Source organism: Lutra lutra, chromosome 18 (assembly GCF_902655055.1).
Source record: "Lutra lutra chromosome 18, mLutLut1.2, whole genome shotgun sequence".
Lineage (NCBI taxonomy): Eukaryota > Metazoa > Chordata > Mammalia > Carnivora > Mustelidae > Lutra > Lutra lutra.
Window position 1 is genome coordinate 40,126,468 of NC_062295.1, and position 139,394 is coordinate 40,265,861.

Genomic DNA, 139,394 nt, shown 5'->3' on the forward strand with positions numbered 1-139,394 from the left:
CAGGGGACAGGGTGCACAGTGACCTCGGGCACGTAGGCCGTGGTTTATGGCGCCCGCCCCTGTTGGACGCCGCTTCGGTCGGGCAGCAACGGGTTTCTAGAAAAAAAACATGTGATGGTCCAAGAAGGTGGACGTCCCAGAGTGAGTGAGCACAGACCCCAGTGTTTCCGGAGCCTGGGGGCTGCAGGAGGACCCTGGCCCCGAGGACGTGCCTGGTGGGGCTCTGTGGGTGGGAGTGGCTGTCGTTCTCTTAGCTCCCCGGGGTGGGCAGCAGCAACACCGTATCTCTGCCACTGGCTTGCACCCTGGGCATGGGGGGGGGGGGGGCCCTCGCAGGGCTGGTAAGGAGCCAGGAGGAGGAAGCCCCTGTCGGCCCTCTGGGCGGCCAAGCCGCACTCTCTGAGCACCTAAGTGTTTGTGGGGACCAACAGGTAATGACAACCTTCGTCCTCGGGAAAGCAGGGTACAAAAGCCAACGGGCCAAGGGGGTTGTGGGAACGTCCTTGAGCAGGGGATTCTCCTACAGACTTCCAGGACAGCAGAGGCCAACCACGGCTCAGGAGGTCACCGAGATGACAGGACAGGTGCCTGGGGCATAGAGCTTCTGGTGGCGGCAGTGATAACCGTCATTACAGAGCACTTTGCCCTCGCTGTCCTGGACGCAGCTCTCAGTCATCCAGCCCTCCCTGCCTCTTCTGCCATAGGAGGAAACTGAGTCTGGGGGGGCCTGCCCTGGGCCACATGCAGGTGACAAGCAGCACAGAACCCAGGTGGGCCCAGCCCCAGCCAGGAGAGCCCAGAGGACCCCAGGGAATGCTGCTCTGGACAGCCTGTAGGCCCTCTGTGATGTCTTCCTCGCCATCCAGACAGCGGGACCCTGGGTGCGTCCATCCTGAGCCCGGCACTCCCAAGACTGGGATGGGAAGGTGTGCAGTGAGTGAGACACACCCATATCCTCCACCCCCAGCAACGTGGCTCAGGGAGACTCTGTCCTCCTGCTGGGGCTCAGTTTGCTCACCTGTGAAAGGGGCTCCAAGTTTTCTCGGAGAGGCACTGTGCAAGGGCTGACGTTACTGATGTTGGTGCCTGGACCCGCACTTTTGAAGGGGGTGGGTCCCATGCCCGCCATGCGGATTGGCACGCTGGGCACCCCGGCGGGAGGGCGCTATGCTTGGGCCCCCGACTCCGCCCAGAGGGGGTCCAGGGGGAAGGGCTCCTGCTGGCTCCAGGCCTCTCAGGGGTGCCAGCTGTCCAGGCCAGCCCCCCAGGCATCTTGGGCACCCAGGTACTTAGTTTGGACTGATTCTCATGCCATTAATGCACGTTATCTGAAATAACATTGCCTAGAAGACGAACTCATCTATGATACTGTTTTTGTCTTTTTTTTTTTTTTTTGAGGAAAAGAGCACCACGTTTCAGTCTGGCCCCAGAGGCCCCTCTCCATGTACTCGCACCAAGGCTCTGTCTGCGGACCCCAGATGTGTTAGCACGGTAACGTGTTGGGAGTGACCCTCAGCTGACAAGCAAAGGGACTGGGGGGCAAATAGATCAACACTCCAGGCATGGGGTCCCTCAGAGGGTCCCGAAGCAGGTGGACCCGGGGCTGGGGAAGTGTCCTCTGGTAGTGGCTCCTGCTCTCGGCTATACCTTCCCACTCCTGCTGCTGGAGAACTCCTCCCAAACAACCCAGCCACACACGAATCCTTGTCTCAGGCTCTGCCTTCAGGGAACCTAGGTGACAGGAGCGTGTCTGTTTCTGTGTGTGAGCACGTGAGCATGTCATGTGATTATATGTACGCACACAATTCGGCTTACTTACATAGGTGTTAGGCTGGCAAATGTGCTTCTCCTCCAAAACCCAAGATGTCCTCCTCAACCTAGTTATTGGAAACTGGGGCTGTCCCAGGGGAGTATATGACAATGGGGCTTTGATCCTAGATGGACTGTCCTGTGCTATGTGGGTGGGCCCCGAGGGCATCACATGTAGGGGGGACCAGCGTATCAGGCAGAGGAAGTGCCCAGGTGAAGGACGGGGGGGCAGGCACCTGGAGAGACTGAGGAGGGTGTCAGGCCTGGTCTCCTCAGGGAAGGGAGCAGAGCTGTGTCCCCGATGCCTCTTGCTGGGGTTTGCTCTGTGGTGTGCACACACATGTGTGTCTCGGAGACACACGTGTGTGTGTGTGCATGTGTCTGCATGTGTGTGTGAATAAGGGTGGGGAAGTGGGACTGTCGCCCTCCCGCAGACCTGCTCTTGGGACACGGCCAAGCTGTCTCCATTGTCATGTCAACCAAATATTTTCAGCCTCCACGCCCAGGAGCCTCCAGAGCGCTGTCTCCCGGGCTCGCAAACCCCGGCCAGACTTCCAAACCGCTAGGCAGATTTCGATTCCCTTTTTTTAGCTGCTGAATGAAAAAAAAAAATAAGCAAACACAAATCTGCTGATCCCAGGCTGCCCCCTCTTTTGGAGAATTTAATTTCTGAGCTTTGATCTGATACCAGGACCCAGAGGACTTGTTATTTCTAAATAATGAGCTGAATGTTTGTGCTCTGAGCCTGAACTTTTCTGGTTTGGGGAAAAATATGACTTTCCATAGAAGTTCTTTGATGCGGCCAGTGGTGTTGTCCACACAGGAATGAAAAGGCCTTTCAGAGGGCCGGTGGCAGGCAGGAGGGGGCCGTCGGGTTCAGACAGCAGCACGGCCCTGAGGACCAGGCCCTCCAGGGCCCCCGCTGCACGGCCCCACCATCGGGGGTGTGGGTGGCCATGGCGGAGGGACCCCTAGGATCCACCCCTTCCTTTCTAGGAGTCCCTCTCTCCCTGAGCTCCACCAGCTGGACAGCCAGAGACTGGGGATCAGAGGGTCCTGAGGCAAGCACGGAGAGGGTGTCCAAGGGGGAAGCTCAGAGCCCACGGCTGGGGTGCTGGGGAGACCTCAGGATTCCTTTGGAGGAAATTCTCCTACCAACTTCATCCCTCAAACCAAGGGTGGGGGCCAGACCCCTGCTCTCAGGGTGGGGCCAGAGATGGGGACAGGCTGTTGGGGGGCTGTCACTGGCACTCCAGCCCCTTCCAGAGAGTCAGACAAAGGTGCGCCTGCTGGCAGACGTGGGCCTGCAGATGCTTGGCTGCAAGCCAAGGCAGAGGTCAAGGTGCACCCCCCTCCCCGGCCGGGAGGGTGCGGGTCTGTAGCCTGCACTGTGTCGTCCGTGGCGGTTCAAGGCTTGGTGAGGGTGCGTGGGTGAGGGAGAGCCCTCGGCTTCGTTCTTGCCCGGGGTGCCTGGCACCTGCAGGGCGGCCGCACTTGCCCTGGGAAATGATCATTCCAGGTCAGGGCTTGGGGTGAGCCCGGGGCCCCCTCCTTGCCCAGCCGCAGCGGTGACTTCATGTCCTGGGAATGGCTGATTTCACACTCGAGATAGCATTTCTCCTGGAAAGCAGCCTACAAGCTGTGGCAGGATCGGCCCGGAGGTCAGGAGGCAACACTGTCAGTCATCTGCCATCCTGAGCTCAAGGATCCATGTGTCTCCCCCACCGCCCCCCAGAGGGCAGCCCCCGACTCTGTCCAGCCCAACCTGGTCTCTGTGGTTCCTACCAGGGCGTCTCGGGGCCAGGTCCACTCATGGGCCAGACTGGGACCAAGACATGCTTAAAAAAGAAATTGAATAACTTAATTAACAGGTGATATGGTCCCATGGTTCAAAACTCCAGCAGGTTGGGAAAACCAATGAGATGCAAGGAAAGTGTGGGCTCCAGCTGGTGACCTTGACAGCACTGGTAAGTAACTGTGGCCTGTGTCCCCCACGTGGAAGACAGCAGCAGGAGAGAAGGGGAGCTGGGGTACAGGGGCTCTCTGGACTGTCTTCACGACTTTTCTGTCAACTAAAAGTCTTCTAAAATAACGTGTATAAAAAAGAAGGGGGGGCAGCCACGCAGACATTCTGAGGGAGTTGGGGTCTTGATTTCTGCTTTGTGGAGGGACGCCGATGCTGAGGGGGCCAGAGGACTGTGGCCGACGGGGAGCAGGTGTGCGTGGGAGGGGTAGGTATGGAGCGTCCCTCCTGCAGTGCCCGTGGGGCTGTCTGGCACATGGCGAGCCCCTCGGACACATCAAGGCAGAGTGTGGGCGTGCAGGAAGTCATGGCTGTGTGCCAGGGAACCCCACTCCATAGCTTACAGACCCAGCACCCCAGGACCACACCTGTTCTGCTCAGAGCAAGTCTTGGTGCTGGGACCCTGCCCCCGAGTGCCTGGATGTTTGGGGAGCCCCAGACCACTTCCCACAGCAGGGAAAGCCCTGTTGACCTGCTGGGTGTCTTGGTGGCCTCCCTCGGTCTCTCGGCATCTCTGCGGTGCCCGTCCCCCAACCACCAGGCAGCTGCCCCTGCTTTGAGTGAGAAGCACTGAGTTCAGGGTTTCCCTTCTCTGTGATGTCCCTGGCCTCACTGGCCACGCATCCACTCTGATGTGGACCGGCCTGGGGCTTTCTCCCACCTGGCCGACCAAAGCCAAAATCTGAGTCTTCATTCTGTTTAAAAACTGTTTATTTTATGGGCCCGTTAGGATTTATTTAACAGTTTCCTATTAATGGGCTTTTAGGTCGTTATAAATAATGATGCAGCGAATGCGTGGAAACCGTCTGCCTGTGTGCACTGTCTGTACGGGGTCAGTGAGTTACACGGCCGGGGGTGGCAGGATCTCTCAGGGATACTGACACCACGTGTGGCTGTGCTTAACTTTTCTGTCAGCTGGTACGAGGTTGTCCATAGGGAACGCTGGCTAGCACTTTGCTCTTTCCCAATCTGGATAGTAAAGCAGAATCTCCCTTAGTCTGATCTGGATTTTCTCTCACTGAGTGTGCGGAGCATCTCTCTGGATGTTACAAAGCCACTTGCTTCTTTGTATCTTTTTCCATGTTTCGACCAGGACCAGGTTGCCAGCCTTTATCTTATTGTTTTGTAGGAGACATTTACATATTTTGGAGAGTAGCTCGTGGTTTATTATATCATTGCTAATGTCTTTTCCCCAGTTGGTTGACTATCTTTCTACATTGCTGATAGCATCTTACTGTTTTCTTTATGTATATCCTGCAGTTTCTTGTTATGTTTATTCCTAGGAATTTGCTCTTTTGTTGCTAAATATGCTGCTTAATCTCTCTACTGGTCACTGAGGCCGGCACTCTTGGCAACATTAAATAAAGTCAACCCAACCAGGTGGGCAAATGGCAAATGGCTATTAAGCACCTAGCTAGTGTTTAAAATATTTTCTGAGTGAAGAGGCTTCACTGGGAGACATGGGGATAGAAGACTGAGTCCTTGGGAATTGTTCAGAATCTACTGAAAAAGACAGGACACAAAAACGCACCCCAGTTGGTGATGAGTGCGTGGCTCCAGGCGAACGGTCAGGACCACGTGGTCACAGGTGGACTGTGCTGGGCGCTCAGGCTCCTGAGAGGTCAGGCCGCCCTGGGAGCCACAGGCTAGATGGGGCGGGATTGCCACGTGGAGGGAACCTGGCCGTCTCCACAGGACAAAGGAACACACACCGTGCACATGGAGAGAGCCCTCCTCACCTGTGCCTGCAAAGTGGCCCTTTATTTGCCCACCAGGTGGCAGGGCTTTCTTCAAGTGACGAAAGCCAGAGTCAGAGGAAATCCCCTTCCACCGGAGAGACCGTGTGTTTGCACGCCCGTCTCCAGATGGGCTTTCTTGAGGACAACTGGACGACCCACAGGAGAGCCTCAGGGCGCATCCTGCTCTGGGCGTTCTTCCCAGGAGAGCACCGGCAGCGGGCCTGCCACCTGTCTCAGGATCGGGGACCGGCCAGTGAGTTATGCCATCCACTCGATGGGACTCCGGGCAGCTTTCCAAGTGATATTTAAGAACATTTAATGGCATTTATGACCTCAGATGAGGTCGTAAAGACGCCTACAGATACGGAGAGAGATGTATATATGCGTGTGTACATACACGGAGAAGTGTATGCGTGTGGGACGGAGTAAGAAATGGAGAGGCAGAAACCACTTTAGAGGGAGAATTGCCCTTCTGTTCCTGTAAAGGGCCACGTAACTACAAAGCAGCCCCTTCGTCCCCACCCAGGCCATGGAGCTGGGCTTGGACCCCCGCAGCCCCCGCTGTGCTCCTGGCTGCCAGCCATGCTGGGTGGCAGGCCTCATGGGCTGGGCCAGGACGAGCATGATGAGACCCACTGAGAGCAAATATCAGAAATCAGTGAATGGTGGGATCTGGGGGACGCATGAGGACGCACTCTGGCGGCTTCACAGAGAGCGGTACCCGGGCAGGTGCAGCCCACAGTCAGGACCCCACCGCGGCTGTCAGGGTGAGGTCCTCCCCTTCACAGGGCCGTGGTCCCAACCCGAACGAGACGACCATCTGTGTGGCGTAGGCCCTGTGGGATACACCTACCCCTGAGATAAAACACCCACCCTAAATCCACCAAAGGCAAACAACTCGTGCAAGGCTCACGGTGCCCAGGTAGAGGCGGGCCAGGTCCCCAGGCTTTACACGTTGGCCAATCAGATAGGGTCACTCTGGAGTTACTGCATGCGGGGAAATGACCTCATAACATTACAGCTTGTTACTGATTAATCTTGTGTGATAGGGGAGGCTGAGCGGACTGTTAGGGTGCCTTGTGCAGGCTGGTGGAAGCTTCTGGAATCGTGAAGTGCATTTCAGGGTATTTGTAAAACACAGGACTCAGGCCAGTATGCCCAGCACTCCCGGGCTGGTGAGCTCTTGCTGACTGAGACACGGACTCAGGAGCACGAGGGCCTGCTGGTGAGGCCGGCCCCTTTCTCCGTGCGTCTCTGGCCTGGAGGGCTGGAGGGTTAGTCTGTATGTCCTGGAGGGCTGGTAAGGAGGGAATAATGATAGAGAACATTCCAAAGAGTTCCAAGCCCGTGGAGACCCCCGCGTCCCTGACATCTGTGCCAATCTGCTCTGTCTTTTCCGAAGCCGTGTGACAACCGCCAGGCCCCCTCAGATCCCCACATAGGAACACGTGCACGCCTCGCTCTGAACAAGCCTTGTTTCTGTGGAGTCGTCGGGAGCTTGGCTCAAAGCACCCGCTGGCTTGTGAGCTGAGCACACCCACTGCCCAGAGCATCCCGGGAAACAGGATCACAGCTGTGGCAGAGGGAAGGGATGTCCATGGGGGAGCACCGGGCTCTACAAGAACAGAAGGGCCCGTCCAAGCTACCTAAACCTAGAGAGGGCTGACAGGATGACAGGTTTGGAGAGGGAGGCAAGGGGGTCCGGTGGGTGGGGAGCCTGGCTCCAGGGAGCCCACAGCTGGGCTTTCAGACTTGTGAGGTCTGAGACAAGAGAGCAAGCTGGTAACTTGGCTATGCAGGGGCATTTTTGGGGGGACTCTGCAGGGGCCCTGTCTAGCACACCCTCCTGGGTCCTCCCCTGTCTCTTGGGTGCGCTCTGTTACAGAAAACTGGTACACAGCCCTAGAAATGAAGTTGGGTTTGTTTAGAGAATCTGATCAATCACTGCCCAGCGGGGAGACCTGCCATCCATCATTTATAAGTTCCCTGCAGCCTTCCCAATTTCCTGTTTAATTTGGTGTTTTAATTCTCCTGCCAGCTGGTTCTAACATGCTACTGGTTTCCTCATTAATTCATAAGTTCAATAAAATCTTCGAAACATTTTATGCTTTTATGATAGTCCTGATTTTACCTTTTAAAAAAAACAACCTTTAACAGCCCCTGGTCATCTGAGGTGTGCTCTGGGGCTCAGGGGTGGGAGGACCTGGAGAGCCTGGGAAGCCTCCAGGGAAGACGGAGATGCCAGCTGGGGGAGGGTTTGCATGCACGGCTGCCCTGCCTTGCCTCTCCCTCCTGAAAGTACCCCTCCCTGAGGCCTCCCCAGCACCCAGGACTGCTGTATCACAGCCTAGCACTCCCTCCCCCCACCCAAGCTGTCGGTGTCCTGCTCCTACAGGTGCTGCTGACCCTCCAGGCTCCCAGCAAATTCACTCTTACTAGGGTGTTAGGTCTGATGGTGGCTTTCCATGGATGTTCTCTAACATATCTGTGGGCACACTTTTAAAACTGGAGGGCATGCAAAGTGTGCCCTTGACCCGGATCAGCCCTATCCAGATTCAGAATTTCTTCAACATTCCTGTTTTATTTAATAGGATTTAATGGAAAATCTGAATTCTATGCCAGAGGACATCTGTGTTTATCTTAGTACAAAAACACTACGGGAACAGGTTAGAATCAACATGTGGATTTCTAAACCCCATGGTGCCCTCAGAGGGGTGACTGATGGCATCAGTTTGAGAGACCTTTCTAGGGTCCCCCTCAAGGGTGACACCTCAGGGGTCCCTCCTGGCCACAGCTAAGAAGAGCAAAATATGCTTTCCCAGCCTGGTTGGGAGTAACTCCAGAGACTAGCCTTTGAGTTTGCTCAGAGTTTTGAGCAAACTAGCTTTGAGTTTGCCCCTAAAAGGGCATTTGGGAATGGACAGGGGAAAGGGGACATGAGGGCAAACAGACCTGGATATCTGGGTCCAATTCCTGTGACTTCTCACGGTTGGTCTCATTGTGAATCCCACTGGACAGCTGTCCTTTAGGCCCACCCCATCTGAGCACAGTGAGCGGCAGTGGGAAGAAGTGGGGAAGAGCTTTGCTGGGCCAAGAAGCCCACCAGGGCTGGAGGTCAGAGCCCATCTGGGCCCAGGTGGTTCTCGTGTCTCTGCTTAGGCTGAAGCTGAACGGGCTGTGGGAGGGGACCAGCAGTGTCTCCGTGGGGGTGTTGGTGAGGGGCCAGCTCACACCAGGGCACCAGCATGGCCAGGATGGAAGACGTCTGGGATCTCCCTGTCAGTGTCTCTGTGCACCAGGTCCTGGTAAAGATTACATGGGTGTCAGGGGCTTGGAAAGGCCTGGCGGTTTAATCAGCTCTGCGGGCAGAACCTGCCTGCTGCCCCCACTCCCCAGCTCCATCACCCAGGGCACACATTCCTTTTCAGGAAGTCACCCTGGGAGACTGCACCCCAAACCTGGGTACTTTCTGTGGGGCGGGGGCGGGGGCGGGGCCTGGGCCGCGGGCTGGGGGCGGGGCAGGGGCGGGGCCTGAGGCGGGGACGGGGCCAGACCGCCACTCTCTGCGCTTGCTCCAGCCGCCACGCTCCGGGCGTCCCGGGCCGGCGCGTCGCTGGCGTTCTGCTGCCACCCGGTGTCACCGCGTGAGCGTGCACCCTCTGGCCCTCACCTGTGGGACTTGCAGGAGAGGTGAGTGTTCCTGGGAGGCCAAGCCCTCGGAGGAGCTTCCAGGCACCCTGACGCGAGATGGGGAGAGGGTGGGAGTGAAGGGGAAGCTGCTCCCGCCTCTGGACTCAGTTTTTGTGCCTAAAGGGGTCCCTGACAAGTGCACTGCCACCTGTGACGTGGAACCAGGGGCCCTGCACCTGGGGGGCTAGGAATGGCTGTGCGTTCACGAGCTGCTCTCCTTACTGTCCTGCTGGGGAAACTGAGGCTCCAGAGGCTTCTCTTGTTCAGGTCCTGGGGCCCGCCGGTCACTGTCGGAGAGCCTAGGGAGAGCCCCAAAGGTCTGGTCTGTAGATGGAGCCTATACCCCAGTGTGGAAGGCGAATAAAGAAGGAAACAAATGCCAAAAATTGTAACAGTTAACACACCACAGTAGTGAGGAGTTAATCGTTCTGTAGCAACGGGGAGTGCGGTTACTAACAAAGCCAAGGGAGAGGTCAGGCACTGGGGCGCCGCTGGTTTGGACGGGGTGGCATTTTCCTGGACACCTGAGGGAGGACAAAGAGTGGAGATCACTCCAGGCCAGGAGACAGGGGTCCAAAGGCCCTGGGGCGGGAGCCACTGGGAGGCCGTCGCTGGAGTGGCTGTGGGAACCCAGGGAGCATGGAGGAGTAAGTGGGGTGAAGAGGAAGAGATTCCCAGGCCTCGGGCCATGGCACAGATGTGGACTTACTCTAGGTGCGTGAGAAGCCTGGCAGGGACCCAGAGTGTAGCAGGGAAAGGGGTGGGCATGGTGTGATTCCAGAAATCCCACTCTGGCCAACACGGGCAGGGAGCAGGTGGGGGCACTTGTTGCCTCCAGGGCTCGGGGAGAAGGCTGAAGGTAAAGCCTGGAGGAGTTGCTGTGGGTGAGGGCTGATCCCAGGTGTCAGGCCCAAATTACCCACAGGTGTGGTGGGAATGGGGCCAGGTGACGTTTTGTAAATGGTGACATTGCATGCATTATCTCATTATTTAGCACAATAGCCCAGGGCGTTCCGCGCCTTATCTGACTTGATTGGCACAAGTACCTCGTGAGTCAGGGTTATTGCCCCCATTTCAAGCACAAGGAAGCAAAAGCCTGAGAGGGACGTGCTCCCAGTTTCTATTGCGATGAAGGGCTGAGCTGGGCTTTCACCGAGGCTGGGTGTGTGTGTGTGTGTGTGTGTGTGTGCGCGCAATTTAAAAACTGAAATATAATTCACATAGCATAAAATTCACTATTTTAACTTGTACAACTCAGTGGTTTTTAGTATATTCACACTGTTGAGCGGCATATCTAAACCCAGAACTTTTTCATCACTTCAAAAAGAAATCCCTCTCCCGTTAGCAGCCGCTCCCCAATCTCCCCTCCCTCCCCTTCCCGTGGCAGCTTCTTGTCTGTACACGTTTGCCGAGGTCCTTCATGGAAGCAGATCTCCAACACGTGGCGTGTGGTCACGGGCTCCTTTCACTTAGCGCTTTCCAGCCTCGTCCATGTCTTAGCAGGTGCCTGCACTGTGTCACTTTTTATGGCCAAATAATATTCCCTTGTAGGTAGTGTGATGTAACGTTTGCAAATCGATCAGTGTAGGTGACCATATGAACAAAGCAGCAAAGAACAGCCACATAATTATCTCAGTTAGTGCCAGAGAAGAATCTGACAGAGACTAGTATCTGCTTCCAATACAAACTCTGGGCAAATTAGGAACAGAGGTGAATTTCTCTCTGTCCCTTCCGTTCCTGTTCGTGTGGCTATTAGTTGCTCTCCTGGCTTTGTCCCCCTGGTAGCTGGCACCCTCGTCCTGCTCACAGTCCAGGCGGGGAGCCTCCCTGCTGGTCTGAGTGAGGGGCCCCAGTGTGTCGCTAACGCCCTCCGTCTATGTGATGCCTGCAGGACACCTTCCGGGGGCGTCTGTCGTTTGAACATACTGTTTTCCTCTCGGTGTGGCCGGACGGTGCCGTTCAGGTCCTCTTGGAGATCGGGTTCCTGTCTGTGGACCTCCTCAGCTTCGGAAAGGGACGGCCTCCAGTCTCAGCCCCACCGCTGTGCGTCTGTCTACTGTTCCCTTCCGGGGTGGTGTTGTGTGCATCTGGAGCCGCAGGCCGAGTAAAGGGTCTGTCACTCTCAACTGTCCCTCTTAACCTCTGGAGAAGTTGTTTACTTTCATGCCCACCTTGTGTGACACCACCCTTCACAGGCCATTTGGGCCCTGGCCCGGGTTCTGGCTGTTGTAGGCTGGGGAGTGAGCCTTGTATCCCTGGCCCCTCATGGATGATTCTAGGATGTGTGTTATTTCAGGACATTTGGATAGTTCTCATGGCCTGGCCCATGTGTATGACTTAGCCTGGGTCTGGCCTTTGGAGGCCCCAGGGCTGAACCTCGTGTCCCTGGCCCGGTTCTGGCTGTCTAGACCCCGGTTCTGGCTGTCAGAGGCCCAGTTCTGGCCACTGGGGGTCCAGGTCTGGCCGTTGGAGGCTGGGGGCTGAGCCTTATGTCCCTGGCCCAGTTCTGGCCATTGGGGGCCCGGGGCTGAACCTCATGTCCCTGGCCTGGTTCTGGCTGTCGAGGCCCTGGTTCTGACTATCAAGAGGCCCAGTTCTAACCATCGGGGGCCCGGGTCTGGACGTTGGAAGCTGGGGGCTGAGCTTCCTGTCCCTGGCCTGGTTGTGGCCATCAGGGGCCTAATTCTAGCCGTCGGAGGTCCAGGGCTGAGCCTTGTGGCCCTGGGCCTGATTCTGACTGTTAGGGGCCCGGGTCTGGCTGTTGGAGGCCCGGGGCTGAGGCTCATGTCCTTGGCCCCTCATGGATGATTCCAGGATGTGTGCTATCTTGGGGCATTTGGAAATTCTCATGGCCTGGTCCATGTGTGTGACTGGCCCACGTGTGTGACTGAGCCTGGGTCAGGCCTTTAGAGGTCTGGGGCTGAACCTTGTGTCCCTGGCAGGGTTCTGGCTGTCAGAGGCCCAGTTCTGGCCATCGGGAGTCTGGGTCTGCCTATCAGAGGCCAGGGGCTGAGCCTTGTGTCCCCGGCCCAGTTCTGGCCATCGAGGGCCCTCTTCTGGTCGTCTGCAGCCCTGGTCTGTCCATAAGAGGCCCAGGGCTGAGCCTCACGTCCCTGGCCCAGGTCTGGCCATCTGGGGCTTGGTCTTCCCATTGGAGGCCCAGGGCTGAGCCTCGTGTCCATGGCCCAGTTCCGGCCGTTGGGGGCCTGGGGCTGAGCCTTATGTCTTTGGCCCAGATCTGGCCACTGGGGGCCCGGGTCTGGCCGTCAGAGGCCCAGGGCTGAGCCTCGTATCACTGGCTCCTGATGGATGATTCCAGGATGTGTGCTATCTCGGGGCATTTGGAAATTCTCGTGGCCTGGCCCATGTGTGTGACACGACCTGGGTTCTGGTCAATACCACGGACAGAGGACCCGTGCGGGCCACACTTGCTCTGTCTGGGGAGGCTGCAGAGCCTCCTCCAGGGTGAGGGGCCGTCCGTCTCCGCGTGATTATGGACATGATTCCTTCCCGGTTCCCTGAGTGCAAGCGACCGGCATTGCCCCGCCCCAAATTACATCTCAATCAGTGTAAAACGGCACTTGACATTTCCCTTGATTTATGTACTAACCTTTCCATCCAGCCACGGTTGCACTGATTGCTTTCCCTGGCTGCGTGGCGGCGGCTCCTCCGGGAGCTTCTCAGGGCTTGGGGGCTCCCTGAGCGGGCTCACGGCGGGAACCCTTGGCGAGACCCCAGCCACCACCTGCCCAGGGAAGAGACGTTCCCACAAGGTCTGGGCCCAAACAGGTGCCACTGCCAGCCAGGGGGTCTGCAGCTGGTCTTGCATAGGTGGCCTGAGCCAGACTCGGTGCAGCAAGTGCCTCAGAGGGCACCCAGGGGGCGGGGAGGGTAGGCAGGGAGTGCGAATTCAAGAGCACCAGAGAGTCAGGATTGTCTCAGCTCAGACATGGGGCTGGAGGGGCAGGAGGCTGAGCTGGGTGTCTCCATACCCAGCCCTGAGGGTGGAGAGCTGCCAATGTGTGGGGACACACAGGACACAGTGCCCAGTTCCCTGCCCCCACCTCCTCCCCCCACCCCCCCGGCTGTGCCTGTCCAGCACGCTCCTGCTGGGCTGGTTCTGAGCCACTGGCCCCCCATTCTGGCCCTGCCCCTCCCAGCTGGCTGCCGGGGTCCATATGGTCCTGACCTCAGCAGCAGGGTTCTGTCCTGCCCCCTCTGGGACAGAAGGTGTGGGAGCGTTGTTTGGGCCTCTCCCTGGAGTTGGGAGTCTGCAGACCAAGCCCCCAGCCTGGGGCAGGCCACACAGGGGCCTTGACTACCTGCCTGTGTGCCCTCTCGAAACTGCCCTAGCGGCAGAGAGACCCACACTATAGTTCCCAAACTCTGATGCATCAGAAGGTGTATGAGAATGCAGATTCCAGGGGTGCCTGGGGGGGATTAGTCCTTAAGCTTCTGCCTTCGGCTCAGGTCTTGATCCCAGGGTCCTGGGATCGAGACCTGCATCAGGCTCCCTGCTCAGTGGGAAGCCTTCTCCCTCTCCCACTCCCTCTGCTTCTGTTCCCTCTCTCGTTGTGTCTCTCTCTGTCAAATAAATAAATAAAATCTTTAAAAAAAAAATAGAATGCAGATTCCAGCATTCTCCTCAGCTGTGTCAACTCAGGACTTGTAAAAGACCCTGCATTTTTTTCCTAGGGGGTTCAGACCAGATCTAAACTTGTGGACCAGGTTTCCACATTGTGCTTGAGCAGGGGGCTTTTAAGCTGTTATGTCAGTTTTACTGGTCATGATTCCACCATTAGGGATATATTTCTTGGGTGAAAGCATTTATCCTCCATTGTAGAACAAATGCTGAAACACTTTTGTATAAACAAGGTTCTTTCAGTTGGGAGTCTTAGAACCGTAAGTCATACTGCCTTGAGCTCAGTGGAGTAGTACCGGCATAGATAACTGGAAAGGAATGGCTTCAGGCATGGCTGGATCTAGGTGTTATTGTGCTTTCAAAAATCTGTCTCTCCCCAACTTTTGGGTCTATGTCTGGCTGTGCTATTTATTCTCCAACAGGCTTTTCTTAGGCAGTAGCAAGATGGCCACCTACAGTCCCAGATTTCCATTCCACCAGCCCGAGAGTGCTCTTTTCCCCCTGTTCCAATGGAGACCCTGGGGTTGGGGTTTATTCAGTTGTTTGGGGGTCACATGACCCTCCCTGCCCCAATGTCTGTGGCCAAGGGCAAGGAGTAATCTGACTGGGGAGATTTGAATCCTTTCAAGGATGAGGGGTATGCCAGGTGGCCCTGGGTGGGAGGGTCTGTCCCCAAGGGAACAGTTGGGTGGGGACAATTGCAGCCACTGATCCCATTTGATTCCCTGGGCAGAACAGACACTATTCCATTGAGGGTGGGAACTCCTCTGGTTGTCCTTATGCTGGCTTCAGTGGGAGAAGGTCCCGTGCCCCTCGGTCTGCTCCTCTTACTGAAGCCCAGGTATTGGGGAAAAGCTCCAGAGGCAAGACCCAGAAAGAACCAACACAGGATGTGAAGGCTCCAACCCAGGGTAGCCCAGAAGCATCGCCTAAACCCACAGACACGTCCAGCCAACCCTTGTCTCATTGACTGTGATGTGAGACCCTCCGAGGGCTGTTGATGGGGGACACAGAGCCATGGAGGCCCATCTCTTCTCTTGGCTTCCATCTCTCATCTGTGGAATGGGGATCCATCCCCCACTCCATCATTTTTTTGCTTCTAGTGCTGTGGATAGTGCCTGGGAGGGTCCCTTGGCTCTAGGACTAGACTGTGGGATCCCTGTGTGCTGACCCTGATGGGGGCAGCAGGAGGTGGAGGGCAGGCATCCTCGGGAGCCCAGTCAGTGCTGGATGTGTCCACATCCCATGTTTGGGGCACTGGGCTCCTTAGGCTGGGCCTGGCTCAGACCCCCAGCCCAGCCCAGACTACCACCTACAGGCGGGCAATGGCTGCCCTTTGTGCCTAGGGAGCTGGAGATCTGCCTGTCTGCTTCTCTGGGCTGATGGGAGACACTCTGGCCAGGTTCCTGGACAACATCCAGCCAAGTCAGTGATTCTAAACAGAAAACAGTGGGGAAAAATCGTTGCCAGCTTTTCAGAAACCGCAGACACGTGGGGCTTGCTTGTCTCCATGTCTGGAACGTCTTGCTCCGTGGGCCCAAGACTTCCCCGGAGACAAGGACATGTCCAAGATGCGCTGACCAGGGTGCCTGCAGGATGTGGGATTGCCAGAAGTCAGAGGAACATGGGGTGGGGGGGGCGGGGCCAGGAGCAGTGTGGGCTGGGAGCTCCTGCCTCCTCTGCTCCATCATGTCCCTGCCTCTCTGGGGTGGGCGATGCCAGGGACCCTGGGAGCCCACACGACCCTCTCTGAGCCATGCAGTCCCGGCGTGTCTGTCCAAGGCCCAGCTGCCCCCTCTGTGCCCCTATTAGATGCTGATATTGTTCCATGGCCACCAACTGAGCCTGGACCAGATAGCCATGTCTGCCCATGGGCGCTGGGAGCCTGGACAGAGGTGGGAATTTTGCACCATGATTTGAAAGCCAAATAGGTTTTTATGAGGTCATGAAGATGGAAAAGGCATTGTGGGAGAGGGTGTGACACTTGCCACGGCATGCCAGCGGCCAGTAGGTCCAGCCAGCAGCGCCCAGTGAGACTCCTGTTTCCTGGCTGAGCCTGGAGATGAATGATGTGAGAGTGTGCATTTCACATGCTGTGTGCATGTGCCCATGAGAGTGTGCCTATTTGCCCATGAGTGTGCACGTGTGCCAGTGCCCCTGAGCGTGCATGCGTCTGTGAGAGTGTGCACGTGTGCCAGTATCTGTGAGTGTCCGTGTGTCCATGAGTGTGTGCCTGTGTGCCCATGAGTGTGCACGTGTGCCAGTGCTCATGATTGTTCCTGTGTCTGTGTAGTGCATGTGCGCCAGCACCTGTGAATGTGTATGTGTCTGTGAGTGTGCCTCCATGTTCATGAGTGTGCACGTGTGCCAGTGCCTGTGAGTGTGCGTGTGTCTGTGAGAGTGTGCCTGTGTGAGTACATGCATGCACGATGGCCCTCTCTGCTCCTTCCGTCTGTGAACGGCTGGGATGGGAATCTGAGGCCCCAGATTTACACGTGGCCATGGCTGCTCCAAGCTAAGACCTCTCTCTGAGCTCAGGGTCCCCCTTTATCAGGCCAGAGTGTCCTCTGCCCACCCCTCTGAGGATGCTAAGATGGTGACTGTCAGAGGCCACCGAGGAAAGCTCCCCTCCTTCCACAGGATCTGGCACGGGCACATCTGATGGGTGAATCTCCCTCAGGTGTGGAGATGCACAGGTGGCCAGGCCGATCGTGGGTCCCCACCCTTACCCAGTACCAGAATTTCCCTTGAGCAGACCTCCCTAGGTCTCAGTGGCTCTGGCTCTTGTCTCATTGCACCTGCTTGCCCAACAGAGACAAAGTGGCTTCTCCTGGACTTCCTGGCACCCCCTCTGCGCAGGAGCCCTGCACCTGTGTCACCAGGGGAGGCAGCGGGGGGGGGGGGGCACCGATGCCCGGGCTCTGTGGCCTGCTGGGTTCAGCACGGGCATGGCCCTGCCACCTGCCTCCTCACTGGGGAACAGAACTCCCTGCTCTCTGTCCTGCAGGGTTCCTGCCCCTGGTGGCCAATGGCATTCGTGGTCCTTAAGAAGGGGGTCTAGACCAGGAGCCACCAGGGGCCCCGGCTCTAAGGTCATCCATGTTCGCTGAGCGCAACACGGGGCTCCAACACATGGGGCAGCCCCGGTGGAATGGGGGCAGTGACACAGCTCAAGTCAGGAATGTGTGTGACACGCTGTCTACAACTAGATCCAGAGAGAGCTGGTTTAACTCTCTTCCTCTGGCTCCACACTTGGTACAGACACCATGGTGTCTGTCAAAGCCAGAAGTCGAGCGACTGAGGAGTGATGGTGGGTGATTCAGGTATGTCCTGGGCTCACGGGGACCCAGGGACCAGCAGGTGTGGGTGGGGCATGTGGGGATGCACGACGGTTGTTGGAGCATGACAGACCTCACGGCGGCCGCTGGGAGGTGCAGGGGTGAGGTGTAAGGCGGTGGCCTTCCTGCAGTGACTCAGTGCCCAGTGAAGTTTCATTGGTTCCCACGTTCCCCCTCAATCTCCTTTCCTTCAGAACCGGTGTGACTGCGTGACCGTGCTTCATTATAAATCTAATTCCGCTGTCACAGTTGAGCGAGCTTGCGTCGACGTGGATGGGGTCGGACGTGGCCTAAAGCTGGGGAGACGCGGCCCCACAGGAGCGCAGGGGCTGGGAGTTTGTAGTCGACTGCCGTGAGGCCTGACAGGCAGCACCTTTCCTTCCAGGAGCCCATTTCTCTGGGACGGCAGGCGCCTGGCTTGCCTGCACTAGACGGACTGGGTATTTTTAACGGGACGAAACATTCTTTGCTGCAAATGTTTATGGGTTGCTAATTTGGCTGAATGCAAAGTCAGGTTCCAGGCGACAGATAGCCTGGGCCCCTTGGCGGCCCAGTTCCATTCGACCTCCAGCCGAGAAGGTGTCCCTCCACCTTCAGCCTGGCGTCCTGGCCCCTGGGGGGACAGGATGGACCAAGGACCTGCCTCTGCTCCCATGAGCTCTGGGCGGCCTCTCAGAGCCTCAGTCTCCTCCCCTGTGGAATGGATCTGTGTGTAACCCCCATACCAGCCCTCAGCCGACATGGCGTGCAGCAGGTGCTGGGGTGTGTGTCCGTGTCCTTGGCTGTCACTATAGTAGCCTCTTGTCCAGGGCATGGAGCTGAAGTGCCCCGAGAAGAGGCAGGTGGAGGCAGGTGCCCAGGGAGTGTGGGGAGCCCCGGCCCTGCCCTCTTGCACCTCCCAGAGGGACCCCCCGTGTCACGCTGCTGCCAGGCCAATGACCCTGGGACCATCTAGACAGACTGTTGACTGGTGTGGTTGGACCCCTGTGACCTGAGGATCCTCAGAACCAGAATAGATATGCTGAGGAAGCTGTACATGGGGGAGAAGGAGACCCCCCCCCCACAGTATCCTTCCCACCCTGGAGGCTGCAGATGGCCCCATCCCAGCCTGCCTGGTGGGGAGACAGGAAGCTGGCAGTGCCCAGGGCAGATGTGAGACCCCAGAGAAGGAACAGGGGCCCTGGGGGCTGCTTCAGGAAAGGAATGTGCTCTGAGGACTTGCCCAGCTTGTGGGAGCTGGTTTCCGTGAGGCCTGTCATAGCCCAGCAAGCCAGGCCCTTCCCTGCCTCCCTTGCTGGGCATGGGCTGAGCAGAGAATTGGGGGCAGGTGGCAGACATGAGAGGGGATATGCAGTCTGCCTCAGCTAAGTCCCTGGGGGTTCTGTGTGGGGCCCATCCTACAGATGAAGAACCTGGGGCTCAGGTGGGCAGATGGCCTGTCCAAGAACACGCACCTGCAAGGCTCTCAGCCTAGGGCTGCTCCCCGCGCTGCCTGGGAGGCCGGGACCATGGGCCCAACAACCTCTGAAGTCAATCTGGGGCAGCTAACTGAGGCTTAGAAGATGCCAAGGAGGCCTGGTGCCAAGAGAAGCTCTAGAAGACCCCTCTCAACTTTGCGCACTGTTCTCTCTGGCATCACCCACCCAGCCAGGACCCACCCAGCTAGGACCTGTGTCTTGGTTTCATGAGCACAGGATGGGATGGTTCAGGAAGAGGGGCTTGAGGACAAGAGTAGGAGACACGCAGCGTCCAGCATGGAGGCCACATTAACCAAGGTGAAGTGCCCAGAACCCGGGAGGTGATTGTCCTATAGGAGTTCCATGTATCAGAAAGGACGGTGACAAACTGAGGCAAATGCAGGAGATGCACTTCAAACCTCAAAGGCTAAAGACATGGTGTTTGTCATGGACTTGGGAACTGGGAGAGTGTTTCCCCTCCCTGTGCCTTCCTCCAGCCTCAGTGGCCTTCTGCAAGACACCACCCCAACTCCTTCCCCGCTCAGAGGCTCAGCTTACCACCCCTCCACCCAGAATGCCCTTTCCTCTTGGCACGTGGGCACCTGCCTGTCCTTAGGGCCTCAGCTTGAAGGTAGCCCCTGGAGGGCCCTGTCCAGCCACCCTGTCTGAGCTGGTGGTTGCTCCCGGAGCCACCTGCTCTCTTGGCTCGCTGGGCACAGGCTTCCTTCCTGGCCCCCTGAGGTGTGAGCACTCCAGGCATGCTGGGGGGACACAGGCTGGTCCATGATTGCCCCACAGCACCTAGCACAGGGCTCATAGATGTTTGTTGAATGAATGAACACAGAGCCCCAGAACCACTCAGTCAAGGAGGGAGGACATTTGAAGAGAAGGGAGGCTTTTTCTCTGCTTCCCCAGGGGCAGACCAGGGGCCAAAGGGTGGCTTGATAGGGAGGACACTGTTGGCTGAGGGAGGCCTCCGTGGGGACACACGGCGATGCCAGACCCTGAGGTCGGACATGTGGAGGGGAGGGCACCGTCCAGGGCTGCTTTGCACCCATAGACCTGCTCGTGCTCCCATCCCAGGGCTGTCTCCCACCTACCCAAATGTGGTCATCACGGGTCTCTGGCTGGGGTGGAGCGCCCAGGCCCGGCCAGCTGCTGTGAAGAGGGCACCCTCCCTCGGAGTCTGGGTGAGGAATGGCTCAGCCTGGGCGCAGGCAACTTCGCTCTGCACGATGGCGGTTTGCACGAGCCTCCCCTAAGTCCCGCACAGCAGCGCCTCCCAGCTTTGTTAATGGAAACGCGGTGATCCGTAACCATGTGGCAGACATCTGCTCGGGGGTAATGCGCGGGTAATGTACGTATCGGTGATCAATCAGCGGATTTGCAAGAGAGGCATAAAGTATTTAATTAGACGTGTGCCGGGCGAGTCTGCATGCTGCTGGTATTTGAATAGGTCAGAGCCGGCCCTCACCCCTGCAATGTTGTTTGGTATGAAATGCCACTCACTCAAAAGACTAGAAGACCTGCCTGAGTCGTGGGCTATCACACGCTAGCAAATTGAAAATGTCCCTTTGCTTTTACAAACATGATTGATATCCTTTGCAAAGCAAATGTTAGACCTCCGAGTACCCAGAGTTCGCCTGCCTGGCACCCCTTCGCTCCCCAGCAGCCAGTGGTCACCTGGCCCGGACCCTGTACCCAGGGAGGATGTGCTGGTCGCCAGGCCCCCTCTCGCCCTCTAAGGCCGGGGCTTCCAAAACCGCCCTCTTTACGACATGGAACTTTCTGTTCCATCAGGCTTTGCTCACCGGAACACAATGCAGGAACACGGCCAGAACCCAAAAGATAAAATGCAAATTGTATTTGCATGATGGGTAGCAGAAAAATAGATCTCCAGCGACTCTGTGTGCCATCTACTTAAGTACAACCTGCACTGTACCACCTATGTCTTATTTACTATCGTTTAAAACAATGCTTTCAGCACAACTGGCAAAGGGATGTAAATAACGAGGATGTGCACAGATATCACAGCTACGACATACACACGCACATACATGCACACGGACACTTGGAGTTTGCATGAGCCACTGCTTGAAGGGCATGTTAGCAGCCCAGCCCCAAAGCCACATGTCTGGGCCATGGGCCTGGGTCCACCTGCAGGCAGGTCCGCATCTGTAAAATGGGGATGAGAAGTAATGCAGCCATTCACCAGGGCTGGTGTTGCAGCCATGGAGACAGACACTGTCTGGGGCTCAGCCCCAGGCTTAGCGGTTGGTGAGGGCCCACTGGGGTCAGGCACTTTCCCAGTAAAGTGTTCTGGTGGCCGGCATTTGCGAAGGAGAGATGTCCTCTTTGTTGCAGACTTAGTCCTGCTTTCCAGAGGTCTATTAGAGGCAGGGCTTGCCTCCCCCCATGAGGCCGACAGGTTGCCCCATTGGCAGGGCCTGGCCCAGACCAAGAGAGCACTGGCGGGCAGGCCATGGGCACACCACCACCAGGATTCCTCTCTGGACTCGGGGATCAGGCGTTTCACCACATTGCTAAGTAACAGCCTTCTCCCCTCTTCTCAAAACGATTACATCAACCCGGGGAGCCTCTCCAGGGTGGCAGTTTAAGGAAAGGTCAGGTTGTCCAAATCAGAAGCGAACCAGTCTAAGCGAGTCTCTTGGAAGGCTCTGTCTCTACCTCCTGCCCGCCTTCCTTTACCGGCCTGGGTTTTTCAGAGTCCGAGAAAGCACGACTGTGTAATTCCCAGTCGAGACAGTCAGCCTCCTCGGGTGTGTTTTTGTTGTTTATAAAATTAGCCAATTATTGTCACCTAGTGGATCAGATTAGGTGTAATCCATACTAATGTTCAAATTAAGTCATGGAAAACAATTAACGCCGCAAAAATGGGCTGGTGAAAAATGATAAGGTTGGTCAAATAGTTTCACTGTGCATAATGGTGTTTTTTAAAATGCCCGTCTCCGCGCAGTAATTAAATCATTTACATTTCAAATGGAGTGCACCCACCTCCAACACTGGTGATTGCACACTCCCTAATTGCACACCTCTCCGGGTAGTGGGGATCTATCAGCCGCTGTTACGGAATGTCTGCTTCCCCGGGAAGCCAGCTGCCCCAATGGAAGCGTGTGCCTGGCTCAGAGGGACCAAGAAAAGTGTGCTTTGCCCCGTGTTGTCCCAAATTTGGACCTGTCCCTCCTCCCTCTCGCTCCTCCCTTCTTCCTGCCTTCTTTCCTCTATAAATAAGTACACAGGATTTCTCAAGCAATCGAATCAAATCGAACGGAATATTCTGCCACAGCACAAGATGCACTTACACTTTTGAGCCCATCATCTGTAACAGGGCCACAGTTAAAAACTTTGGGGCGACATCCACGGGTTCAGCTGATACCCAACTTCTCTTTTAGCCCTTTTAGCTCAAGGGAGGATGCCCACCTGCTTCGCCAGCTGAATACTGACACCCTGGCTCCTTCCCGGGCGTGGCTGTCTATGCAGCAAACTCTCAGATGATGGAGGGGTGAAATGCTGCCTTGGATCTAAGCGGACGTGGCCCTGAACCCATGTTCCTAGTCCTCAGAGGAGGGTTATTCAGTGAATCTAGAGCAAACGCTTCGGTCAGGCAGGACCCCATGGGTCTTCTTGCAAAGGGGACTTGGAGCGATGAAGCCAGAAGACTGACCTCCCATCTCTGCAGCCCAGGTGTTTTTCAGCCTGGAGCAGGAGGAGTCTGTGGAAGTTAGTAGGATATGGCAAAACCTTGCTTCTTGGCTTGAGCGGGGGCTGAAATCCCCTGGAAGACCCCAGGCTGCCTGGGTGCCAGCCCTGCCTCATGCTGTCCAAAGGTGGAGGTTCATTTGCTGGTTCCCTGGCTGGGGGTTTCTGCCCTCCTGGGGGCCGCAGGGACATTTGAGCCCCGGAAAAGGGTCCGGTGAGGACAGGATGTAGTCAATGCTGAACTTGATGCCCTTGGTCTCCTCCTTCCCCAAGGCAGCGGGACTGGTGGGGGCCGGGGGCTGGCGGTGGGGGGCCGGCTCAGGCGGCCCCGGAGGCCCCTCCGCGGCCCCTGTGCGCGCCTCCCCCGCCCCCTCGCGCTTGGGGCCGCGGCGACGGCGTCTCCGCCTGTAGTTGCCGTTCTCGAAGAGGTCCAGCAGCGACTCGCAGCCACCCGCGAACGTCCAGTAGTTGCCCTTTCCCTTCTCGTGGCCCTCCGTTCGGGGCACCTGTGGGAGAGGGAGGGGCTCCACGAGGGTCTGGCCCCTGATGCGCGCCGCCCCCCTCTCCGCCTCTAGGCAAGCGCTGGAGAGGTCCCTGTCCTTGCGGTGCATGGCGTTGGTCATGGAGCAAATTGGAGGCACTCCGATTTGCCGAAAACGAACTTTCCAGCAGCTGTTGCTGCAAAACCTGTCCCTACCCCGAATCAGGGATGCCTTGGTCCGGGAGCCCTCAAGCCCGGGACACTCAGGGGCCTTTCCCGGGAGCAGGGCGGCGGGCTGGGGCTGGGGCTCACCTTGACAAAACAGCTGTTCAGGGACAGGTTGTGGCGGATGGAGTTCTGCCAGGCGCGCTGGTTGGCTCGGTAGTAGGGGAACTTGCGCATGATGAAGTCGTAGATACCGGACAGGGTGACCCTGCCTGAGGGGCTCTGCTGAATGGCCATGGCGATCAGCGCGATGTAGCTGCAAATAGGGGCGTATGGGGCCATGCGGGGCGGAGGAGGGGACGCCCCGGAGTCTGGAATCCCCTCCACCCAGGGGCCGCTCTAGGAGCGCAGGGCTCCTCCGCCCCCAGGGCTCCGTGGTGTGTGGGAGGTGCAGACAGGAAGGGGCTGCTGGGGAGCGTGAACCCTGGAGGCCCCCGCTCCCGTTTCTGCTCGGACCCAGGAAGCTCATCTTCACACCTGGGACTTTGCTGAAGGAACGCGTCTCCTCCTCTGAATCCCCCCACTGCCCCAACCCCCGCCCCCCGAGAAGCAAACCCTCCCTCCATCCCAGGCTGGCCCTTGAGGAGGGTCGCTGGCGGGGAGGCTCTGTCCAGCGCCCCGCGGTCACCTGTAGGCGGGCCGCGTGAGTCGCTTCTCCTCGTCAGAGCTGCCAGCTGGGTAGTCGTCCGCGTCGTAATTGAAGCAATTGTAGGGATACTGCGAGCTGTCAAACATCTTGGCGCGCCCGGCGCCTGCCGGGGCCACCGCTGCCGTTGCCGCCGCCTCCGCGCCGCCCGCCAGCCCGCCAGGTCGGTGCGAGGTCCTCCCTGGCGCCGGCCCGCAGCGTCTGCACTGCAGGCTGCTCTAAGCCCGAACTGGGAACCTGGGCTTCTGGGGTCCCCCCGCCCGCGCCCACCCCGTTCTCTCGCATCCAATCCCAGCGCGGAGGAGGCCCCAGCCACTAGTAAAGCGGCTGAGGGGAGCCGAGCGGGGCTCTTGGTGACCCTCTGACCGCCGCGGACCGAGGGAGGAGGGAATGCCGCTCTGGGTGGTCCGACAGGCTGGCGGGGACGCCACCCCAGCCTCCCGCTCCCGCCCGGGTGCGCGTCGCCGCGCTCCCTGCGCGGGGCCCCAGATTTTGAGGCAGAGCCGAGGGTATCCCTCCCACCCCCAGCCTCTGAGCCAGAGCTGGGGCTCCTCCTGGGCTCCCTGTCCTGGCGGATGTTTCCTCGGAGCTCGCGGGTCCGTGCGCCCCGGACGCGCAGGGAGACACTAGCTTCTCCCGCGCCCTGGATCCCAGAGTGGACCCTAGGGTTGCCAGGCCGCAGGCAGGGCCAGGACTATGGCCTCCACCACCACCAGGCTCAGCCCCACCTCCTGCCCGGGAGCAGCAGGGTCCAGGCCTGAGAGTTTGGAAACGTTGATTGTGCTCCCAGGACAGAGAGCTCGGTGCCCCTCGCACTCAGGGGCTCCCTGAGTGAGCAGGCTCCTGAGCCCCTCGTGGGATCTGGAGGAGGCACCCCTCTGTGCAGTGAGAGACAGTGCGGCTGGGTCCCAGGGCTTTGGAGGAAATGCTGGACCCTTTCCCTCTGACCCCGCTCTGGTCCAGTGCCAGAAAATTCTGCTTTCAAAGCACGACCTTTAGGCCAGAAATGAGCTCTGTTCCGTCCAGCCAGTTGGCCTCACGAGAGCTTGATGCTGCCCATTGCCGCTGGCGGAGAAGGGTGGGCAGGCCTGACTTGGTGCCTCCAGGTTCCCCCAGCACCACCTGGGAGGCCAGTTTCTGCTGACAATCTGAAGCCCACTGGGCTCAAAGACATTCAGAAGCTCCGTGTTGTCCCCTCTGTCAGATGCCAAAATCAGACGAGCTGGGCTGTGGGAACATAACACGGTGCAGCCCCCATGGAAAACATTCTGGCGGCTTCTTTAAAAACTAAACAGATGGCTAGAGTGTTGAGCAGCAGCTGCCCTCTGGGCCATTTATCCCAGAGAAGTGGAGAAGTGAAGTCACCAGATACCCGCACACACGTGTACATAGCCGCCTTTCTGCTCGCATCCCCAAACCGGATCTTGCCCAGACGCCCTTCCCCAGGGAAATGGCAGAGCAAGCTTTGGTCCCCTCCACGCGGAGGGATACCTCAGCGACGCAAAGCTACCACCCACCGATACTCTGGAAGCCTGGACGGAACTTCCACTGAGGGCAAAAGCCAGCTTCAAAGGGTTACCTACTACATGCTGCCATTTACAGACCTTCTCGAAAAGACAGAATGGTAAAATGCAGAACAGAGGAGTAGTTTCCAGGGTGAGGAGGAGGTCCGGGCAGGAGGGATGGTTGCAGTGGTAATAGGGCAACGTGAGGGGCCCTTGTGGCCTTGCCATGCTCTGCCTGTGCTGCGTCAGGGTCAAGGTCTTGGTCGTGGGATGGTGCGTTGGGGTGTTGCAAGATGTCCCCAAGGGGGGACTGGGTAAAGCGTCCCTGGGATCTCTGTTTCATTTCTCACAACTGCATGAAATCTATGATTATCTCAAAATGAAAAGGTTAATTAGATGACCCTGCAGCTTGGAGACCCCAGATGCCAGACTTGGAGAATGAGATTGGAGACAGGCCGTCTGTGCCGAAGAGGGAATCCCATCCCCTCGGCTCTACGGGGGCTTTCTCTGCCAGCTCCTGTTCATGTCCTCCTCCTTCCCTCCACATCTTTCTGTCCAGCTCCAGCTGCCTTCTTGGAGAGTCTGGGTTCTGAGGCTTGGCCTCCCCAGGAGCTGCATGGTCAGGCAGGAGTAGTGGGAGCAGGTAGGATGGGCTGTAGCCCTGTCCCGGCCAGTGAGGTCAGCCGGCATCAGGGGACCCTGTGCACCGGGCTACAAGAAGGACCTTGAAGCCTCTGTCACACAGATGATGGACAAGCAGGAAACCACATGGCGGCTTCACTCCAACCTTCCACCCCTTGGCGAATGGCTCTGGTGGCCACCCAACCCTGAACCTCACGAGGAGGGAGCCCTGAGCTAGAGTAGCCCAGAGATGCACCTCTCAGGGGAGCTATCACCTCCAGGCCTGGGTCACGCCTGGCCCATTCAGCACCTTACACATCATGTGAGCTGGCCCAGCCCCTGAAAATGGTCCCTTCCCTTGGAAAGGCCACATACTGGCCCATGGAAAAGCAGATGACAATAATCTCGAGCCCTGCACCCCACTGGTGGTGATGATCAGAGCCCAAGACCACTTCCAATGAAGAGCTCTCCTTACCGAAAACTGTGCCCTCCCCCAGGTGTCACTTCTGGGGGCCAATGGAAAACCCTGAATGTCATAACAGCATGATAAGGAGGCAACCTTCCCTCCCAGCTGCAGCTGGGCTCCTTTGCTGGGGTGGGCATTTGGTCCCAAACCCTGTGATGCACTTTGTGACGCCCCTGGTAGAATCCTGCTTCTGTGTAAAGCCAGTAGACACATTCAACGGATGGCTGGTTCTGCTGGAGTCTGTGTTTGTGGGTACAAGCCGATCACCTTCAGAGCTGCTGGGTCTGAGACCTTGTCGGGGCACCAGGTCCCTAGTCTGGTTCTGGCTGATCCCTGGGAGCTTCCTCTGGACCCGGAACCCAGCACGAGGCACCTGCCAGCTGCTTTGAAACCCACCAAGAGGACAAGCAGCCTGTCCGAGCTAAGAGCTGCGTGTGGCCAGTGCGGCATGTGGCCAAGGAGGAGGAGATGCTGAAGCCAGGCACGGAGGGGCAGGAGAGGGCACAGCCCCCGGGAGAGGTCAGCAGGGGCCTTGGGGTCCTGGCAGGGATTGGGGGAGGGGTGGCAGCAGGGGACAGTCTGGTTGGGGCCCCTGGGCAGGGGAGTGCAGGCCGAGTCCCTCACCCCCTCTTAGGTTTCGGTTGATCCCGTCCTGGACTCTCCCAGTGAGGTCGCAGGGGGTGGGCGGGCGAGTGTGTAAAGCAGGAAAGGACGGGACCTACACACGGTTCCCTTGGTTCAGTAGGAAGTACCGGTTGGTCAGTTCAGAAACAAGCCTAACGAATTTTAGTTTCTTAGACTTCTGGAACATTTATCTGACTTATTTTAAAATGAACTTATTAATATGGGGCCTGGCAAGTGAGAAGGAAGGCTTCTCTGATTTTTAGCCAGAAACGTCCTTGAAATACTACTCAACACAGTGGTGTCAGCGGCAAACATAGTCAGCAAGGTTCTGAGATGTTTTTACGTACGCTGACTGGTTCACCTCTCGGGACGGTCCCTCGAGTTGGACACGCCTGGTGATTCCATTGCATGGGGTCTCGCCTGTGTGACACCCCCTGTGTGTGGCAGGGAGAGGATTCGAACTCAGACCCTCCAGGAAGGTGATGGAGACTCCAGGTGTCCGAATGTGTGGCCGGGAGGCTGGGCAGAGACGTGGCACAGGCACATGCAGGAGATCCCCGGGCCGCCAGCCCTCAGGAAGGGTCTCCACGCCAGCCTGTCAGTGGTTCTCACCTGCCCACCCAAACTGGCCATGCGGTGCCACTCACAGATATCAAAAGGGCAGCGGTGACTTATACCATTTGGGATGCTTTCCTAAATGGCAAGAAGAAAATGCTGGTCTTGATAAACACTTAATCTGTTTTTATGTTTGGAGCAGCGGGAAAGAGGATGGGGAGAGGAAGGGGACACGGGGCCCTTCAGACACTCTCTGTTACGCCAAGTCACGGCTTGCTCGGACCCTGCTGTGTTGTTTAATTAAAGGCTGTGTCTGTTACAGAAAGTGTATGAAACAGAGAAAGGTATGAAAATAGAAACCACCGGTAATTTAGTCGTTCAGAAGCAGCCTCCGTCCACACGCTGAATATTCAGTTTCGATTTCTGAAAGTGGGAACTGTTCACAAAATGGCTAACATAGAACATTCTTCAAGAATTTGATTTTTAGGGGCACCTGGGTGGCTCAGTGGGTTAATGCCTCTGCCTTCGGCTCAGGTCATGATCTCAGGGTCCTGGGATTGAGCCCCGCATCAGGCTCTCTGCTCAGCAGGGAGCCTGCTTCCTCCTCTCTGCCTGCCTGCCTCTCTGCCTACTTGTGATCTCAGTCTGTCAAATAAATAAATAAAATTTAAAAATTTTTTTGATTTTTAACCTTACAGGATATTGAACGTATCAGAACTCTTTTAGAAGTCATCTTTTTAAATGTAAATACTTTTAGGAAACTCCTTATGTGGATAATCATTTGCTAATTTGGGCATATAGATTTATTAATGCCCAGTTTCCTTAAAAATCAAACCAGAACCCTAAAGAGCAGAGGCTTCCAAGGCTTGCTTGTGCTGGGCTGGGATTGGCGGAGCGTGCCATGTTCTAGACCTTGTGAGAAGTTCTCCAGCTGGGCAAGTGTGCAGCAGCTCCCACGGAGGAAAGGTCCTAGTCTTTTCCCACAGTGATTTGGCTGGAGCTCCCTTTGGAGCTAGGAGGGGGAATTTGGTTCTTTTGCTCCCAAACTTTCCATGAGTGACGCATGGGGAGAATAAAGAAGAAATATAAAAATCACATCCATGTCACTTTTCCAAACCAACACCATAGGCATTAGAATAAGCTTCTGATGGCTGTGGCTGAGTGTGCGCTCTCGGCAGCCAAGGTAAATGGAGGCAATTAGTATCTTGGGATTTCTTCTTGGCAAGCAATCATGGCTCTTTTAAAATCAGAAGCAAAACAGGGCATTCACAAATATTTAAACATGCCTTTCCAGAACCCTATACTTTGGTGTGATGAATGGCCAACGAAAGAACAAAGCTAATTTTGTAAATCCTGCGCCTAGATGGGGTGGGGAGACTGCCCCCTTGCATTCTGTCCCTGCCTCACACTCACTCCTACCCACGGAGATCCCGTGGATCAAGCCACACGCCTGAGGCTCACAAGGGCTTGGGACCCTCTATAGGGGGGCCAAGGTCCTAGTAAGAGGAAGGCCTGTCTCTTGAGGGGAGGCAGGCCCCGGGCAGCAGGCATATAGCAGACTGTGCAGTCTGTCGGCACAAACAACATAGGAGAGCAAACCGTCCTGTGTTTCCTCATTGCAAGGACCTGAGCCGTAGCTCAGTAGAAACAGGAATAGCTAGGATATAGAAATGGAGTCAGGGTGGTGATCTGCTCCTAGCAAGTGAGCTTTGAGCAACTGTGAATGGATGGAGATGTTCTTGAAGTCCATTCAAAAGTCTTGACAGGTGCATTTTGTTCTGCAGGCTGCGTAACAAGCCACTCCAAACTTAGTGGCTTAAGGCTAAGAGCAGACATTTACCGTCTGGACTGGCTTTCTGAGAGTTGAATTTGGGTGTGGTCCTTGGGCCCTGCGGTGTGGCTTTTGCTTTTCCGGGGCTCTCCTCTAGGTGGTGCAAGTAGACCAGTCTTGGGCAGTGTTTCTGGTGCCCACCCCCACCCTAGGGGTGGGGTAGGGGCCTTTCCTGGCTGATGGTGGCCATAGGACATATCTGGCTGCAGCAGTCAGCCTGGTGAAGAGAAGTTGCCTCTTAAAGCCCTGCGACCCACAGGGATGGCCACACCAGGGGCCTCGGGTGGGCACAGCAGCCTAGCCTGATCTGGGCCGAGGCCCCAGTGTGGACCCCACCAGACCCCACCTGGCAGCTGACCCCTTTCACGACTTCACCCCATTTGACCCTTTAAAACCAGCAGGCCAGGAGCTGTCCTTACCCTGTGAGATAGAGTGGACGCTGTTCCCACTTCCCGGGTGGGCAGGTCCCAGCCAGCTCTGAACCCTTCCTTCCAAATGCCGAGAAGAGTAAGAAAGTTCCCTCCATGCATATGGGCAGCTCCTCGCCACGTGGGGAGGCTTTGGGATTCTGCTCTTTTGTCTTCCTTCACTCACCACACCCCACACCCAGGCAGAGGTTGCTTGCGACCTCCTTTGCTCGCCTCTTCAATTAAGGTCCCTCTGGGTGGGGTGCGGGGAGGAGCGGAATTTTCCTCGGAAACTGGTCAGGATTTGGGATGGATGTGTGGGGGTGGCTCTGTGATCTGGGTGACAGTGGAAGCCGCTGGGGTGAGGCTTTGTGGCTGGACTGCCTGGGAGCCTGCCGAAGGCTCTGCCTGGGCGCTTGGCCCCTGAGGCTCTGGCTCCCGCAGTCTGTGCATTCAGGTTCCTCCCAGCTGGCCCCGGGAGCCAGAGGGTGCACCTGGGAGGGCCTGCGTTTCGTGAGGCGCCTTTGTCATCCTTCTCTTGAGCCATGGGGGTGTCCTTTGTCCTTCGTGCATCTCAGACTTCTGGGGAGGGGCTGGGAAATGAGGGGGTCCCCACCCACCTGCATTGCCCCGCTGCACGCATGTTGCCCCCCGTGGCCTCGGGCAGGGTGCTGCTGCCTGCCGCCCTCCCTGCCCCTCGAGTCTCCAGAAGGAGTTCCCAGGCCGACTGAGGGGGGTTTTGTTTGAGTTCTTGCCCGCACTTTCCCCTAGCCACCTCTGGTGAGATGCTGTCTGGTCTGATAGCCGGACGGGTGGGTAAGGGTCCTGGGAAAGCTGACTTCCACCAAGAGGAGTTGAATGGGAAGCCCTCTTTTCTCCTGCTTGCTCGGGACCCCCTCCCTCTGCTCTGGCCTCTCGGCACCCCACAAGCTTTCACTGGAGCCCCGGGGGGGAAGGCTGGTCTGGGTGTTGGGTCTGAGTTCTCTCCCACAGCTGTGGGTGCGCCGGGGAATGGTTCGGTTTGATTTGACTCCAGGTCCCAGAGACAGGTTCCGACGTGAATCTGGGTGACCACTGCGTGCTTGCTTACGATGCTTTTCCTGGCCAGCCCCGTCACTGGCCTCCCCCTGCTTTCCTCCTCCTACCTTTGCTCAGGCAGCTCCAAAAGACCTGGGAGTCCTGTGCTGGGACCCGAGGGAAAAGCCCAGATGTGGATGTCCCACTGAGCCCCGGGCGCTGCTTCAGAGCTCCCGCACGGGGCCGCGGACACACGGGCGTCTCTTCTCTCACTGTTCGCAGGCCGGACTCTGAAGACCAGGGGCCGGGCTGGCTCCTGGTGAGGTCTCCTGCTTGTCCCCATGTGGCCCGCCCCGTGTGGCCTGCCCCTGCATGTGACGGGGGTGATCTGCAGGGCTGCTTCCTCCTCCTGCAAGGATGTCAGTCCTGGGGGATTGCCCTACTGTCAACTTGAATTGCCTCCTTGAAGGTCTGTCTGTGAATGCTGGCACGGTGGAGGTCGGGCCTCTACTCAGGAACCCGGGAGACCCGTCTTTGCAAGTGGCCTTGCCCCGGGGTTTCCATCTCCTCTGTCCCTTCGCCATCCCTGTTATTTGAAGCCGCACATGGGAGTTGGCCGTGTGTCCCCCTCACCACCCTGCAAACCTCCAGGGTCCGTCGAGGTCACCAGAGGGCCCTCCGGCCTGCCTCCAGCAGCCACCCAGTGAGCACTGTTGGACCCGTGGCACATGGACTGGGGGCCTGGGGGGTGAGGACAGCCACCCTGGCCTCAGAGTCCCTCTATTCTCTTGCAGCGGCCTGGGAGGAGGCTGGGGGGTACACTGTCCTGGCGGCAGAACTGGCTGCTTCTGATCGTGGGACCTCGTCAGGCCCTCCTCCAGGCACTTACCTACTCCCCGTGCAGCAGGGACGGGGCCCAGCAGGAGGCTGGGCGGGGGGGGGGGGGCAGCATAGGTACGCGGGTACAGCCACAGGCAGGAAGGGGCAGGGACGCCTGAGCCAGTGGTGTCACCAGAGGAGTGCTGGGTGGGAAGCCAGTGCCAGGTGGGTTACTGATGGGAGGCTGCTTTTGGGTTCACTTTATCATCCCCCCATTAACTTCCTTTGTAGTCTGAGGTCCCTTTGTGGTTCTGCTGTGGGCCGTACCCCCTCCGCCTGGCAGCCAACGGCTTGGCCATTCTGGAAACCTAAACTGACTTTTGTGCTGCATGTCAGCCCCTCCCTGAGCCTCCGTGTCCCCACCTGTGAAATGAGGAAAAGATCAACCTTGCTGTTTTGCCTGAGAGACCAGAAATAATTTGTGGTGGCAGCTTTGCATGGGGCCGGGTGCACAGAAACCAGTGGTCCTGGGGCACCAGAGGGGCTGGGAGCCCCAGAAGTGGCCAGGGCTCTGACACCCAGGACTCTCTGCTCCCTGGGACTCTCTGGGGTTTATGTCAGTGCTCAGCGGTGTCCTCCCCTTGGAACCCCTGGGGCTAGCCTGTCACAGTGCCCTGTGCCCACACTGAGCCCCTGTAGGCAACAATCTCGGGGAGCCCCCAGGCAGGGCTCCCAGGAGGATTCAGGCCCTGCGGCCTACAGGGCCGGACTTCTCCTGGCTCCACTGGGCACACCTGGGCTGTGTAGACATGCTGCTGCCGCTGGAACTGGCCCATGTCTTCAGGGACCCCCTGCCCAGCTTGGTCAGCCACACCAGGAGTGGGACAGGGGGCTTCCCCCACCTCCTGCCTCCTAGCCACAGCCCTTTGGACCTCGGAAGCTGAGCCTGGCTCTGCCCTCTTCCAGGCCTGACCTGTGTGGAGGGAGGCTGGGTGGTCGCTGAGCTCAGGGCGTGAGGGGCCCAGACCCCAGCATACATTTGCTCTATTTTTATTGCACTTTTACCACATTGCAAACTATTCCACAAAAATGTTGCAAAATTCAGCCTGTTGCCGAGGCCCTTGAAGGAGCCTGTGTGATGTCTTTGCACCAATGATCAAAGCGAAGTCAGGAGGCGAGCAGCACCGTGGGCCACCGAGGGAGGTCCCAGGCACTGCTGGGTGGCTCTGAGAAACGGAAGACGTGGTCACTGACGTCACTCTGAAACTGGGAGTCTGCCCGCCGACCGGCCTATGGAGCCATAGGGAGCCCCACCGTGCATTGGGCCGAGACCGTGAGCCATCTGCCCGCGGGCCTCCCAGGAGGGAGGACAGGTGGGAGTCTGTTTCAAGTTAGGTCCAGAGTGGGAGCACACCTGGTAGGACAGGCCGGCCCCCACGTGTGCATTTGGTGGGTGGTCTGGGGTCTGCAAGGTGTCACTCTATTTATATACATAGACACCAAGTATAAATACAAAACAGTCAGTAAAGGCTTCCTTCCCATACAGAAGGGTGGGTGGCCCCCGCCGCCAGGCCGCCTTGTCCATGAGCACAGAGCACCCCCTCCCCAGCCTTCTCCGGTCTCAAAGCGGACACGGTGAGTCCCATCGGCCCTGCGGTGCCTGACCCCAGGAGCGGTCCATCTGTTCCCGCAGTCACCGAATCACAGCGTGGACACGCGTGTCCCTCCTCCACGGCAGGCCGGCGGCTCTCGGTCACTACCTGCCGGGGGGCACTCTGTGCTCGGCATCCAGGTCGTCCTCCAGCACGCTGTGCGGCCCATCCTTCTCCACGCAGTCCCCAATGGCCCGCAGCACAATGCGCAGCCGCCGGTCCAGCGCCTCCAGGTGCGGCCGGTACAAGACGGGGGCCACGCGGTCCTTGCGCAGGGACTCCGCCATCAGCAGGCTCAGCCGGTACTCCTCCTTGGCCAGGAGCTGCAGCCGAAGGTAGGTGGACTTCCTGACCCTGACAGGGAGAGACAGGTCAGGCTCCAGCCTCTGGGGCCTAGGCACAGCGGACACCGGCGCCAAACCAGGGGCAGTCCCAGGCGGGTCCCTGCCTGATCCAGCCACTGCCTCCCAGAGGCGCTGCAGTAAGGGTCCTGCCTGGCAGAGCAGGTGGCCACGGGAGGCCTGGCAGTGCCCGCAGGGACCTGACACTCCAGGCAGACGCAGGGCGGGGAGGATGACCCATGCATCTGGGAGACTGAGCCCACCTCAGCCCCACACACCTTCCCCGGGCAGCGAGCTTCTGGTTCTGCCCCATGGCCCGGTTCCCCACCCATAAGGGAGAGGTGGTGGGGGGAGCCCCACAGAGGGTGGCAGCGAGGGGCACGGAGTGCTGGGGGGGGCAGGACGCCAGTCTGAGCCCCAGTGTCTTCATCTGTGACGGGGGCCATCACGGCTGGCCTGAGATGTGCGCCGGGAAGGTGCTGGGCCGCACACTGCTGGGCCATGGGAGTGGGCTGGGGCCCTCTCTCCAATCTGTGGCTGGGGGCTCCCCGGGGGGGCGCAGAGTGGGGCGCCATACCTGCAGCACTGCTGTAAAGGCACCAGAATGGACAGCTCATCATGGGAATACTTCCCAAACCTGTCGAGGAAGCACAGAATTGTTGGGGACACGACACGCAGGATACCTGTGTGCAGAGCCTGCAGCAGGGCAGTGGGCAGTGCCCTGTGTGCCCTACTGGAGAACCACAGCCATGGAGATGGGGCATTGTGTCCCCAAGACACTGCTGTCCCCCAAGTCCCGGCTTTGTGTCCACAGTGCCCCAGCTAACTGTCCCCATTACCCAGGACTGTGCCCCAGAATCCCCAGCTGTCCCCAGCCCCCTGGCTGAGTGTCCCCAGCACCCCCAGTGGACTGTCCTCAGCATTGTGTCCCCAGCACCCCCAGGTGAGTGTCCCAGCACAACGGGCTGAGTGACCCCAGCACTCCCAGTTGAATGTACCCAGCATCCCAGCACTGTGTCCCCAGCAACCTCGGCTGTGTCCCCCATGCCCCCAGTTGATTGTCCCCATCACCCCAGCACTATGCACCCAGCACCCCCTGCTGACTATCCCTAGCATCCCTGCTGAGTGTCCCCAACACTGTTGCCTATCACCAGCACCCCAGCACTGTGTCCCTAGCACCCCCAGCTGACTTTCCCCATCACCCTGGCTGAGTGTCCCAGCACCCTCGGTTGACTGTCCCCCACCCCAGCACTGTAACTAGCACCCCTGGCTGAGTGTCCCCAGAACCCGCTGGCTGTCACCAGCACTGTGTTCCCAGCTCCCACAGCTGACTGTCCCAAACACCCCCGACACTGTATCCCCAGCACCCCGCCTAAGTGTCCCAATACCCCTGGCACTGTGCCCCAGCATTCCTGGCTGAGTGCCCCCAATATCCCAGCACTGTGTCCCCAGTGCCCCCAGCTGGCAGACCCCAGCACCCCTGGCTGACTCTCCCAGTGGCCCCGCCTGTCTCCACCACTCCGGCACTGTGTCCCACACTCCCGGCTGACTGTCCCTACTATCCCTGGCTGATTTTCCCCAGTGACCCTGGCTGTGTGTCCCCAGCATCCCTGGCTGAGTGTCCCCAGGATCCCAGCACTGCGTCCCCAGTGCCCCCGGCTGTCTCTACCACCCCGCCCATGTCCCCAGCACCCACAGCTGAGTGTCCTACATCCCCGGCTGACTGCATCACCCCAGCACCGTGTCCTCAGTGCCCCTGCCTGACTGTCCCCAGAGCCCTGGGCTGAGTGGCCCCAGCACCCCCAGCTGACTATCCCTAGCAGCCCTGGCTAAGTGTCCCCAGTACCCCAGAACTATATGCCCAGCACCCTTGGCTGACTGTCCCCAGCACTTTGACCCCAGTGTCCCCAGCTGACTGTCCCCAGAACCCAGCACTAGACCCCCAGCATCCCTGGCTGACTCTCCCCAGCGCCCCCAGCTGAGTATTCCCAGGATCCCAGCACTGTATCTCCAGCGCCCCCGGCTATCTCCACCACCCTGGCACTGTGTCCCATGTCCCCTGCACTCCCGGCTGTCTGCATCACCCTAGCACTGTGTCCTCAGTGCCCCTGGCTGAGTGGCCCCAGCACCCCCAGCTGACTGTTCCTAGCACCCCTGGCTGAGTGTCCCCAGTACCCCAGAACTATGCCCAGCATCCTGGGCTGACTGTCCCCAGCCCACCAGCACTTTGACCCCAGTGCCTCCAGCTGACTGTCCCCAGCACCAAGTACTAGGTCCCCAGTGCCCTCAGCTGACTGTCACCAACACTGTGTTCCCAGCGCCCACAGCTGACTCTCCCCAGCAGCCCTGGCACCGTGCCCCAGCATCCCTGGCTGAGTGTCCCCCACACCCCCAGCTGACTCCCCAGCACTGCGTCCCCAGTGCCCCTGGCTGTCCCAAGTACCCCCTTGTGGAGTGTCCCTAGCACTGTGTCCCCAGCACTCCTGAGTGTCCCCAGCATGCTGGCACTGTGCCCCATATCCCCTGGCTGAGTGTCCCCAGCACCCAGCCCTGTGCCCATCACCCTCAGCTCACTGTCCCTAGCACCCCAGCACTGTGTCTCCAGCACCGCCAGCTGTCACTAACACCCACAGCTGAGTGTCCCCAGCATCCCAGCACTGTGTCCCTGGTGCCATGGCTAAGTGTCCCAGCACCCCCGTCACTGTAACCTAGCACCCCGGCTGAGTGTCCCCAGCATACTCACCTGTCACCAGCACTGTGTTCCCAGCACCCCTGGCTGAGTGTCCCCACACCCCCCAGTGGAGTGGCCCTAGCACTATGACCCCAGCATCCCAGCTGGGTGTCCCCAGCACCCCCAGGTTAGGGTCCCAACACACCCAGCACTGTGTCCCTAGTGCCCCCAGCTGAGTGACCCCAACACCCTGGCACTGTAACCTAGCACTCCTGGCTGAGTGTCCCTCGCATCCCAGCACTGTGTCCCCATTGCCCCGGGCTGACTATCCTCAGCACTGTGGCTAAGTGTCCCAACACCCCCGGTACTGTGCCCAGCACCCTGGCACTGTAACCTAGCACCTCTGGCTGAGTGTCCCCAGCACCCTCACAGACTGTCACCAGCACTGTGTTCCCAGAACCCACAGATGACTGTCCCCATCACACTGGCACTGTCTCTCCAGCACCCCTGGCTGAGTGTCCCCAACACCCTAGCACTATGTCCTCAGTGCCCCTGGCTGACTATCCCCAGCACCCAGCCCTGTGTCTCTAGCACCCCAGCTGAGTCCCCAGCACCCTGGCACTGTGTCCCTAGCACCCTCAGCTGACTCTCCCTAGCACACCTGGCTGAGTGTCCCCAACATCCCAACACTGTCCCCAGCTCCCATAGCTGACTGTCCCCAGCACCCCTGGGTGAGTGCCCCCAGTATGCCCAGTGGAGTGTTCCCAGCACTGTGTCCCCAGTGCCTCTGGCACTGCCCCAGCACTTTGGATTGACTGTCCCCAGACCCCCAGATGACTATCCCTAGCACCCCTACTGAGTGTCCCTAGTACCCAAGAACTATATCCCCGGTGCCCCCTGCTGACTATCACCAGCAATGTGTTCCCAGCTCCCACAACTGACTGTCCCTAGCACTGTGTCCCCCATACCCCTGGTTGACTATCCCCAGCACCGTGCCCCAGGATCCCTGGCTGAGTGTCTCCTGCACTCCAGCACTATCCCCAACGCCCCTGGCTGACTGTCCCAAGCACCTCTGGCTTAGTGTCCCCAACATCCCAGCACTGTGTCCACCGTGCCCCTGGCTGACATCACCCCAGCACTGTGTTCCAGCATCCCCAGCTGAGTGTCCCAACACCCCAGAACTGTGCCCCAGTACCCCTGGCTGACTATCCCCATCACCCCGGCACTGTGCCCCAGCATCCCCAGCTGAGTGTCCCCAGCACCCCAGCACTGTGTCTCCAGCACTCCCAGCTGGCTCTCCCTAGCACACCAACACTAGGTTCCCAGCACCCCCGGCTAAGTGTCTCCAGCACTCCGGCACTGTGTCCCTAGCACCTGGGCTGTGTGGTCTTGTCTTTGCCCAGCACCAGACGCAGGCCCTGGGATGAGGCATGTCCCTGAAAGTACCCTAGTGTTCTGGCCACTGTACTGGGGTCCGAGGCACGCTAAGTGGAGAAGGCGCCCCCAGGGTCCGGCCACGGTACTGTCCTTGGCAGTTGGGTGTCCGCAGCCCCCACACCCAACTGTCCAGGTGCCGGGTGCCAACTTGTCCTAGCACCAGCACTAGTAACCATTTGGGAAAGGCAGGTCCCTTTACGCACATCCACCCAGCAGACGGCTCTCCTCGGTGGCCCAGGACAGCCCAGGGCCCGGCCTGTAGTGGCCACAGGCCCTCTTTGTGGGGTAGGGAGGGCCACACGTCCCAGCTAGCCAATCCCATGTGACTATGTGAGGGGCAAAGTGCACCTCACGGCCTTTCTGGGCAAGCAGCCGCACTGGGCCTCAGTTTCTCCTGGGCAACACGAGAACATCGCAGGACCCAGCACACAGGGGTGACCCTGGGGACCAGGAGGAGTAACACTACCAATGCTTCCTGCCGATAGGAGCTGGAGGCCCAGGGTCAGCACCCTGCATCACACACACAGCACCTGTGGGAGACGGCCACCATCCCCCACTCAGAGCCTGGTCTCCTGGGTCCAGAGGAGTAAGAACACGGCTCACCCTCTTCCATTGTCCAAGTGGATAATAAACGTCTCGTTCCCAAACTTCTCAAAAGTCTCATAGTGATGGCGGTCCATGTTTCCTGTGGAGAGAAGCAAGCTGAAAACTCAGGGGCTGACTCCCCACCTCAGTCTGGAGCCCAAGGGACAGAGCAAAGCAGGGGTTTGGCCACTGCTGGGTCACATGCAGGGTGGGCACTCCCGGTGCAAGCCCGGGCTGCCGACTTACCCATGAGGAAGTCAAAAATGGTCATGTCCATGATGTCCAGGACACGGTGGCTGCTGTCATAGGGTGGCGTCTGCTTCACCTCCTCACAGTAGTCGGGATCCACTTCCCACCTGCAGGGGACCCCGTGTGAGAAGGTCAGTTTCCTCCTCTGGGTGAACAGGGAGGCCCCGACCAGGTCAGCACAGCGGGATTATTGCAGTGAGGACTTGGGGTGGAGAGAGGTGTCACCACAGAGCAGGGCTGCCAGCTGAGGCCGCATTAACAGGAGCAGGGGGTTGGGAGGTGATCAAGCCATGTCTGGAGGCTGCCGTTCACCCCAGATGCCAGGGTTCTGGAGGGTTAGGACCTGGACACCACACCCCAGAGACCCCTTCACAGCTATCTCTTCAGGGACAAGAAGGGCATGGAGCGAATGCAGAGTTCCAGTCCTGAGAGGCTGTGTTTCCAGCCTGCACTGGGCCGGCCAAGCACCACATGGGGGACGCGTCGTCTTCCCAGAATTAGGCCACCCTTCCTGCCATCTATGCATGAGGGGCGGTGTCGCCCACACTGGGGGCAGGCAGAGCTGTGCGTGCCCCCCTTTCCTGACACTCCCTCCAGCCTGAGGCCGGCAGCAGGCCCGAGGCCCGTCTGAGCACAGTGGGCAGAAGCCTCTGAGACCCCCGCAATGCCAGCAGAAGGATGGGGCCCCGCACGGCAGGGCCTGCCCGACACTCACTCTGCCTTTTTCCGCTTGTGGTACGAGCGCCTCCAGGGGTTCCGCCACGTCTTCCTCTTGGCTAGGGACAGGTCAGGCAGGAAGGCCGCCAGTGAGCCCTCAATCTGGTCTGGCTTCCCACACAGGGCGTGCTCTGTGGAGCAGTAGTAGGAGCACTCCCCGTAGAAGCAGATGTTGTTGGCTGGGGACACACAGGCACACAGGTGAGGGGGGCAATGCCCTATTGCCAGCCCCGTCCACAGTCTGTCCCATGAGGCATGTCCACGCTGTCTGTCCTACAACCCCCTGTCCACACCATCTGTCTCATGGGCCATGTCCACACCATCTGCCTCACGGGCCCCGTCCACAGCATCCATCCAACAGGCCAGGCCCCTGTCCACACCATCCATCTGATAGGCTGGGCCCCAGTCCACACTGTCTGTCCCACAGGTCCCCATCCACACCGTCCATCCTGGGTTGAACCCCCATCCACACTGTCCATCCTGGGCTAGACCACCATCCACATCATCTGTCCCATAGGCCCGTTTGCCCCACGGGCCACGTCCATGCCATCTGTCCCATGGGCCCCCATCCACACCATCTGTCCCACAGGCATCCGTCCCACAGGCCCTTGTCCACACCGTCCGTCCCACGGGCCCCCCACACCATCCATCCTGGGCTGGGCCCCTGTCCACACCGTTGGTCCTATAGGTCCCTGTCCGCACCATCAATCCTGGACCATACACCTGTCCACACTGTTCATCCCATGGTCCCCCTCCATACCATTTGTCCCACGGGCCCCTGTCTACACAGTCCATTCAGGGCCGAACTCCCATCCATACCATCCATCCTAGGCTAGACCTCCCTCCATACCGTCTGTCCCACAGGCTCCAGTCCACACCATCTGTCCCACGGGCCACATCCACACCGTCCGTCCCATGGGCCATGTCCACACCATCTGTCGCACAGCCATCCGTCCCACGGGCATCCGCCCCATGGGCCACGTCCAACCATCCGCCCCACAGGCCCCCCTCCACACCACCCATCTGGGCCAGACCCCCCTCCACACCATCGGTCCCACGGGCCCCCATCCACACCATCCGCCCAATGGGCCCCTGTCCACACTGTCTGCCTGAAAGACTGGGCCCGTCCACTGTCTGCCTGACAGGCCGGGCCCCCATCCACACCATTTGCCCCACAGGCCCCATTCACACCATCTGTGCAACAGGCCCCCGTCCACACCGTCCATGTGATGGGCCCCCATCCACACTGTCCATATGATGGGCCCCAGTCTACACTGTCCAATGGGCCTCTATCCACACCATCCATGCTGGGTTGGGCCCACATCCACACTGTCCGCCCAACAGGCTGGGCCCCCATCCACACCGTCATCCAATGGGGTGGGCTCCTGTCTACACCATCTGTCCAACGGGCTGGGCCCCTATTCACACGATCCACCTGATGGGCCCCTGTCCACACCATCCATCTGATAGGCCAGGCCCCGCCCACGTCATCTGACAGGCCCCCGTCCACACTGTCCACCTGTCTGCACTGTCTGTCCGATAGGCCCCTGTCCACACCATCCACCCAATGGGCCAGGCCCAGTCCACACCGTCCACCTGACCAGCCAGGCTCACTGACTTTCTCCCACTGGATCTCACAAATCAGTGCTGCCCGTGGTACAAACGCTAAGGCCCAGAGAGGGGGGCTGACCTGCCCGAGGCCACACAGCTTGGGGAGCTGGCACTAGGATCTCGGACTGACACCTACTGAAATTCTAGAGTCCGTGCTCAGTGGCTTAAAAGAAGCATTCTCCCCATGAAAAAAGTATAACGCTCCTGGCGAGAGAGAAAGCTTACCAGTCTCAGCTCTGACAAGGGTCTAGCACGCAGCCCACACGAAGAACTCCTACGACCCACTAAGATAAATAGCCCCGCTCGTAAATGGGCCAAGGAGTTCCGCAGATTTTCCCCCCAAGAAACTACAGAAACAGCCAACATGGACATGACCCCATCTTGGTCATCAGAGGAGTGCCGTGGGGACCACAGTGAGACCCGTTTCCTATGCCCCCAGCCAGTTTCAGTAGGGAGAACAGACACTAAGGGGTATCGCTGAGGGCGTGGGGACACGGGAGCTGCTTCAGTGCCACTGGGCTGGACACGGTGTGGCTGCTGTGGAAGCCAGGCTCGTGGCCTGTCTGAAAGCTGGTGTGGAAGGACCCACCACAGAGCAATGCTGCTCTCGAGGGAAGTGAGCACACGTGCATGCAGCGCCCGGCACCGAGGGCCCCGCGGCTCTGTTCCCATGGGCCAGGGAGTGCACAGAACCCGCACGTCCCCCCGGGGCTGTCCCACCATAGAACGGGGTGCACTATTTACTCAGGAGGAAGCCTCCACTGGGGATAATCCATGTGAACGTGACACTCGGTGACAGAAGCCACATGCTGTCGCATTGTGTGTGTGAAATGTTCAGACAGGCAAAGGCACACAGAAACCCTGGGGGTTCAGGGGCGGGGGGAGCGGGGGGGTGATGGCAAACAGGGGTGAACAGAACGTTCTGCAACGGGTGCTGACGTGGCACGTTGCGAATGCACTAGAAGCCGCAGAACCGCACCCTCCAAAATGATGAACTTCATAAAAAAATAAAGCAGAGGGGCGCCTGGGTGGCTCAGTGGGTTAAAGCCTCTGCCTTCGGCTCAGGTCCTGATCTCAGGGTCTTGGGATCAAGCCTCACATCGGGCTCTCTGCTCAGCGGGGAGCCTGCTTCCTCCCTCTCTCTCTGCCTGCCTCTCTGCCTACTTGTGATCTCTGTCTGTCAAATAAATAAATAAAATCTTTTTAAAAAAATAAATAAAGCAGAGCAAATGTTACTCAATTTAACCAGGCGGTATGGGCATGTTACTTAAAAAACAAGAATAAAGTGCCTGGGTCGTTTAGTTGCCGCAAAAAGAGGGTGAACGTGACTGTACGGGACTCCGATCGCAGGGAACATGGGTCATTTATGAAGCGTGCATCTCCTGCTGCCTAGTTTGCTGATTTGTTGCCAGACGCCTGGCCAGGTGTCCCCTACTGGTCCAGGACGCCATGGTACTTGTGTGCACACAGTGGTGAGGTTCACATCCTCGTGGTCAGTGACTGTGTGTTTGCGGTGGGTGGGGGAGCCCTCAAGAGCCTGAAATGTGTAGGGACACTGCGGTCAGAACGGCGGCCACCACACTCGGGCCCCTTCCCAGCGGTGCAAACGGCCAGCTTCCCAGATGAGGGGTCTCCTCTCTGGACCACGCAGGGTCTCTGTGGCTGGTGAGCAGCCATCTGGGGGACACGGGAAGACAGCTCGGGCTCCCACCATGCTGACTGTGCACAGTGAGCCCCCACCTGCTTCACCGGCCTCTCTGCCTCCCTGGGACCTCGAGAATCCAGAACCAGTGCAGCAGGACAACGTGGGATGGATCCGTCTACCAGCTCGCCTGTGTTGACACGTTCGTCCACGTCCCACTGACACACCGTAAGCCTCAGGCCAGGTGGCGGCTCCTCCTTCAGGAGGGAAACCTTTATCTGATCCCCTGGGCTGGAGCCCTGAGCTCTGCCATCTAAGGGCAGAAGCTTCTGTGAGACGGTTAATGCTCGGAGAGAAAGGCGCGTCGTAAGGGCACAGCGTCCTCACCGGAGAACCAAGCCTTGTTCTAAAGGAATGGCCGGGGCGGGGCCCCAAGGGCTTCCCAGGGGTACGACCTTGGTGTGGGGCTTCCCCGCCTCGTGCCTCAGTGTCCCCACCTGACCGAGGGCCCCAGCAGCACATGCTCGTGGGCCGAGTGTTGAATATGGTGACCGGGTGGACACTGGTCTAGCAAGCGAATCAGAGGCTGGCGCAGGGGGCAGTCATTGGCTCAGCCCTGCACTTGCACAGAAGTGGGCGAGCAGGAGGAAGGAAGGTGAGCCCTTTTTCGTCTCAGTGATGACAATCGAGGCGGTCAGCTGAGAAAACCTGCCTTCCCCATACCCCAAGACCAGCTCCTCCAATACCTGACCTCGGGGGAAGACAGGCCAAGGAAGGACCTAGCAAGCAGGTGACTCTGCACCAGAACCCTCCACCCGTGAGGCCTGAGGGTCAAGCGGTCTCCACCTCGCACACGCCCATCTAGCTCCCGGCCAGCGCCAAGCTCCCCTGCCAGCTGCTGGCATGTTCCCCTTTCCTGACTGACCCCAGACGGAACCACTTGGGCCCCTGGATGTGGAGGGGATGTCCGCCGCCGATTAACGTCTCCAACATGCACCTGGCTCTCGAGCAAAGCTCTGTGGCAATGTGGCAATGGAGGGTTCTAGAAGGGTAGGCAAAGCACAAAGGCTACCAGTGAATCTGAACAGACTTCATTTTCTAGAACGGGGTCAAAGCTTGCTCCTGCCACTCTGCTGCTTTAGAGAAAACCATGCATCCCCACGATTGCCATGTGGCACCTGGGAACATGACAGCTGCGGTGCACGGAATGGCACACCGCCGGAGTGGGACAGGCCCGTGCCGTCACCTGCTCAGACTGAGAACCAGCTCCGTGGTTTGTGTCTAAAAAGGAATCCACGAGCCTTCAGCCGCCCCTGTGGGACATCAGTGGTGGGGTTCTGGACGCTGCCGGGTGCACGGCCCCTTCCCTGCGAGCCCCCAGCGAGGCTGCCACATGCCCGGGCGAGCACCTCTGGACCCAGAGGCAGGTGCCCAAGGGGAGCTCCCTCTGCACCAGGAAAGCAAGATAGAGAAGCTTCTTGGTTTGTCTTTCTTGACACTCAGACTCCAGCTCCTCCCCTTCATTGGACAAGTCACTGAGTCCCCTGTGTCCAGGGCCCATCAGCAGACGACGGGATAAGCCAATGCGGTGCGTCTGTCCACAACAACAGGACTCCAACGAGCACACGGGACACCATGCAACGACACGGGGGACTCTCGACATGGTGCCATCGGGCACTAGGAGACAAAGTTACACCCGTGTGCCACCCCCACTTGTGCTCAACTGTAGGAAAGGCTCAGTAACCCTCAGAGACAGGGAACAGACCGCATCGTTGGGGAGACGGGGCAGGACGGGACTGGGGAGGATGGACCAGTGCACGGCTTTCTGCTCATCGAAACTCATGGAACTCTGCCCTTGGCTACTAGTGACGGCGTGTCAGCCATGCCTCCATAGAATCACGCACAAGTGGGGATGAGGAGACAGTGTGCCCCCGCACTCCTGCCTAGGAATCGAATGGGGAACACTCTAGCAGGTACGTGGTAGAGCCTGGTATGCCGCTGGCTCTCACTAACGTGCATGTCTCTTTGCTGTGGTAGCACGGCCCAGAGCCTGACCACCGTGGGATGACACAGTGCCCAGGGCGCCCTGTGTGTGGGACCTCCGGGCGGGCCCCATCCGCGAGGTGTGGGGGCCACCCACACGGAATGGGGTCGTTTCTGGCTACAGAGATGCTCTCCAGCCCGAGTCGCCACAGGCACGACGTGCTCTTGGCAGCCTTTCTGCCGGCCCTACACCAGTCCCTCAGAGAGCCTCTGAACTAGTCCAAGACAGAGCCGGAGAGCGGCCGTCTCATGTGGAAGGACGCTGGTGACGGGTAACCTGGGGGTGAGTGTGGGGACATGGTCATGTTTTATCTTAACTTCTGAACACTGAGCAACATCCCCAGAAAGCGTGCACTAGAACCTGCAGAAATGGCTGACAAGGAGTGGCGACGCGGCCCGGGGTCCTGTGGCGTGGCCCAGCCCCCAGGGGGGCACCCCTCGCAGGGCCAGGATGAAGGCTGGATCACACAAGAATTCTTCCCAGTTTCTCTCCTCCATCTTGGAAAGGGAAGCAGGCTCGTGGTGACGTGTGTGGGAAGCCTGGCGAGGGGCAGCTTACCTGGGGAGATGAAGAAAGTCCTCCATAGCTTCTTGTCCCTCGTCACATCCCGGATCTCCTTTGTCATGTTGACCATCCTGCCGGCCACGGGCGGGACCCGGCGGAAGTCCAGGATCCTGGCGGGAAAGGGATGGAGAGAGGGTCTCACCTCCGTGCCCCGGCCAGCTCCGGGCTGGTGTGGAATGAAAACCCCTTTCTCTGCGTTCCGAGGCGGGGTGCCCCACCCCCTGGACTTTGGGAACTGATCCTGGAACCAGGCCCATGACTGCCCCAGAGGATGCACAGCTCTGGGCAGGCAGGGGGGCTGCTGAGAGGCTTAAGACACGGCCACCTACCACCCCCTGCCCAGCTCCCCAGCAGTGAGAGGCTGTGTGGACCCCGAAAGGGCATTCACATGCGGCCTGGTAGGGCTGTCCTAGGAGATGGGTGATTGGGGGAGCGGGTGCGAGACTCGTGTCCCCTGATTTCACACGGCCCCAGGGCTGACATCCCGAAACACCCTGCCTTAAAACTCCCAGCACTCGTACTCCTCCCCTCTCTCCCTGGTGGGCCATGCCTGCCCAGGTCACTGGCTGCTATGGGTCCTCTCCCGCCCGGCACCGTCCTTGGTGTGGGGCGCACAGCATGACTGTCTGGGTTAGGCCATCACAGGGCAGACCCCACCTCTGTGCTGCAGGGGAATGGTTACCAGCACAGCCTGCCTCAGTTTCTACTCTGCACGACGGGGTAATGAGAGGACCCTCCCGGCGGGGTGTTGGGGGGACGGCCCCCTGACGTACGGCGCTTGGACCCAGGGCACAGGCGGGAGGGCTCACCTGTCCAGGTGGAAGGCAGCGATCTCCGCGTTGTGCCTCTCATAGTCCGAGAAATAAAAGAAGTCAGGGGGCGTCTCCTGCTCCCTCGTTTGCCTAGAGAAAACGGGACGAAACAAAAGGTTGATCACTGTCAAAACCCTCCAGCAGGCGGGTTCTGGTGGCTTGTACCGCCAGCGAAAACAGGCTGTCATGCTTTCCAAGAGTGCTGTGAGCCCGCTGTCCAAGTCATCCTTGAAGACCAACCTGTATAAACACAAAACTACGTAAGTCAGCCTAAAAAAGCAATAAACATTGAAACCTCATCACTTCCCGCTTACTTTACGACACCCTGCTGAGTGCTCTTGGGGCTGCTGACACCTGTCGCCTCTGCAGGTGCCAACAGCATAGAGTGAGGGGACGCGTGTCCCCCACACCAGCTTGAAATCAGCCAGCGAGAAAGTGTCTGGACTCCGGGATGGGGATGGGCCAACTCTTCCGGCCAGGCTTTCCCTTAGCAAGGAGGAGGCTACTGAACACTGCGCAGCCCCCCGCCCACCAGGTACCCACCGCCAGCCAGACGCGGGCTCTCCAGGAAGGCGGAGGCTGAAGGCAGCCCCTGGCTCCAGAGCCCAGGGAGCCGGGGCAGCCAGGAATCACCTCACACAGAATGAGGGGACTTTCCTGGGGCGTGAGCTGGGGGCCAGGTTCAGGCTGCACAGATGCTCCCTCAGCCCACTCTCAGCCATCTAGCAGTCCACCTGCCCAGACAGCACCCCCCTGCGAGGGTTTGAGGGAGGCTCTCTTGGGGCCACTTCTGAGCCCTACAGGAGGTGATCCATTTTCCAAAGTTCCATCAGGGCCCCTGCTGGTTAGGACCACAGTCAGCTCCCTCTGCCCCTTCCCCTTCCCCTGAGCTTGAGGGAGCACCATCTGCTGTCTTCTGCTCTCCCACACCCACTGCCTTTGCTCAACTGTCCCACCCTCCTGGAACCGTCTTCCCCTCGTGTCTCCCAGTGGATAAGTCAGCATTCCCAACTGTGTGTCCCACCTGCCCAGGGACTTGTAGCACAAAAGGAGTCCTCAGAGAGGTTGGAGTTTGGGTAACATGCATACTGGAGCACCCTCTGGGGCCTCAACAGTGCCCAGTAGCACCGTAAACGCCTTGACAAGGCCTGCAGCTATATACTGACTACAGTAACCCATTTTGTTCAAAACACATTATCACACTGAACTTTCGAGAACTGCTGGTTGGCCCCATTTCTGGCTCCTGCTCAAAGGCAAACTCCTTCATACTACTTTTCCTGATGCCACAGCAAAGATGTCCAGGCTCCTCCTGGACCCTCCTGGACTGGCAAACAGACAGGAAGGCTCTGTCTAGAGCAATGCTGTGCTCCAACCCACGATGGCCCACCACAAACCCAGAGTCTGGCCCCAGCCGCTGCCCCACACCCCTGTAGCACGTTGGGGGTGGGGGGCGGTGAGCACAGCTGGGTCTCCTCAGGTTGGCTCTGTGTGCAGCCCTGGCACGACCCACGACCTCCCCGCCTCCAGGTCTCCCCTCGGGAGACAAACCAACTCTAGGACCCCCTTGAGTCTGACATCTATGCCCCACAGTGAGCTGCAGACAGCCCCTCCCCCAGGATTAACACGTGGCCCTCTGCCCTCGCCACCGGACAGGACTCTCTGGAAGGGGGAATATCATTCTGTAAATACAGGTACTTAGCAGACACCCAAGCAGCAGGGACCCATGGCGACAGCAAGTGCTGGACCTCAGCAATCCGGGGATGTGCAAAATCGTGTCAGGGCAAACACGCCCCCAGCACAAAATCCAGGTGTGTTCTGTGCCCCTGCCTGCGCCTATGGGGGCAGTGTCCACAGGAGGCACCTTCCAGGCTGGGCCAGGGATGGAGCTCAGCCTCGACCTGGTAAGGATTTACCAAATGCCAGGGACCCTCCCCGCTCTGCAAACACAGGATGGGGACAACCAAGGGCCTCACAATGGACACAGCCCACAAGATGGGGGCTTGAATGATGCCCACTCAGGCCCTGCGGCTGGCCTTGCTGGGCAGCACAGACCTCCCCACCTTGTGGGCTCAGCTATCCTTGCGGACCTCCCCACCTTGCGGGTACTGTCCTGCGGGGCTGAGCCTGCTTCTTGATGTGGCCTCTGTCCCTGGCCCCTGCCCAGCGCTGTCCAAGCACGTTCTGTGGGGACAAGCATGTTCTCCATCTCACCAGCCCACATGTGGCCACAAGGGACTCAAAAGGTGCCCAAGTGTGTGCTCCGTTCTGACTGAACGCGAAGAGGTTGGCCTGGCTCTGGCCGCTGTCTTGGGCAGGCGGCTTGAGCGGATGAGGCCTTTCTAGTGCCTCTGTCACTCTGTATGTGTCTGTCCTCACCTGAGTAGGACACTGGGCCCAGATCCTTCTCTGTTGGCCCGTCTCTCTAGCTTGGTCTCTCCAGGGCCATGCGCATGCACTTGACCCCGGGGGTCCCCTGCCCTGATGTGGCTCTGCCTGCTCTGTAGATTGGACATTCCTTCCTCCACCTTCTCAGCCAGGTCTATCTGTGGCCACCGCCTCCAGGAAGGCACTCTGGAGTAGTTCTGTCCTTTCAGAGGCCTCTCCCTATCTATGCCTGGGTGGCCCCACAGGGCACCCGGTATCCACATCCCCGTTCCCCCAGCTGCCCCACAGAAGAGGTGTGTCCCCAGGCCCAGCTCTATACCCTAATGGGGGAGTGGGAACAGCTGCTTCTTGGGGTTCTGTGGGCGGAGGTTCACTGCCAGCTGTCAGTGTGGGGACACGCACACTAGTAACTGGGGTCCTCAGGCCCAGCCGGGCACACACCAGTAGGGCCCCCAGAGCCTTGTTTTCATAGGTGGGCCACTGAGACCCAGGGAGCGGTGGGCTCAGTGACGACGCTGAGAGTCACTGTGGGTGGGGCCTGCCGCAGGCCACATGCGCACACGTGCACAGACGTGCACACACAAGTGCGGGCCCCCTCACCGGCGCAGGCCATCAGAAGGGTCTGAGAGAGAACTAGGACCCCGTCCACTGCCTTTTCTCCGGCATAGCCAGCCTCCCACGAAGAAGCCTCTGGGGGCGGGAATCAATCTTTCCATTTCCTTGTGGGGGAAGAGACTCCAGGCTCAAGCCGGAGGAACGGGACTGGCCCATCCCACTGCCCCCTGCCCTACTCCTGGCCTAGAGGCAGGCAGGCCGTTGGGGGCAGCCCCACCGCACACTCTGTGGCCGGTCTCGGCTCCTGAATGCTCAGCCCCAGGGCCTCCTGGCCAGATCAGCCTGCCGAAGGCCCCTGCAGGAGGGAAGCAGAGGGAGCGGCCCCCAGGTGGCAGGGGCGGGGGAAGCAGGCAGCCCCAGGGGGCTGGCCAGGCTCACCCCAACACACGCCTCATCTCCCCATCTCCTTAGTGCCTACTCCCTATGCCGACTATTGCCACCAGACACCTCCTGTCCCCCTCCTCAGCTCTGCCCTCCTCTCTCCTCACCCCTGCCTCCTCCAGCATCAACAAACCTCTCCCAGACCCGGAACCCAGGACTTCTCCACCTCTGCACCTTTCCTGTGCGGGGCTCTGCACCTGGACTTGCTTCCCCCATGCTCCCCAAGATCGGCCTCAGCCCCCACGGGCTTTCCCCGGGCAGCCTGGCAGGGCTTCCCTGGCTGGGGCCTTCTGCGGAGGAACAGGGCACTGCTGCCTTAGATTATGGTCTGCAGGGCCTGGGGCAAGAGTGCTGGGCCGCGTGCCTGCTTCAGAGCAGGCGGACGATAAACAAAGGAACGGGTAGAGGAAGGACAGGGAATGGGCACAAATCGGTCTGCGGCCCCGAGCTCTCCCCACCCCCATGTCTTCAGTTTCTACCTTCATCACGATCACCACCACCAGCACCACATGCAGTGGCGTTAGCCGTGAGGCTAACGAGGGAGCACTTCTCTTTGCCAACTCTGGCTTTTGCTTCCTTCTCCCTCACGCCAGCCCACCCCTCCGATCAGGTCACACCTGGAAAGCAGGTGGCTCTGGGCCCTGCCGCTCCAGGAAGAGCCAAGCCCAGAGGCTCTGTGACCAGGTTCCAGAACAGTTCCTGGTTCCCTCATGTCTCCCACCTCAGGGCTTTCCAGCGACCTCTGTGCCCCAGCTGTTCACACCAGGAGCAGCTCTGTCCCCCACCCCGAGGCCACACACAGGCCTGGCTTGGCCGTCTTAGCTTCCCAATGCCCCTCCCCAGAACGACCTGGAAGGGTGGAGAACTGGAGATGAAGTGCTCTTTGTCTGTGCGCTCAGTGCCCGTCTCCCCTCCTGGAGGCTCCGAAGTGCTCCCGGGGCCTCTGTGTTCTTTGGGCGCATCTCCAGATGTGTGACACGCCTGTGAGTGGCTTTAAGGCTCCTTCAGACTGTGAACAACTTGGGAAGGGGCCCCGCTTAACCAGTGCTGGTAAGGATGGAGCAGGGAACTCAGGAGACACCTGAAGGGGAGGGTGGGCTCCAGCGTGGGCCTCCCCGCTTGCTTGTCGTGGACACTGTGCCTGTGGGCCGGAGCGAAGGGCTAGGTCAGCCCCATGCGGACCCGGCTCCCCAAGGCCACTGGGGGTGCTGAGGGACTGTGCTCAGCCCCGACCCTCAGCTTCCCCAGCCTGGGAGGGGGTTCCGTGCTCTGGGTGTGGCCAGTGGACCCCGCTCCAGTCCTCAGAGTGGTCAGGACTCCCACACACGGGGGAGCTTGAAGTAGGAACAATGGCCAGAAGAGGCCCGGGACGGGCAGGTGGGGCGCTCGGGGAGGACGAGGCTGGCTCCCTGCTGGTCTTCGTGCTGAGCGTCCGTGCCCAGATCAACAAGGGAGTGGAAATCTGCCAGCTCTGCACCCCTGGTGACAGAGGGAGGAGCGCGGGGTCCACTCAGCTAGTTGCCACCGGCATGGTGGGTTGCTGAGACACGGGCCATCAGCAGAACTCCTGCAGGGAGCCCTGACCAGCCAAAGAGGAAAACTTGGGGGGGTCTGAGAGCTGGGGGCAGGGGGCACGGGGACTCTTCTCAGGCCAAGGCCATGGAGCAGGGGACAGCATGGGGGCATCTGTGCGGAGCGGGGACCAGGAGGAGATGGGACATGGTGCCCTTGGTGGCGAGGTCTGCCCACTTCCTGCCACATCCCGGGCTGCTGGAGAGCTGAAGGGGCTGCGGCCGACTGGCCTTTTAGGGAAAACCCTTTGGAAAAGTACTGAGCTCGCTGCACGGGGCGGGAGACTGCACTCAGCTGAACCCAGTTACCCGGCAGCCTCTCCTTCCTCCAGGTGTCGTGGAGGAAGCGGGCCACGGTGCAGGGCAGATGAAGGGTGTGGCCTGCCTGGGGCACCGGGCTTCTTCCTGGAGTGTGGGGCATGGAAATGTGGAAAGAAGATGCTATCAGACACCCTGGGGTTGGCTGGGCACCCAGAGCGTGTGCCTGCCCTGGCAAGGGGTGGGGAGACCGGGCTGAGGAGGAGCGTTTCCTAGAACACTGGGTACCTGGGAGCACAGAGCCAGCAAGTCGCCGTCCTTTCCTGCGGACTGAGAGGGCTGGGGGGGCGGGCGGCAGCCTCTCCAACGGGCCCAGGGGCAGGAGGAGCCTCCCACTCTGGTCACCTCCTGGGGGTCACTGCCCCCACACACGGAGCAGTCAGAACCTGGGAGCCATCCCCCCACCCCGACAGGCTGAGGCAGCCTCAGGCTGAGTCAGGAGCTGCTGAGGTCAGAGTGAGCCCCCTACCCCGCCCTGCCCCAGCCTTGGGCAGGCCTGAGCAGCGGGGAAATGGAAAAGCGTACACTCACTTTCCTCGGAAAACAGCGTCTGAGGAATCAGGCCCAAACCACAGCCAAGCGCACGGTTTCAGGGAAAAACCTTGGCAGCGGTGACGGAGGGTCAGGGCGGAAAGACGGGCAGAGCCTGGCGAATTCAGGAGGCCTGGATCCCGGGAAGTCTCGGTCCTGCTCTCTAGGAAGTTCCCAAAACCTCACACCTCCAGCCGGGAAGATGAGCACACTGGGCTTCACGGGCCACGAGAAAGCAGGCAGTGGAGGCAGCCCCCAGGGGTACTCAGAGCACCCTACGCCAGGCCTGCTAAACCTGGCAAGGGGCTGCTCAGGGCCAGTGTTGGGGACCTCCCACACTTCCACATTCCTTCTCTCCCTGTCTCCAGAGCTGACCACACCCAAACTCCGTCCCTTTGCTGGGAAGGAAGCACCATAAAGCTGATTATGCATTTTTATACTTAAGTGAGAATGACTGCTATGTTGGACTCTCCCAGGAAATCTCTGGTCTGAATTTCCTTAAAGGGCAGAAGGAACTTTGCAGATGGAATTACATCTGGGATCCAGAGATGGGGAGACGATGCTGTACTGTCTGGGGTGGAGGGTGGGTAATGTCATCTGGAGGGTCCTTATAAGAAGGAAGCAGAGGGAGGTCTAATGGCTGAAGAGGACAGCGGTGGCTTCAAAGAGAGGCTCTGGGAGACACTCTGTTTCCTCCCCTCCTCCAGCTTCGAGAGGCTGCCTGCCTTCCTTTGCAATGAAACACACGGTCTCCCAGAGCCTCCAGAAGGAACACAGCTGGCAGATCCCGTTGAGATCTGTGACCTCTAAGCCTGCAGGAGGACCGTTCATGTGGCTTCACGCCCCTGCATTTGCGGTAACCTGCCGCAGAAGCACAGGGAACTGATACGGAACCTTTGGCAGCCCCGAAGCAGCAGGAAGGACACGGGATTTAGCAACCTTGGAACGGTTATGAAATCCGGCCCGTTTCCTCAGATCTGGTCATGCCATCCCCGCGATATTTCTGAGACTTTGAGGAACTGACGCAGAACATTTGGGGAGAAGGTGCCTCTGTTTTCCCAGAAGCCAAAGAGAGGCGGAATCCAATAAGTAGCAGGCGAGTCCCACACCCCCCCACCCCCAGGCTCCCAAACCCCTCCCCATTTTAATGACAAGGAAGTCTGAGGTCAGCAAAGGGGAAAAGGCAGGTGCAGAATCACACAGGTAGAAATGGCCCGTGCTGGGTTCTTTCTTCAGGGATCCCCCAAGGTCAGACACGGCTCCAGCTCCGGGTACTGGGACGGCCCCAGGGGCCCGGAGCCAGTCGGGTACCCCGCTCCCTTGGGGACTTGGGGAGGCTGTGTGCAGGCTTGGAGGTCTGGCTGACCCCAGAAAGGTCCTGGCTCCCAACAGCTGTGACTTCCACGCTCAAGTTCGTCCTCAACACTGCAGAACCCCTCCCTTCCTCCTTTACAAGCAGGCTCCCCACCCCCGCCCGGTTCACCCGTCACTATTAACATCTCAGTGTTCTTTAAGTTGTGGGAAAACAGAAAGCTTGGGCTTGGTTAAAAATAGAGGAAATTCGCAGCTTTTTACCCAAGCCTGCGGGGGAGGCAAAGCCAACCGTCTCCAGCTCCTACTATGAGCTAAGCTATGTGTGCGGAGTCACTCCCTCCACCTTCATGACAGCCTGCGAAGTGTCCCCGTCCCCCCCAGATCCCAGCCCGTCAGAGAGGTCTCAGTCTGCAAGCGGGAGGCCTGGTTCAGGCTGTGCACTCGGGTCCACGGGCCTGAATCAGCCCCATGGAGCCCCAGAAAGGCTCTGACGTGGGAGGCTGCGTGGGGTGTGGGCTGGGCCCCATTCTCTCCACTGACGCCTGAGAACAGCTGGTGGAGAGGGGTCGGCCTGCCCTGCGTGACCCTCTCCAGGCTGGCCGGAAGCAGGTGCGCCCACAGCCCCCTCGGAGCAGTGTGGCAGGGGAGGCAGCTCAGGGGAGATGCCTCGGGGAGCAGCGAGGACCCGTGGTCCTTCCCCCTCGCTGCTGCCGCCGCTACCATCACACCTCTGGGCTGACGGAGAGGGAAGGAGGCATGCAGTCCCGGGAGGGGTAGGGGGCGCTGAACGCTGGCCCGGTCAGTGGGTGCCACACGGCAAGCATGGGGACTGAGACCAGGCAAACGTAGAGCCAGAACAGAAGTGACAGCCAACTGCCAGGTCGGACTCTGGGGGAGGGGCCCCTGGGGGACTGCTCGGGGCACAGACAGCTGTCACACAGCTGTTTCAGGCATCTTAGGCAGAGCTAGGGGCCCCCTGAGATCCCTGCAGATGGGAAATTGAGGCCCGGACAGAGGAGGGCCACACCTAAACTTTGTGTGTGTCAGGAAAGAGCACTGCCCACCAAACCCTGCAGGACAGAAGCAGAGAGAAGGGAACGCCCGGGAGGAGCTCCCAGGAAGCCCATCTGATGGTGTCCGGGCAAGCAACCTCAGCGGGAAACACATGTGTCCGTGCTGGCACACATGGCAGGCCGCCATGGCTCCTGTGTACCGGGCCCCCTGCTCACCAGGGCTCCCCACCAACACCCTCCCCAGATGAGGACCTAGTGTGGTTGCTTGAGTGACCGCCAACCCCCAGGACCTCCTGCCTAAGGGGATCCCATCCAGGGCACATCCACAAGCACGACCCACCAGTGTCTCCTCCCTGATCACCAGGAACAATGCGGCTCACGTCACTCCTGCTCGCCCTGAGGGCACCCCATGGCACCCCAACACACCTAGGATCACGATTTCCCCCCCACCTGCTGCCACCCAAGTCCCACTTCTCACCATCTGTCCACTGTGATGAGAGTCGGCAGAACTTGAAGGAGCCTGTGTTGGTGCCCCAGGCCCTTTGCATGTAACTGTTATCCCTGGAATGCTCTGACCATTGACTATCTACTCTAAAGGACAGACTCGGCCCCACTCACAGGCTGAGGCAGGAGCTGGCCAGCTGCGGGTGTTGGGACAAATCAGCCCGTCACCCGACTGTGTACAGAGCTTTATCGGAGCAGTCCCATCACCACCTCCCTGCTCCCCTCTTACAAGGACACACAAGACTGCATTCAGGCGCCAGCCGGCTAACCCAGGTTCCCGGGACCAGGGTCCGATATCCTGGGGGCCCCGGTTCCCATTTCCAGGGATAACCTCGGGGAGGCAAAGCACCAGACAAGGTGAACGCTTTCCCTTTTCCTCCTGAACACAGCAGATCCCTGACTCACCAAATGAAGGCACAGAAGCAAAAATTAGCCTTTCCATCCTGGGTAATTTTCCCATCACTCACACAGCAGAAAACAACCACCTTGCCATCAAGGAGATATATTAAGCTGTTTAATATCAGGTTTTCGGCTGGCAGATGTTCTAGAAGGGGAGAGAGAGAGGCCTGTCCCTGGCAGCTACTTTAGCATGACCTTTCAGCCGTAAGGCCCACTGAGTATTTCCTGCTAATTCCGGCCCCGTGTGGGTGTGGGGGGTCTGTCTGTTTAGTAAAACACGCTCATCGTATTCAGATCCTCTGGCACATATTTCATCCATCCAGACTCTCTGGATCTGATCGATGTTGTTGGAGCTGCAGCAGCCTCTGTGGGGCTCTGTGGCAGCAAAGGGGGCACGGCCACTCCCTCCATCAGTGCTCACCACACCCGTGGCACATGCACGCCAGAGAAACTTTGAGAGTGAGGGCCACAGAAAGGCCTAGAAGAGTGGGGAGACCCTGGTAGAGTCGTCACGGGGCTGGGAGACCCTGTGTAACACACGCTGAGCAGAAGACACACTCACATGCCCTCAGCCCTGGAAAGCACACCTGTTCCACAAGAATCTGGAGGTGTGAAGCTTACAACAAGAACCTAGGCCAGTCGTGATAACACGGGGTGCACCGGCCTCTGCAGCCTGTTGGAAACTGCTGCCGCCGCCCGTGAACACTGTTCCTGCTGCTGGTACCGGTAGCCCACGCAGGTCATCCCACGGTGGGATGTGAGCTTCGAGCAACCCGGAAGCAGCCCTTCTGCCTCAGCCCCGCTGTGAGAGGCCGCAGCCTCCCAACGGTCTCCCCTCAACAGTGGGGCCAAAACCACGAAGAAGCCCAAGGAAGCTGGAAAGTTCCACGAAGAGCCCATGCCCGTCCCAGGCCTCGTTTCCTTCCAGAATGTTCCATGAGGAACCCACACCCAGCCCTAGGTTTCATACCCTCCAGTTGCGTGGACCCCGCCCCAATCATCCCTCCTGAGGAGGGCTGGTTGACCACACTCCTGCATCCAGCCGTCTTCCTGAGACCACCAAGGCCATCGCAGCTCCCTTTTCTCTACCAATTCTCCTGGAGGAGATGGGAACCACCCTTTCTGCATAGACAAGGGGAAGGAGGTGCCTGTGCTCACGGACCCCTGACAGCAGCAGGGGTGGCTTCACCACACCCTGGTGTCAGGCATCTGCCCCAGATCCCCACAGTCCTGGGCTTCCAACCTGCCCGGCTGTCCTTCCTCTTGCCTGTGTGAATGATGTTCTCAGCCCCACCTGCTCCAGACTCCAGGCAGCCCCAATCCCAGACAGGATCCTCAGGGAAGACCCTGGCAGGACGTCGGTCCCAAGGAAAGGGAGCAAGAGTCCCAGAAACACCCTGGACCCAAGATCATACCTTCGGTCACAAGTTACCAACTTGCAGTTGTATTCTGTGTGGCCTCCAAGGCATTTGGGATGCCTCTCCATTAGTTACCACCATTTTTGAAATTTGAAAGTTAAGCAGAAAAAGAGAGCCATTATTAGGAAAAGAGAGCTTATCCTGAAAATTGCATATCGGGACAGATGGCCAAGATCTGGTGAACACAGGCAGCTGCCCCTTCCGGTGGAGTCCGTGCCTGGCAGATCGCCACCCCCCTGCCAGTGGGCTCACACAACTTGCATGGTCCTTGTGGGCACTGGAGGGTGCAACCCACACTTTAAATGCAATGAGCTCCCTCTAGCCAGCACACAAATGGCTTTGTTGGGGGGCCTCCCAGGAGACGGCGGAGCAACCTGGGCCCCAGTGGGATACCCAAGCCCCGGCATCATCAGGATGGGTCATCAAGAACATGGATGCTGGGTGGCTCAGTGGGTTAAGCCTCTGCCTTCGGCTCAGGTCATCATCTCAGGGTCCTGGGATTGAGCCCCACATCAGGCTCTCTGCTCAGCAGGGAGCCTGCTTCTCTCTCTCTCTCTCTCTCTCTCTCTGTCTACTTGTAACCTCTCTGTCAAATAAATAAATAAAATCTTTAAAAAAAAAAAAAAGAACATGGATGCTCCTCGTGAATTTTCTTGAGGTGGCCTGGGTTTCAAATACTCCTCCACCAGGAACAGATTTTCATATGCCACTGAGGGCCTTAATTATTTTGGTAGCATGGTCTCTATTTTATGCAACAGAAACTACAGTTGGTGGGGGGGGCGGTGGTCAATCCAGCTCCTGCTAGTTTTATAAATAAAGCTTTACTGACAGATAGCCATTGTTCGGCTGCTTCTGGGCTCGGACAGCAGACCCAAGGAGCTGAGAAACAGACCATATGGCCTATAAGACTTAAAATACCTATCGGCGGGCCTTTTATAGAGAGTCGCCTGACTGAGCCATGCAGGAGAGGCCAAAGTCACCTTCTTGAGGAGCATTCTTTGGTGTCCCTATTTGGGTTCCTTGTTTACAACACCAAAGCTCACCGGGGTAGGAATGATCTGATGAGGGTGGGGAAGGGGAGGACTGCGGACACCAGGGAGAGGAGGGGCTGAGGGGGCTGGACCTCTGGGTTGCTCACTTGCCTCGATGGGGAGAAAGCCCAGAGCAGTCCCCCACAGTTCAGCCCACAACACCTCTGGGAGGAAATGCTGCATTTTCCGCCAGAAACCTGGTGCCGCTCCCTCCAGCACAGACCCGTCTCGGCACCCGGCACCCCCATCCCAACTGGTCCCCAGCACTTACTTCATGGGTTTGAACAGCGCCTGTCCATAATTCTGGAATGTCATGATGAGTTTGAGCTGCGTGCCCCCCGACTTCATGGCTGCAAGGGAGAAGGAAAGAGACACGGGGTCACTTGCTGCGTGCAGACTACCCCCTCTGTGGGCAAGTGAGACCAGCTCCCACCCTGGTCCCACGGTCCCACCTGGGCCTCTGGGTGTGGCTGAGGGCCCCCATGTTGCCTGGGAAGTTTGGGGTTTCCTGCAATGATGTGGATACACACTCCCACCTGACATCAGGTGCTGGGGCAGAATATCTCAGATGGTCTGAGCCACAGCCAGAGGGCGGCTTCCGGGAAGGTTGGCCAAGTACATGCACCCACCAGCAACACCTCCCCTGCCCAGACACCTGCATGACCTACTCACCCACCTGCCCCCCACACACACCACTGCTTGTCCAGTCTGAGTTTCTGGGGTTCTACAGGAAGCCTGAGTGGGGTTAGTCTGAGGAGACCGAAGACCCCACTCATCACAGGGGGCTCCACATGGATGCTATGGGGGGGTGGATGGCTCCAGAAGCATCATGGTGGCTTCTCACCTGCCACACCAGCTCAGAGGCTAAAGAATTCCTGAAAATGCCTGCTCTTCCCCAGACTGTGGCTCTCCTTTATGCTGATGGAGCTGAAGGAAGGAGCACACTCAAGGGTTTCCATGAGCTGTGGGGTGAGAGGCTGGGCCTGGCCTGTGGCCCCCTCAGGAGCTGAGCTGGCTCGCCCGCCACACCTCCACATGGTGAGGGCCCCAGACCATGGGAAATGGGCCACATGGCCTGTTGCCACCACACCAGGCACCAGCTGTGCCACTGTTGCCAGAGGAACAAGGGACAGGCAAGGTATCCCCACCAGAGTCTGCGCCCGTGTGGCAGGACAGACTATAAAGTGTAAACATGGAGATGACCTCAGGCTTCTGTGCAAGAGGGCAACAGGCTTGAGGGGCCCTCGGAAAGGCCTCTCTGGGGAGGTGACACTTAGGCTGCTCTCAGCGAGGAGAGAGGCTGGCCTGAACACACAGGATTTGAAGAAGGAGGGAGCCAGGTGCATTCACAGCCTGGAGGAAGGTCCCGAGGTCCACCCCGCCCAGCAGGTAGGAAGGAAGTGGGTCCTTCCCACAGGGAGGGCGTGGTCGGCGCTGGGCAGCAGAACGGCCAGGAACCAGGCCCATGCTGTCCCCCACCACAGAGGGGGCTGGCTGCAAGGATGGAAGGTGGAAGCCAGGGGAAGGAGGCTAAGGCAGCCAGAGCGGACACCAGTGGCTTGGATGGCAGAGATGGGGGAAATGGAAAAATTAAAGAAATACCAGGGGGTCCAAGGAACCATGTGGGAGTAGGTGTGGGTGTGGAAGGAAGAGGGGAACCTAGGTTGACTCTGGGACTCCAGCCGGAGCAGTGACAGATGGGGAGGAACGTGCATGGAGGTGAAGATCGAGGCCAGGTGAGTAGCGATGAATGAGGGGCGCCATGCTGGGGGAGCCACATGGATGTGGGTGCCTGCCCAGCCCCCTTCATGGCGCCGTGGTGAATATCAAGACACGTAAGGATAATGCATGACTTGATCTGTCAGTTCTACAGGTTGACCATATACAGCACGAGCAAGCGGAGCTGGGGTGGGGGGACAATCACATTTACCTCGAGCGGCTGCCACCGCCAGCAAGCGGGTAATGCTCGTGAAGCATCTAGAATGGGGCATGGGGCAGGGCCCATGGCCTGTTCAAGACTGTCACGGGACTGCAAAGGAGGACCAGGCGTCCTGAGCTCCCTGAGCATCTTGGGTGGCTCTCGTGGCCTCTGGGAGGGCCAAGGCCCAGCCCCACTCTTGGGCTCCTGACCCAGCCACTTGCTCATTCCTTCCTCTGCAACGTCTGTGGCGGGAACAGCCTGGCTGCCTCGGACGTGCCTTGGTCTCGGGGTCCAGCAGGTGGAGCTGAGGGCACCATTGCCACAGACCGGTGTGTGACTTGGGTCTGTGGGAGGCTCTTGGCAGCCTCAGAAAACACCCCCCCGACAAATTCCACTTCGCTCCAGAACACTGGAAATAAGGTAAAAATGCACAGCCCTAGGGGGCAGAAGTACAATGCACGGGGAATCCCACGGAGGGAATGCTATGTAGCCCTCATAACGGTACCAGAGACTCTCGAACGATGTGGCAAACTGCTCATTATCTTATTATTAAGCAGAGCAGCTTAGGAAGTGTGTGTGCTGTGTGAGCTGCCTTTTTTGGAAGGTGTGTATGTAAGCGCGTGAGAAAATCTAGACACCCAGGTAAGAAGCCCCAGTCCCAGCCCAGTGCTCACCCCCGACGGGCAGAACCACAGAGGGTTCTAATTTCCTTTTTTCCCTTATCTGTGCTTTCTAAATTTCAACAATGAACATTTATTATGTTTTTAATAAGATGAAAACAGAAGTAATCATTAAGAAAATTAGTGGCCTGATTAAGCCCCATTCGATGTCCCCATTTCCATGTAATAACTGGGGTCACACATGTGCTGTCGGGGACGGCACATCAGCTCTCTCCAGGGCCTGCAATCCTGGTTTTCTTGAATAATAAATTATTATGCAAATCTGGTCGGTTGAGTCATTCTTGTTCTGGAAGCAGATCTGAGTGCCCTGCTGACCTGTGTTTTCTGCTGCATTACCAGTTCCTCTCCACGGACCAAGCAAGTAACTAGAAATTAATGGGCCTTAGCATCTCCGGGTGACTAAGGACTCTGGAAAGGCCAGGCTTTTGCTAGCTGCCCTAGACACCACCTTTCTCTTGTCTGGGGACATGTGCCTTCCCACCCGGGGCCACTATTCACTCTGCCAAGCTGGGGTCGACAACTTGAAGACACCTGGAATTCCACTTGAAAATCAGGTACAGGCAAAACCCACATGCAAACGGCCAGCAGTCATGGCAAAGGCCAAGTGTTCCTCTGGGATGGGTGGGAGGCAGATGCCCCCACAGGTCTGCGCTTGGGGTGAATGTCCTGGCTCTGCTGTCACCAATGGGCCTGGGGAGGGGGTCAGGGCCAAGGGCCCCGGTGGCAGAGCCTGGACACTAACCAGCCCTTGAGAAGGAGTGTGTGAGTTTGGGGTTTCTTCCTGAAGTCAGACTTGAGAAATCTGGCCTGCACCCTTGTAGGAGAGAGGCCATGGGAGCAGAGGCCAACTTCAGGGAGAAGTCAGGTGTGCAGCAGGGGTCCCGTGCGAGAGCCAGTGGACGTCCCCTCACCTGGTTGGGTCTCCATGTTTCTCAGGGGACAGAGGCCTGTTGAAACCTGGCTAACCTCCGCCCTGGGAGGCACCTGACTGAGCAGTGAGCCCACTGTGGGCTCGTGGACGCGCTAAGGCCTCCAGTGGCCACGTCCCCAGAAGACACTCACCCCAAACAAGCCCCATCAGCCAATTTCTCTCTCTCCACAGCCCCACCCAAATCTGGGCCTCGCTGTCCTCAAATCACTAGCACCCACGAGGGGCACCTAACTGGGGGTCTGGTTCCCTCAAGCCCCATGGAGGGCACCTGTCATATACGCTCTCCCCTCCCCTGCTTGCCTCCTGCAGGCACGTCCCACCATCCAGACCACGGACGTCAGCTCTGTCTTTCCTGCTGTCCCTCCAGAGCCGTATCCGTCAGCTATGCGTTCATATATGGTGTCAATTAGCATGGACTACTGATCATTAATGACATGCACCAGTAGTTATACATGCTCACACACACTAACAGAACAAATATGCTAATGTTTGCATATTTGTATGCCATGAGCACTAAGACACCTGGACACCGGGGGGTTTGCTTTCTTTCACCAGAACACAGCTCCCCTCAGAAGACCGAGAATAGGAACTGCATTTCTTAGGGTCCTCCTAGGAAGGGTCGAGTAAACCAAGCACCAAGAACAGCCCCAGGAGGAGAGAGGCAGACCCGAAAGGAAAAGGGGTGCCATCCTAGCCAGGGAACCCGATGGCACCACACCAAGGAGGCGTGAGTGCTGGGAGACACGGGATGCTGGGCTCTGTCCTTAGCTCATTCCGCGTTGCACACCTCGGTGCTGGAAGGGACAAGTCACTTGGGTCACTCAGCAACTGGTTTCCCGTGGAAGCCAGGATCAGCACCACCAGGCTCCCCGTTTCTAACAGGAACCCCCAACCCATGTTTTAGTGAGCCACCTCCTGACTTTTAAAGGAAAGAAATCTGCTTAAGAGACTGGTGGCCCATGCAAACACGCCCACGTGTAAGGCACTGCCAGGCCACCCATGGGGGCTTCTGTCACCTCCTCTGAGAAGTGTGTGCCATGCCTGTCCTCAGGGATCATGGTCAGGCAAGTGGTCCGAATTTTTTCCCAGCCCTGCCTTGTCTCAAGGCCCAGGATGGCTCAGATCTGAGGGATGTGATGCCAGGAGCCCTTAGGTCAGCCGTGGTCTTCCTTGCCCACCCCAGACACCTCCCCCCGATCACGGTGTTCTAGAGCCCTGGTTACCATGCAGAGCCCCTTCTCCTGCCCCTGGGCATCGAGGGCGTGGGCCCTCGAGAGCAGCACGGTGCGTGTCCATCTGTCCATCATCGGGGGACACCCCGGGGCTGGTCTTGAGGGGGCTGCTATGAGCCAGGGACTGGAGGAGACTCTGAGGCTGGGGTCCTCCTGCTCAGCCTGCTGTGAGACCTTGTCAGGCCTCCACCAGACGTCAGTCCCTCACATGCACGCCCAGGATGCTGGAGCAGTAACTGCACTGCGCCCCCTCCCGTCCCTCCCAAGACTGCTGTGTGGCCGCTCTTGGAGACAGCTCACTTTTATCAGGATAATTAAACTGACTTAACGGAGAAAAGACGGCACTGCCCCAGCGGGCATCCAGCACCCTCCCTGGAGCTAGAAGGAACACCATGGGAACACACCCAGCGGAGCCCAGCTGTTGTCTGCTGGAGATGGAGAAATCAGGTGCCCAGGGCCCTTGACTGGGCTTTTGTTCTTGATCTTGGACTAGACGGCTGGAGGGAAAACTGAGGAGGGGCCCAGCTATTTGCCACCTTCTGCCTGCCTTGCCTGCAGTCTTCCCTCCGGTCGGTCTGGGGTGGTCTGCGACCTTCCTCCCAGAGGACCTAGTGCCTCCGGCAAACTGAGCATTTTCAGTTGTCGCCCCCCACCCCCCCAACGTGGGAGAGCCAGGACCTGGAGACTGGGACCCACTGCCACCACCCAGGGTGGGAGGGGGACTGTGAGCTCTCTGGGGCTGGAACTGCCTTTCCAGGGAGCCGGCCTCTAACCAGTTAGGGTGGCCCCCGGGCCCTCAGGCAGCTGCCCGCCCTGGGCTGCCCCAGCCGCAGCCTCTGTCCCCGGGAGCTCGTGACCGTCAGTCCTGGATGCTAGCTAGATGGGTGAGCGCCCAGGACTCAGGTCCTGGGGAGCACAGCTCCTTTGTTCAGGCCCTGCCACAGCTGTGTCCCAACCCGGGGGGAACAACGGTGGCATCTCTCAGCCAGAGGCTGTCTGAGTCCTCTCCGTGTCGGTGTGACTTCTTTTCCCTTTTCAGCAATCCCTGCTACAAAGCAGTTAATTGTGTCATTTATCCTTTGCACCCATAATTGTGCACGAGAGCTACTTAATGATCCCCAGCCGGAGCCAAAGGCGCCGCGTGCCTGATCTCAGGCTGAACAGAGGTAGATAACGTCCCGAGCCTGTTTAAAGGCAGTGAATGGCCATTACCGAGCAGCCAGGAGCCCGGCTATAAATAAACCCGCCGGCAGCGGCTGCTGTACCGGAGGCCACACGGGCTTCGCCACGCGGATCCAGTGGCTCTGAACCGGGAGTGTGAGCGCGACTCTTCCGTCAGGAAGCTCTGGGAACCTTGCAGGCGCTGTTCCCCGTCCCAACGGTGTTTCTGGGCTCACCTCTCCTAGGGACCACTGCAGCTGGACGGTGAGGGGACAGAGACCTGAGCTGGGAGCAGGGCCTCCCTTTCCAAACCGGCCCAGCCAGCTCTGCAAAGCCAAGGGCCCAACAGGGGCTGCTGTATCCAGCAGGGGCTTGGGTCAAACATCCGACTGGACGCGGAGGCAGACATAGCCTGGAAAGCGTGCATTGCGAAGGGATGCCCGCAGCCCAGCCCAGGGCCGGCCCCTCCCCTGCTGCTCCCTGTGGACCAGGGCCTTTTCACAAGCGCAAACTCACTGGGGAGCTCACCGAAGCAGCAGGGAGAGAAGCAGCGGGGAGAGCGGGGTAAAGCCCTACACAGGCTCCTCCGCACAGTCTGCTGCGGTCAAGGAGGCCCTGGCCCGCCCCTGAAACCCTCCACCCTCCCCGCACACCGACACTTACTGGCAGGGACGCTCCTTGGGCTCTGTTTCCACCTTCCAAACAGCTGGAGGTGGTTTGTTCCCTGAGCGCTACGGTGAACTTGGTCAGGCTTGGCGTCCACCCCAGACCCTGCCCTTGAGTGGGGACCCGGCATGCACAGGGTGCAAAGAGCTAGTTACTACTTATAAGCTTGGTCACGGGCACTGTCTTATCAGAACAAATGCAAGGTACCCGAGCAGCCACAAGCCCACTTGACAGATAGGGAAACCGAGGCAGAGAGGGGTGCCATGGACAGCCGTGGAGCGGGATCTTTTAACGTTGTACTTCCCTAAAAACCATTTCTAAATTTTCAAACATTGCTCTCGTTTTCCCAGAAAGCCCAGCCCTCCCTGCCGCCTTGCATGACAAACGCCTACACTTTGTTTAAGCCCCGGTCAGACGTCTTTTCTTAGACAAGGGGCTCCATACCCCTCCTAGAGCCACGTGAATCGTGTTCAAGGCATTTAGTCTTCCCTACCGAGTCTCCGTTTCCTGTCCCACCCCCTGCCCCTGCCTGGGCCTCTCAGGTCAGCAGGGCCTAATCTTACTAAGGCTCATTCATGCTCATACCCACGACCCAGAAAGGGGTCTCAAGGGCAGGGGGTGTCCGAGGAAAGCTGCTGAACGGGTGAACGAGTCGTTCAAGTCCCCGGATACTTCTCTAATGGCCTCGTCTACTCTCAGGAGTGAAGGGGGCACCCCGGCCGAGGCTTTTCACGGGACAATCTCTGTCGTGCACACGGACTGCTTCCCAGCACCCCTGGAAGGTTCTGGCATCTGCAGGGAGGGCAGGAGGGGGGCTGGCCTTCACACAGGGAGGGCCGGGGACGGCTGGGCTCTGGGGAGCTGCTCAGACCCCTCCTGTGCATCAGCTAAGAGAGGATACCCCGGCTTGTTCCTGCGCGCTCCCCTTCACGAAGGGGGGCGATCACACGCTAGACAGAAGCCACATAGCCAGGCAGGTGCCCCAGAGACAGCTCAGTACTGGGCAGAAAGAGCCAAAAATAGTGCTGAGAGACGTCTGGAAAACCCACTTGCCAGCTGCACTCCCCTGTCTCAGTGAGTGGATGGAGCCCGGGGACACGGGGACCCGTGTGGCATCGGTGCTGTTTAGAGAAGTCTGACTGCCCGCTCCACACATTGGGAGGGGAGGGGACCTACCCTCACGTTACCCCGGCTGGCCTCCCTCCGCCCCACTCCCGGCTGTCTGTCCCCAGGCCAGCTCCCTGCAAAGCCCCCAAGCCTGTTCCTTCCATGCCAGGCCCTCAGCCCGTCCCTCACTGCCTCCTCGAGCCACCGGTGACTAATGCGGACCTTCACAGGCAATCGCCTACAGGCCCAGGAACAATGGCACCGAACCTCCACGCTCCGAAACCACTGGGGACACATTTCCCTGAAATCAGTAATCGGATGCCTTTTTTCTGTCCAGTTCAGCAGATCTCAAAGCGCTCAGCAATGTGGCCTCTGAATTACTAAGTGAACAGGCCTCCGCCCGAGTCAGAGCTGAGCCCTGATCCCTGCCTGTGCTCAGGAAGTGGAAGGAGCAGCTGGCGGAGCTCTGCCCTGTCTCCCTGCTGTGCTGAGGGAGTGACCCCAGCCTCCAGGGGAAGGAGCCCCCTTTGCACCCCTGGGGCGGAGACCTGTGCTCGAGAAAGTACCTCTCCTGGGGTGGGTAAGCAGAACGCAGCAGGAAGGTCTGTGTGGCACCTGTCCCTCCTTCACTAGCCTAGCGAGGGCAGCGGTAGCCCCTGGACCACACGGACGGCATCGAGGCTGTCCCTCCCCTCCCTTCAAGGCCCTGCAGGCGTGTCCCTCTAGAAGGCTGCCCGTACTGGTCACTCCAGAGATAACGTTCCATCAAGGTGCAACGGCTTCCCAGCTGCCCTGCAAAGGACAGCCAGCCCCCAGCACCCCTGACGCCCTCGGGAAGCTCAGGGAGGACACCTACCAACACTGGTTATCTTCTGAGCACCGAGGTCGCGCAGGAGGGCTTCGATGGCTGGGTTATGCCTGGAGTAGAGTTCATACCGGTTAATACCGATGTGGAACTTGAGCCAGTTGGGGTAGGAGTCCACGGCCGCCTCCCCCGTGGGCAAGAAGTCTTCATTTTCAGTGCCTTCACGTGGCCTATAGGACACGCAGAGGATCCAGAATCAGCGGGGAAAGAACGGAGTCATTCCAGAGCCAAGGTTCTAACTGTGGATCCAGACAAATGTGGATGTGTTCACAGATGCCTCTGCCCGAACAGGACCTTGCGAACGTCCCTACTTTTTCTGCGGCTGTTGTTCCACTAACTAATAACACATCTAAACCGTAATTCTCACTTACCATCAGGAGACGTCCAGACAGCTATAACTAAAATCAAGACCGAGCCCAGAGCGTCCGTGCCAGGCCCTACCGCGTCTGCCCTGGGGTCACGAAACAGCCCAACAAGTGTGACGTCAGCTTGGGGTGTGAGAGGCTGTCAGCTCTTCCTGGGGACAGATGAGCGAGCCATCTTTGACCACGAACCGTGTGCACGCCGGAGACACACCCCGCCTGTCAGAAACCTTCCCCGGGCGCTCTGTTTTGCTTCCAACAACCAAGGGGAGAAATGATGCAAGAAGCTAAATTTGATTTTAACGAGAGCAGTCTTGGGTGGGGAGCGAGGAAAGAGGTAGGCACTCGCTCCAGCTGAGACCCAAAGTCAGGACCTGCCGCCCACATGGCCCTGACATCTCTGGAGGCAACGGGCCCATCTGGGGGAAGACAGAGCCTATTTGCTGCTGGGCCAGACGGAAAGTGGAACTTGTCCCAGCTCCAACCCACCTGCAGACGAGACCCTTCTGGCCCCAAGTCCTCTCCCACAGAGGCCACATCCTGGGCCCCCAGTCCTGGGCTCTGTCTCTCCTGTGAGGAGCCCTGAGCCTGAGCCACTGCTCTGATTCTCAAGTTTCTGAGCATTTCCTTGAACCTGGCCAGCACACAAAGCTCAGAGGCCACCAAACACCTTGGTGTATTTAGACAGAAAAGCCTGGGCCTGGTCAAATTTCAGGGTAGAAAGGATTTTTATGCGACGGCCTTCCCCCTGCGTGGCAGGGGTGATAGCTACCTGCAGGCAAGTATTTTGCTCTGGCCTTGCTGCTAGTTAATATTTCACTCCGGGCTGCAGCATGGGCTCATGCTGGTCTGTGTGGCTGAGGAGGGCCCGGGGGTGGGGGTAGTGGTTTAAGCCAGGACAGTTTAAAGAGATGCTCCTGAGGATGCTTCTCCCCTTTTATGAAGATGTCACCCAACACAGCTGGCAGGGTTCCAAGGGCAGCTGCTTTGGGCACCCCGGTTGGGAGAACCCTTTTGTTATGCCTCACTGGGGCCAGCACGCCCCTCTGCTAATTTTGTTCTCAGCCACCGGCTTACAAGGCTCATTAGGCTTCTGCAGACTCTCCTGACGTGTCCACCAGAGTAATGTCCCCGAGCATCTGAAAGCTTGGTGGCCAGCAGCTCCCCAGGGTAAGGTTAGGAGCAGGCCCTCCCATTCACTCCTTTACCAGCTTGTGCACGCACTGTCTGACTTAGTTTCGGGAGCCAGGGACCAGGACCCCGCAGGCCACCCTGCCCTCCAGAAGAGTCAGCACCGACCCTCCCTGGACTCCGGAGCAGCTCCCAAACCACCCAGCAGCCCTTCTCAAGGAGGCAGTCGTTCTGGAGACAAAGGCACTGCCCTGAGCAAGAGGCAGCATGCTCTCCCGCCCCACAAACCTCCCCTTGCTGGAGAGGGGTGCTGGGGTGGGGATTGAGCACTCTGCCAGGGGGGTTCCTGCCCTCTGGGGTTCCCGAGCCCCTGGGCGTCTTTAAACGAGGCCTGGGATGTGCAAGGCCATTTCCTGGGAAGGCGAGCACAGGTTAACGGCTGCTTGACGGTTTGGGGCCTGCCAGCACCCACCCTGAGCTGCCCTCCGCCTCACTCACCAGTCAGGATTCTCCGCGGCAACCTTGGGGTTGAACCTGATGTCGCTGTTCACATTGAAGAGGACGTCGTCCTCCGTTAGCGGTGGAACCGGCACCTGGTAGAGTGGGTGTTCAAACAGCCGGGCCAGGAGAGAGCTGTCCCCGCTGGGGCCAGGGGGCGGCGCCGACCGATGGAGTCCGGGGTCTCGGAGCAGCGGCCGGTGCGCGGGATCGCGGGGCCGGGGACCGCCGGGATTCTGGCCCTGCAAGGCGCCTTCGGCGGGTTCGGCTGCCGCGGGCAGTTTCTCCAGCGAGTGGGATGTGAGATTGGAGGAAGGGTCGGAGCTGAAGTCCTGCAGGATCCGCAGCGTGTGTTTGTTGGGCCAGCCCGCGTCGCCGGCTGCGGAGGAGGCGGCCGGGGGCTCCCCGGGGCGGCCCCGCGCCTTGGCCCAGGCAGGCGCCGCCGCCTCGACCGCGGGTTGCGCGCAAGAGCAGCCGGGCTCCCCCGAGGGCCGCACGGCACGCCGCTCCAGTTTGGGCAGCAAGTCCAGCACGATGTGCAGCGCGCAAGCCACCAGAAACACCATCAGGATGAGCACGCGGAACCTGCGCACCAGGATCATCTTCATGGCCGCGCCGGAGAGCGCGGCCTGGGACTCCGGGCGCCCTCCCAGAGCGCGCTCCGCCCGTGCCCCAGCTAGCCTCGGCTTGGCACGAACGCAGTGCCGAGGCACAGGTCAAGGTCCATCTGGCGTCGGACAGCTACCAGCTCCAGGGTTGTCCCCCCGCCCACACCACGTGTAGGGCGCCCACCACCAAAGAGCCCGCTCGCCCGGCCATCTCTGGCCGTTCCCTCTCGCCTCTCCGGAGTGGCCGCGCCCTCAGCGGCCGGGCCCAGAGGCCCTGGTCCGCGGAGCTGGGTGCGCAGCCGGGGGAGGCCCCGCGCACTCAGCGGTCGGCTTGGGGTCTCTGCGCTCATCCGGCGCGCAGGGGTCTGACGCGGCGGCCCATCTAGGCCAGGGCGCGGCGGCCTGTGGGTGGCGGTGGAGATGGCGCGGTGCAGTCCCCTCCGCGGCTCCGTGGGCCACGCCAGGCGCCGGGCCGGCCAGGCGGAGAAGGGGCGGTTCCTTCGGGCAAGGCTCGTTTCTCTCACGCAGCGGTCCGGAGGCTGGGACCTGGAGGGGGATCAGGGCGCAGAGCCGCGGGGACAAGGAGGTGGTGGGCACGGGGCTGCGGGGCGCTCGGAACGGCCGGGGAGGTCCCCGGGCAGGTGCAGCGGCCGTCCCCGGAGCGCAGTGCCCGCGCGGCCGAGCCTCTCGGCGCCCCGCGTCCCGGCCGGCAGATATCCGAGAGCCGCGGAGCCGCCCCCCGCGTCAGCGCCCGCAGATTGGCGGAGACGCAGCCCCGCGAGTCACGGCCAGGCCTGAGCCGACTCCGCTCCCTCTCCTTTCTCCTCCCCTCGGCCGCGCCCCGCGTTGCCTCTGCAGCTCCCGGCCCGCTAAGGAGAGGGCGCCTTCTTCCCTTGGTGGCCGAGAGAAGACGGAGCGACCCAAGAGACAAAGGCCGGAGGGCTCGGGCGCGGCGAGCCGACTCCCGCAAGACGGGGAGCGCGCGCGGACGCTGTCGAAGGGGCCTCTCCGGCCAGGCCGCGGGACGCGGGACCTCCGCCCGCCTGGGGCCGGCCGCCGCCAGCTGCAGCCTCCGGGCTCCTCCCCAGATGAGCCGAGGGCCGGAGTCCAGGCCAAGTCCCTCCCCGGAGCCGCCGGGCGTCTGCGCCGCCGGATGAGCTCCCTGCCGGGAGGCGACCTCGTACCCCCCACCCCGGGAGGCCCCCAGCCGCGCCCCGCACCCGGCGTGGGGGAAGAGGGGACGACCGGCCGCCGCCTCGTCGCCGGAGAGACGAGAGGAGCTCGGTATTTCGCCCAAACAGCAAATCCGGAGGCGATGCCAGAGCGGCTCCTGCTCCTGGCTGGGGCCCCACCCCACCAAGGGGACACGCCTGCGCCTTGACTCTGGTGGCGCGGGCGCCCCCGCGCTAGGATTCGCTTGGCACCGAGAGGTACCTGGTGTTTGCAGAGGCCGCACCTCGCTGGCCTCTGTGTGTGTGTCTCATTTGCTTGGCTATGTGCCAAAATCAGCCACCCAGGCCTAGGGGCGTGGCACTTCTACGTGGCCTCTTCTGGGCGTCCAGCCCCCAGTAGAGAATATTAATGTGAACGTCAGTCTAAAGTCCTGGTGAGGAGGGTAGGTGACCCTGGCCAGCGGAGGCACTCCAAACATATCCACAGCCCAGCAAACAGTCTCTCTGTCTGCCCCATGCCCTGGAGGCCCCGCCAATGTTCAGCCTCTCTGGCAGGACTGAGTGGGGGGGCCTGGGAGTGAGCCCCTGCTTTCCTGTCCACTTGCTGTGCTGCCCTCTCTGGACGCCAGTTTCCTCTTACCTGCATTCAGGGTGCTTCACCCCTGGGACTCATGGACTCTCTGTGTCTGGCCCGGGCCCTACCCTGCATGCAGTAGGCACCCACCAGATGCTGGTGATGGAGAGGTGTCCCAGCCCAGCTGGCCAGAGAAGTGAAGATCTCTGAAGCCATTTGAAAATTAAGTGGAAAGGTCACTGGGCCCCATCTGGAGCTGAAGATAGAGCTGGAGGTGGGAGGGGGCGGGAAGGGAAGGCGGATCTGACCTGGCAAGAGCTCCTCCTCCCTCCCACACCGCACCATTTGTGTGCAGAAGAGGTAAGTTTGGGCAAGGTTACCTGGACAGGCCAAGGAGATGATGTCCAAGATGAGAGGTTGGTGAAGGAGCCCCTCCCCCTTACACTGGGAGAGCAGAGCCATGAGCCCCACAATGTGTCCCTTGGCCTTGGGGTTCTGCAGCCTCTGGCCCCCTCAGCTCTTCCCTGGACTGTGGCCTCAGGGTGGCCGTGGGGAGGCCTGACCCCATGAATCATGGAGAGCATGTAGGGGGCCTCCATGGGTCTCATGCCCAACCCCCCTCCCACCATGGATTCTTAGGAAAGCTGAGGTGTTAGTTGGACTTCTGTTCACCACTGGATGGCTCCCTTGCCTAGTTCTTGGTTCACCTTAACTATCACCTTGAAGAGGCATTGTCTTACTGACCAGATGGTTTCAATGTCCCACTACTCTGTTTCCCTAGCAACACCCACCACTACCTGAAAGTAACATCTTCTGTTCTTGTCTATGGCTGGCCTCCCCTAAAATGCACAGGCCTCACTATGTAGGAACCTCCCAGCATGCCTTGCTCACAGCTCTACCCTGGAGCAGAGCAGGTGCTCAGGGCCCCTGGGTTCTCTGAGGACGCCCCAGCGGGAGTGTGGTCCCCAGAGTGCCATCTGAGGCAATCTGCTAGGGAGGGAGATGGTGTCCCAGAGGACTGTGGAGGGAGGGGTTTTCCAGGCAGAGGGGGGGTGGGCAAGCAGCCTGGGCCCTGGATGTAGATGTAAGGCCTTCGGGTTCTTTGTGGCTGGTCCCTGGGGACAGGGAGCACGGGGAGATGCCGCTTGCTCTAAAGTGCTTAGGATAACCCAGAAGTCAGTCACTCCTCGGTCTTGGTTAAAGCACAAAGGAGGCGAGCCTCCCACCCTGAACCTCCCCTGGGTGTGCGAAGCCCCCAGCTGGGCTGGCCAAGGAGGTGCCCTGAATACAGGGCTCCTTTAGGAGGGCAGAGGTGAGGCCAGGGAAGAGTGCCAGTGTAGGAGATGCACAGTGCTGGCTGTGGAGTGAGGGACGGGGGAACCAGAGCAGTGGTCGTCTGTGATGGGGGACCCCCACCACAAGGACACTTTGGGGTTGGTGTAACAGGTGATGAAGCAGAGCTGCTGAGGAAAGACTGTCCTGGGAGCTGCAGGCCCAGCATCAGAGGATGACTGGTTTTCCTGCCCAAATGGCTGGAGAACATTCCAGAAGGGCCCAGGAGAGAGGCCCAGAGGGACCCACCCACAAGGTCCTGGCACCGACATGTCTCAGTCCCTTGATGTTTTCCTAAGGATTACTCATCCAGGACCCAGCGGGGAGGCTTCTGGAACTGTTGATCACAGGCCAGTCCTGGCCACAGGCTATTCTGGGAGCTGGGGGCAGACAGGCAGCAAGGAGAAGGTCATGGTCTTCACCTGGGACCCGTGTCCAGGCGTCATGGGGTGTGCGGTTCTAACCCTTGTCCACTGGCACCAGGCAACATGGAACTGGACTTGGTGGGCAGGGGGACAGGCTCATGGGCCTGGGCAGCGGAACTTACACAGGGAAGGCCCACCACCGGGTGAAATGCCCCCGCAGGAGACGGTGAGCTGACACCAGCGTCCTCTGTGCTGGCTTTGAGCCACTCCCCCTGGAGCAGGGGGACAAGGTGGGGCCTCTGGCTTGTTCATTCTCCAGCCACCAGGCCATCGCCTGAGGGGTCTTTGGAAAAGAGAGCTTCTTTGTTCTAATTTAAAGCAACAGGTCAAGAAGCCAAAAATGAACAAATAAAACCATAAAAAAGCTTGACTTAACTTTGGAGATCTTGGATCATTTAAATACGTGATTTATATTCTAGCATACATGGAATAGCCACGAAAACTGACCATCTGTTGACCATAAGGAAAATGTTAAGAAACTGCAAAGGCAAATGTCTACCGTCTGTTCACGGTGTGTGTGCATGGACACACTGACAGAGAAACGCAGATACACACGACCTGTGGTCCCTTCACTGAACACAATGCAGTTTAACAGAAACAAGAGCTAAGCTTTAAAAATTTTTCTACCTGGAGATTAAGACTACAAATAAAAACTCGTATGTATAATTTGGGGGGTCATGAAGGAAACCAGAAGAGAAATTACACACTCTTTAAAAATGAAAGCAAGTGGGTGCCTGGGTGGCTCAGTGGGTTAAGCCTCTGCCTTTGGCTCAGGTCATGATCTCAGGGTCCTGGGATCGAGTCCTACATCGGGCTCTCTGCTCAGCAGGGAGCCTGCTTCCCTCTCTCTCTCTCTCTTTCTCTGCCTCTCTGCCTACTTGTGATCTCTCTCTGTCAAATAAATAAATAAAATCTTCAAAAAAAATGAAAATGAAAACAAGTGAGAACAGCACCCATTTAAACCAAAGGGTGCTCGGTGGGAGGTTGGGGTGATGACCGCACTCACTAGAACACAGGAATGACCACATGTACGTGAACTGAGTTTTCGGTCCTAGAAACTAGAAGAGCAATTAAAAAAAAAAAACCCAGATAGGGCGCCTGGGTGGCTCAGTGGGTTGGGCCACTGCCTTCAGCTCAGGTCATGATCTCAGGGTCCTGGGATCGAGTCCCGCATCGGGCTCTCTGCTCGACAGGGAGCCTGCTTCCCTCTCTCTCTCTGCCTGCCTCTCTGTCTACTTGTGATCTCTCTCTGTCAAATAAATAATAAATAATAAATAAAATCTTTAAAAAAAAAAAAAACCCAGATAAAGAAGGGATGAATTCATGCAGAGCAAACCAAAAGCAAGTGCATTAGAAAGGGAACAGGGCTGGAGGTGGCTAAGAAGATGGAAAAGGCCAGCGGGAGAGCCAGTGAGTGGTGAGGCCAGAGTGAGCGACGGGAGGGGATGCAGATGAGAGCCCTGGAGAGAGGTGTAGGGCTGGGCGGAGGTCCCTGAGGAGAGAGTGCCTCGATGCCAGCTTGATGATGCAAACAGAAGAGGTGTTTTTAAAGAAAAGTTCAAATGGAGGTCTAGAAAACAGGGCTAGACACATCATCGTAGAAGTTGAAAAACGGTCAAGTATTTATCCCTAAACACAGAAGTGTTTGCCGGACCTTCATCAGACGTTTGAAGAACATCTAGATACTTGGCATGTTACGGAACTTGCTCCCGAGTGGAGGAAAAGGGTGGAAAGTCATCGGCCACTTCAGACACTGATGTCCCCAGATAAGGCCATCCCACGTCTAAGCAGCGAGCACGGCACTCCGTTTGCTTCATAGAGAAAGGAGAGAGTCCTCTGATTGTTCGACAGCTGCTAAAAATCCACTTTGTAAAATTCAGCCCTTGTCGGTGTTAACATACCCAGCAAACCACGAAGGGTAGGAAATTGCCTCTCTCCGACGCACCCTGCTGCTCCAACCACTCACCAGAGGGTTGTTACAAACACTCCACGCAGGGAGGAAGCACTTCGGAAACACACATGCGCCCATGTCCTCGTGGCTTGGGGCTTCCGGGTCCCCCCACTTCCCTGGCTCCAGCCCTAACATCCCAATCACTGAGCAGATCCCAGTCCCCTCCAACCCCCACTGCTCCTTCTCGGCCGCCCTCGCTATGCAGTCTGATAATCCGGCTCCTGCGCCTGGAGATGAGAGCTCAGACCCAGAACCCCTGTCTCCACGTGCCCCCGGTGTCTCTTCCAGTCCCACTGAAAGTCACTGGTGCACTCCCACTCCACATCTGCAGGCCGAACGCCCAGCTGGCTTTCTCTGCTCGGATGGCTGATGAAAATCTCAAACCTAGCATGCCCTAGACCAGAATCTGTCTGCCACCCCCCACCACCGCCCCCCACTACCCCAGGACCCCTCCTGGTCAAATCTTTGCCTGGGCCGAGAAATCTTGGAATTATCCTGGATATAAATCCTGCTAATGCAGTTTTCCAAAACTCATCCTTACCACCGCTGCTACTGATTGAAGCCAGAGTCAATCGCCTGGACTGTTGGGATAGCCTCTTCCCTGGTTTCCTGTCTTCCGTCCTTGTCCTGCCCTCCCACTCCCACTGCGTGCTGCACAGGACATCGGAGTGATCCTACTAAGACAGAGAGTAGGTCAGTTTTCCCCGCAAAGCCCTTCAGTTACTCTCCATCCAAAGCACTGCCCACGACCTGCAAGGCCATCCAGGATCAGCCTCCATCCCACTCTCTGACTTGTCTTGTACTTCCCTCCTCTCCTTCCTAGGCAAGCAGGTGCCTACCCCAGGACCTTTGCATGCACTGTTGAAGGACTATGGCCAGATGTCTGTGGGCTTGTTCTCTCATTTCTTTTAGATCTTCACACCCTCGCTTGCCACCCTTCACCCTGCTGACAGAACTGCTCTCAGCAGACTCACTTGGGGTCAGTGAAAAAAAAAGTGGCTGTAATTCCTAATCACAGGGCAAAAGCAGCATTAGGGGACCAGTCGGAGACTGCGCCTCCCAGTGAGGACCCAAGGTCACATGCAGGCGCCAGCCCAGGGCTTTTTGCTAAGCTCCTTGGAAGAGAACAGCTTAGAGTCCCAGAAGATTCTCATGGCGTGTCACCCTTTGGTCATGGGAGCCATGCTTAGTGACCAGTAGGACACTAGTGGGGAATGCGTGATCCTGTGGAGAATCCCAGATTTCACATTGTCAGCCGCTGAAGATGGGAAGGAAGGAGGACGTGTTTGAGGATCTGGGCTGGGTCAGTTGGGAAGACCCTGGTGGGTCAGTGGGGCCAAAGTGACCCCACTCCTAGAGGTCACCACATGTGGCCTTCTTTCCTTCTCCTGAGGTTTGGGTTTGAGCTTCACCTTCTCGGGATCGTCTCGGTGAGCGTCATTTCCTGCCATGACTGGCACCAGCCTCTGCAGGAGGCTGGGTCCCAATTGCTTCATGTCCCTTTTGTCTTGTCACCTCCCCCCACCCCCACATCCAGGGCGCTCGGTGTGGTAGGGATGGGGGCAAGGGGGTAAAGGTCACCCAGACCTGTTCAATTCAGCTGCTGTTTGCTGTGGACATACCGCTGTTTGCTGAGGACCTGCCGCTGTTTGCTGAGCACCTACTGTGTGCCAGGCCCTCTGCTAGGGATTCAGGGGAGAGAAGGAGTGAGCCAGACAGGTCCCTGATGGAAGGCCTGGCATTATCCTGTCACCTGGAACTCCTACCAAGAAGCCACTTAGAGCAATGACTGAACTTTGAAAATAGCAAATTCTAATAGTTTGAAACATTTCCAAAAAATGGCCAGGGTCTCTCCTTCCTGAGCATTCAGCAGGACCAGGCAAACCCTGGGCATAATGGGAAGGGGCCAGGGGCACTCAGGCCCCCTCCTGGTGTCAGGGAGGCAGGTCCTTCCTGGGACCCGCTTGAAAGAGCCCACAGACATAGCCAACCTGGCCTCAGGGGTAGGAGAAGGATCTTTCCCCTGCAGACCCTGGCCTTAAAAAACGAAGGGGCAGACCTCCACGGGGGCCACATCACCAGTTCAGAGGGGACCACAGTTGGAAGGATAGAGGAGCTGGCTGTGGTGTCCCCCGATAGCCTCCCACAGCGGCCACAGAGCGAATCGCCCTTACAAAGCATGGGGGCTGTTACTACTTCTTATAAGGGAGAAGACCCACAGCTTCCTCCCACAGTGGCCTGTGCACTGCGGCTGGGGATTGACCCCCGGGACAGGGTGCTTGGGGGGGGTGGACTGTGGACACAGCTGAGCAGGGAGCCCTGAAGACCTGGGTCTAGTGGGGTCCATCGCTCACTGCAAAGTAATGGTGAGCATGTGGATACATTTCTGGGGCCTTGGTTTACCCTGCTGTGAAAGGGATGTTTTTGCTTTGCCCTGTGGGTCAGTCCATACCTGGGGAGCCACACTTCTTTGCCTCGGTGAGTCATTAGGGACAGGGCTCCGGGTCAGACTAGCCAGGTTTATATCCAGCTGCGGCCACGTCCCACCCACGAGGCGTGCAAACTTGCTTGCATTTCTGAGCCTGGCTTCTGCCCTGAGCAAGAGTGGACGGGCGTCCCCTTCTTCCTCCCAGGGCTGTGGGAAGGACCCTGGAGTGTAGAGTCTCCGTGTCCGAGTGGGGAGCCAGAGCTCCAAGTGGTCAGGGCTCAGCCCTGTGCGCAGGGCAGAAAATGCTCAGTAAACCCAAGAAACTGTTTCTGGGTCTCTTCTGTAAATGAAAGCTTTCAGCCGAGTGCAGCCCAGTGGGAGCCAGCCACAAGGAAGCCCGTACTGTGTTCTTGGTTCCGCAGAGGCTGGGGCCTCCTGGAGATCAGAGATGGTAGACACAGAGTTGTGAGAATCTGGGGGCAGATGCCTCCAGATCCCGACGGCAAGGCACTTGGGGCGCTGCTTTGGGACCACCAACCACTGGAGCCACGGCCCCTGCTAAAGGGAGAGTCTGGGGGAGGACAGGGACAGAGTGAAGGAACGTGGTATCACTTACATTGTCTCCTTCCTCTCAACAACTGAGGACATCAGTCTGATGTCCATCCGTGTTTGCTCACCTGAAGAAAAAAAGCCAAAATTGGTAAAACTTGCAAAACATTCTCACCTCCAAGTTGCCAGTGACGTCATTCTGTCCTTTCCTGGGTTGAGGGGAATAATTTTAGAAAGAGGCATTCTGTGAAATTAAAAGGCATTCATCAAACGTTATTTTATGTGTAATGTAATCTACGGCTTTGCGGATTAGAGATGAAAATGCAGATATTAGACAAGTAAGTTCTGATATTTGGAGGCTAAGTGAGAGACTAAATTATAGTAAGACTTCTTATACAGAGCCCTAGAATTTCCGGGTCTGGGGCACATGTTCCTTGCCGATACCCTGCCCTATATGGGGATGTCAGGTTCCCCAGGGGGATCAGCTGTGCGAAGAAGGCCGTTGACCCCAACGGCCAGTGCTGACAACCTCCTCAGCCAAATCATGAAAATTCCAAGTCTCAGGGTGCCTGGGTGTCTCAGTGGGTTAAAGCCTCTGCTTTTGGCTCAGGTCATGGTCCCAGGGTCCTGGGATCGAGCCCCGCGTTGGGCTCTCTACTCCACAGGGAGTCTGCTTCCTCCTCTCTCTGCCTGCCTCTCTGCCTACTTGTGATCTTTGTCTGTTGAATAAATAAATAAAATCTAAAAAACAAACAAACAAACAAAAAAACCTTAAAAAAAAAATTCCAAGTCTCCTCTGTTTGTCGGGCACAAGCTCCAGGGAAGCCCGAGCAGGTTTGTGCAGGCCTGTCTTCCCGAGGCTCCCTGTCCTCCGCACATCTCAGGCTCTGTCCCGGGTCGCGTGGTCAGAGGGCTCCTTGCGCGGGAGGATGCCTGCCCTCCTCCAGCCCAGACAGAACCGGCTCTTCTTGTGTTACCGTAGAAACAGATTCAGGAACGGGCTGAGCTCCTCCCCCGGTGACTGGGAGACCCCGAAGCCAGCCGGCGTTCCCCCAGGCCCCCGTGTGCCGATGCATCCGACGGCAGAGGGTACGGCTCATGGGCACGCATGGCCCCTTGTCCCCCAGGGGACAGGGTCCTGTGCTCCCAGGGCTGTGGAACACGTTCTAGACGCTTTCCTGCTGCTAAGGGAGGGGGGAGGGAGTGTGCCGCCGAAGAGGGGCATCAGTAATCGTTCTGGGAATAAAATTACTGCCCACAGATAAATCCTAGAAACAGCTGCCTAGAATATTCTTTATATTGGAAAGTATGCTTTGAGGTCATTACTCAGGATTTTATAGGCCATTTCTTGGCTGAGCCCCAGGATGGCTTATGGCTTTGCAAACAGATGACGTCGCCTTTTATCAATGACAGATGGCTTTTATCACACCTCTGCAGTACCGGTTACGGGGATAGGGCTGTGGTGATGCCCCGTGGCCATGGGCACCTGAGAGGGTGGCGTGGGCACAGCCTGCAGGTCTGGCCTTGAGTAGGGGGTCTCTGGGCCACACTGGCTGAGGGGCGCTTCCCACTCTGTTTTCCTGCCAGTTGCGTCACAGCGGGACAAGCCACTGCTGGTGCCCCGGTATCAGGCACAGCCCCGGCACAGGCCAGTCTCCATGGGGATCTGTTGCCCCCCACCCCCAAGGTCCCCGCACCGAGGCCTTTGTCCTTCCTCCTCCACCCTCTGCCCCACAGCCATCTGCGTGGACCTCCCTGCCCAACCTGCTTTCTTTTCTTTTTTTTTTTTTTAAGATTTTATTTATTTATTTGACAGAGAGAAATCACAAGTAAGCAGAGAGGCAGGCAGAGAGAGAGGAGGAAGCAGGCTCCCCGCTGAGCAGAGAGCCCGATGCGGTACTCGATCCCAGAACCCTGAGATCATGACCTGAGCCAAAGGCAGCGGCTCAACCCACTGAGCCACCCAGGCGCCCCCAACCTGCTTTCTTTACCAAAAGACAGAAATCAGTGTTTGTTGAGCTCCTGCAGTTCAGGCCTGTGTCTAGTGGTCAAGGCCAAAAGCCCCATTCTCCTCCGTCTCTCCCCTGGACCCCTGTTGGATGGGTGCCTGTCTCCGGAGGATCGATCCTGTAACTGGGGCTCAGATCTGCTCCCGCGCCTCCTGGCACGACAACAGGGTTGGAAAGATTTCTCAGTCTGGGGAAATCACTGCACTGGACTAAAGAGGAATGGTCTGAATATCCCAAATTCAGCTTGGGCTCCTCGTCCAAAGGCTTGCAGGAGAGCTCGGCCGCCTGAGAGCAGGTCAGGGCCCAAACTGTGCTGCTGGAGTTGAGGGGCAGAGAAAGAACCTTGGGAACGTCAGCCAGGGCGAGCAAGGCAGGATAAGCTACAGGATGGAGCCCATCTAGAAGCAGGGAGGCAGAGGGACCGCAGTAGAAATAGGGACAGGGACAGATGTGGGGTGTTCAGAAGCTTCTCGAAGGGACCCCAGAGGTCGCTCACTTTCCCCGGGAGCACTTTCATCACCTGGGTCTCAGGGTCTGCACCCCAGGCACCCCGGCAGGCGCTCTGCCCTGAACCTCCCAGACCGCCCTCCCCACCCGGTGGCCAGGGCACATCTCTTCTGTCCCTCTGAGCAGAGCCTGCTCCAGGCTGCTGTCCCCCAGATGGGATCTGACCATGGTCCGTGCTGGTGCCCTTAGGGCAATCTTCATGTTCTCCGGGGAGATGAGGAGGAGCCTCGGACAGTCTTGGGGGACACCGGGTGCCCTTTAGAAAACCCCCAGCCCCAGCCCTCAGGGGACCCCAGGGCTGCCCAGACTGCCTTTGATGCCTCCCGGAAAATGCAGCCCCCTCCCCTGGTCTGTCTCCCCTGCCCAGCACACCCTCCTCCATGCGGCTGGCCGGTCCCTGGAGAACACAGCTGCAAGGATTGCTGTATTCTGGGAGGCCTCGGCGATTTGGACCACGCACGGGGAAAGTGCAAAGAGGGGTGCAGGAGCCGAAGGCCAGCAGCAGCCTGGGGCCCACGGTGACTCCTTCAGCGGGGTGCTCACACCTCGATCTGCCGGTGGGTTTGGGGGAGCCCTAGGACTGGGAGGGGGGTGTGGCCTGCCCAGTGATCTGGGCTTGGGGAAAGCAAGGGGCCAACACTGCAGAACAACAGAGGCTCGGGTGTGACCTGGGGGCAGGACTTCCTGACTTCCTGGGAGGTGACCGCTGCACCCTGGCCTTTGGGCTCCAGTGTTCCCCCCCTTCCCACCAGGGAGACCCCAGAGGGGGAGGAGCAGCCCCACACACAGGCACAGGGCCAAGCCTGAACCATGGACCCAGTCGTGCTTGCTGAATCAGGGACAAAGCAACTATTTGGGATATGGTTGGTGTTATTTTAAACACTTAGGGACTGAATCCCTGGATGTAAAAGAGGCAGACTGGCCGTCCCTCCTTCCGCACTCCGGCCCCGAGCTCCGCCTTCCCTCCTGGTCTCTGTTGGAAAACTGGGTGGCGAGCCCGGGCTCTGCGGGTATTGCTGCCATCACGGTCTGACGCTTCCTGCGGTCCCTGGTCAGCCCACAGACCCAGCACGGTGGTCTCAGGCCGGGCCGGCTGCAGGCAGGGTGCAGAAGAAGGTGTCCGAGTCCGCTCGGGTGGCTGGAGGCCAGGCATCCAGAATCAAGGCACCGACCCCCACGTTTGATGTCTGGCGAAGACTTGCTTCCTGGACACTAGATGGCCATCTCCACACCGTCTCCTAGTGTGGCCGAAAGGACAAAGGAGCTCTCTGGGGTCTTTTCTTATAAGGGCACTAATGCCATCCTTTGGGGCTCCCACCTCCTGACACCATCCCCCTGGGCATCAGGTTTCCATATATGAATAGGTGGGGGAGCGGACTAGGGTTTCAGCTCATCCGAGAGTCTGAATCCATCAGTGAGATAGAAGAGGGTTGATTCCCTGCCCAGACCTGGTGCCGGGATCAAAGGGGCACCCCTTGGGCTGACATGTCATCAGAGAAACAAGAAGGGAGAAGCTGGAGTGAAGGTGGAGGGCCAGCAAGTTCCTCTTGGAGGAGAAACCCAGAGGGGCTTCCCCGAGGAATGAGAGCCTTCCACCAGCCCCGGGTGCTGACCTACCAGCCGTGGCCTGACTCCCCCCGGCTGCCCCATGGCCCATGCCCAGCCTCTCCTGGGAAAAGGAGTCACCTGCATTTGTGCCGTCTGCACACCCCTTGCCATTTCTGTGTCCTCTCGAGGGCATGGGTGAGTCCAGCTAGTCTTGAGGACTCGGGGTCCAAAGCCCAGGCTGCTCTGGCCATAACACATGGCTGAGGCCAGGTTGCAGATGCCTGGCAGCTTCGGGACCTCGGGCCTCTTCCTTCACCAAAACCACTTGTTTCTGGCCTAGGGTGACTCAACCGATTCTCTATTTTGGGCATCTGCAGATGTCTTCCTTCCTTTTCTGTCCTGTGGAGACTGGTGTGGTAACAGAACGGCCCCGTATGCCCCGATTCTGGAATCATTAGACCTGGGGTGCTGACAGGAGCCAACTGCAGGCGAGCCCGGCTTCCCAGAGGCCATCTGGCTGGCATCTGTCTCCCGGGCCGTCTTGGGGAGCTGATGCCGGGCTTTAAAGCAAGACTCCCGGACCCCTCTCACCAGTGTACACCACTGGGACACTGTGTTAAAGCCTGGTGGGGTATTGCCTTATTGTTATCTTCCTGGCTGAGCAGAGGAAACTCCGAGAATCCCAGATCAGAGGTTTAGTTCTTGTTGAGGAAGGACAAAGAGAGCCATTCTCTCGTGGCAGCAGGAAGTGCCAGCCAAGGACTGGGCCTCACCAAGACTCCCTAGCCAACCATGGGCTCTGGGGAGCCCAGCGGGGGTGTTCAGGGCAGGAAGGACAGCTGAGTATCTGGGTAGGCACCCCCCCCAGCACATGGATACCCATGGACACGCATGGACATGTGGCTCTGTGTGTGTGTGTGTGTGTGTGTGTGTGTGCGCACGTATACACACACACACACACACACACACACACACACACACACACACCCCACCCCCACCCTCCTCCCTGCAGCATCAACCACATAGTGAATCTTGAATCCCACAAACCTAGGGCAGCAGAATAGCGGGAACACCCATGCCAAAGTGTCCTCTTGGTCACAGAAGACATGTGCTACCAGCCATCGTCCCATTGCTCCTGGGACGGATCCAGAACCTGCCTTGGAGTAATTCATAAAAGGCAAAAAGTGAAATGTGCCCACCCCATCTCCAAAATGCACCCATGCCTTCACTCTGGCCAGGGTTCCCCACCTGCCCTCCTGCATGGACCCACGCCCCCTGGCCACATCTGCACACCCTTCTCCACACCACAACATGCAAGAAACTCCTTTGGTTTGTTTCTCACTGAATCTCTCCCAGTCTCAGCACCTGAAGGCAGAGGTACCACTGTGAGCTCTGAGCAGCGTCCCGGATTTTTAAAAAAGCAGCTCTAAATCCGTGCAGACTGAAGATCTGGATGTTGACAGCATCTCAGCTCAGTTCCAGGTCCTGTGGGGGGTGGGTCCCAGCTTCCCTGAAACTCTACCCCTCTCTAGATTTCCTGGGGAGTGGGGGATCCTCTTGTTTGGGAGAGGTGGCAGAATGGAGCAAGGGGGGGCCGTGTGTGTGCGGGGAAAGTGGAAAGAAGCTGGTGTCCTGAATATTCCTGGGTATGAGATCCCAAGGACCCTTCCAGATGCAAACCTCTCCTGTATCTTCAAGAGGTGCCAGGCCTGCCACTGCCAGATGCTGGGGTCCCGCCACCTCCCAGGCCCCGCCCTACACAGCTTTGCGTGGGACATTGGGGAGGACGGCCCTTGTTTCACCTACAACCAGCCTCCCGAGGGTGCAGGAGGATCCTTAGCCTTCAGGGTCCCTTTGCAGGGAGACAGGGTGGCTCAAGGGAGCAGGAATATGGGTGGTCACTCCTGGCACACAGCCAGATTTCTGGTGGGGCCTGTCTGGCTTCTGGCCAGTACAGGTGGCCTGGCGCCTCAGAGCACCTGGGACAGGCTCCCTCCAGCCCTGTCAGCCAGAGAGCCCCTAAAACAGATCGAGCAAAGCTACTGGGCCTAGAGCACTTTTCCAGTTCTCTCCCCGAAAAAAAGCAGGCAGAAAACTTTCTCTCTCTCTAGGCCAAGGATAAATTAGCTAAGGACACATGCAGCGCGACCATCATCTATCATCACGAGCCGGAAAGGATCCTGGGAACCTGTCCTGGCCTCGTGACTCAAGGTCAGAAGCTTCTGCCTTCCCTCATTATTTCTATTTTTAACAGTTGCGTTCAGGCCTCTTGCAAAAATAGCAAGAGGTGAGAACATTTCAAGTGCTAGCATGCCCCTCTTTGTCAGAAAACCGCAGGGATGCAGGAAAAACCAGCCAGGATTTGGGTAGCGTGGGTAGCGTCCTTCACCACCAGAGCTGAAACGACCCCAGTGATGCACGGGTCCATCTGCTCACAGCACAAGCGGGTAAACTGAGGCCAGCCAGCAGGCAGGTGCCCAGTCGGCCAGGGAGTGAACCCAGGTTCTGGGGGCCTGATGGGCAGGGGGCAGTGTGAAGGGGCTGTCCCCTGCCTGCCCCCACCTGCACAGAGGGCCATCTCCCAAGCAGCCCAGGGACCTTGGAGGCTGCACACCTGTCACTGTCCTGTCGCAGGAAATTAGGGCAAGCCCCTCTGATCCCAAGGCCGAAGCATGCACTCTTTTTTGCACACATGTATGTGCATGTACACATGTGTGTATGCACGAATGCAGGTATATTCGAGGGCACCGCTGTGTGTGTGCCTGTGCACAGGCCTGGAATGGGGCTCCTCTGCAAGACGGGCGAGGCCCCAGCCCCACCCAGAAGGGTGGGCATGGGTGTCTTTCTTGGAGAAGCCCCAGGCAAGCAGCACAGCCTCACTTTTGGAGCATTAGGGCAGTGGGTCTGAGTAGGCTAGGCCCAGTGAGCCTCCCCTCGCACACCCCAGCGCCCGCACCCCACTTCTCTGCCCCTCTCCATCTTCAGCACATCATCTGGGTTCAGGCCCTTGGAAGGAGAAAAGAGGAGATGTCGTGAGAGGACAGCAGGCCAAACCTCTGGCGGTCCCCAGACCTGCCGGCTCCCTGCACTTTTGGCTACACTGAGGCCTCCCAGCCCTGACCCTTGGGAACGGTCCCCGGGGCTGCTGGGGACCTTGTCCTTCCAGGAAGGCCTTGACAGACCCTCTGGTCCACATGCCCCCTTATTAGCTGACCAGGCATCTCAGAGTGCTGGCTGGGTGCCGGGAGAGTGGACAGCTGTCTACAGTTTGATGTGGGAGAGGGGCGTGCAAGGTCGTCAGGCCCCAGGGGAGGAACACATGGGCTGGGGAGGCTGGGGGCTGACAGTGTGGAGGCCCTACTGCATGCCGGCTCTCTGAGACTCACTGGTCCCCTCATAGCAGCCCGACAGAGGAGGTGGGGAGTGCTCAGGTTCTCCTTCCAGAATGAAGCCAGGGCCGAGGAGCCCAGAGAAAGGGACTCCGATGCTGCCTCTGCCTGGGATCCAGGTACCATCGGGAGCTCCCAACAGGGGGTGTCGGAGTGGGAGGGAGGTGCCCCGTCAGAACTCGCCCTGCAGACCTGTGGTCTGGGGAGACAGACCAGCCTCTGACCTGACCTGGCCGCAGCTTGGACTCTGGGGGAGATTACGTCTCATGCTGAAATTTCAGTGTCTTCATCGGGGCCTCAGGGCCTTGGAGAGTCTGCCCTCGGTTCCCTGCCACGTGGGTCTCTCTATCAGCAGCTCACAACACAATGGGCTTCCAGAGAGATCATGCTGAGGGCAAAGTGGGGAAACGGAAAGTCACGGGAGGGACAGTCTTTACGACCCAGTGTCCGAGGAAGAGGTAGCCATCACTGGAAGCAAGTCCCCGGGTCCTGGCCATGCAAAGGGGCAGGGGCCACATGGGGCAGTGCCTGGGAGGAGTTCACGAAACACAGAGTGAGAACAGAGGGGAGGGGACCTGTCAAACCCCAGAGCCTCTTCTAGGACCTGTCACTCGGCTCTGTCCAGAGGGATCCCACCCTGCAGACTGCCACCACCTTTTTGAAAAGCTAAACCCATAAAGCTATTCGTCACCCCTGACCCCGCAAAGAAATCACTGAACTGAAGAAACAGGCAAACAAACACATAACAATGAAAAGGCAAACTTCCATTCTTAGAGATATTTGTGGCATGATCTGTTGAAGGATATATATCAGAGGGAAAAGAGTCTTTCCACATTCGAGAAATAGAAGGTGAACTTTGACTTACAAGCTTATTGGAATATGATGTAACTGTTTATAATAATAGCTTTCAAAATGACTTAGATCTTGAGAAAACAGTGTGGATTAGAGGTTAAAACAGTATTATATATGCACTAAGACAGAAACCACTTAAAATGTCTGCTCGAACTAAACATGCTACCTGATGTAGCAAATGTTAAAAAAAAAAAAAAAAGGTAGAGTAACCAACTTCGGGATATGTGTTTTTCTCACATTTCTCCCTAACAAGAAGATACAGATTTTGTGAACACAGAGACTGGGGCCTGCCCGGCGTGCAGACCAGGTCTGAGCAGGGAAGCTGCCAGTGGGAGTTAGGACCTCGGGGAAGGAGGTGGGAGCCAGGCCTGGGGAGGAAGGACCAGTCTCTGCGGGATTTATCATCATGAAAGAAACAAAGATCAATGATGTTAACATTCTCTCAAAATGATGATGGAGGAACTAATTACAGAGAAAAAATTTTTTTAAAGATAATGGAAAATAAGCTGTGTGCCTATAAATATTTTTGCCTTTTAATCAATTGTGATTAGAAAAGCCAGTGCCTGGAGCTGTTGTCTGGTGACAAGACGCATAGCCTCGGTGCACCGGCCTGGCCATTACTTAACCAGGGGCTTGATGGCGAGAAACACATCACCCACTGGTTCATTTTATGGTTCATTAAGCAAGCATAGCAGACACCCATTACTGGTTTTTGGCATTAAGGAGATTTTGAAACGTATGCACGGCTAATGATGCTGGAATTAGCAAAGGTCAGAGCGAACGTTAATGGAATTCTTAGAACATTAATGGAATTCTTCTCTGCACCGAGTAAGAGGGCCCATTTCCTCCTCCTGGTAATGCTGTGGGTGCTATTAAAAGCAAGGCTGGAGCCCACGGGACTAGGAAATTGTAGCCCCTGGCAGGAGGCCTCTGAGGACTGCCTAATGCACAGCCCTCCCCGCAACATGGCCTGGGTGCCCCGGGGGAAGGACACACCTATGCTCCCCTAAGCTGGGCGTCAGGACAGGGCCGGGCTGACTTAAGGGTTCTTGTGTTCCCCAAGGCTCCATTTAAAGACTTCCCAGGCTGGGTCTCCCCCCGAGGCAGGGAGCAACTCAAGCCTGTTTTCCCTCTGAAATAATCCTCTGGATTGTTAACATCCAAGTGCTTTAGAGGCAATGATTTTATATTCTGCTTTTCATGGGTTTTTCAATAAAAGCAGAGAAAATATCACAGTGGAGTTACTAGGGAATTGCCAAGAGTGGGTGCTCGGAATCCACCCCCCCCAGGGCCTTCCTCACCCCCTTCCGGTGGCACAGGCGTGCCCCTATAGCTCTACAGGATTGGAGGGACCCTGTTAGAGACCCCGACTTGCCAGGGGCTGGCCGTCCCTGCACACAGGGCACACCTATCTGACAGCATGGGCTTTCCCTCCCCGTGGACCCTGGTTGGTGGGGCCTCGAGCACCTCCTGAGACAAGACAGGTGTGATTATGGACAATGTGCAGCCTGGCCAGGCCACGACACAGGACGGGGAGCTCCCACCCACAATGCTGGCAGCAACCAGCCCAGGAGACTTGCCTTGGACATTGCGAGGAGCAGAGTCTTCGTCTCTACAAGGCAGGAGGACGGGGCCCAGCTCACGGGCTCCAAAGGCCGACGGCCCCAGAAGAGAGGTCTTGGGAGCGGCCTCTTACCATGACCTCTGTACCGATTGGGGAGGGGGCTGTCTCAGTGTATGGTTGCTTAACTACCTGTTTGGGCAGGAGGCATAAACCCAGAGAGACTCTTGAGGACTCTTGGAGATGCAGAGGGAGTTACACAATGTTGCTTCTGTGAGCCGGGCTGCTGACCTGGATTCAGAAAGGGACGGTCCCATGTCACTCTCCCAATCACCCAGCCCAGAGGGTTATTCTGCTCATTTTAAGAACAAGCAGACAGAGGCTTGGGGAGACTAAGGAGGCTTTTCCAGGGGCATCGGGCTGGCATGCGTCAGAGCCTGCACTGTGTTGTTACCCAGGGTAGAATCAAGCACACAGTAAGTGCTTATAAATGCTGATTCTGTTTTCCCTCCTTAGCCTCATGGATGTAGGATGTAGATATTGTTTCTCTACCTGACCTGGTCCCTGGGAGGGAGAACTCTCTGTCCTCAGGGCTAGCAGAGGCCGGTGTGTGGCTGTGATGGGACCCAAGCCCCTGAGCCTGGTCCCCCTCATCTGGGATCTGGTTCCTGCCCACGAGCACAAGAGCCTCTGACTCCCAGGCAGATGTCCAGTGGAAAGATCCCTTGACCACTGGAACCCACTTTCTCCACCCTCCTTCCTACACAGAGTCAGGCAGGTGTGGAGCCTCAGGGCAGGAGTCCTCATAACACCTACCCCATGCCCTTCCTGCCAGAACTCCTCCCACCCCTGCCCAGGGCCTGGCACTCAGCCCCCTCCCCAATGGGACCATCGTCCCAGTGTTTCTGTCCAGAAAGCTGGATTTCAGGATGAGACCATCCCCCAAACACAGGCTGCTGAGGTCCCCGGGCCTGAAGGCTTAGGAGAACGTTTTCAGGAGGAGACGGAAGGCATGGACGGATAGGAGGGCCGAGCTGGGGCTGCATGCTGGGTTGGTAGAACACATGGTGTGGGAACCTGGGGCTCGTGGGGACAGTGCCGAGGGCCTGTGTGTTGCTTCAGGCAGTTAGAACTTGACCTTGGAGGCAGGGGTCTGGAAACCCCTGGGAATGCAGGGTCTCATGCAGGGCACGAACCGGGGCTCGTGCACACAACTGTAGCTAGCGCTGAGGCGAGGCTCCCAGTTGCCTGGACCAGGTGGCCTTCCTGCCCTGGGTTTCCACAGAAGGACCCTGTCTTCCAGTGAGATTTTGGTGGGTGTGATGTCAGCCAGCCCTGCCATATGCGTGAGGGGTTGGGTCTCTCTTCTTGAGCTCCTGCTGCCACCACGGACCCAGACCCAAGCACAGGCCTGCACCCCCACACCGGTGCTGACCCACAGAACTGTGAGGAAGGGCTCTGTGCTCTTCCACAGAAGCTGCTCGAGGGGGTCATTTCCTCCGTGACCTCACTGCAGCCACAGACTATGGAGAGTACCTTCTCCCGCGCGTGTCAAATTAGAGACCACACGTCCCCCAACCCCCGCCTCCTCAGCCACTCACCCTGTGAGCCTCAGGCTGGCACCCCCGCCCAGGCCAGGTCTCCACACGTCTGCTTGTCTTGCCGGCAACTCAGGGCTCGCATGTGGTCACACGGAAGGGTGCTGCCACGGACAGCAGGATCGGGTGGCCGGGTGACACCCACGGCCACGGGGAGGCACTCTACGACTGGTTCCTTCTGTCCACCCTGGCTCTGTGCTCCAGGCTAGGATGCATCCCTCTGCCCCACGGTCCTGGTGCAAGCGTGGCCAGTCACAGAGATCCCGTGGAACTGGCCCACATGGTTCTGACCACAGGGACCAGGGAAGTGGTCGAGCCCAACTGATATTTACAGTGCAGTTGGGAGTGAAGGGCTGCCCGTGGGGGTGCTGCTGATGGACCGCACACGCCCCCTGTCCCTGCAACCTGTGTCCTGTGGGGGGTGGACCAGGGGGGAGGGGAAATGGGGGCGGGGCGTCCTAAGGGTCATGTGGCCAATGGCCAGAAGCAACGTCCCTAGTCCCTTAGAGGGGGAGACCTATCTGGGGCACAGGGAGGCTCTCCCGCCATAAGATGAAGCCCCAGGAGTTGCTGTCTATGTGTGCTCAGGTCCCAGAGCCTAGGGTCCTCCACAAGTCAGGCTCCCAGCTGGGAGACCACTGTTCCCTCTCATGGTAGGAGGCAGAGGGAGCACAGTTCCCTCTAAGAAAACCTGCCGTCCGAACCCAGTGAGGTTCAATTAGGTTGAGAGCTGTGAAAAGATGCCCATCTGGGTGGCAGTGCAGTGAGATTGTTGGGCCGGAGACCCGGGAATCTGCCTCCTAGAGAGTTGAGGTGTCTGCTGATGAAACCTGGTGCTGGGAGGCCCGAGCTGGCCCACGCGGATGGCCCGAGCAGGCACTGATGCCAGTGGAGGCCCTGGGTCCTCGCTCCTGGAGGGGTGGTGCCTGACGGAGAAGCTCTCCTGCTCCCGAGTCCCCGTGGACTGTCCCGCCAACCCTCCTCCAAGGGGGGTCCACTCCTTGTGCGGCTGGCCGACAGAAGCAGCTGCTGAAATGCCCTTGAAAACGCTTCCATCAGGAAACATTCAGACACTTTAAATATACGCCTCATATCAAGCTAAATGACTACTTTGCTAGCTTTGATAACTATGATTTCTTTACCTTCCAGTAAACAGGGACCTGGGCTTTTTGTTTTTATTTTGCAGAATAAAAGATAGCTCAGTGACTCCTTCTCCAGTGCCTGCCCGTGCAACCTCTCTGGCAGGTGTCAGGAGAAGGAGCAATGCAACCCCTTGGTGGGAGGTCTCTGCCTCCATACTCTGCTGCCCACCCCCAAACCCAGCAGGGACCGGACACCCACCTGAGGAGCCAAGAGAACAGGAAGGGGGGGGGGGTGACAGCAACTGCACTCCTGGGTATTTATCCCAAAGATACAGATGCAGTGAAAAGAAGGGCCACCCAAATGTTCATAGCAGCCATGTCCACCAAAGCCTGACTGTAGAAGGAGCCGAGATACCCTTCCACAGACCAATGGATAAGGAAGATGTGGTCCATATACACAATGAAATATTCCTCAGCCATCAGAAAGGATGAATATCCATCATTTGCATTGACATGGGTGGGACTGGAGGAGATTATGCTGAGGGAAATAAGTCAAGCAGAGAAAGTCAATTATCATAGGGTTTTACTTATTTGTGGAACATAAGAAATAGCATGGAGAATATTAGAAGGAAGGAAAAATGAAGGGGGGACTCAGACGGGGAGAGGAACCATGAGAGACCACGTACTCTGGGAATCAAACTGAGAGTTTTTAGAGAGGAAGGGGGTGGGGGCATGGGTTAGCCCAGTGGTGGGTTTTAAGGAGGGCATGGATTGCATGGAGCACTGGGTGTTACACGCAAACAATGATTCATGGAACACCACACCAAACACTAATGATTTTTGCATGGTGACTAACAGGACACAGTAAAAAGAGGGGGTGAGAGTCTTTGCTCCAGTACCTCCCACTCAGACCCCCAAGCCCCAGGAAGGCCTGTGGCTGGGTTCAGAAGGGGTAAAAGCCTCCTCAGGTCAACCACAATGCCTCCCACGGACCTACATCAGGTTTGCCCAGTACCACCCCTTCCTTGTGGCCGTGATGCACTCTGTCCACAAACCGTGGCCTCCAGACCATGAGGCCCCTCTCCGCCGCCCTCTGGTTTTGCTTGACCAGCAGCACTCACTGCCATGGGTCCCATTCTTTCCCAAAACACCCCTCACCAACTCCCCCCTTCTCCACGTGCCCGGTGTGGTTGGCTCCAGCGTGGCCTCACTGCCTCCCTTCCCCAGGTCCTAGCTCCCCACAGCTGCGCTCACACGCCCCTCACTGAGCTCACAGCCACATACTCCCAGCCTGTGCCATGCGCGCTGTGGGTTACCATTATGCCCATGGGGTCCTCCCATATGCTCCCCCAGCCTGGCCTGCCACGGTTCTCCTCTGCATTGAACGGCCGCCGCCCGAGAGGCTATCTGACAAGATGTGAAAGCTGGAGCTGCGGCAGCCACTTTTGGAGGGAGAACGGAAGGCGCACGCAGCGGGATGGAGGGATTCCCGCTTGCTAGAAGCCCCACTGCAAATTCCATGCCAGCGGGGAATGCCAATGGCCATGCTTCCTTCCCCGGAAAGAGAATGCATTTTGGGCTTATTTTAGCCAGTGTTGTTTTGGCTTTCTGTTTACACAGCTGAACCAAATCATAGGGAATAACAAATCCGCGATCATTACAGAGCTGTCTCCCCTATAGTTTAACATCTTGGGCACAGCCATGCTGCTGCCCAAGAAAAACATTTCTAGCATAGAAAGCAGGCCCCAGAACTCTCCAGGGCACCGGCCGCAGGACATGAAGGAAAACGAACCGGAAGGCTACTGAGGAAATCCATGTTCTTGGCTAACATCTTTTGGAAAAATGCCAGGCAATCTTTCTCGACCTTCTGTGTCACAACAATTAAGCAGCTGGTTTATGAACCATTAAACTGACTGTGCTCATTGATGATATTTTAGGTTCTGTTGAAATTCATAAGCGGGTTCATCTTTCATAATAATCTCACGATGGGTCATCCATCATGTTTACAGCTTCAGAAACAGAGCAGGAAGTGTCACATCCTGTAATGTCTCCAGTAATGTTTATTTTTTCCTTAATTACAGCCTGAAAGCAAGGCTGCCCATGTGGATGGTGGAGGGTGGGTGGGGAAAGCTCCTGTAGCTGCTGATAGGACTGGAACGGGGGCCATATAGGCTGCCTCCTTACTCCAAGGAAAAGCCACCAGTGATCAGGAGGGCCCACTGTGCATGGCTGTGCAGTCTCCGGGGCCGATCCCAAGAGGAGGCCAGCTGTGGCCAGTGGCCTGTGGGGACTGTCACTAGCTGCACAGAATTCCCCTGACCAACCTCCGTTTACATCTTTGGGATTACCCTGGGCATTGTGAGTTGCACCCAAGTCACAAGCACAATCCCTGTGTATTCTGGAGGGAGGGGGAGGCTCCATTCAGAAGCAGCCTGGGCAAATGCTCCTACCCCATGAAACCCTCAAAGTCCTCTGTGTCTACTCTGGGGGTGGGAACAGCCCAGCCTGGTCTTGGTATTTGCAGGAGTAACCCTCGCCACCCACACCGTGTCCTGGGCAGGGACTGGTGGCGTGTCCCCAGGACTAGCCTTCTGCCCCCTGTGGAGTGCCCACGAACCCGTGTTTCCCCAGATGTCTCCAGAAAGACCAGACCACTGGGGTTCAAGCGGTAAGCCTGGTTGGCACTTCTCAGCTCCCTTGTGGACGCAGGCGTGGGGCAGAGCAGGTCCTAGACCAGGACGGTGGGGCTGTGGGAGGGAAGGGACAACTCAGGGATGGCAGCCACAGGCCAGGGTCCTGGGAATTCTGGATGATGAGGGCAGGGATGGAGGTCACTGGAAAGGACCAGCCTCCTAGAGACTGCTGAGAAGGAGACTATGATATGTCGATCTGATTTCATCTCTTGTACCAAAAAGAACAGCAATTTTAATTTTGAGAGAGAAAGTTATTAGTGTAATGAAATTTAAATGTGGCATGATTTTAAAGAAAAAAATGGCTCATATGAAAAGAAGTATTTGGCCCTAGTCCTGGCTTTGTTTCCTCCCACTGGTTCAGGGTCGTGCTTCTGGGCCTGCAGAAGGGTGGCGGGACCACTATCCCGACCCCAAAACACACTCCCACACAGACACCCAAGACCAAGAGAGACTTAATTATGGTTATGGAACAAAAGAGACAGCTTATCAGCTTTGTAGTATGAAAACAGCCATCTGGGAGGAGCTGGAGAGGCAGAGGGCCTGGCAGGGCGCCAAGCACTTCAAGTTGTCAGGACAGGACAGGACAGACTGACTGCTCCTAGATGTGTGGGGATCAGTGAGCACAGCGCAGTTCTCCTCCTGGGAGGCACCCGCGCTGTCCTGCTGCAGATATGTGTTTACTCCTGTCTTGTTTTCAGATGTTCTCTCTTGGCCCTGGGGGCCACCCCTCTCGTTTGTTAGCATCTTCTCTGCGCCCTTATTTGCCAAGACCAGCTTCTAATGTTCACTGGAGAACAGCTTTTCTCCATTACAATCCATTATCCCCAAACTCTTAGGCAGTGTTATGGATATCAGCATAAAAAATTAGCTGGAGTCACCCCCACCCCTGCCAACCAAAAAAAAACAAAAAACAAAAAACAAAACCAAATAGCCAGAGGATTCCTGATAAAATAGAAACTAGTTCCCAAAGAAATTTCATCTAAAAATATAGCAATTTCCACTCTCACCTCATTGTAGGAGAGCTTACTGGAGGAAAAACTGGGACCTGCATCCAGGTGACTGTCATTTCCAATGCCTCTTCTGTGTTATTCCCAGGAATTACTCAAAAATAGGTAAAAAAAGAAAATCTGTGACAATAGAGAGGTGGGTCTTAAAAAGAAATGTGCATATAGGTAGGTCTTCCCAGCTAGGCAAAACCATTTTCTGCACAAATAATTCAGGTAAGCCAGGATAAAAGGTATATTGATGATAAGGGAACTCAGGACAAAGCCTTCTGGGCTGGATATTGTTGCTGATGGATCTTAAAAAGATTGTGCTAGAAGGTTCTGTGAGCTGTCTCAACTATGTCATTATTCCCTTGATCTTTGAAGAGCTTTCAACTCCCCAGAATGGAGTGTGGGGCTTCTGGAAGGGCTGTGGCGGCAGTTCAGTCACTGGGGCTTCCTGCCCAGGGCTACATGTGACCCCATTAGAGTGGCCAATGAGGAACAGATCCTGTCTGCCCCATATGCGCTTGATCTCATTCTCCATGGGTAACAGTGAGAATTGCATAACGGCATTATTAAGTATCCCAGAATTACAATTAATTCTAATTAGCCAATAAAATCTCAGTGCACTAAAATCTTGACGAACCAGAACTGAGATAGCCAGAATTGCCATGTTGTATTGCACTCTTCAGAGAAAGAGACAGAGCAAGCAAAAATGTAATCTAAAACCAAATTATAACAGACATTCCAGGCGACATTCTGGGACTGATATATATCTATGTTAGTCTAATACTGCTCTCATCTGTAATGCAGGACACACTCAAATCTGCCTGTGGGGACTTGGCTTTGGCTGCCTGGCCCCCTTCATCTGCCAGGTCCAACTTGCCCTCACCCCTCCCCATCCTGGAGGTGCCAAGTTCCCTGCCTTCCTCATGGAGGTCCTCCCTCCCAGTCTACATTTTGGCCCGGGTCTAAACTGCTTGTTCTCATTCCAAACACTGGGTTGCAGGCCTGGCCGTGATTCTCTGACCTTTGTTTTCACTGTCTTGTACAAGTACATCACTCCTGCATATACAGTGATTAGGATAAGACATACTTCTCACCTGCACCCCCCATTCCAATACCCAAGCATCCCATAGTCACAGCCCCTAAATCTCAAGAAACACTAGCGGTGAGATGGGCGGGCACCTCAGGAGGCGTGGGGTGTGAGGTAGCTCTGGGACACCTTCAAGGTGGGCAAACTCTGAACAGGAAGGGTCCCTGCAGCCCCATCCAGCCCATCTCCCACACAGAGGGAAAAGGAGGCATCACTCTGACCACTCACCCTGGACTGTACAGAGTCTGTTTGACCATGGCACATACCTCCTCTCCCCATTATTGTCCAGGTTAACATGGCAACCCTCCCTTCGCCCCCCTGACACTGGCCTTTCTGTACGGCACACTGGGCAGTTAGTTCTGGCTTTTCTGACCACACCTCTACCACCCACTTCCTGGACTGTGAATCACCATGCATCCAGGAGGGCCATCAGAGAAAGGCTGCCCTTGGGAGGGCAAGGTCTCAGAGCAGGGGCTGAAGCAAAGGTGGTGAAGCCAAGCAGGCACCCCTTGCCTGGGACACCCCTAGGTCACACCCCAGGGCCAGTTGCCCCATCTAAAAGCGAAACTTTCCCACAGTCCCTTCTGGTGCGGAGTCTGTCAGTGAACTGGCTCCCATGGGTCTCCGCCCACTCCCCAAGTTCCTGACCTCATACCCACACAAAGTCCAAGAGGAGCTCCTGGCAACTGAGACCCCCTCAGAGAAACGACCTTCCCAGCAAACAACACCACGACCCCACAAGGCAGCAAGGACCTTACTAGGCCTCGGGTGTTCAGAACCCAAATGAGCCAAAATGATCAGTGGTACCGAGGACATTAAAGTGTGACCCGTCCTAAGCATGTTCAAAAGAGCATTAGGCGTGGGCACCTGGGTGGTGCAGTCAGTTAGGCATCTGACTTAAGTCTCCGCTCAGGTCATGATCTCAGGGGTTGTAAGATCGAATTGGGCTCCGCGCTCAGCGGAGAGTTTGCTTGAGGACTCTCCCTCTGCTCCCCCGCCATCATGCTGTCTCTCCAATAAATAAGTCTTTTAAAAAAATCATGTGTTTATTTAGGAAAACATAATTCTTGTGACGTCCTTGTTGGAGAAGCCTTACGCTAAAAATACGGAACTGTAAGCACCGTGCGCGCGGCAGCCCTCACTTAGATGCGCAAACCCAGACACCAGACTTGGACCGGCCGCGCACGCGCAGAGCGGAGCGCAGTGCTGCAGCGACCCAACACGGGCTCAGGTGCGGGTCCGCGCATACGCAGAGCCTGGCGCAGGCCGCCGGACAGACGGCTGAGACGGAGGAGAAGCTGTGAAGCCGCACCGCACCCGCGGCGGTCGTGGGGTGGGGGGAGGCCGGCGCACGCGCGAAGCCGCCCAGCAGGGCTGCTCAGAGACGTTAGGGGACGGAAAGCGAGGCCTGCGCGCCCGCGCGCCAGCACGGAGACACCGGCGGCAGCGGAACAAGATGGTCGTCGGGAAGGCTGAGGGGTGGGCCCTTTGTAGGCGGAAACCCAGGTACAGCGTGTGCTTCCTAAGTGGGCGGGCCAAGAGCCCTCGACGTGAGTTGCCCGGTGCACGCGGGGAGTCCGCGAGAGACTCAGCGTGCCCGAGAGGCGAGGAGGACGGCACTGCGCAGGCGCAGTGTGGCGGCAGGCCCGGCGCATGCGCGGACTGTAGACCCGTCACGGAGGCCGGCCCTCGGTCCCCCGGCGTGTGTTGCCAGTCTCGGCTGCCCGTCCGGCTTCCGCAGGTATTTATTGGTGCGTGTAGCGAGGCCGCCCCGGCCAGGAGCCTGCGTCCAGGGCCGGTCCCGCCTTTGAGTCTCAGGGTCCGCGCAGGCCTATGACGCCATCGGGAGGCGACGGGAAACCCACGCGTCCCTGCTCTGTCACCTCGCGAGAAGGAGACTCCCGCTTCCCGCGAACGTGGCGCGCGTCCGGCTGTTGGGCGGTGGCCACCGGCGCCTTCCCCTCCCCTGCTGTCCCCGCGGGAGAGCGCCCTGAGCTTTCCCCGGGGGGCGGGGAACGGGCGGGGGCCGCGGTGGGGGCGGCCGTCTGCGTGTTCGGAGAGGGGATGGACGGCCTTCCCCCTCAGGTTCTCCCCCGCGTTCCCCTCACATTCCCCTCATGTATCCTCCACGTCCCCCTCACGTTCCCCCTACGTTCCCCTCTCACGTTCCCTTCACGTCGCCATCACCTACCCCTTACGTTCTCCTCACATCCCCCTCACGTGGCCTTCACATTCCCCCATGTTCCCCTCATGTCGCCGTCACGTTCCCGTCACGTTCCCCTCACACCCCCTCACCACGGTCCTCTGGGGGCCTGTCCCATGTGGGGGTGTTGGAATTCGATTTTATGACCAGTCCTTACGAGCCGCTTGGTTGGGAGAAGTATGTCCTCAGTCTATTTTGTGGTGTTTTCTAGTCGCGAGTGTAGATAAGCGTTCCGAAGGATCCTTTCTTCACCCTTTGCCTTCTGAAACGGTGGACCTGTGCAAACCGTGTGCGGCCCTCGGCATGCTGCTCACCGCCTCCCCCGGAGAGCAGTTGTCACCGGTGAGCCCTGGTTCGGGGTCCAGGTGAGCGCGGGGTTTGTTACCTTTTCGTCTCCGTTACCGCCTCTGAAGGGGTAATTGGAGTTGGCGGGTCGCGGCAGACGGACCTGATCAGTATATGACAGGTGTCAAAGTAACGAGACTGTTCTTTTGTATCCCGTGTAAGAGGGGCGAGGTGTCAGAGGCCACACCTTCCGACAGAGTCGTGCCCCAGTGAACGAGGGCCATGTGCTGCCTGGGCCAGGACCTCCAGCCCCAGCTCGCCCGAAGGGACGGGTGTCGCTGTGATGCAGGTATGTCCAGGTCTGCTGGGCTCCCCCCTATTGCTATCGCCGCGCTCTCCCCCATCGCCTGGCTCGCCCCCCATCGCCTTGCGACCCCCCCCCCCCCCCATCGCCGTGCTCCCGTCTATCGCCGTGCTCCCGCCTATTACTGTGCTCTCTCTATCACCTTGCTCCTCCCTATGGCTGTGCTCTCCCTCATTGCTGGGCTCCCCCCCGCATCGCTTTGCTCCCCCTCATCGCCTGGCTTCCCCTTATCGCTGTGCTCTCCCTCATCGTCGTGCTCCCCCCATCACCATGCTCTCCCTCATCACCCGGCTCCCCCTCCATCGCATCCCCCCCGCCCCCGCTGTCGCCTTGCTTCCCCTGCCATCACCAGGCTCCCCCTTCATCGCTTTGCTCTCCCCTCATTGCATTGCTCCCCCCCACTGCCGGGCTCCCGTCTCTCTGGTGACCTTTTGTGGTCTCTCGGTCCTCCCTCTGCACTGGGAGCTGCACCTCATACGGCATCTCTCTATACCCTTTCCTGGTCCTGGAGGAGGCATGGATCTCTCCTCTGTGGGCACACTGTGCCCCAGTTACTGAGGCCAGTGTGTGTGTGTGTGTGTGTGTGTGTGTGTGTGTGTGTGTACGTACGTACGCTGTGTCTCATCTATACTCCAGCCTCTGTTCACCCAATGCCCGGAGCTCACAGACACAGTAAACACTTGTTGCCTGACGAGCTGAGTGGATGAGGGAACGAGTATAGTTTCCTGAGGTTTTGTTGTGCTCAGTACAGGAAATAGCAGCAAAGCAGGCAACTGCAGAGAAGGAAGCGGCTGTTGGTGCTATCCAGACAGCCTCCAAGACCATAGACACACACACAGCAAAGGTACTCGGTTGGTGGTGCTGCTGCAGAGGAGGGGAGTTACTTAATAAAGAAACGGTATTTACGTCTTTTTCAAGATCAGCTTTCTTGAGGTATAACTTACGTGGCCACTTTACATGTACATTTTGACGAACTTGGGCACTTGGGAGCACCCATGGAACCACGACTGCAGTTGAGATCTGGAACTTCTCCCTCATCAGAGATGTTCCCATGAGCTCCTTCCCAACCAGTCCCACACGCCTCAGTCCCAGGTGCCTCCGATTCTCTTGCTCTGCCTGTCGAGATTTGTCTTGTGGTTCGTGCACCTGCTGCACAGGGAGCCAATGACTGAGACTCTGGCTTTGAAGCACAGTAAGCTTTATTATTGGAAGGGAAGGAGTCATTCCCAAAGCTGCTTTGCCTTGTTGAATCTAGGGGTAGTTTACATATGATTGGTTGGGAATGTGAGTATGTGAAGGGAATTTTACGGGTTTCTTGAAACTTGAGGGGGCAGTCTTTTTTTTTTTTTTTAAGATTTTATTTATTTATTTGACAGAGTGAGAGAGCACAAGCAGGCAGAGCAGCAGGCAGAGTGAGAGGGAGAAGCAGACTCCCTGCCGAGCAGGGAACCTGACGTGGGACTCGATCCCAGTATCCTGGGATCATGACCTGAGCCCAAGGCAGACACTTAACCAACTGAGCCCTCCAGGCACCCTGAGGGGGCAGTTTTGAAACCACTGATGGTAAACATTCTTTCAGACAGTGAGGCGCCGTCTAGGATTGGTATACATCAGATAGTTTTAAGAAAAATGTTATCATCTGTTTTTTATCAGATTTGTATAATCAGTTGCAAACAAGGGTTAGAGTGACAGGGACAAAGTCAATGATAAGTCATGCACAGGGCTTAAGGAAACACAAAAGAACAGAACATGGGGCTAGGTTAATAAGACAACTGTAGGGGCGCCTGGGTGGCTCAGTGGTTAAAGCCTCTGCCTTTGGCTCAGGTCATGATCTCAGGGTCCTGGGATGGAGTCCCGCATCGGGCTCTCTGCTCAGCAGGGAGCTTGCCTCCTGTTTCTCTCTGCCTGCCTCTCTGCCTACTTGTGATCTCTCTGTCAAATAAAAAAAAATTTAAAAAAATAAGACAACTATAGTACAACTTACGATTTCAGAACAGGTCCCAGAACCAAGTGTCTGGCCTCACTTACTGTAATTTCAAATACATGGAATCCTACAGCAGGTACTGGATTTTGGTTTATTCGCTCAGCACGTCTCTGCTATTAACTGATCCCTTTATATTGCTAAGTGCTGTCAGGCAAGTGTTGTAGCCTTCCTGCTGATGAGCATATAGCTGTTTCACATTTGGGCTGTGGACACTTCCGTTCAGGCCTTTGTGTGGACGTATGTGTTCTTTTTCTCTTGGGTAAATTATTTGCAGAGGAAGCCACCCTGTCATATGGTGAGTCTGTGTGTAGCATCTTAAGCTTCCAACTTGTTTCTGTTATTGATAAATTGGACTTCTCTATAGTGTAAAGGGGCTCACTATAATAAGATGCCACTAGACCATGCAGCACAGATAGAGATGTGGAGTATAAAATGGTAGAGGCACTCTGGGAAGAGTTCTGGCAATTTCTTACGGAATTAAGTACCTATCTACCTTATGAGTCGGTAATTCTACTCTTAGGTATTTAGCCATGTCTGAAAAGGACTTGTACAAAAATGTTTACAATAACTTTGTTCATGGGGCGCCTGGGTGGCTCAGTAGGTTAAGCCTTTGCCTTCGGCTCAGGTCATGATCTCAGGGTCCTGGAATCGAGCCCCGCATCAGGCTCTCTGCTTGGTGGGGAGTCTGTCTGCCCCCCCCCCCGCCTACTTGTGATCTCTGTCAAATGAATAAATAAAATCTTAAAACAAAACAAAACTCTGTTTATAATAACCAAACTTGGAAACAGCCCTTGTGCCCATGTAGAGAATGGCTGAATTGTGTTCTATCCATACAGCAGGCGGTTATTCAGCAGTAGAAGGAAAAGAGCTACTGATATGTAGAATGCAGTCTTAAAGGAGGACATCACATGTGATACCAGTTACATAAATCTGACCAAAGAACTCTGGTGGGGAAGATTCAGGAAAACTGAACAGGTTGACAATAAGATATTTCAAGTATTTGTTCTAGTAATTCTAAAAGGCTTTGGAAATCCTAGCATGTACCTATAGTTAGCCACACTTGCTAGTGTGTCCACTGTGTTTTGATTTTATTTCAGCTTGTTGTAGTCACCCTGATGATCTTGTGCACCAAGCGTGCTCAGACTGTGTGGACCGGTTACTTGATAATGAGAATTGGGGAGAGTCATTACCTCTTAGAAGATATTTGGCGTACTCCACATCTTAACATGTGTGTGAGGTTTGTGGGTGAGAAATGAGGAAGGGGCACTGGTCTTGGGGAGCAGATGAGGGGCAACTCCCAGAAGTGACCTCACCCCAGTGTGACAGTGATGGGGGTTTACTCATGCTGGGAGTGGTGCCTGGGGCTGGGGAGACCACAGGACAACCTCTAGCTCCTACAGACCCTTTGTGCAGATGGAAGAATGGCTCCACTGAGGAGATGGCCAGAAAATGCGTGTTCACTCCAGGTAGGTGTGCCCTGCTGGGCAAGACAGGGTTAGTCCTTAGGGGCAGAGGCAGACCAATAAATGGGTACACAAAGGCTGGGAGTGGTTTCAGTTAGTGCAGAGAGAGACCTGAGGAACGGAGCTGGTGACAAATGGCTGGTGTGGCATGATGGCTGTGAATGGGAAGCTTAAAAGGTGTAAACCAATTCGGTGTAGTGGATGGTTGTTAATGTCTTCAGTTTTTCCCATTTTTGCTTTAATTCATCCTGGGTCTCTTTTGCTTTTTTGTGGTTGTTTGATGGGATCATTTTGAACTGGATCAGGCTGGCCAGGGACTAGTCCTACCCAAGTGATGCTTGTTGGTTGGGTAGGGTGTAAGAGCACAGGAGTCTGCTCTTCTGCCACGGATGGAGGTGCCAGTCTCCCTTTGACTCCACTCACAGGCCTGGTGGGGTTTTTTTTTGTTTTTAGATTATATTTATTACTACTTTTTAATTGTTTTTTATTTTTTATTTTTTAAAAGTTTTCTGTGTTCTTTTTTAAGATTTTATTTATTTATTTGACAGACAGAGATCACAAGTAGGCAGAGAGAGAGGAAGGGAAGCCGGCTCCCTGCTCAGCAGCGAGTGCAATGCAGTGCTCGATCCCAGGACCCTGGGATCATGACCTGAGCCGAAGGCAGAGGCTTTAACCCACTGAGCCACCCAGGTGCCCCACTTTTTAATTATTTTTTAAAGATTTTATTTATTTTTGGATGCGCATGCAGGAGAGAACAAGCATAAGCAGGAGGAGGGGCACAGGCAGAAGGAGAGGGAGAAGGAGAAGCAGATTTCCCCTTGACAAGGAGCCTGACCTGGGGCTCAGACCCTGGGATCATGACCTGAGCCAAAGGCAGATACTTAACCAGCTGAGTACCCCAGACGCTCTCAGCCCTGCATTCTTGATGAAGAGAAATACCAGCTTCACTCATTGCCCCGAACCTGCAGGTCTGCTTGGGCAGTAGAGAGGTGGCTGCAGGTGCAAGTGCAGTGTCCCAGGGAGCCCCAGGTCCCTCCATGAGTTTAAGGAGAATTTTCTTTCTTCTTTTTTTCTTTTAGAGACAGAGGTGGGGGAAGGAAGGGTGGGGAGGGGGGAATCTTAAGCAGGCATCATGCCCAGTACAGAGCCCAAAGTGGGGCTCTATTTCACAATCCTGAGATCATGACCTGAGCCGAAATCAGGGGTCAAATGCTTAACCAAATGAGCCACTCAGGCACCCGAGGGAGAACATTTTCTCAGCAGAGCTCACTACAAATCAACAGAAATGGAGTGTGGTGGGGATACCTTGATGTTAAAATATGTAGAGAAATGCTCTAGTGTTCACTTAGGATATTTTGGAAAGAAATCAGGTGATCTCTGGTAGCATAGGTCAGGGCATCTTGGTGAAGAAAGAATCATCATGGAACCTTTTGACACTCAGGGTTGTGTAAATCGTATGTAACACTGCACATTGGTTCTTGCCATTCTCTGTAGGTAGTTCGCAAAACTCCTTTCCCTTCTGTTTCCCTGCTCTCTGATTTGGGAGTTTCTTTTGCAGAGAAGGGGGACCTTGCAGTGTCTGGGAAAAGAAACTGGATCATGCATAGGACGTCAGCCAGCGTTCCTGCATAGTGGAGATGCTCCCCTGGGCACAGGGTTGCCTTCAGTGACACGAGGCAACCGAGCTGAAAATGAGTTTCTGCCATTTCTTTCAGTCTAAAAGGCCTCCACTAAGTGAGGATTCAGAAACGTGCACGGATGTGGCCACCTGGCCTCCTCAGGGGTGGTGATGGCTGAGGGGGTCCACAGAGGCACAGGTACATTGCTGCACAGACATTCCCAGTCCCTGCCGCCCACATTCCTGGACAGGCTGTGCTCACATTGCATGCCCTCGGCTTTCTTTCCACACCCTGAGAATCATCCCAAGGTCTTATCCCATGTCTAGACTCAGGAATGCTAAGATGAAACCACAGCCCTACACACGTTACTCCTCCCTCTGGAGGGGCTGACTTCTTTGATACCAAGCAGAGTGCTGGCCACAGCAGTCAGGCTTGTCTGGACGTGGTCAGAGTCAGGCCACAAGTCCCTGCACCTCAGCCATGCAGATTCACAGGGCGCACACCCAAAGTCCTGCCTAAATCTTGCATACGTATTCCAAGTCTTCTCTCCAAATTGTCAGAAGATTAGCTTTTTTTTTTTTTTTTTTTTTTTTGTAAAGGCAGAGATCACAAGCAGGCAAAGAGATAGAGGGGAAGCAGGCTCCTCGCCGAGCAGAGAGCCCGATGCAGGGCTGCATCCCAGGACCCTGAGATCATGACCTGAGCTGAAGGTAGAGGCTTAATCCACTGAGCCACCAGGCGCCCTGGAAGATTAGCTTTAATACGAAATGATGACCAGCAATTTGAAAACTAGACAGAGGGCCCTCTGGAAAAGCTGTAATCCTGGCGATGCCAACACCAAAAAGGGACCTGGTCAGGTAGAGTAGCTATCGTTCTGTGTCCACTGTGTGTGACCTGCTCCCTTAGAAGGACAGCATTCCTGCACATGCTCTAATGAGTCAGAGTGGCCTCTGCTGACCAGAGACTCCAGCTGCTTGGGAGGGAGGGGGAGAGCACCCTATAGCTGCTCTCCCAGGATGGCCCATGGGCACGGGGTCCCTATATGGTGGTATGTGGGGGTTTGTGCTCAGTCATCTCCCATAAGGGTTAGCTTGAAAAAATGATCAGTAGGTAGTCTGGGCACCTATGTTTCATCCCACCCCACCTGCACAAGCAGCGGGAACTTGCTGGTGCCCTCTTGACCAGAATCTCCAAAGGGGGTCCCTCTTGTGGCACCACTGGCCTTGCTGTTTCCACACATCTCAACACATTGACCTCCTTGCTTTCCCTGGCCCCTGACCCTGGGATCCTGGAAGTGCATGGATTAATGCAGAGCAGCTGCAGAGGGACAGGACTGCAGGCCTCAGAGCCAAGCCTGGTATCAGCAGATGGCCAAGAGAAGGCCCAGCTATGCTGGGTCTCTGCTGAGTGTATGCTGAGCCCCAACATTGTTGGGGAGGGTTACACCAGCACAAGTGGTTTCCCTTGTGGTGCCAGAAGGGAATGCAGTGAAGCTTTCACTTCCCCTTCCCCTCTATCTCTTTGCCTGCTTGTGATCTCTGCCTTTACAAAAAAAAAAAAGCTAATCTTCTGACAATTTGGAATCCCCCACCCCAAAAGAAATGGACCTGCACCCAGCACGTCTTCACAATTTGTTCCTTTATCCCATCAGTCAATGAAGTGTCTGTCTTCACTGGGATGTGGTGAAAGCTTCACTGCATTCCCTTCTGGCACCTTCTGGGTCCTGGGGTGAGGCCAGAATCAGCCCTTCACGCAGGGCTGGGCTCTCAAGCCAAGGCCAGGAACTTAGTCTCTCTCCCCTGGGGAGCCTACTTGAGGGGTCTTCTTGTCTCCATTCCTGAAAAGAGTGAATCTATGCCATCAGATCTCACAGGGTCCCCAGTAAAGTCTAAACTTCAGTGTGGGCAGAGTCTCACAGTGGCTAGAAACCTCCTCTCTTGGGAGATGGAGGATGGGAAGTGACCCCTGGGAGAGCATTGCTTTCAGCTGCCCAGAACACCAGCCTCGGTTCCATCCTCTGCTCCCTGCAAGTGTGTATCAGTCTGGGCCTCTGAGGGGCCCAAGGGCAGTACAGTGTCCCTGCCAGAGATGTGCCAGGATCCCAGACCCAGGAGGGCCACCCCAGTCTCCAGGGCTGCAACCATCTGCCCCTGGCCTCATTGCCTCACTTACAAATGGGCTTCACCCTCTGTGTCATGCCTGGGCTTTCAGAGAAGGCACTGACTGTCTCATGTGCACAGGACTCCCTCCAGAAGTCAACACCGTGCATGAGAACTTGAAAATGTCCCAAGGAAACCCTGTGAAAGCAAAGCAGTGCCTCTGGCTGCAGTAAGCCTGCCCTGGGTCCCTCCCTGCAGTACTCACTAAGAGAAAGCTGTAGTCGTTGTCAGCCTGGTATTGGGTTTCTGCAGCACTGCCCCCACCCCACCCAGGGCCTGGGGGCTGGTTCTGAGGGAAGGATGAGAAGGGAAGTTTGAGGCAGATGCAGAGCGGGGAGAGGGGGCCTCACAGCCCCCATTTCCTTCTGTGATCATCACTGCAGATCATCCACCGTCAGGGGCCACATGTCTGATTGGAACAGACGTAAGGGTGAAAATGTCTCTTCAGATAAACAACATTTAATAACATCTTCACATTTGTATTCACATCACCATCACTGCTAACAGAGGTGACCCCGTGCCCAGCAAGGAGGCCCACCTGGGTGGCCTTCCAGGAGTCACATCATGGCCCTGGGTGTCCTGTGAGAAAGCTGGAACCAGAAGGCAGGCTTCCCCTCTGGGTCCTGGGCACCGGTCACCCATCATGAAAGGAAGGTGAGGGTGGGCTTCTGCCGTCTTTTCTCTACCTTGTTAGAGAAAAGAATTCTAATTTTTAGAATTCTAATTTTTTAAAAAATTTTTATTTATTGACAGACAGTGAGAGGGAACACGAGGAGGGGGAGGGGCAGAGGGAGAAGCAGGCTTCCCACTGAGCAGGGAGCCTGATGAGGGGCTTGATCTCAGGACCTTGAGATCATGACCCAAGCCGAAGGCAGATGTGTCACTGGCTGAGTCACACAGGTGCCCCTACCATGTTAGAATTCTAAAAGATGTATTTAGGCAGCTCTCCAGGACCTTTGTGTGCCCTCAACTTTAGTCAACTTTCTAACTGGAAAAGTTCTTACTCTAAGGTGGCTGGTATTTTCCTTTCATGTAGGTTCCTGCTCCCAACCCCTGATACTGATGAAAATTATTAAATTTTATTTTATTTAAAATATATTTATTCCTGGTGCACCTGGGTGGCTCAGTTGGTTCAGTGTCCAACTCTTGATTTTGATTCAGGTCACGATCTCAGGGTCATGGGGTCAGGTGGGTTCCATGCTCAGCACGAAGTCCGCTTGAGATACTCTCCCTCTGCCTTTCCCCCCTCTGTGCATGTGCCGTTTCTCTTTCTCTCTTTCTCTCTCTCTCTACATGTCTCTAAAATAAGTAAATTTTGGAAATACATTTATTTCTTCATTGTGACGGTAACAAAGAATATTTTTCCAAAATTAAAAGGATCTGACAGTTAATTTTAAAAAGCTGGTGAAAATAGGTAATAAATAAGGAGCAAACATACTTTATATATATTTTTTACTTAAAATCTGTAGCTGTGCATTAATTTTTAACTAAGTTTATTGAGATACACTTTTTACACAGTGAAACCTTCAGGTTTTGACACCTCATGTTGGTAAGTTTTGACAAATGTAGAACATCGGTAAAGGTACGTAACAGTTTATTGCTCCAGAGAGTCCCCTCATGCCTTGCTGGTCAGTACCCTGCCCAGAGGCCACGGCACCGCTGGCCGCCATCCCCAGGTGGCCAGTTCTAGCTCCAGCTGCCATTCTGGATGTTTCTCTACAGGGTTGAGGGCTCTGAGTAAGTACCGGTCTCAGGACTGGGTTTTTAGTCTCCAGTTTTAGTATAAACCACATTCTTAATTTGTCTTCCTAAGATGTACAGTTTCAGTATTTTTCCTCAAGTGGACTGAGAAACCGAGTGCATTTGTAAAGAAATCGAAGACCAGAATTCTTCCAAATGTTCAAAAATTATTTTCTGTTTAAGAGTTGTCTTGCCGGGGCACCTGGGTGGCTCAGTGGGTTAAAGCCTCTGCCTTCGGCTCAGGTCATGGTCCCAGTGTCCTGGGATCGAGCCCCACATCGGGCTCTCTGCTCTGCAGGGAGCCTGCTTCCACCTCTCTATCTGTCTGCCTCTCTGCCTACTTGTGATCTCTGTCAAATAAATAAATAAAATCTTTAAAAAAAAAAAAAGTTGTCTTGCCGATACCTAATTCAAAATCAGTTTTTAAAACAACTTCAGGGGTGTTTGGTGGCTCAGTGGGTTAAAGCCTCTGCCTTAGGCTCGGGTGATGATCCCAGGGTCCTGGGATTGAGCCCCACGTTGGGCTTCCTGCTCAGTGGGGAGCCTGCTCCTCCCCCACTCGTGCTCTTTCTCTCTCTCTTTCTTGCTCTCTCTCAAATAAATAAAATCTTTAAAAAAAATTTAGGACCCTTAATGAGTTAAGAGCTTTGAGAGAGAAAATTCCGACAGACAGTGACATAGAAAGACGTGGACAGTGCCTCAGACATGAGGGAACGTAAATGACCACTTGACCTGAGAGAAGGTTCCCCTGCACAAGCCATCAAATAAATGCAAATTAAAAGAAGATTGCTTTTTCTCTTATCAGAGGGGCAGAGATTAAAACATAATATCCCCTGTTGACAGGGGAGACTGGGAGGGATGCAGATGTGAATCCTGTCTGCACCACAGGCCTCAGAAGGCGCTCACCTGTGTGGATTGTCTTGCAGAGAAACCTCAACCCTTGTCCAAAAACAAGAGAAAAGCATCTCTAGTTCTTGTTATGGCCTTTCCAGAAAATACCGTAGGGATTTATATTCATGGAATTGCTTCAGTTGCTTCTCTTCTTTGTCCCCCTCTGTGCATGAGTGGATCCAGTGGAGGCTGTCTCTTGTGTCCCTCTTCTCCCTGCTCCTCTGGGGAAGCTGGGTGGATGTGGGCACCGGGCTCAGTCTTTACTGTGCAGACTTAGCCTGTCTGTTCCCCAGCCCATCACAACCTCACTCGTCATGAGAAAGGGGCCGTCGCCCTGAGCCCTTCCTGGGGCCTGGGGTCAGTGGTGGGGAAGGTGCCGAAATGTGTGCTTGCCAGCACTGCCCTTCATGTGTTTCTGTTCAGCCTCACTGCAAGGCTTCAGTTCTTGAAATCCTTTGTTTCAAGGACTTGGTGTGTTGTACATCAGAACCATCCTGACGTTAGCAGAAAGCCAGACTCTTACAAAGGAAAAACCAGGTGAAGAAACAACCGCTCTCCCAGGCTGCAGGGAGAGTGCTTTTGAGAAGTTCTGATCTACAAATATGAGCAGAGCAATGGCTTCTCAGCAACCCCGGCACAGGGTGTTGGTCCATATCTTGGGGGGAGATGCTGCCAGGCTGTGCCAATGCCCCGTTTCTCAGATTTTTGCCTTGTAACCAGAAAACAGTTATTATGGTGGTGTTTGTCTAGTGGTGACATTTTACTTCCTTCGTCCCATCTACATTTACTAATGAGAGCTTTTCTGTAGGAAAACACTGTTCCTTCTTTCACATTTATGTATCTATTTGGGTATTTATATCAGCATGGACTCCTAGATGTTTTTTGGTCTATAGGTGATTATCTAACACTGTCCTTATTAATTAATTCAGAACAAATGCAAAACCATTAGTTTTTCCTCAGATCATTCTAGCTTTGGTCATTTGGAGCTTTTTCAAACTCCTTGATACTTACTTGGTGAAATTCTCAAAGCCAGCCTTCTCAGACCTCCTGTGGGCAAGAGGAAGGAGGTGTGGGGACAGTTCCCCCAGGGAAGAGTGAGTTTCTAGACCGCTGGTCCCTGCAGAGGTGATCTATCGCATAGACACCAAAATCCACAGAGAAACACTGATGGTAACAATCACAGTAAAAATGACCATTTATTGAGTGTGTCAAACAGTTTGGGTACATTTTCTTATTAAATCCTCATTATAAACCTAAGGTTTTAGTTTCACTATCTATATTTTATACATGAGGAAACCGAGTCTAGGAGCTATTAGACCTTGGCTGGGTTCATCCGGCTGAAGAAGGAGAGGGTTTCCCGGAGCACGTGTCCATTCATTGTTGCTGTGCATTCTCGCTCCGACCGGAATTGGGGTCAGTGAGGATGATGCCTTGCTCACGTGCGTTCTTTCCAAAGGCTCTCCTCTTGGCAGGGCTGGAGCAGCTGATAAAAAAAGGATCTCTCCGTTTAGGCACTGGCTCCTCACTCCCAGTGGAGCTCCAGGACCTAAAAATAACCACATGTTTTCTGTTCTATACAGAAAAAAATATGCAGTTTATTTTGTAATGTTTACTATTTCTGAAAGCCTGAATTTTTTCCACATGTATTTTTAAAATGTCTTTGGAGGTGTCCTTGGAGAAAGACACAATGCAGGTTTCACAAGGGTTCCTCCACTTTCTAATCCAGAGTTCCAGGGAACAATTGCTGGAGACCAGACCTACTTGACCAAGAGACGGATTTTCAGGAAGCCTCCCAGTTGCAGATCAGAGGAAGAACAGCTCCTGAAGGGCCCTGGGACCTTGGGGCCCAGGCCTCTGCATGGGCTGTCCCTTTGCAGGAAGGGGCACATAATCCCATGGCCAGAGGCTGACTGTGGGAGCCCAGGCCTCGGTGGTCCTGAGGGGTGAGCGGGAGGTGGTAGTCATTCAGCATCACTCTGGCTGCTGCCATGCACGATCTTCGTGGAAGGAGAGGAGGCATTTTGCTACGCCTTTGTTTATGCTTCTTTGCTCCTATAGTGAGTGTGGTGGGGAACTCAGTTGTTTCTAGGGCTCCCCCTGAGACGGCAGGCTAGGATGGTCATGGGCGGCTGGTGGTGCTCGGTGCTGTTCCCTGCCTTTCCTTCTCACTGAGACACTGGAAGGTTCAGAAATACATAAAGAACAAATGAAGTGGGGTGCCTGGGTGGCTCAGTGGGTTAAGGCTCTGCCTTCGGCTCAGGTCATGATCTCAGGGTCCTGGGATCGAGCCCCACATCAGGCTCTCTGCTCAGCAGGGAGCCTGCTTCTCCCTCTGTCTGTCTGTCTGCCTCTCTGCCTACTTGTGATCTCTCTGTCTCTGTCAAATAAATAAATAAAATCTTAAAAAAAGAGATTCCTTAAAAAAAAAAAAAATGAAGTAAAAAGAGACACAAATTGCCCATAGCACAGGAAGCTGGCACATGACTGAGAGTCACAGACCACAGGGTTATTTCTAGTGAGCAAAGAACAGTGGGACTGTGGGTGGGTGTGGGTGTGTGGATGGCGGAAGAGGATCCCTGCCCATTCCAGGGACTGCAAGGACAGGGTTGCCTGGATGTCTTCCAGGGAGCTCTCCCCTGTGGCCACCATGGGGGGGCCCTTCCCATCAGGACCTCTCCTGCCAAGTGGCTGGCACCAGCAGACCTGAGCAGAAGTGTCTGGGGCATAGAGCCAGAGGTGGGCAGAGGCAGGAAGTAAGGGGGAACTATGTGGTGAGAACGGTGGCAACAAAATGTGTAAAATGAACGCGTGTCCTATAGAAAGTCAGTAGTAATTTGGAAAATGTGGTAGGCCCAAACTGAGACCGGATCTCAGTAATAACAACTCAGGAATTATTTGGAAAGGCAGAGGCATAATGTGGAAAATGCTCACAGTCTCACTGAGGTTATTAAAACAGTCTGAGTGAAGGAGAAACACTATCTCCTGAAGGCAGAGACAGACTAGCAGGTGGATTCATTCTGGGTTTCAAAGATTCCATATAAGTCAAAACAAAATGATACCTAGATTTTCTAAACCTGCTAATGTAACTCAGAGCTTATGTGGAGGAATAAGTGAACACAGAGAACCACAAGTGTCCCAAGGGAAGAACAGCTAGGACAGAGATTATTTATCAGGCCTTAAACCAGAGTACAAAGTGACGGTCACTCAGAATAGGTGCAAGAGGCATCATCTGTGTCAGTGGAAAAGCACAGTTCAGTCTGAGAAGAATCCGAATTCGTGTAATAATCTACTAAATGCTAATGGTATCATCAGTAGTCAATGAAGGTTATTCAGTCAGTGATATGAGGCCAAGAAATAAGCTATATACATTAAAATTAGATGTTCTTATATCCCCTTAGAATATAATCAATTCTAGACAGATTTGATTTCCAAATAAAGCCACAAAAGAAGACGACTAAACAAAAGAATGTTTATCACCTCTAAGTTAAAAATTACATTCTTCAGAAAAATATGTAAGAAAGCACACAAAAAGTAGCATCGCCATTGAAATTATAATTTAAGACCACAAAGATGAAAAACAGGAGGGTAGTTATAAAAATTTTTAGACCTACTCCCATCATATATAAGAATTTCTAAAAAAATGATTATCATATCAAATGAGAAATGGGCAAAAGATGTAAGGCAAACAATAATAGTAAACATGGAAAAATGCATCATTATTGATCAAATTGATAAGGCAGGTTTAGATCAGAAATTGTTACTGATTTTAAGAGGATTATAGGCAGTGTCGGTAAGAGAGGCGTTTCCAAGTTCTTCTGGAGATGGTGGTGTGGAAGGATACAAATTTTCTTCATTCTTAGTTAAGGAAGTGTGTTGAGTTGCCCCCTCTTATTCTGCTTCCCTTTCTCATTCAGTCCCTTCCTAAAGGATTCAAGGCCACTGTCTCTGGGGGCTGAGCTCAGGGGCCAGGGCAGGGCAAGGGGGCTTCCAGTGGGAGTGTGGCCAGCATGGGGGGGGTGATCGCTCACAGCTGTTGTGATAGAGGCAGTGTGGGGGCACCTCGAGGGACTGGCTTGAATACCATCTTTACCGAAAGAAACAAGGACTTTTTGGTCTGACAGCTCCTTTTGGTGCTGGATCTGAGAAAGATGAGCATGGGACTCTCAGACTGTGCGAGTCAGTGAGGAATTGCTCTCAGAGTGATGGGAACATGTCAGATACCACAGAAGCCTGTGCGAGGGTCCCGTCTGCCAGTTGCAGGACAAGTGCAGCATCAGAACAAGTAAAATTTGGGACAGGTTGAATGTAATAGAAGCCACACATCAAACTGTTGTAAAGAAATCCACAAATAAGTCAGAGTTCCATGAGAAATGGAAGATTTCAGTAGAAAATCAGTGCAGGGATGCCTGGGTGGCTCAGTGGGTTAAGCCTCTGCCTTCAGCTCAGGTCAAGATCTCAGGGTCCTGGGATTGAGTCCCACATTGGGCTCTCTGCTGGGCAGGGAGCCTGCTTCCTCCTCTCTCTCTCTCTACTTGTGATCTCTCTGTCAAATAAATAAAATCTTAAAAAAAAAAATCAGTGCAGAAGCCTGGTGCACACCGGTGTAATCAAGTGATGGAAAGGAACATTGTCAGCAAAGGGACAGATGGCCACCTGATGTGTGTGTGTGTGGACAGTCCCTTGCATAGCCTTCCTGTCCGAGATGCATCTAACCCCGAGGAGACCTCGGACAGACCCAGATGGACAGACGCTGCACAGAGCAGCGCACTGAGATCACGAGAGTCAAGATGGGACTGAGCGCTCCTCCTGACTCAGGGGAAAGGGTGAAGACGCTACAATGCAGTCCAGACTGGACCCTTCTGCTCTAACAGTGACATTGGACCAGCAGCAAGACCTGGGAGGAGCTGAGGGTTAGGTTCATGCAGTGCACCCGGCTTTGATGTGGTTTGATGTGGACGGCTGGGCCATCCTGACGCAGCACAGTGCCCTGGCTTTTGGGAAACTTGGGAGTGATGGAGCCTCCCAGTCAGCAATTATTTTTAGAGCAGTCAGAAAAAAATCCTTGCGCTGCGCTTGCAACTTCTGCCTAGGTTCGAGCTTTGTCACACACACGCACCATGCACACACATGCTCTTTGGCCTGGCCGCTCTACTTCCGGAGGCTGTCCTAGAATGGTAACTAGAGTCCCTGCCCGAGCAGTGGGCAGCGAGCTTTAATTCTTTAGAGTGAAACACCGGAGACCCGGCGAGGAGTCTGCCAGCAAGGAGCTGCACCCTGACAGAATCCCGGTCAATATCATCTTGTAATCAAGACTCATGTCTGTGAAGGATATTTGATGACAGTGGAATGTGTCCATGATGTGATGCATCTACAAGTTTGTAGACGGGTATAGGAGAATATTCCAGTTCAGACAAATGTGCAGAAAAACCTGGGAGGTTCAGGAAAGCAGGCAGAATTTGGATGACATCAGGCACGCACAAGGAGGGGGATGGAGGAGGGGGAGGGAGCTTATGGCTCATTTAGGAAGCAGACCTTTCTGCCTTATGGCTGGGCCTTCCCTTGGGAGCCCAGCCCCAGAATCAGCTCAAATGCAGAGCCTAGTGACTTTTGGACCCTCGTAAGCCAGCCTGCGCTGGGCAGACTCTGAGGGCCCAGCACGAAGGGCAGGGAGCCTTCCAACAGCATAGCTCTGGGGTCACCCTGTGGCCTCTGGGCTGCAGCTGGGGCACTCAGGGAGTGTTCCCCAGGTTGGACCACGGGCTCCCTAACCTCCATGCTGCTCCTTCCCTGAGCAGCCACCCTCTGGGAGGATGGCCCTCCTCCCCTGACTCCCTCTGTGGAAGGGAGCAGCCTCAGTACAGGCCCAGGCTCTGGGGAGGGGGGGAGATCCAGGCGCAGCTGCCCACATTGAGCATTAGGCTCAGCCAGCAGCCCACACAGGGCCACGTTGACAGGTGCCGCGGACAGGTCCCTGCTGTGGACAGGTGTGTCCACCCTGATTAGCGTCTCTGTCACTAGCCCAGCATGTTTTGGGCCCTGCCTGCACCAGCCTGTCACTTGCCGGGCATTGGAGACATGAAGATTCTATAACAGGAAGGCAGTTGTCAGGCTCCCTTACACCCCAACGCCCGGATCTCCTGACAAGGATTGTAATGGAGACCTGGTTTGCAAGGATATCGGCCCCATTCTCTGGCCATTGTGGTGTGTCTTCCTGGGGTCTCAGTTCAGTGTGTGGGGGGGACTGGAGGGAGGATTCAGGTGCCAGAGAAGCAGCCCCACGGGTGCCTGGGCTTCCACAGCCTCAAGGGTCAGGGCTACAGCAGGGCAGCACCCACGGGCCTGGGATCAGGCTGCAGGAGTTCAGAACCCAGCACTCCCTTCTCCATGCCTCAGCTTGTAAGTTTGTGGGATCTTTTTATTTCTTTATCTGAGTGTGAAGTACACAAGTGTTTTCAGTTATGAAGCTTTTATCTGTGTGAGCTACACTTCGATAAATATGTGTATTTAGAGGAAAAAAATGAAAATACACTGACAGTGGGAGCTTAAGTCCCTGCTGGTGTGAGGCCCGTGTGACAGCCCCTTTCTTGCTCTGGGGTTCCATTTTCACAACTGCTAAGTGTAGAAGGGCACATAGATTCTGCTGTGATTCTGACAGTGAGGATACCCCATTTACCCCAGTACCTCTGACGTGGGAGCTACCAGTGCACGCTGTTCCAGGAGCCTGGGGAGAGCAGGGCCACCCCAAACTGCACCCCACCTGGGTAGAGGGCTGCCCTGTGCGGTGAGGTGGTCTGGCAGGTGTAAGGACCCTCTGGGCTCTGGCCTGCAGGTGTTAATCCAAAGGCAGCTCTGCACAAATGCCAAGCATCAGGCCTGGAGAACAGAGAGGATTGGTTTCCCCTGCAGCCTGATTACACAGGAATGTTCCCGCCGGCCCTGCAGAAGTCTCTTCCCTACATTATTAGCCACTCCTTTGGTTTTCCTCACTTGGTGCATGACAAGAGGGTGCCTCAGAACCAGAGCTCTTGCCAGGGCTCCCTCAGAGGGCTGGGACCATCTCAGGCTCACGTGCATGGACACAGCAGCATTCCCACCCTGTGTCCATTTGCATCTGGCCAGCAAGATCCCTGTCCACAGGCATCTTCACCATGACCTTGACCTCAGGGCCCTGTGGCCCTCAGCAGCCTGACTTAGTCCCCATGACTCATGGAACACACAGACTCCCACTTCCTTTGGCTTGTGTAGAGTCAGCCCATCTGTCAGATTGATCTCATTTTCCACTTGGAGGGAGTAGGGTAAAGGGCCTCCAAGTGAGCCCTCCACTGCTGGGGATGGGGTGGGGTGGCGTGGGAGGGCCAGTCTGGGGTGAGGCCATAACGCTCACCCAGGAGCACCAGGGGCATCTGTGGCTCCGGTTCCCGTTTCCAGTCAGACCCCTCCTTGTAGCTGAGAAGGAGCCACTGACCTCTGGTGCAGGAAATCTCTTAATATTAGAGAAGCATTCAGACAACCTGTATCTGGCTGTGCCCTACAGACTCAAATTCTGTCCTCTCTCTCACCTTGCAGACGTCCCCGTGCCGGGCGGGCCCAGGACCTGTGGGTGAGGACAGCCCTCTCCCAGGGTGAGGAGATAAGCTGCTCAGCTTCACGGAGGTGGCCCTGGTGCCAGCCACAGTCCCCGGCATCCCACACCGACGCCATCATGGGTTCATTCTCTTTCCCGGCTCGTCCTTCACTCTAATGGCGTTCTTTTTTTTTTTTTTTTTTTTTTTTTTTAAGATTTTACTTATTTATTTGACAGAGATCACAAGTAGGCAGAGAGAGAGGGAGAAGCAGGCTCCCTGCAGAGTAGAGAGCCCGATGCAGGGCTCGATCCCAGGACCCTGGGATCATGACCTGAGCCGAAGGCAGAGGCTTAACCCACTGAGCCACCCAGGCGCCCCTCTAACGGCGTTATTGAGGTATAGTTCACGTAGCACACAAGTCGCCGCTTTGGTTTCCCTGCGCTCATACACGCACGCGAGCATCACCACACTTCATTGTGGGCCATTTTCACCCCAGAGAGACACCCGTACGCCTTCACCTGCCCCATAATGACAATCACGGTGCAGCTGGCTGGGTCCAGTGGAAGCCACCTCCGGTGTAGTTCCTGGTGCCACAGACCCCCACCTGCCCTTGCTGGAGCCCTGGCTTAGCGATGGGGTTCTCCTTGTCCAGCTCCTAGTGCAGAATGGCTGCTCGCAGGCAGGACTGTGGGACTGGGGCCACGTGGATGTAAGTACAAATCTAGCAGCCCTCATTGTAACCACTGGAGTGTTATCTGACCAGAGGTCCCAAGGTTATGGCGCATGTGGCCTTGAACCCTCCCAGGGTGGGTGCAGGCACTTGACCTAGCATGGGGCCCCAAGGACCTGACCCCCATTAAAATAGTTAATATGGGCCAGTGTGAATCAAAGAGGCCCTCGAGGACTGAGACTTTGGGCAAGTTCCACTGGACAGCCACTGTGGGCGTTCCTCAGCTGGGCCCATGGTAAAGCTCGGCTCCCAGTAGTACTATATCCACTGACTCTGGCTGACAGGAGCCCGTGTGGACTTTGCTGTTACGGATCTGGCTGACTGGTTCTGTGTGGGGCCCATTTCGGCCCCCATGTGTGTGCCCTCACCCTGGCAGTCGTCTTGGCCTCTGCTCACTGCTGGCGGCTTCTCTGTCCTTGGGGAAGAGACTGCAGGGCTCCCCGCCACACCACTGCTCTCTCCTTCCCAGAGACATGCCCTGAGCAGACGGTGGGGTCTGGGCGTGCAGGACGCAGGGGCTCAGAGCCGTCCTTGCCCCTTCATCCGGGAGCTAGCTATGGCTCAGGACAGGGAGGCACGCAGAGACATCTGCTGGCCCAGCAGCAGCTCTGCCCCCTCAAACAAAAGGGACCCTCACGTAAGGCAGAGAAAACACTTTCTGGGTCCCTCTGAGGCACCTTCAGGCTACAAAGCGGTGCCCAAGGCAGACATGGTCCCACCCGCCCTGGTTCTCCAGGGTACTCAGGCAAGCCTTGGCTTCTCTGGGAATTCAGCTGCTTCAGGAAGGAGTCCGTCTGGGCTGGAGTTCAAGATCTGTCACCAGCCTTGTGGCCTTTGGCATCCCTTGACCTTCAGGTGCAAGCCCCAGGGAGGCCTGAGCAGATTCCCTCAGGCCCATCCTCCCGAGGCTCCCTGTCCTCTGCACACCTCAGGCTCTGTCCCGGGCCGTGTGGTCAGAGGGCTCTTTGCCGGGGAGGATGCCTGCCCTCCTCCAGCCCAGACAGAACCGGCTCTTCTTGTGTTACCGTAGAAACAGATTCAGGAACGGGCTGAGCTCCTCCCCCTGGTGACCGGGATACCCCGAAGCCAGCGGCGTTCCCCCAGGCCCCCATGTGCCGATGCATCCTACGGCAGAGGGTACGGCTCATGGGCACGCATGGCCACTTGTCCCCCAGGGGACAGGGTCCTGTGCTCCCAGGGCTGTGGAACACGTTCTAGACACTTTCCTGCTGCTAATGGAGGGGGGAGGGAGCGTGCCGCCGAAGGGGGGCATCAGTAATCGTTCTGGGAATAAAATTACCGCCCACAGATAAATCCTAGAAACAGCTGCCTAGAATATTCTTTATATTGGAAAGTATGCTTTGAGGTCATTACTCAGGATTTTATAGGCCATTTCTTGGCTGAGCCCCAGGATGACTTATGGCTTTCCAAACAGACGACGTCGCCTTTTATCAATGACAGATGGCTTTTATCATACCTCTGCGGTACCACTTACGGCGATAGGGCTGTGGTGATGCCCCGTGGCCATGGGCACCTGAGAGGGTGGCGTGGGCACAGCCTGCAGGTCTGGCCTTGAGTAGGGGGTCTCTGGGCCACACCGGCTGAGGGGCGCTTCCCACTCTGTTTTCCTGCCAGTTGCGTCACAGCGGGACAGGCCGCTGCTGGTGCCCCCATATCGGGTACAGCCCCGGCACAGGCCAGTCTCCACGGGGATCTCTTGCCCCCACCCCTCAAGGTCCCCACACTGTGGCCTTTGTCTCTCCTCCTCCACCCTCTGCCCCACGGCCATCTACGTGGACCTCCTTGGCCAATCCATTCTCCTTGTCAATTTTTGTCTTTCTTTTTTTCTCTTCCCACAATCCAGGCCTGGCATAGAGGGGCAGCAGCTGCTCTCCGTAACTCCGCAGGCCCTGGGGGGCTCACACTAACTACGGCCCCGATTGGCTTCAGCCCTGCTCTCATTGCAACAGAATTATTATTATCTTATTTGTTTGTTTATTTGTCAGAGAGAGAGAGAGAGAGAATGTATAAGCAGGGGGAGTGGCAGGCAGAGGGAGAGGGAGAAGCAGGGTCCCCACTGAGCAGGGAGCCTGATGCAGAATTCGATCCTGGGACCTTGGGATCATGACCTTAGCCACAGGGAGACGCTTTGCCGACTGAGCCACCCAGGCATCCCACAACAGAATTATTTTTAATAAACGGATTTATTTCTCAATCTGGGAGAGGTCACTGCATTTGACCAAAATAGGCATGACTTAGTTTTTAAAATCAGCTCTGCTCAAAAAATGTTTAAAGAAAAGATGGTGCACAGAGACTAGGCTGTTTAGATGACTGGAGACAGCATCAGGAAGAAGCCCAGGGACCAGGGGCTAATCCAGGGCTGAGACTGTTGTTTTTCCAGCAGGTCATGGGGCAATGAGTCAAGAAGCAGAGATAGGATGAGTCAAGACCACAGCCCAGAAACTGCAGTGACACATGAGTGACCCAGGTGACCCCGGCTTTAGAGGGGCAGGGGGTCGGGGGCTGGGGTGCCGGAAGAGGGGGGGACTGAGGGCAGGAGGAGGGAGAGGGCTGGGGGAAGGAGGGTAGGGGACAGGGGGAGCTGGGGAGTAGGGTGGGGACAATGCCCGGGTGCTGCTTGGTCCCTGAGACTCACACCAGTGGGTGTGGGCTGGTGAAACAAAGCTGCCTTGTGCACATGTACATGCCACATCCATTCAGGAGGGCGGGTGGACCCACTCGGCCTCACACAGCCCAGCGTTTCCCATGGCCGTGAACCGTGGGCCCTCAGCTTTGAACAAGCGCAAAGTCAAGGATCCGGAATGAGAGAGGGCTCTTGGCCCCGTGGCTGTTCCTGAGACGACAGGGGTGTAGTGGTGGGAGCCGAGGCCCGGCTTACGGTGTCCCAGGAGCGTCTGCGTCCCCCCCAGTCTGGCTGCTCCTCACTCGAGCCATGCGGCCAGCTGGCCAGGGTGTCGAGCCGCCTCAGCCCGAGGGTCCCATCTGTCCTGGGGTGGCAAGCACTCCCACTAAGCTCATGTCCCGAGGCCCGATGTCCCAGGGCTGTGGCAGGGCCAGCAGAGCGTGGGGCACTTGGCTCCCAGCCCAGGGTCCCCTCCTATCTCCTCCCGCTCTGTCACCCAGGCTGGGCAGGGAGACCCCTGGGCAACCCAGTGGGGTCTGTGAAGCCCAGTACTGAGCCTCCACTAGGGACAGGGAAGCTGACTTCCGGAGTCAGGGGCCATGTACCCAAGCCTCCCAGTGACCCTGCTCTATTAATTTCAGGGTGGACCCTGATGGCCGAGAGCACCCGGAGCTCAGGCCATCGTCCCCCCTAGAGGCTCTCCGCCCCAGGCGCCGGACCCTCCTGGCAAGGCTGAGAAAGGCTCCAAGGGGCCACTCCTGCTTTCACCTCTGCAAGGCTGGGAGGCCCCAGGGGACCCCGAGCCTCCAGCTCATTAACCCCAATCTGCACCTGGTGCCTGGGCACGTGGGCAGACCCCGGGGTGCCCCAGGCCCAGCAAGGATTGATGTAGCGCCATGTCGGGAGAGCAGAGCCCGGGGACCCCTCTCATTCTCACTGACCACCGCAGAGCTATGGAGCCTCTCTGTGGCCCTTGCCTGTCAAGGTGCTGGCTGGAACCCGGAAGCCTGCCTCACTAGCACCCACCTTGGTCTGTAACTTCCATGGCTGATGAAGACAAGAGCAGTGTAAGGAGAGCAGAGGGCCCCTCACTCAAGCGGGGGGATCAGGACAGGCTTCTTTGGGGAGTCGAGGGATGAGACAGGATGGGGGCTGGAGGGAGCAGGGAGGGCCCTGTGAGGGGCACTGACTGGGGGGTGGGTGTGGAGGGGAATCGAGGCCTCAGGGAGCTGAGCAGGGGGCCGGGTTGGGGAGTGGCGGGAGGTGGAACGGGGAGGACATCAGGGATTTCCTGGAGGAGACTCTTGAGGTGGGCATGGGGTCATGTGCCTTTGGCCAGAGTTGGCTGTTGTGTCGAGACCCAGACTTTGAAACAGAAGGGACCTGCCGGGGGCTCTCTGCCCCATTGTCTCTTCTCCCTGTCATCACTCTGTGGTGTCCACCCCTCATCCAGTGACCGTGTCCAGCAATCTCTGCCCTTCATGGGGCTGCAGGGTCCCCGTGTCTCACCCGGGCAGTGGGCCCGTTGTGACCTTTGAAACCGATGACATGTACGCTTTCCCCAAGTGTGACTCACCAGATGCAAGGTTCCTGCAGAACGGGGTCTGAAGGAGGATGGCTAATTGCTGCTTCTGCTTCCTCCAGTGATTCTGTAAGGTCATGCCACAGTCCGTTCTTCACGGAAGACGACCAGGAGATCTGCACGGAGTGCAGACAGGAGCCTTTTGATGGCCCTGGGGCGTGATGAGCTGCTGCAGCAGATCGGGGGACTAGTGTGAGGAGAACTCTCCGGGTGGCCTCGAGCCGGGCCTACACACCACAGCTGTGCAGGAGGCAGTCTGTGGGGCAAACGGGGCCTCACCTCCTGGAGAACGAGGACATATGACTGGGGGAGTTTGGGGATTCCAGAAGGGGAAGGAACATGTAGGGAGCCGGCATGCCTGCCTGCCCAGCTTTCTGACTGACCGGGCCACCTGCGCAGAGCATTCCGGAAGCAACCGGCCAAGGACAAGACCCGAGCCGAGGCTAGAGCTGCGGCCCTGGGGAGTCGAGTTAGCTCAGCTGACATCACCACCAGCTGAACCCAATGAGACCCACCACTGGCAAAAAACCCCAGAATCCTAAAACCAGTAATATGTTATATGCTAATTAACTGACTTTAAATTAAAAAAAAAAAAAAAAAAATCAGAATCTTCTCCAGACCACATTCATAAGGTGGACACAACTCAGAATCACTATCCAACACGCAGAAGAACGAATCCATGGGACGCACTCCTCAGAGAAAGGAACGTGAGTGGGGAGAGAACCCAGGAGGCCCCAGGCGTCGAGACCCCAGATGGGGCTTGCACCCTGTGTGCCGTGAAGCTCGGTGACTCGGTGCGGAGATGTTCAGTATTCTGCCCTCTGCGTCCCTGGCCCATTGGGGGCTGTGCAGGGACCCCCTTCGTCCCTGGCTGTGCTCGTTCTCTGCAGTCCCCTCTGTCCTCTAACAGTACAGTGACTCCAGCTCTTCTGGCTTGCATGAGCGAGATTTTTTTCAATCTTTTTGCTTTCGTGTGTGTTTTTATATCTCACATGGGTGTGGGGCAGGCAGCACAGGGTTGAGTCCTGCTGTCTTGCCCAACCTGACAACTTAGGTCTCCGGATTGGTGTTTGCAGAGCATTCTCATCTGATGCTGCTGTTGGTAAGAGTCAGTCTTAAATCTGCAACCTTACTATTTGTTTTTTTTTGTACTGTCTATCTCGTTTCTGTTTCCCTTTTCCTCTTAATCTGCCTTCTTTTGGAGAATTTGAGTATTTATGATCCCATTGGATCACATTTTTGCTGGTTCCGTATAACTGTGTGCATGTGTGTGTGCACGTATATGTGCTCACATGCTTTAGGGTTTGTAGTGCACGGTTTTGACCTCGTCCATCTTCACATAACGTCACAGTCCTTCACGCCAGTTCAGTGGCCCCACAGCAGTGACCCCATCCCCCGGCCAGGGTTCCTGGTGGTGTTGCCCTGTCCACACTCGTCTTCATACCAGGTCTCCCTGTGGCGTCATCTTTCTGCCTGACGGACTCCCTCAGCGTCCCTTGATGCTGCTGTGCTGGACTTGATGAATTACTGTAGCTTCTGTAGGTCTGAGAAAGGTGATGTGTTACTTTCTTTGCACCATTTGTTGCTGGTCATAGAATCATGAATTAGTAGTTTTCCAGATGATGGAAGGCAGGTGTTTGCCAGTAAAAGATAACTAGTACCAAGCAGAAAAAAGACAACCCTGCAGAGATGCATCAGAATCAGACAGACGGTTGCCAATGCCAAAAAGCAAATCTCAAAAGCAACTAGAGGAAAAGTGACTCTGTACACAGCGGGGATAATGGTTTGATCAATAGCCAACTTCTTATCAGACTCTGTGGGGATCGGAAGAGAATGAGACACCAGAGTTAAAGTGTAGAAAACAAACAAAAAGGCCTTTCAATCCAGAACCCTATATCTCTCTGTGTCCCTTTATATTCCCTGTGTCCCCCTATATCTTTTATATCTCTTAGGTGCCCTATATCCTCTACATCCCCTATATCCCCTACTGCCCCCATGTCCCCTTCTGTCCCCCATATTCCTTAGGTCCCTATGTTTCCCTGTATCCCTTATATTCTTGTATATCTCCCTATATGCAGCAAACATATCCTTTAAGAGTGACTGCTGTAATACAGATTTTCTGGATTTTAGAAAGCTTAGAGAAATTATCACCAAAAAACTCTACCATCAAAGATGCTAGAGGAAGCTCTTTGGGATGGAGGACAGTACAGCAGAGCAAGGAGACGTAGATCCTCAGAACAGAGTAAGTAGCCTCAGAATGGTAAACAGGTCAATGTAAAAGGCTCCTCATGTTAGTGTGCCTGCTCCCCATGACTTCTGTGCAGTACACACGACTTAAAGTCAAAACTGTAGTATCACTGGGGCTGTGGAGGGGTGAACAGGTGCAGTGGGGGATGTCTAGGTCACCGAAACCTTACTGTGTGGCTCTGCAGTCACGACACGTGTCGCCCATGTGTCCAAATCCACAGAACAGACAATAATGCAAACTATGGGCTTCGCTTGGTGATGATGTGACAGCGGAGCTTCCTCAGTGATAACAAGTGTCCCTCCATGCCAGGGGTGCTGATCAGGGAGGAGGCTGGCCATGTGGGAGGGCATGGGGCAGGTGAGAAACCTCAGTACCTTATTCTGGAATTTGCTGTGAACCCAAAACTGCTCCAAAAAAATGAAGTCTCTAAATAAAACTGTAGTATTTTTTCCTGAGCTCTCTAAGGTGTGTGGATGTAGGACATACATACGCTGACTGCAGCACGAAGGGTGGGAGGGGTGGCCCAGGATGGCTGCAGTATTTTCACATTGTACTTGAAGTAGTAAGATGTTCATTTTAAGTGGGATGGGAGAAGTTCAAGATGGGTAAGAAAATGGTATGACAAGCAGAAAACACATCTGAAGAAATTCTATAGCCACTCATAATTTTTTTTAAAAAGCCCAGCAAAGTAGAGCTTCTTTAAAATGATATAGGCGTCTACAAATAAAACCACAGTTAACATCAATAGTGAAAGGCCGAATGTTTCCTTTATAAATCAGGACCAAGACAAAGATGTCCTTTCTCGTGGTTCGTGTTCAACATCATGCTGGAATTCTCAGCTAGTGTGAAACAGCAAGAAAAAGAAATAAAAGGCATACAGATTGGAAAGCAAGAAATAAAACTATCCTTTTTCATAGATGACATGATGTCTAGGTAGAAAATATTGAAAAAAGAAAACCCAAAAGGCCAGTAGAATTCATAAGTGAGTATTACAGTGTCATAGGATATAAAGTCAACATACAGAAATCATTTGTATTTCTATACACTAGCAATAAATGATTGGAAATGGAAACTTCTAAACTGCCACAGAAGAGTAGCAAAAATCATAACATACTTTGGAAAAGATCTTACATATACAGGAGCTGTCTGCTGAAAACTCAAAAACTGGAAGAAATTTGGGCTGGTTTAACAGCAGGACTGGGTGGCTTATAAAGAACAGAAATTTATCTCCCACATTCTGGAGGCTGGACGTTCAAGGTCAAGGCACCAGCATGGTCCTATTCTGGTGGAGGCCCCTTCCTGGTTCATGGCCAGAACCTTCTCCGCATCATCCCATGGCGGAGGGGACCAGGGATCTCTCAGGAGCCTCTCCTATAAAGACACGGATTCCATTCATGAAGATGGCATCCGCATGACCTGATCACCTCTGAGAGGTGCTTGGTTCTTTTGTTAATATCTTGAGGAACCTCATACTCAGTGGCCTTTCCCCACTGGCTGCCCCCATTTGCATTCCCACCAGCAGAGCACGAGGGTTCCCCTTTCTCCACATCCTCACCAACACATGCAGGCTTTAGTTGTTTTGATAAGAACCGTCCTAACGTATGGGAGATGATGTATTATTGTGGTTTTGTTTTGCATTTTGCTGATTATCAGTGATATTGAGCATCTTTTCACATCTTTTCTGTTGACCATTTTTTGTTTGTTTGTTTTTAAAGATTTTATTTATTTGACAGAGATCACAAGTAGGTGGAGAGGCAGGCAGAGAGAGGAGGAAGCAGGCTCCCTGCTGAGCATTGAGCGCAATGCGGTGCTCGATCCCAGAACCCTGGGATCATGACTGGAGCCGAAGGCAGAGGCTTTAACCTACTGAACCACCCAGGCGCCCCAGTCTGTTGACCATTTGTATGTCTTCTGAGAAATGTCTGTTTGAATCCTTTGCTTATTTTTAATTGAGTTGTTTCTTGCTATGGAGTGCAAATGCCTTATATTTTCAATATTAGCCTCTTATCAGATGTACAGTTTGCAAATATTTTCTCCCAGTCTCTCGGCTGTCTCTGCCCTTGAAGTTTTCCTGTGTTGTGCAAAAGGCTTTCACTTTTTTTTTTTTTTAAGATTTTATTTATTTATTTGACAGAGAGAGATCACAAGTAGGCAGAGAGGTAGGCAGAGAGCGGGTAGGGAAGCAGGCTCCCCACTGAGCAGAAAGCCCGGTGTGGTGCTCGATCCCAGGACCCTGGGATCATGACCTGAGCCGAAGACAGAGGCCTTAACCCACTGAGCCACCCAGGCGACCCAAAAGGCTTTTACTTTGAATGAGTTCCATTTGTCTATTTTGCTTTTGTTGCCTGTGCTTTTGGAGTCATATCTAAAAGAAGTGTTATACAGACCAATCTCAAGGAGCTTTTCCTCTCTATTGTCTTCTAATAATTTTATGGCTTCAGGTCTTAAATTTAAATTTGTAATCCATTCTGAGTTGGTTTTTACATGGGGAATGAGTTAAGGGTCCAGTTTTATTCTTTTGTGTGTGGAAAGCCAGTCTTCCCAGCACTTTCTGTTGAAGACCCTGTTCTTTCCCCATTGTGTGTTCTTGCATCTTTATCAAAGGTCAGTTTACCCTATGCACGGAGTTAGTTCTGCGCTGTCTCCTCTCCTCCATTGGTCTGTGTGTCTGTTCTTATGCTTGTGCTGTGCTGTTTTGATTACTATAGCTTTGTAGTACATTTTAAATCAGGTAGTGTGAAGCCTCCAACTTTATTATTTTTGTTCAAAGTTGCTACACAGGGGCACCTGGGTGGCTCAGTGGGTTAAAGCCTCTGCTCGGGTCATGATCCCGGGGTCCTGGGATCGAACCCCACACCGGGCTCTCTGCTCAGCAGGGAGCCTGCTTCCCCCTCTCTCTCTGCCTGCCTCTCTGCCTACTTGTGATCTCTGTCTGTCAAATAAATAAATAAAAATCTTTTTAAAAAATTGCTAAACAACTTGTGCTGGTGACTCCTCTCCTGACATCCTGATTAATACTTATTTTTATGGACCAAGGTTTTCTTTTCTTTCTTTTTTTAGAAGATTTCATTTCTTTATTTGCGAGAGTGAGCGAGTGAGAGAGAGAGCACAAGCTGGGGCGGGGGAGAGGCAGAGGCAGAAGGAAAGGGAGAAGCAGACTGCCCGTTGAGCAGGGAGCCCGATGTAGGTCTCTGTCGCAGGACCCCAAGATCATGATCTGAGCTGAAGGCAGACACTTCACCGACCCCCAGGGTTTTCAGTTAAAAGGCGGAGATCGTCAGGATGGATACAAAACCAAGGCGTAGGATGAAAACATGACAGCGAGTGGTTTTCCTCATTCGAATTAAAATCATCTCAGTAATAGACCATTTTCTACCATCCTACGTTTTCCCACTCTCCTAGTGTTATTACTGAATCTGAGTAATTTTAGGGGGGAAAATTCTTTGTTTCATAGAAATGCCATGTGGGGGACACATTTTAAAAGACATTGTCAAGGGTAATTCCAGGGCTTATCTTTTTTTTTTTTTTTTAAGATTTTATTTATTTATTTGAGAGAGAATGAGTGAGAGAGAGCATGAGAGAGGAGAAGGTCAGAGGGAGAAGCAGACTCCCCAAGGAGCCGGGACCCCGATGCGGGACTCGATCCCAGAAGTCTGGGATCATGACCTGAGCTGAAGGCAGTTGCTCAACCAACTGAGCCACCCAGGCGCCCCAGCCAGGGCTTATCTTGAAGGAGGACCCAGTGCCTGTGTCCAGACCCTGGCTGAGGTCTTCCTGCCAGGACATGACCCTTGGAGGGAGAGGCGGCAGCCTCTGTAGGGACTCTGAGCTCCGCCAGCTGCAGGCAGCGGCCCTGGGGATGCAGGGACACAGGAAAGCTGCTCGCCTACACCGGGCCCAACCCTGGGCGAGGCCTCAGGAGGTGGGCGGACTCCAGCATTACTGCGTAGACCAACACACCTCACCACGAATTCTGGTAGGAAATCGTGAGAGAACGGGAAGTTGCTGAGCTGGAGAAAGCAGGGCTTTCGGAGCTTCTGCTCCTGCCCCGGCCACAGGCTTGGCGACCGGCTTCTAACAAGCTCCTTTCTTCGTGGCTGGGTTTCCTCACCTGTAGTGACAGAAGTCAGGTGGTGCATGCCACGTGTGAGGCGCCTGTGTAGGGCAGGTGTGCGTTTTCCTTCCTTCCCCGCAGTGCACCGGCAAGACCCCAGTGCCTCAGGTCACCCCTGCCCAACGTCCCTTTAGAAAGTGCCTCTGAGACACAGCTGGCGGCTTGGGTCCTTCACCGGTACGATTTTATTTATTTTTTTTTTATTTTTTTTTTTTAAAGATTTTTATTTATTTATTTGACAGAGAGAGATCACAAGTAGACGGAGAGGCAGGCAGAGATTGAGAGAGAGAGGGAAGCAGGCCTCCCGCCGAGCAGAGAGCCCGATGCGGGACTCGATCCCAGGACCCCGAGATCATGACCTGAGCCGAAGGCAGCGGCCCAACCCACTGAGCCACCCAGGCGCCCAACCGGTACGATTTTAATGGGCTGCCAGCGTTTGCCCAGGGCATATGGGAGGGAGGGTAGTTGGTGACCTTGGCAGATGACGGCCCCACACCAGGGAAGGTGGGGTGCATCACTTTCCTTCAGCTGCTCCACGTTCATCAGTGGGACAGTGAGTGGGGCTTGTTCTACCCAGTCATGGTGCAAAATGTATAATTTCTCCCAAAGACACTTCATGTTAATGAGAGGCTAGATCGTAGGAGAGAGTATGCACGTGTCAGGTTAATTTTAAATCAACCTTCAGGTCAATCTATCTTAATTATTTCATTAACCGCTTTTGACTGGCAATTCCAGTAATTGTATTAGCATAACACTTGGCGGTGTAATTGCTTTTTGGATCCTGTTCGTTGTGATTCCAGAATCAGCTTCTGGGCTCTTTTCCTGTGCTTGTGTTAAGTGTGTGTGTGTGTGTGTGTGTGTGCGCGCGCGCGTGCACGTACATGTGTGCAGGTGCATTGAGGGTGCCTTTTCCTGATTATTAATGAATGCATTTCATGGTGCTTATTGATATCAGGGAGTCCTGCCTTTATTTTTAAATTTTTTTAAAGAAAATTTTAAATTTTGAATATTTTTAGATTTAGAGGAAATGGTGACAATAATTTCCACGTACTTCACCTCTGGGCTTCTCTACTATTAATATCTTCCTTTCCTCTGGCCCATTGGTCACAATTAATTACCCAATATTGATGCACTATTATTAAAGTCCACGCTTTTTTTTTTTTTTTTTAGATTTTATTTATTTATTTGACAGAGAGAGATCACAAGGAGGCAGAGAGGCAGGCAGAGAGAGAGGAGGAAGCAGGCTCCCTGCCGAGCAGAGAGCCCGATGCGGGGCCCGATCCCAGGACCCTGAGATCATGACCTGAGCCGAAGGCAGTGGCTCAACCCACTGAGCCACCCAGGCGCCCCTAAAGTCCACGCTTTATTCAGATTTTTTCTTTTGCCTTACTGTCCTTTTTCCGTCCTAGTATCTCACCCAAAAAATACCACCTTCCAGTTATTCATCACATCTCCTTAGTGGTCTCTTGGCTGTCACAGATTCTCAAACTCTAACCACTTTCTGGTGATCCTCCCGGTTTTAAAGAGGATGGTCAGGCATTCTGATTGTACCTCAGTCAGAATTTGTTAGGATTATGCTGGAGGTGGGTTTTGGGGAGGCAGACCACAGAGGAGAAGCAGCATTCTCACTGTGCCCTGTAGGGGTCCACACTAGCAACAAGACTCATCATCATTCTGGACGTGACCTTGGCCACTTGACTGAGGTTGTGTCTCTCTGACTTCTCTACTGTAAAGTTATTCATTCCCCCCTTTTATACTGTACTCTTCGGAAGGGGGTCATTATGCAACACCCTTATTTTTTTAAACGGCTTAATTGGGATATAATTCACATTCCAGACAATTCATCCATTTCCCATTTAAAGTGCACAATTCAGTGGTTTTTAGTGCACTCACAGATAACGAGTGACAATCACCACACACGTTTTTAGAACATTTTCTTCACCTCGAAAGGAGACGCCAAACCTTTTAGCTACTCCCTGACCCCAGTAAGCCCCTCCCCAAACCCTAAGCAACCACCAACCACAGATCTGTCTGTTCTAGGTATTTCGTCTGAATGCATACATGGAACACGTGTTTATGGGACTGGCCTCTCCCCCTGAACCTAGTGTTAGAAGGTCTGTCCCTGTTAGTGAAGGTGCCAGCCTTTCACTTCTCTGTCCTTTCCTTCTTTTTTTCTTGAAGCCCTTAGTTCCTTTTGATATTCCTTCTGTGGCCATACCACAGTTTGTTCATCCGTTCCCCAGGTCACAGACAGAGTCGTTATTGTTTCTCAGCTTCATGGGGAGCGCTGCTGGGAACGTCTGTGTGGGTTGTTACTGGAACATGTGCTCTAACTGGTCTTGGGCACCTGCCAAAGAATGGGAAAGCAGGGTCGTATGCTGGCTCCCTGGTAGCTTTGGAGGGCTGGCCAGCCGTGGTCCACAGCAGCTGCTCGAGCCCCCCATGGCTCCAGCCACCGGGAGGGCTCCGTCACCTCCATCCTCGCCAATGTCACCCGTGTCCTGTTGTTCTGAGAGCAGCCGTCTCAATTCAGGGCTCAGCCTGGTGCTGATTTGTTTTTCCCCAGTAACTAACAGGGTTCAGCATGACCTACTTAGTGCCCGTGTGTACGTCTTCTTTCAAGAAATGCTGATTCAAAACCTTTTACCTATTTTATTTATTTATTTATTTATTTATTTATTTATTTATTTATTTTTAAGATTTTATTTATTTATTTGACAGAGATCACAAGCAGGCAGAGAGGCAGGTAGAGAGAGAGGAGGAAGCAGGCTCCCTGCCGAGCAGAGAGCCCGATGCGGGGCTCGATCCCAGGACCCCTGAGATCATGACCTGAGCCGAAGGCAGCGGCCCAACCCACTGAGCCACCCAGGCGCCCCACAAAACCTTTTACCTATTTTAAATTGGGCTATTTGCTTTTTGCTACCAAGTCTTATTCATTCTGGATATAAGTCCCCTATCAGGTATTTGATTTGCTAATATTTTCTCCCTTTCTGTGGGTTGTCTTTTTGCTTTATTGGTGGTCCTGGTTGCAGTGTGAAAGATTGTAATTCTGATACAGTGTGATTTTTCTCTTCTTCCTTTGATCCTTGTGCTTTTGGTGTCACATCTAAGAACTCATTGCCTTAAAAAAAAAAAAAAAACTCATTGCCTAACTCAAGACTGTGAGGATTTCCTCTACATTTTCTTCTCTGGGTGTTTTGGTCCTTGTCTACCAAGATGGTGTGCTGCATTGACTGAATTTGGGACATAAGGTCAACCATGCGTTTCTAGGGTAAATCTTGCTGGGTTCTTGTACACAACCCTTCTTGTCTGTTGCCAGATCTGGTCTGCTACTCTTCTGTGTACGGTTTTTGCATCTATGTGCTCAGGGGACTTGGTTAGCTGTTTTCTTGTAAAGTCCATCACCTCAAAGTATTGTCTAATTTCTTTCAAGATTTATTCTTTGATCCATTTGGCTAAATAGGAATATGTTGTTAGATCTCTACATTTTTGTGAATGTTTAGATTTTTTTAATTTAATTTTACTTTTTTCAGTGTTCCAAAATAGATTTTCTTCAGTTATTGATGTCTAATTGAATTCTCTATTGGGTGTCCAATCTACTTTGTATGATTGCTACCCCTTTAAATGTGTAGAGACTTGGGGCACCTGGGTGGCTCAGTTGATTGAGCGACTGCCTTCGGTTCAAGTCATGATCCTGAAGTTCTGGGTTTGAGCCCTGCATCGGGCTCCCTGCTCAGCGGGGAGTCTGCTTCTCCCTCTGCCCTCCCACCCATTCTCTCTCTCAAATAAATAAATAAAATCTTAAAAAAGAATAAATGTACAGAGACTTGTTTTGCTGCCCAACATACAGTCTTGTAGAATGTTCTGGGTTCCCATAGAGACTATGTGTTCTGCCATTAGCCAGGGGCTCTGCAGAGGCACACAGGTCAAGGTGGCTTACGGTGTTGTTCAAATCCTGCATTTCCTTGTTGATGCTCAGCCTCGTTCCTCTGTCCTTCAGTGGAGGTGTGGCATTGAAGTCCACAGTTATTGTGCCCTTTTCATCAGACTTAGCATCTGTGTCTGAGCCCCTTGATGGAAAAATGCTGAATTGGTTCTCAAGCTAATGGCCTCCCTTCCCCCATCTGATGCCAGACATCCCCTGATGGGAATCTTAGAATGTTCTGGGCACTACTTCATGCTTTAGATCTGCCTCTAGTGTTTGCACTCTATACCTGAGGAAACAGACCTACGGAGGACCTGGGAAAACCGCTCCAAGACACCTGGCTGGTTCAGAGCTAGATTCTAAGGCAGCCGAGTCTAGAACCTGTGCTCAGCCCCACATTTCTAGACGTCCTCTGGGGGGTGCCTAGGTGGTATCGTGGACGTCCCTGCTCTAGGAGAAGACGGCAGTCAGTTGGTACGTTGACCCACCTCCAGGGAGTGGTAAGGGGTCAGGCAGGCAGGGGTCCCCAAGCCCCACGCCCCTGTGAGAAGCAGTCTTCCTAGAAAGGGAGGCGACCAATGTGCAGAGTGTCCCATGCTGGAGCCTCAGACACAACGTTTATCCTGGCTTCGTGTCAGGACCAGGAGAAAAGGCAGGGGGCGCTTACTGAGCCTGGCCTGGCCTGGGCCACGGTAGCCCACTTTGTAAACAGACGGCCCAGCCGGTGGATTGATGAGAGAAAAGAGGTCTGCCACAGACCCAGTGTTTGTGCTTCCCTGCGTTCAGATCTTTAGACTCAATCCTTAGTGAGTTGCTGTTAGGAGGCGAGGCCTTGGGGTGATTTTTATAAACGAGGTCCCAGAAAGCACCCGCACCCCTCCCAGAACCCTGGGACACACGAGGAGCAACGGTCCACGAACCTCAGCAGAGCCAAGCCTGCCAGCTCCTTGACCTTGGATATCCAGCCTCCAGGCTTGGTAAGTAAGTGTCTGTTGTTTGTAAACCCCCCAGGCTGTGATGTTCTCCTCCCGCAGCCTGAGTGGACCCAGATGCATTCCTCTCGAGTTCAGGGATAACTTAGTACGTAGACATATGGGGCTGCTGAGTCATCTACTACTTGGAGAGTTTTGGAACCCTAATAAGAAAGGAGGCCCATCATGACCTGTCCATTCTACTTCCCAGGAGGCTGGAGCCCACGATGCGTTGACTGCTTGGTGAACAACAGCTCTGAGTGCGTGCCGAGGGTCACCTGGCCCTCGTCCTGAGGCCGAGATCGCTGCCCGTTTCACAGACAGAACAACCGAAGCTCAGCTGAGCTCACATCACTGGGCTAAGTGGTCACGGTGAGGGCAGGGCAGCTCCCTGGTCCAGATCACGATTGCGTGTGTGTCACTGGTCCTCTCCACCTGGGAGCAGTCCTATCCTCCCTCCCACTGTAATGGACCCTGCCCAAGCCTCTCGCTCCACCCAGACCTCTGGGTGCCTCCTGACTTCCATCTCTCCTCCTGGTACCCCGGAGCCTGGTTCTCATTCCGAGCAGCCTCGAGTTGTTGCTGATTGCCGCGCCTACCCACCCTGGGGTGGGTACCAGGGTCTGGCACCCCTATGGTCCCCTCCATGGTGTGGGGCTTGGAGAACCAATGAGTTAGGAAAGCAGGCAGCAGCCTCAAGCCGAGGTGACCCGCACCCAGGTCCCAGAGGACAGGGCTGGTAAGGTAGCCCATCGGCTTCTTTGGGTCTGGGGAAGAGGAGGGATGACAGCACATCATCTGGGGCCTTTTGGCCTGACAAACAGAAGCAGGAGCCCCTGGAGCCGATGAAGGTGTGCTGTCTGAGCCTCCTGACTCCGTCTTTCTGTGTCCGCTGTGGGGACTGGCTTCCCCAGAGGCAGAGGATGGTGGGTACACCAGGCAGGCTCTGGCCCCACATATGTCTGGGTCTGCCCATTTGCTGAGCCTGGCACAGTGGCTCCCTTAGACCCGCCTTTCCAGGGCCTCCATAGAAGAGCCTAAGGGCTGCTGAAAGGTAGGGCACCCTCTTTCACTGGAAAGGGTCCTGGTGCAGTTACTGATCACCTGTGAGGGGTACCCAGGGCAAGCGTCTGCAGCCCATGGGGACAAGTGGCAAGTGGCCTGCCCAGCCTCACCAGCGGAGGGCCACGTCCCCTCTTGGAGACACGGGAAGGGCATGGCCCCCCCAGCAGTGTCTGTGCCCGTGCATCTCTCCTGCCAGCTGGGTCCTCTGGCAGCCTGGGAAGCAGCAGCCTGGGACTGTGACCACAGGAGCTCTGTGAGTCTCGTTGACCAGGGCGACTTCAGCAGCCCTTGTTCATTTCATTGCACCTTCCCCACTGGGGCTTCCTGCCCCGTGAATGGGAAGCCAGAGGGGAAACTGGGCTGAGCTCCCCAATCCGAGGAGAGGGATGGGAGACCCTGACAGTGAGCCTGTCCATCCAGTCTGGGATCAAGCTGGAGCTCCATGCAAGGGGATTTTTCCTGATCTTATCTCAGAACATGTCCAAGCCTCCCCTCTGTGTGTGCTGCCCACACTTTCCAGGTTCACTTGAAAATGGCCTCTAGAGCACTGTGGGGAAATCGAGGGGTACAGCGTTAAGGAGACAAGCTGTCTGTGCCCACATCCCTTGTGGGGTCTCCAGCTCAGGCTGGCCGAGGAACATGGGTAGGGTCCTGCCCTCCCTCCTAGGCACACTGCTGGCCTGAGGGGTGCACCCCAGGACAGGATGGGAGCTGGGGCTGGCTGTAGGTTCTGGTCCTTGCAGGTACAGCTGACATGCCTCTGCCCCTGGAGCCTTCCCCACTGACCTCCCCTTCACCTCCACTCCTCCCCACTGGCGACCAGCATCCTAGATGTGGTGTCTTTAAAGAGGAAGCACATTTGATGCCATTAAAATAGTTACATAGTATGAAGATTGATTTCCAAAACTTGTTCTTCAGCAGCAGCCTTTTTTTTTTTTTTTACTAATTACATTTAAAAATATATATATATATGGTTAAAAAAACCATGTAACAGGGGTGCCTGGGTGGCTCAGTGGGTTAAAGCCTCTGCCTTCAGCTCAGGTTATGATCCCAGGTCCTGGGATCGAGCCCCGCATCAGGCTTTCTGCTGAGTGGAGGGCCTGCTTCCCTCTCTCTCTCTCTGTCTGCCTCTCTGCCTACTTGTGATCTCTCTATCTGTCAAATAAACAAAATCTTTAAAAAACCCCCATATAACAAAATTTTCTCTTAGCCTTTTTAAAGTGAACAGTTCTGGGACATTGAGCGCATTCTTTTGGGGCCACGTGTGGGATGGTCCTACTGGGCGGCCAGAGGCATCCCCTGCCCTGGGGTCGGTCTATCAGTGAGAACCCCCTAAATGACATTAATTCCCCTTTTGTACAGACGAACCTCTCCAGCCTAGTACCTTCTGTCCGTATTGGCCAAAGATGGGCATTCAGGAGCTTTACCTGTAATGACTTGCTCGGGGTGCCCTTCACGGTCACAGTTCTGCAGAGTTTCATCAGTGGGACTCTGGGGTATGCAGACAGACCACAGAAAGCTGCATGTTCTCGCTCCTTTCCTCCAGCCGCCAGCCCCGGCAGGCAAGTGAGCTGAAACGCATGACTTAATATGCCTTTTTAGTGTCCTGCTGGCTAACAGAGCTACCTTCTTTGTGTGGTTGCTTCAAATGCCAGGTTGAATTCCAGGGCTAAGGCTGACAGCGAAAGGTGTTTGCGGTAAACAGTCCATGTGTTTGGAGAGAGGCTTTCTAGGGGAGGGGGTTTCAGCAGAACTAGGGACCAGGATGATGCTGTGGGCCCACAGTTAGCTCAGACACCTCTTCTGTCCTCCTCATTTACTTTGGGGTCTCTTCCAGGGCCTGGGGATGCATGCCTGGACACCCTCTCCCTGGGACCTGCTCCCTACGCTACCCTGTGTAGCAGGTGCTGTGTGTGCCCCTAAGAGAGGAGGATGAGTGGCTGGAAATGTCAGAGCTAGACGTCAGCCTCTTCTGAGCCAGAGAAGGCGGGCCCCAGGGGAGGAAAGAGAGGGAGGGATAGGGCTCTGGACCTTCCCGCTTGAGCGACAGTGGAGGAGGAGGCCCTGAGTGGCTGGACTGTGCTGTGATGCCGTCCTGGAGGGGACACACAGAGGCACACACAGGACAGAGACGTGGATACACAGACACACACACAGAGACATACACACAGACACGCAGACGCACACATAGACATGCACACAGAGACACACAGACGCACACAAGAACACACACAGACATGCAGATGCACACATGCCACACACAGACATACAGAGACACAGATACGCACACATGCACACACACACGGACACACACAGAGACATACAGATGCACACATGCACACATGTTAGGCACACAGACACATAGGCACACATTTACAGAAACCCACACCTCTCTTCACCTTGGGGTCCACAGCCTCCTACTCTGACCTTGTCAGTGGAAGGAAAAAGAAAAACCACCAAAGTCCGGCATCCATGGCATGGAGCTGATGTGAAAAATGCACATTCACCCCCGGAGGAAAGGGCTTCTCATGTTAGTCTTTTGATTGTAGTGGGTTAGAATCGGTCTAATCCCACTCAATTCATTCTGGAGAATTTCACATCCCCCAAGACAGTAAGCCCTGCCCCTTGAGGATGCTGGGCCGGGAGCCCTTCTGTCCTTCTCCAGGGATGATTTTGGATCTGACTGCCCTGTTCTCTGGTGGGGTTTTCCTTCCTGGAGAAAGACAGGAATCTCTAGGTGTGAGAAAAGCAATAGGTCCCGTACTTCCCAATGTAGGCCGAGTCAGCTCCACATGGACCCGGGACTTAAATTTAGGGGTGTTCTTCAAAACTTTGCCTGTAAGCTTTGTGAATTATTTGGGACCTTGGAGCAGGCATTCCTTAAATATACTATGAAGAGCTCTAACCATAAAATAAGAAGCTAATACTTCCGAATACGTTAAAAGCCTGTCAATGAAAATCCCTGTAATGAAAGTGCAGGGGAAATTGGAGATGAGACACTCACACCAGAAGCAGTAGATGTGCAGCTGTGGCTGTGTGTGTCCGTCTGGGGAGCCATCAGTCACCCCTCTCCTCCCGCAGTCTGGTCGTTGGGCAGCGGAGGGCTTTGCAGGGGTCCCTTCCTCGCAGGCCTGAGAGACCCTGGGACCCACCTCCCCACGGGTCCTCCCTGTGTCCCCCCTGACTGGCCTTCCCAGGACCCTGTCCAGCTTGAGGCAAGCAGCTGGGTGAGTCCGGCTGTGCGTCTGAGTTGTGGGCGCCTGTATTCCCAGCCACGGGGGCGGGCAGGGGCAGGAGGAAGTGCTTCTGAGTCAGAGATTCTGTAGGGCTCATTTTCCAGGACACTGACCTCTCTGTGGCCCCAACACTAGGCCAGATGGAGAAGGGCGTGGGCTGTGGCTTCTGACTGTCCCATGAGCAAGTAGACACAGACATACAGGCACACACAAGACAGAGATGTGGATACACAGACACAGACACACAGACACACACTCACACGCAGAGACACATACATGCCCTTGGGCAGAGGCAACGGCAGCCACTGCTCTTTCATGGCCAGTGACAGCGTCCCCTGGGTGGGACCCCCAGAAAAAAGCCAGGGCTGGGGCCTGTGAGCTCTGGGGCAGCCAGCGGGAGTGGATCCCCATGTAGCTCCAGGGTGCACATGTCCGTCTCCCCCATCTTGGGGGCCTCCTGCCCCCTCTCCAGGCCCCACTCAGACCTCTGCTCCCAAAAAGCCAATCAGGGCTCCTATTGGACTTGGTCCGCGGCCAGTTTCCATCGACAATGGTGAGGGGAGGCTCGAAGTGCTAGTCTGCAAGAAGGTGACCTCAGGGGGCTTGGAGCCGCAGGACAGGGCCTCTGGGAGGCCATGGAGCGTCCCTGGGGCCCGGACACAGGGCCCAAGTCAGAACCCCAAGGGATGTGGAGGTTTTGCATCGGGCACACGGGAAGTTCTTAGGCAGACAGGGGGCTTGGAAGGAAACACTGGAGAACTAACCCCTGGCCCCTGTCCATTGCTCCCACAGGCCTGGTGGGGCTGCTGGGGTCAGACCCTGGCCCTGGGAGACCCTCTGGGGTTCGGGTTAGCAGAGCCAGTGCTCAACCTCCCTCTGACAAGCCCCAGCCGCTCCCCACAGCCAAATAAGAGCACCTACTCGGTGGAGGGATGCTCCACGTGCTGATGGGTCTCACTCTGTGTGTTTGAGGAAAATAAGTAATTGGCAGTATTTGCCTCTCAAGACATCAAGTGCCAGGCAACCCCGTCAAGGCTTTTGTGGGGAGAATCTGATTCCTCGGGCCAGGCTGGTGTGGAGAGCCCAGGGACCACCCCCTCCTCAGGTCACCGCTCCATCGTCCTGGGGCTCTGAGGGTCCATGGACAGGGTGGTGGCTCTGGTGGGGCCCGGCTGGCCTTCCGGGTGGCCTCCTGCCTTGGTGGCCTGAGGTGCCGAGTCTGAGCCCGGGGCCTGGACAGTCACACCTGACCTGGGCAGGCCAAGGACCCCGAGGCTCTCCCTGGTGCCCATAGCCCCGGGTTTGCAGGACAGACTTGTACAGCTCGTCGGGGGGAGAAACGGCTGGTGCGCTGACCCCCCAGGTCTCCTCCAGCTGAGTGAGCCAGACCAGCCGTTGGCATGGAGGAGGAGCCTGGAGGTTGGGGCGCTCCTCGGAGTTGTGAGCTTTGGGCTGAGGGCCCAGCCTCCAGACCTGGCACCAGAGAGGCGGGAGTGGCTGCCTGAGCCGAGGGTAGTAGCAGGGTCCCAGCGCTGTCCCCTCCCACCCCCTCAAGGGAGGCTGGGCTTCAGATGCTGAGAGCGCTCAGCTCCTCTCATCAGGGACAAAGCGGGGACACCCGAATCCTGTCCCAGGACATGCTGCAAAGCAAACGAGAGAGCACAATGAGCCGATCAGAAAGGCAGGGAGCATCAGAGATGGTGTAACCTCCAGGCACCCTGGCTTGAGCTTTCTTTCTTTCTTTCTTTCTTTCTTTCTTTTTTTAAGATTTTATTTATTTATTTGACAGACGAAGATCACAAGCAGGCAGAGAGAGGAGGAAGCAGGCTCCCTGCCAAGCAGAGAGCCCGATGCGGGGCTCGATCCCAGGACCCTGGGATCATGACCTGAGCCGGACGCAGAGGCTTTAACCCACTGAGCCACCCAGGTGCCCCCTGGCTTGAGCTTTAGTCCGAGCTTCCCCCTTCCTTCCCACCAGCCACTGCTCACCTGTTTGCTCTCCCTTCGTTTCAGGAAGGGTGGGCGGGGTGCCTTGGGAGACAAGGGTTGTCAGCAGAGAGCAAGGACAAAGGAATAGCTTCTTGGATTTTGATGTAAAAGCTCAGGTCCTCAGTAGGATAAAACCAGAGAGAAGGATTTGGGCAGAAACACGCTAAGTGAGAGCCCAGCCTGCTCGGGAGGACCCGGGTAGGGGACCTCCTGGCTGGGCTGCCCTTCCTACAGGGCAGGGTGCTGCCATCCTCCCCCCACACACTGACATACACACACACACACACACTCTCTCTCTCTCTCTCTCTGCATGCTTGCATCAGGCAGAGGGAGGACAAACCCTCCGTACCTCAATGGTACTGACCACAGCCAGCTCAGACGTGTGTCCGGGCCTCTCCAGAGGGCTGCTTCAGGACCAGAGCCGGGACACTGGCCACACAGCAGGAGACCTCCCGATCGGGACTATTCAAAACACAGCCTTGCTCTCTCCCCCCGTGAAGGCCTTTGCTTTCTGGGTTTCCATCCTCTGGCTGGAAAGACCACAGGGGGCCATTTTCCTTCCAGAGGCACTCACAGGGGTCTGTGGGGAGGGAGCCGTTGCTTCCCATGCAACCTATCTGTAGTTGTGACCTTTCACTGGCTGTGGGATGGTGGGCGGGTGACCCTCTCATGTGTGTGGTCCCCCTGAGCAGCGGTGTCTGATGACAGGTGAGCTCACACTTGGAGCAGAGTGCTAAGGCCCCTGGGCCATCTGGCGAGGGCTTCTTGCCAATAACAAGGGGCATCCGCAGCTGATAGCAGGAACAGGACCCTGAGAGAGTCTGGGGGGTTTCCCACCATCCCTGCGTGACCTGAGGGTCTGGTGGAGATCGACACACTAAGTGAACAAATGAGGGACAAAGGAAGGCACGAGCCGACCCACTTCTCCTGGAAACCAAACTTGGAACAGGCAGTTTACTCCACATTTCCTAGGGGCCCTAACAGACCCCATCTGCTGCCTCCCCACCCATGAGCGTCTGGGGAGACCCTCCCTGCTCTAGTCCCTCTAGCTGTAGCGGCCCTGGCTGCGGGTAGGGACGGAGGGATCAAGACAGGGCGTCTCAGCGACCCGGCGCCCTTGCTTCTCCCGGAGAGTGTGTTGGGGGCCTGCTCAGCTGGCACAGCTTGGGGTGGCGGGTCACTGGGCTGCAGGGGCTGGCACTCAAGCTTGGCCTGTGGCCGTGAACTTGGACGCCCCTCACGCAGAGGCCCATGGGTCAGAGGGCGGAGCAAGGCTGTTCTAACGGCGTTGGAAGAAGAAAGGAGGCCTCACTGCCCCATTCATTCAGTTTCCTCCCCTGTTGTTGCACAGCTGTGAGTGCTGCTGTCCCAATTGCTCTTTCCCTCCACAGGTGACGCTTGTGACCCCGTCTCCCCAGCGTGTGTGGTGAGAGGACACAGCCACAGTGGACTCAGGAAGGAGCCAGAGCCTTCCCTGGGTGCGAGGAGCCTGGAGGCTGGGGTGCTCGTCTCCCAGTGCCTCTCTGGCTGGTGACACAGCCGCTAGCTGAGTGGGGCCTGTCCCTTGGTTTTCACAAAATCCCAGGGGGTTGGCACTAGGTGTGCCGCCTGGACAAGCTGGGGCCATCGGGGACCCTGGGACCCCCAGCCTCTGGTCTCGATCTCCTGGCGGACTTCTGCTGCTGCGCAGGACTGCATGGCCTTGCTCTGAGCCGGCTCACACCCTGAACAGAGCCGGGTGCTCAACCACGTGGACACTGTGTGACCACGAGTCCCCGGGACCAGCCTGGCGTCTGCATGGGCGAGGACAGGCATTGTGCATGGGGCCTGAGGGCAGGTACCCATGGAGGGGAGAGAAGGGATGGAGACACTCCCCAAACACTGAACCCAGCTAACAGCAGGTATGGAAACGAACCTTCCCTCTGCCTTCTAACTCTCAGGGAGAGTGGATCATGGTGTCAGCAGAAATGTGGCTGTCTAGGAGGACAACACGGGGCATACATGGCCCTCTGGGGACGGCCAGCAGCTGTGCTGGGCAGTGAGGCTCCCATCAGAAGAAACAGTGACAGGTGCTGGGGGACCAGGCAGCTTTCTGTAGAGACCAGACGCCGCTGAAAACTGACTCTCATTCACTCTGTCATAGAACATTCACAAAAGCGTAAAACGTAAGCAGCTCAGCTCTTTGAAAACTTGGTTACTTGGGGATCATGGCAGCTGTAACTGGAAACGGGCTGCATGGAGGCAGCGTGCCTTCGAGGGTCTCGGCCGGACCAGGCTCAGGGG

The 139,394-nt window shown here is 56.1% G+C and overlaps 4 protein-coding genes across 5 annotated transcripts; 2 read left to right on the plus strand and 2 right to left on the minus strand.

Moving 5' to 3' along the window:
- Nucleotides 1–20,653: 20,653 nt before the first annotated feature.
- On the minus strand, nt 20,654–24,716 carry FOXL3 (forkhead box L3). The gene is made up of 3 exons (XM_047714127.1): nt 23,753–24,716; nt 23,212–23,380; nt 20,654–22,924 (listed from the first exon to the last, which is right to left on the minus strand). The coding sequence occupies exons 1-3, from the start codon at nt 23,857–23,859 to the stop codon at nt 22,532–22,534; spliced, it is 669 nt and encodes a 222-aa protein (XP_047570083.1). The 5' UTR covers nt 23,860–24,716; the 3' UTR covers nt 20,654–22,531.
- A 7,933-nt stretch (nt 24,717–32,649) lies between these two features.
- FAM20C (FAM20C golgi associated secretory pathway kinase) lies at nt 32,650–68,758 on the minus strand. The gene is made up of 10 exons (XM_047713896.1): nt 67,975–68,758; nt 65,975–66,153; nt 57,692–57,770; nt 45,938–46,030; nt 45,123–45,238; nt 39,266–39,446; nt 38,548–38,657; nt 38,320–38,401; nt 34,186–34,245; nt 32,650–33,621 (listed from the first exon to the last, which is right to left on the minus strand). Exons 1-10 carry the CDS (start codon nt 68,580–68,582, stop codon nt 33,372–33,374), a joined length of 1,758 nt encoding a protein of 585 aa, XP_047569852.1. The 5' UTR covers nt 68,583–68,758; the 3' UTR covers nt 32,650–33,371.
- On the plus strand, nt 68,581–72,770 carry LOC125090461 (translation initiation factor IF-2-like). The gene is made up of 3 exons (XM_047713129.1): nt 68,581–68,664; nt 68,758–69,866; nt 70,405–72,770. Exons 1-3 carry the CDS (start codon nt 68,581–68,583, stop codon nt 70,526–70,528), a joined length of 1,317 nt encoding a protein of 438 aa, XP_047569085.1. The 3' UTR covers nt 70,529–72,770.
- A 22,758-nt stretch (nt 72,771–95,528) lies between these two features.
- LOC125090817 (extensin-like) lies at nt 95,529–122,514 on the plus strand. Of its 2 annotated transcripts, XM_047713895.1 has the most exons (6): nt 95,530–96,076; nt 96,807–96,879; nt 97,045–97,171; nt 114,609–114,664; nt 117,742–117,825; nt 119,626–122,514. In XM_047713895.1, exons 1-5 carry the CDS (start codon nt 95,791–95,793, stop codon nt 117,818–117,820), a joined length of 621 nt encoding a protein of 206 aa, XP_047569851.1. In that variant the 5' UTR covers nt 95,530–95,790; the 3' UTR covers nt 117,821–117,825; nt 119,626–122,514. The 2 variants fall into 2 exon arrangements, with proteins under 2 accessions (XP_047569850.1, XP_047569851.1); XM_047713894.1 differs by lacking the exons at nt 114,609–114,664; nt 117,742–117,825; nt 119,626–122,514 and having other exon boundaries at nt 95,529–96,076; nt 97,045–101,127.
- Nucleotides 122,515–139,394: the final 16,880 nt, after the last annotated feature.

Bases quoted from the DNA above. Each gene is read 5' to 3' on its own strand.
- LOC125090817 (XM_047713894.1), top strand. From the start codon at position 95,791: ATGGTCGTCGGGAAGGCTGAGGGGTGGGCCCTTTGTAGGCGGAAACCC. The intron at 96,077-96,806 runs TATTTATTGGTG...GCCTTCTGAAAC, and splicing joins GCCCGTCCGGCTTCCGCAGG to GGTGGACCTGTGCAAACCGT. The intron at 96,880-97,044 runs GTGAGCCCTGGT...ATCCCGTGTAAG, and splicing joins CCGGAGAGCAGTTGTCACCG to AGGGGCGAGGTGTCAGAGGC.
- FAM20C (XM_047713896.1), bottom strand. From the start codon at position 68,582: ATGAAGATGATCCTGGTGCGCAGGTTCCGCGTGCTCATCCTGATGGTG. The intron at 45,239-45,937 runs GTGAGCCCTCCC...CTTTCCCGCCAG, and splicing joins GCTGCCTTCCACCTGGACAG to GATCCTGGACTTCCGCCGGG. The intron at 33,622-34,185 runs GTATGGCGCCCC...TCTCCCTGTCAG, and splicing joins CCTTTACAGCAGTGCTGCAG to GGTCAGGAAGTCCACCTACC.
- LOC125090461 (XM_047713129.1), top strand. From the start codon at position 68,581: ATGGCCGCGCCGGAGAGCGCGGCCTGGGACTCCGGGCGCCCTCCCAGA. The intron at 68,665-68,757 runs GCACGAACGCAG...CACCACGTGTAG, and splicing joins CCCCAGCTAGCCTCGGCTTG to GGCGCCCACCACCAAAGAGC. The intron at 69,867-70,404 runs GTATTTCGCCCA...ACCTGCATTCAG, and splicing joins GGAGAGACGAGAGGAGCTCG to GGTGCTTCACCCCTGGGACT.
- FOXL3 (XM_047714127.1), bottom strand. From the start codon at position 23,859: ATGTTTGACAGCTCGCAGTATCCCTACAATTGCTTCAATTACGACGCG. The intron at 23,381-23,752 runs GTGACCGCGGGG...CCCTATTTGCAG, and splicing joins CTCACGCGGCCCGCCTACAG to CTACATCGCGCTGATCGCCA. The intron at 22,925-23,211 runs GTGAGCCCCAGC...CCTCTCCCACAG, and splicing joins TGAACAGCTGTTTTGTCAAG to GTGCCCCGAACGGAGGGCCA.